Source organism: Somniosus microcephalus, chromosome 16 (genome assembly GCF_052327205.1).
Source record: "Somniosus microcephalus isolate GS21.2 chromosome 16, FLI_Smic_1.0, whole genome shotgun sequence".
NCBI lineage: Eukaryota > Metazoa > Chordata > Chondrichthyes > Squaliformes > Somniosidae > Somniosus > Somniosus microcephalus.
The window spans coordinates 103532201-103676379 of NC_141002.1; the positions used below are offsets into that span (position 1 = coordinate 103532201).

The following is a 144179-nucleotide window of genomic DNA, read 5'->3' on the forward strand; positions in this document are numbered from 1 at the left end:
CCTCTTCCCCCCCCCGTCCTCCTCTTCCCCCCCCCCGTCCTCCTCTTCCCCCCCCCCGTCCTCCTCTTCCCCCCCCCGTCCTCCTCTTCCCCCCCCCCCGTCCTCCTCTTCCCCCCCCCGTCCTCCTCTTCCCCCCCCCCGTCCTCCTCTTCCCCCCCCCCCCCGTCCTCCTCTTCCCCCCCCCCCCGTCCTCCTCTTCCCCCCCCCCCCCCCGTCCTCCTCTTCCCCCCCCCCCCGTCCTCCTCTTCCCCCCCCCCCCGTCCTCCTCTTCCCCCCCCCCCCGTCCTCCTCTTCCCCCCCCCCCCCGTCCTCCTCTTCCCCCCCCCCCCCCGTCCTCCTCTTCCCCCCCCCCCGTCCTCCTCTTCCCCCCCCCCCGTCCTCCTCTTCCCCCCCCCCCCGTCCTCCTCTTCCCCCCCCCCCCCGTCCTCCTCTTCCCCCCCCCCCCGTCCTCCTCTTCCCCCCCCCCCCCGTCCTCCTCTTCCCCCCCCCCCCGTCCTCCTCTTCCCCCCCCCCCCGTCCTCCTCTTCCCCCCCCCCGTCCTCCTCTTCCCCCCCCCCGTCCTCCTCTTCCCCCCCCCCGTCCTCCTCTTCCCCCCCCCCCGTCCTCCTCTTCCCCCCCCCCCCGTCCTCCTCTTCCCCCCCCCCGTCCTCCTCTTCCCCCCCCCCCCGTCCTCCTCTTCCCCCCCCCCCCGTCCTCCTCTTCCCCCCCCCCCCCCCGTCCTCCTCTTCCCCCCCCCCCCCCCGTCCTCCTCTTCCCCCCCCCCCCCCGTCCTCCTCTTCCCCCCCCCCCGTCCTCCTCTTCCCCCCCCCCCCGTCCTCCTCTTCCCCCCCCGTCCTCCTCTTCCCCCCCCCCGTCCTCCTCTTCCCCCCCCCCCCCGTCCTCCTCTTCCCCCCCCCCCCGTCCTCCTCTTCCCCCCCCCCGTCCTCCTCTTCCCCCCCCCCCGTCCTCCTCTTCCCCCCCCCCCGTCCTCCTCTTCCCCCCCCCCCCGTCCTCCTCTTCCCCCCCCCCCCGTCCTCCTCTTCCCCCCCCCCCCGTCCTCCTCTTCCCCCCCCCCCCGTCCTCCTCTTCCCCCCCCCCCCCGTCCTCCTCTTCCCCCCCCCCCCGTCCTCCTCTTCCCCCCCCCCCCCGTCCTCCTCTTCCCCCCCCCCGTCCTCCTCTTCCCCCCCCCCCCGTCCTCCTCTTCCCCCCCCCCCGTCCTCCTCTTCCCCCCCCCCCCCCGTCCTCCTCTTCCCCCCCCCCCCGTCCTCCTCTTCCCCCCCCCCCCCGTCCTCCTCTTCCCCCCCCCCCCCCGTCCTCCTCTTCCCCCCCCCCCCCCCGTCCTCCTCTTCCCCCCCCCCCGTCCTCCTCTTCCCCCCCCCCCCCCCCGTCCTCCTCTTCCCCCCCCCCCTCCGTCCTCCTCTTCCCCCCCCCCTCCGTCCTCCTCTTCCCCCCCCCCTCCGTCCTCCTCTTCCCCCCCCCCTCCGTCCTCCTCTTCCCCCCCCCCCTCCGTCCTCCTCTTCCCCCCCCCTCCGTCCTCCTCTTCCCCCCCCCTCCGTCCTCCTCTTCCCCCCCCCTCCGTCCTCCTCTTCCCCCCCCCTCCGTCCTCCTCTTCCCCCCCCCTCCGTCCTCCTCTTCCCCCCCCTCCGTCCTCCTCTTCCCCCCCCTCCGTCCTCCTCTTCCCCCCCCTCCGTCCTCCTCTTCCCCCCCCCTCCGTCCTCCTCTTCCCCCCCCCTCCGTCCTCCTCTTCCCCCCCCCCCGTCCTCCTCTTCCCCCCCTCCGTCCTCCTCTTCCCCCCCCCCTCCGTCCTCCTCTTCCCCCCCCCTCCGTCCTCCTCTTCCCCCCCCCCTCCGTCCTCCTCTTCCCCCCCCCTCCGTCCTCCTCTTCCCCCCCCCCCTCCGTCCTCCTCTTCCCCCCCCCCCTCCGTCCTCCTCTTCCCCCCCCCCCTCCGTCCTCCTCTTCCCCCCCCCCCCCTCCGTCCTCCTCTTCCCCCCCCCCTCCGTCCTCCTCTTCCCCCCCCTCCGTCCTCCTCTTCCCCCCCCCTCCGTCCTCCTCTTCCCCCCCCCCTCCGTCCTCCTCTTCCCCCCCCCCTCCGTCCTCCTCTTCCCCCCCCCCTCCGTCCTCCTCTTCCCCCCCCCCTCCGTCCTCCTCTTCCCCCCCCCCTCCGTCCTCCTCTTCCCCCCCCCCCCTCCGTCCTCCTCTTCCCCCCCCCCCTCCGTCCTCCTCTTCCCCCCCCCCCTCCGTCCTCCTCTTCCCCCCCCCCCTCCGTCCTCCTCTTCCCCCCCCCCTCCGTCCGTCCTCCTCTTCCCCCCCCCCTCCGTCCTCCTCTTCCCCCCCCCCTCCGTCCTCCTCTTCCCCCCCCCCCCCTCCGTCCTCCTCTTTCCCCCCCCCCGTCCTCCTCTTTCCCCCCCCCGTCCTCCTCTTTTTTCCCCCCCCCCCCTCCGTCCTCCTCTTTTTCCCCCCCCCCCTCCTGTCCTCCTCCTCTGTCTCCCCCCCCCCCCCGTCCGTGTTTATATCATGTTTGCTTATACCATGAATTGATTTAAAGATTTGAGACCTGTACAGTGATAGAACTACGTTTTGTTTGAAAACTGACATTACTTCACTTCCATGTGTTTTATGAAGCAAATTCTCTCTCTTTCAGGCCTTACTGGCGTTGTTATTACTCCAACACAGATGCAGTCATTTATGTAGTGGACAGTTGTGACAAAGACAGAATGGGAATCTCTAAGTCCGAACTTGTTGCCATGCTGGAGGTAAGGAAAAACTGTTCAGAAAACTCATTGAAATATCTGTAAATTATTTCATGATTCCTAAATGGTATTTAAGCAACCGATCTGTAGAAGTAACATGGATGAACTTGTGTTCTCAGGGGGTACAAGTGCAAAATTCACCCATAAAGGTCAAGTGCTGAGAATACACAAGGTTGTCAGGGAAAAGACCAGTTACTATTACTGATAATGGGTTATACTCCAATGTCTTTTTTATTAGGGTGTGGGCGTCGCTGGCAAGGCCAGCATTTATTGCCCATCCCTAATTGCCCCTTGAGAAGGTGGCGGTGAGCCGCCCTCTTGAACCGCTGCAATCCGTGTGGTGATGATGTTCCCACAGTGCTGTTAGGGAGGGAGTTTCAGGATTTTGACCCAGCGACGATGAAGGAACGGCCGATATATTGCCAAGTCAGGATGGTGTGTGACTTGGAGAGGAACTCTGAGGTGGTGGCGTTCCCATGCGCCAGCCGCCCTTGTCCTTCTAGGTGGTGTAGGTCGTGGGTTTGGGTTTCCCCATCGGAGATACAGACTGACCTTGTGTATTTTCAGCATGGTGATCAAAAAAATGTCGACATAGAAGCTTGCTTTGTCGGTATAATTACAAGGGCAGCAGACGCATGGGAACATCACCACCTACAAGTTCCCCTCCAAGCCACACACCATCCTGACTTGGACCTGTATCACCGTTCCTTCACTGTCGCTGGGCCAAAATCCTGGAACTCCCTTCCTAACAGCATTGCGGGTGTACCTACACCATATGGACTGCAGCGGTTCAAGAAGGCGGCTCACCGCCATCTTCTCGAGGGCAATTAGGGATGGGCACTAAATGCAGGCCTAGCCAGCGACGCCCACATCCCATCAATGAATAAAAAAAAAAAATTTTTGTAAACATTTCTGGGAAGGGAGCGGAGAGTAATTCTTCGCTTAAAGCATTTTGAGAGATTTTTATGATATGCTGTATAAATGCAAGCATTGTATCCTTGCTATGATCAGTTTGCTGAGGAGCTTTGGCCCCTTGGAGAATTCAGCAAGAAATTTCTTGCTGTGTCAGTTACCATGTTCAGCTACACTTTAATCAGTATTTTTTTTTAAACGGTAATCGGTTCCTGCAGAATTTATTTGAACAGTGGGTTGGTTTATTGAACATCCCTGTCCTTCCAGTAAACCCACGTAGGTTTTACATTATGTAAATCCCTGCGTCTGTTATAATAACCTCCGTATTATCCTGTGCTGAAAAACCTCCCCACCCTCAATGTGGGACTGTTGATACCAAATCTGCTGTAAAAACGATAAGAATTCACCTGCGGGAGATTACCATTCATAAGTGCGATAGACCCCAATATATAAAATTTTCCGTGCTTCAGAATGACAAAAGGCACTCTAAGAATGACACCACACAGAAGGAAGCCGTTTGGCCCATCGTGCCTGTGCCGGCTCTTTGAACGAGCTCTCCAATTAGTCCCACTCCCCCCGGCCCTTTCCCGTAGCCCTGCAAATTTTTCCTTTTTAAATTCTTTATTCAATTCCCTTTTGAAAGTTACTATTGAATCTGCGTCCACCGCCCTTTCAGGCAGCGCGTTCCAGATCACAACTCGCTGCGTAAAATAAAATTCTCCTCATCTCCCTTCAGGAAGGATGTCAAGACCTTGGAGAGGTTGCAGAGGGGATTTACCAGAATGGTTCCAGGGATGAGGGACTTCAGTTATATGGAGAGACTGGAGAAGCTGGGGTTGTTCTCCTTAGAGCTGAAAAGGTTAAGAGGCAATTTGATAGAAAGCTTATAAAATTCTGACAGGACAGGACTGGACAGACTAGATGCAGGAAGGATGTTCCCGATGGCCGGGGAGTCCAGAACCAGGGGTCGCAGTCTAATGATAAGGGGTAGGCCATTTAGGACAGAGATGAGGAGGAATTTCTTCACCCAGAGAGTGGTGAACCTGTGGAATTCTCTACCACAGAGGGCAGTAGAGGCCAATTCATTAAATATATTCAAGAAGGAGTTGGATATATTTCTTAAGGCTAAAGGGATATGGGGAGAAAGCAGGGACAGGGTACTGAGCTTGGATGATCAGCCATGATCTCATTAAATGGCGGAACAGGCTCGAGGGGCCGAATGGCCTACTCCTGCTCCTATCTTCTATGTATTCAAAATCATGCACAATTGTCCGAATGGCCTCTTTCTGTACTGTATCATCTATGATTCTATTTCTTGAGGGTTAATTGCTGTTGATGAGGGACATTTGCAGACTGTCCTGGAGCTGAAACTTTCAATGTCAAATTCTCCCGTCCCAATCGTTAAATTTTGAGTTTAAAGGGACAGGCCTCGCTAAGTGTAGCTCTGCTCTAGAAGCAGAATAAGATGTTGTTACTGGGTATAGTAATCTTGTCATTATAGAGCTGTGCATCTGTGAGGGATGCCACAGAAGATCCACCAGTCCTCATTCATTAATGAACGGCAGCGACCACAACTTGGATTTATATAGTGCCTTTAACATAGGAAAAGGTCCCAAGCAACGTTCCCACTAATCTGCGCCGTGGTCTGGAGGTCCCGTGCAGGCCACTCGCCAGCTTTTAAATGGAAAATACTGCGTATGCACGAAAATTTGAGTGGGCCGCACAGCCACTTAAAGGGACCGCGCGTGGGGGAAAAAAATTAGAGGGAACATTGGTCCTAAGATGCTTCACAGGACGAAACCATGCAAAAATTTGACACCAAGTCGGAATGGTGACTAAAAGCTTGATCAAAGAGGTGGGTTTTGAGGAGGGTCCTGAAGGAGGCGCGCCATATAGTGGAGAACCAAGACTCTAGCGAGAATGAGGACCTGAAGAAATTAGTATTAGTAAAAAAAGTAGTACTGGAGAAATTAATGGGTCTGAAAACCGATAAATCTCCTAGACCTGATGGCCTGCATCCTAGGGTTTTGAAAGAGGTGGCTAGAGCTAGTGGATGCATTGGTTGTCATTTTCCAAAATTCCATAGATTCTAGAACGGTTCCCGCGGATTGGAAGGTAGCAAATGTAACCCCACTATTTGAGCATGGAGAGAGATAGAAAACGGGGAACTACAGACCAGTTAGCCTGACATCAGTAGTAGGGAAAATATTAGAATCTATTAAGGACGTGGTAGCAGGGCACTTAGAAAATAAGAATAGGATTGGCAGAGTCAACACGGATTTATGAAAGGGAAATCGTGTTTGACAAATCTGTTAGAATATTTTGAGGTTGTAACTAGCAGAATAGATAAGGGGGGACTAGTGGATGTGGTGTATCTGGATTTTCAGAAGGCATTCGATAAGGTTCCATACAAGAGGGGAGTTTATATGGAGGAAGAAATTAACGGAGGATAGGAGGGCGGTGAACTCGGAGGAGAGAGTGCGTGACGAGTTGAGATGGAGGTTGAAATCACTGAGGATAAGGAATCGCTCAGTGCAGAGGCTGAGGGAGGATATTTCGGTGACATTTTTATGGTATTTGGGTGGGCGGTAGAGAATGAGAATTTTAAATGAGCTGAGGGGGTGGAACAAGGTGAGATGCTCAAAGGAGAACGTGCCGGAGGAGTAGGGGGACAGACCAAGGTGTGATTTGGTGAGGAGAGCCACACCGCCACCACGGCGGTCTGAGCGGGGCAAGTGGTGGAAGGTATAGCCAGGTGGGGTGGTTTCATGTAAGGGGTTATCACCCCTCAGCCAAGTTGCTCTCTGGGCCATGATGTCGATGCAATCATCCACTATAAGCTCGTGGATGGCAGGGGCCTTGGTCGCAAGTGAACGGACATTCTGGAGGGAGATGTGAGTTGGACGGGGAGGAGATTGGCAAGATTAGCCCCCAGTGAGCTCGCTAGGCAGGACGGTCAGCGAGAGAGTAGGTTGTGACAGTTGGGTTTGCTACTTGTGAGGAGGCAGCGACGAGTGCCATGGTGGGCCCTTCGGAGAATGCCAACATCGCGTAAATGAACACAAAAAGGCAGGGAACTTTTTATAACTGCCGCAAGATGAGAGCTGTGGATTAGTGCGTAGCAGTCTCTCACCTCTTACTCAGAAGGTCGTGGGTTCAAGTCCCACTCCAGAGACTTGAGCATAAAATCTAAGTTGGCACTCCCGGTGCCAGTACTGAGGGAGGTGCCGTCTTTCAGATGAGATGTTGAACAGTCCCATCTGCCCCCTCAGGTGGACGTAAAATCTGGTACTATTCAAAGAGCGGGGGGAGTTCTCCCTGGTGTCCTGGCCAATATTTATCCCTCAGAGGGTGGTGAATCTTTGGAATTCTCTACCCCAGAGGGCTGTGGAGGCTCAGTCATTGGGTATATTCAAAACAGAAGTCGATAGATTTCTGACTAGTAAGGGTATCAAGGGATATGGCGACAGGGCCGGTGAATGGAGTTGAGGCAGAAGATCAGCCATGATCTCATTGAATGGTGGAGCAGGCTCGAGGGGCCGAATGGCTGACTCCTGCTCCTATTTCTTGTTATATAAATGCAAGTTCGTTCATTCTTTGACAAACTGCCCCACTTTTAAAGAAAATCCTATCCCTATTTAATACTTCAAGAATCTTGTGCTCTTCTAAAGATTGGTCAGATTTTTTTGAATGCACCAATTTATTATTAATGTACAATGTATTTCAGCCTGCTGTTGAGGTTATTTTGAGCAATTCTTTGAATTTGAGCTATACTCAGAAGCTTGGGTTTCTGATCTGGCGATCTCTAACCTCACCCTGGCTAATCGTTGTCTTGCCTTGATTCTGCGTTCCATCAACCTCCTGTTGTGAGTTGGTCTAATCGACTAAATTAAAAATTCTGGGGGCCGGATGTGATTTTTGGAGTTTTTTTTAAAAACATCAATCTACCAAATTTGGCAATACTATTGTCCGTCAGAATCCCAGACAATGCACTGGTCTGACAGTTCAACTGTTTGGCAAAAGCAATGGCAACCCTGGCTAAACCCCAAAGAGACCTGTCCCCAAGGGTTAACTCATGCTCTCGCTCTGTCTTTCTCTCTGTTTCTGTCTCTCCCTGACACCAAGGTTCTTTGGGAGGAGAGTGTTTGGGTACTTGAACTTTAGGAATACCTTGTTCTCATCCAAGCATTCTTCAGCATTGGGCATACAGATCATGCTGTGCTGAGTAGCCGTGATCCATAACCATGGGAAGGGTAGGCTTTCCCTGAAAATGTTCACCACTTGACCTTGTTTCAGAATCTAAGCACTGAAGTAGCTTCTTGTTTTAGTCTGCTACATTTAACCATCTTTCCCTCCATGAAATCTGCCTCTTTTTTTTCTTTCTCTCCCCACGGCCATTAAAAGACGTAGTTGATCATGGACAGTCTGTTTGCTTGCAGGAGGAAGAGCTGAAGAAGGCTGTTCTCGTTGTCTTTGCGAATAAGCAGGATATGGAGCATGCCATGAGTCCCACAGAGGTTGCCAATGCGCTCGGTCTGCCAGCTATGAAGGATCGGAAGTGGCAGATATTCAAGACCTCTGCAACCAAAGGCGTTGGACTGGACGAGGCTATGGACTGGTAATTGAATGAATACAGTGATACACAGGGAAAGCTTTCAGTGGCACTGGCTCAGTGGGTGGCATTCTCGCCTCGAGTCATAGAGTCAAGCTGCACTGCAGGACTTGAGCCCCGACACTCCCAGTGCAGTACTGAGGGAGAGCTGCACTGTCTGAGGCTTTGTCTACGTGTTCAGGTGGACGTAAAAGATCTCGTGACACTATATGCAGGCCTGTGGACTTCCCCTGGGCTCCTTGCTAATATTTATCCCTCAACTAATATATAAAGCTTTGGTGAGACCTCACCTGGAGTGACTGGGTTCAGTTCTGGGCCCCGCACCTCAGGAAGGATATACTGGCCTTGGAGGAGGAGCAGCGCGGGTTCACCAGAATGATGCCAGGGATAAAAGGGTTACATTTATGAGGATGGGTTGCAAGACTAGACTTGTGTTCCCTTGAGTATAGAACATTAAGGGGTGGTCTCATTGAGGTGCTTAAGATGATTAAAGGGTTTGATTGGGTAGATAGAGAGAAACTACTTCCTCTGGTTGGGGGTATCCAGAACAAGGGGGCACAATCTTAAAATTAGAGCCAGGTTGTTCAAGGGTGATGTCAGGAAGCACTTCTTCACACACACGGGAGTGGAAATCTGGACCCCCCACCAATTGAAAATTTCAAAACTGCGATTGATAGATCTTTGTTGGGTATTAAGGGTTACGGAACCAAGGCAGGTAGATGGAGTTGAGATACAGATGAGCCATGATCTAATTGAATGACGGAACAGGCTTGAGGTGCTGAATGGCCTCCTCCTGTTCCTGTAACCAACACCACTAAAGTAGATTATCTGAATGTTTATGCTGCTGTTGTGTGCCTACAAAACAACAGTAACTACACTTCAAAAATAGAAATCATTCATTGGCTGAGACACATGTATTGCATAAATGCAAATGCCAGTAATTTTATTTGGAAAAATATAGCAACCAGTAAGAGTAGCGCGTGCCCCATTGCAGCAGTGAAGGACCATTGTGTAACGTACGTGTGTAAGTGAGACACGGACTGCAGGAGTTGGTTATAACAGGTGTTTACTGAATGGAGACAAAACTGGAACTGCTATGCAAGGTTAGTACACAGGCTTATATACAGGGGTGGTCACTACTGGTACTGCAGTATACAGGGGCTGCAGAATATAGTTCCTCCTTCAGGTTACATACACTACAATTCCTCCCCTTTTAGCTAAACAGTACATAACATTCGATTAACAACTAAATAACATTTACAATTACAGTTGCTATATACATTAGCTGATGTTAATCAATCATAAATTCAGTCTTTGAGGAGGCCTCCTGATTCTGTCTGGATAACGCCTCTCTGGGGTATCAGGTTCTTCTGGCAAAGTTGATTCGGGATCAACGTCGTTGTTTGGTTCGTCTGCTTCCAATATCACCGATTCTGAGGTAGATGCAATTGGTACCTCGGTTTCATCACCAGGTGTATAGGATCGCGGTGTAGATTTGACGTTTTCCAGTGACTCTAGAATCTGGTCAGCATGGCGTCTTACAATGTTCTCTCCAACGTCCACGGTATACATTAGAGGTCCTTGCCGTGTGCAGATCGTTCCTGGCTGCCATTTCTCTGTGCAGTAGTCCCGGGCCAAAACTGGTTGACCTACCTTGAAACTCCTGGTTGGCCTTTCATTCATATTCTGAAACTGCCTGTTCTCCACATCTCTTCTGATGTTTGGCTTAACCAAATCCAAGCGGCATCTTAGTCTTCGATTGAAGAACATCATGGCTGGGGTTTGGTTGGTAACCGCATGTGTCGCATTCCGGTACGCAAACAAGAAGTTATCCACCTTGTGTTGTAGGGGTATGTCTTCATTACACATTGCCTTGATAGCCTTCTTGAATGTTTGAACGAACCTCTCGGCCAATCCATTGGTGGCTGGATGATATGGGGCGGATGTGTAATGCTTAACACCATTGTTCTTTAAGAACCTCCGGAACTCTTCAGACACAAACTGTGGCCCATTGTCGGAGCAAATCTGTTCAGGCAGCCCATTTCTGGCGAATATGGTTCGTAAGACTGAGAGAGTTTTTTCTGTGGTGGTTGAGGACATTTTTATTACCTCTGGCCACTTTGAATGTGCATCCACCGCAATTAAAAACATCGAGTCCATAAATGGACCAGCAAAATCAATGTGTACCCTTTGCCATGGAGATGAGGGCCACTCCCATGGATGTAGAGGGGCTTGTGGTGGGGCGTTTTGGACCTTCTGGCATCCTGTACAGCTCTTGGTCATCTCTTCGATTTCTCTATCGATTCCCGGCCACCACACAAACGTTCTGGCTAAGTTCTTCATTTTTACCCCTCCTAGATGACCCTCATGAAGCTCATTGAGCACTCTATCCTTCAATTTGGGTGGAATTACTACTCTGGATCCACACATCAAGGTTCCTCGGCACACTGACAGCTGTTCTCTTCTCGGCGAGAATGCTGGCAACAGTGGTTCGCCATGTGCTGGCCATCCCTTCACTGTTAAATCATAGACCCTGGAGAGTGTCGGGTCATTTCGTGTTTCCTTTTCTATGTTTGCATTCGTCACAGGTAGACATTCGACTATGGTCGAGTGGAATATCTCCACAGGATCCACTGCAGGTGCTTCTTCCACCGTCGGCAACGGTAGGCGCGACAATCCATCAGCATTCCCATGCTGTTTAGTTCCTTTGTACTCGGTCATATTGGTGTGCCCCTAGGAAAAGGGACCACCTCTGTAGCCGTTGTGCTGTCATTATCGGGACGCCCTTCTGAGGGTTGAAAATGGAGACGAGGTTGATGATCAGTTAGTAGAGTAAATTTCTGTCCGTACAGGTAGTGATTGAACTTCTTCACCCCCCACACCAGGCTGAGGGCCTCTGTCAATCTGGGCATAGTTACTTAGTCTAGTGAGCACCTGCTCTAGGTTGGCAAGGTGTTCACTGTCATTTTCACCTGTTACAAGGATGTCGTCCAAGTAACAGAGTCCCCGGCATCCCTTGCAGGACTTGTTCCATCGCTCTTTGCCATATCGCCGGAGCTGATGCTACTCCGAATACCAGTTGATTATACTGGTAAAGACCTTTGTGAGTGTTTATCGTGAGATATTTCCTAGAGGATTCTTCAACCTCCATCTGCAAATATGCTTGTGCTAGGTCAATTTTTGTAAAACGCTTCCCTCCAGATAGTGAGGCGAAAATATCTTCTATCCTCGGAAGAGGATACTGTACTGTGTGAAGGACTGGGTCCACAGTCACCTTGAAGTCCCCACAGATGCGAACCTTCCTTGGCTCCTCAGACTTATTGTTTAACATTTTCTTCATGACAGGAACGATGGGTGTCGCCCACTTGCTCCAGTCTACCTTGGATAACACGCCTGCATTCTCCAGATTCTCCAGCTCTGCCTCGACGGCTGGGCAAATTGCATACGGTACCGGTCTTGCTTTGAAAAACTTGGGAATTACATTCTCTTCTATTTTTATCGAGGCGGTTACGCCTTTAAGAGTTCCCAGTCCTTGTTGAAATACCTCTTTAGCGTTAGCTAAGATTTTTGACAATCGTCCAGGTGTGACGTCATCCTTTTTACCAGCCACAGTCAGTGCCTGAATGGAGTGCCAGTCTAAACTTACCTTTCTGATCCATTCACGTCCCAATAACGGTGGTCCACCATCTTGCAGTATGTACAGATACAATTTCTGTATTTCCTTGCCGTTGTATTCGACAGGCACCCTTATTTTCCCTCTGGGGTATACTTTCTGCCCCGTATACGTCTTCAAGACAATGGATGTCTCTTTCAAGGGTATGTGTGAGAATAGCCGCTCGTAGTCTCGTCGATTCATGACGGTCAGGGCTGATCCTGTATCCAATTCCATTTTGACTTGGGACCCTGCTATCGTGAGGGTGACCCAAATGGTTCGGTGATCCTCTTTTGCGATTACGTTGTGTAGTTTGAGACAGCTTAGTCTCTTGTTCCCGGATTCACTATCGCTCTTCTGGTCTTCGGAACTACTGTCCGTCATCTTTTGTACTTTCCTGCACTGTTCCTTAGTAGCCTTTTTGTTGTCGTTAGTCTTCTTCCCGGACCTGCAGCCGGACCTGCAAACTCTTGCAATGTGTCCCATCTTTCCGCATTGCCTGCATGTTTTGTCCTTGGACCAGCAGTCCTTCTGGTCATGGGTTGTTCTGCCGCAGCGATAACATTTTTCAAATCCCCGTGTCATTTCATGGGTGCCGTATTCCTGTGGCTTTTGCTGTATTTCCGCAGCTCCCCTTGCTGCTGCTTCGTACGATACTGCCACGCTGAAAGCCTTATCTAGCGTCAGCTCTTTCTCTGAGAGTAACCTCTTCTGGGTTCCTTCACTCAGGAGTCCACAGACAAATTTGTCCCGTAGGGTATCTGCCAGTCCTGCTCCGAACTGGCAGTGCTTCGATAGCCCGCGTAGTTCCGTAAGGTAATCAGCATTGCTCTCATCTTTATGCTGATTTCTCTTATGGAATTTAAATCTTTCTGCTATCAGCAGCGGTGTAGGATTTAGGTGTTCCTGTAGGATATCAACAATTTTGTTAAAACTCTTGGCCAACGGTTTGACTGGAGTGATCAGGTTCCGCAATAGGCCGTACGTTCTTGCGCCCATTAAGTTTAGTACCGATGCCTTTTGCTCATCAGCTACTTCATTTGCCTTGCAATATACTTTGACTCTTTCCACATACGTGGTCCAGTCTTCATTTGCATTATCGAAGGCAGTGATATTGCCAGTCTTCGGCATCTTGGAGATCTAAGATGGCGCCTCCCGCGCTTTGCCTTCTTCCCCGCTAGATTAAGATGGCGCCTCCCGCGCTTTCTGTCTTTTCCGCTGCTGCCAGCGCTGTTGCTGGTGTTTTTATGCCTTGATGGCGACGCCCTATGGTCTCTGCGCACTTTCTCCCCCCCCCCCCCCCCGCGCTGCTGCCAACGCCGCTCTCCGCGGTCCCCGTGGCAAACTGCAGCTCCTCGCGGCTTTCTGCGCTTCCAAATTATTTTATTTTAATTACTGTTCCTGTCGTCGGAGCAGACCCTATGGGACACTTTCCTCCCTCTGCTCGGGTCTGTACGCTGCCCGGCTTCGTAACACCGGCCGCGCCCTGTGTGCTCCACCCTCTCCTTCCCGACAATGCTGCTCGGCCCCGTTGAAAAGCCACCCGATCGAGCTCTAGCCCGCCGCGGCCCAGGAAGGATCAGTGTACTACCTGCCACCAGCCCGATTAGCTGGAACACCATAGACTGGATAACCAAGCCCAGCTCTCGACTGCCCTCCTGCAAATCTTCGAATTCGATGAATCAGAGGGCGGTTGCCCACGGTCGACGCCCGTTTCTTCTGTTTTTTTTCTTTTTGGATTTCTTCCTTCTGGCCTCTACCTCTAACAACTTCGCTTCAGGGATGGATCCCCGTGAGGTGGTGCAGAACTGTAGGTAAGTTCGGATCTGTTTGTCGCCAGTGTAACGTCCGTGTGTAATTGAGACACGGACTGCAGGAGTTGGTTATAACAGGTGTTTACTGAATGGAGACAAAACTGGAACTACTATGCAAGGTTACTACACAGGCTTATATACAGGGGTGGCCACTACTGGTGCTGCAGTATACAGAGGCTGCAGAATATAGTTCCTTCAGGTTACATACACTACACATTGTACATGGGGAGAACTGCCACAGCTGTTTGTGTGAGCAATACTATGAAGTACCCGCGCACCCCAGGGCCAAGAGCTAATTTTAAACCGCATTTTTACTCTCCAGCAGAAGATCTGAAGAGCGATCCTTTTGCACCCAGCGACTGATTACTTCAGTCTGGCTGTTCACACTTCCTGGGGTGGATCCACTCCAGTCAGCAAATATGTGAAAGGTTTGACCCTGTCAGCCCAATGTTACAAGAAGATTAAACTTTATCAACGCATCAGATTGCAAAACAGTTTTTCAGCCAATTAAAGAAACCTTGCATTTCTACAGCGCATTTCACGACTTCAGGACATCCAAACGCTTTGCAACCAATGAAGCATTTTTTGAAGTGTAGTCACTGTTGGAATGTAGGAAGTGCAACGGCTGATTTGCACACTAGCTCCCACAAGCAGCAGTGAGATAAATGACCAGATAACCTGCTTTGGTGATGTTGATTTGAGGGATAAATATTGGCCCCAGGACACCGGGGAGAACTCCCCTGCTCTTCTTTGAAATAGTGCCCGTGGGATCTTTTACGTCCACCTGAGAGAGCAGACGGGGCCTCGGTTTAGCATCTCATCCGAAAGTTGGCACCTCCAATGTTTTTTTTTATTTATTCATTCATGGGATGTGGGTGTCGCTGACGAGGCTAGCATTTATTGCCCATCCCTAATTGCCCTCGAAGATGGTGGTGAGCCGCTGCCTTGAGCCACCGCAGTACTCCCTCAGTACTGCCTGGGTTAAGTGCTCAAGTCTCTGGACTGTGACTCGAACCCACGACTTACTGAGAGGTGCTCCTGGCTCGGGAACCCCACCACCTCCAAATTGCACACCAGCCCAACTTGGACATATATTGTCGCTGGGTCAAAATAAGGAGATCCCTGCCTAACAACACTGTGGGAGCATCATAACAACAAGGACTGCAGCAGTTCAAGAAGGCCCACCGCCACCTTCTCGAGGACAACGAGGGATGGGCCTCGCCAGCAACACTATCATCCAAGTAAATTTCTTCCCCACCACCTTATGGCTTAAATGTTTTGTGCTGGCTCTGAATTAACCGTATAGACACTGAAGCAAATTTCCTTTAGTGGTTCTGTCCTGGCGTTGCACCCAGGCCTCGAGACCTATTGTAGTTGTGAATCTTTGGAATTCTCTACCCCAGAGGGCCGTGGCTGATCAGTCGTCAAGACTAAGATCAATAGATTTTTGGTGTGGAGATGCCGGTGTTGGATTGGGGTGGACAAATGTAAGAAGTCACACAACACCAGGTTATAGTCCAACAGTTTTATTTGAAATCACAAGCTTTCGGAGCGCTGCTCCTTCGTCAGGTGAAGACTTGTGATTTCAAATAAAACTGTTGGACTATAACCTGGTGTTGTGTGGCTTCTTACAATAGATTTTTGGACACTGAGGGAATCGAGGGATATGGGGATGGGGCGTGAAAGTGGAGTTGAGGTAGAAGATCAGCCATGATCTTATTGAATGGCGGAGCAGGCTCGAGGGGCCGTGTGGCCTCCTCCTGCTTCTATTCCTTATGTTCTTGTGTAGTCTTCAAGTGAAATGGGGCTAGAGTGTGGAGGTGGGCAATTGGAGCAGAGCTTGCAAACAAAATTCGGTCCCCATTTAAAGTCTCACATATTCTGTCCTTTTATATTTTTATATTTGCAGCATGAATTCCTATGTCCATATTTATGATGGAAACTGTATGTGAACATGCCACGCTGTCATTGCGTGCTCCCGCCAGTGGTGGCGCTGCAGCCCCCCTCCCCTAGTGGGAGTTGTATTCCAGCGTGACCAGCTTACGTAGCCAGTTTCCATTGTAAGTGTGGACGTGGGAAAGTTGGCCAGAATTGCGCAGAGATGTAAGATTCTAATATATTAATTTGGCATCTCTTTTTCAGGTTGGTTGAAGCCTTGAAGTGTAGACAGTGAAAGCCCTTGTTTGGTTCATTTCTATCCACTGCAAGAGACTGCAACGGCCACAGCTAAGATTCCCCCCACCCCAGAGGTCTTCTAATATATATTGTACAAGAACCACTTATTCTACAGTGTTCTCCATTCACTCCTGTTATTTTTTTCTTTCATTTGTATTTATGTGTGGGAGGGTTTTTTTGCATTGGATTAACTTTACTGTTTAACTGGTCTCTTTTACTGGACAAGGTTGAGGTTTTCTGCATCGGGAAAGGGAAGTTGTCCTTTTGTTTGCATTAACCTCCTGTTTGTGATTCTATAGAACACTAATAAAACATTCCTTTCTTCCAATGGAGGTATGTTCTTGGTCATCAATTATGCATTGGTTGAGGGAAGCCTTGAAGGTTTATGAGCTTAGTTTACTTAATCTAGCTGTTAAACTTCAAAATAAAAGTAGGAATGTGAGATTTGTTTTGTTTTTTGTCTTTAAATACAATGAGTGTTCAGCTTAACATGGGACAAGAGTCTCGGAGTAGATCTCTTTATAAAAAAAAAAGTGGTTTCAGAATTCATTCTGTAGATGTTTTTTCGCAGTATAAAACCTCTGACTTGCCAAATATTCTGTTCAGTGACTTGTGTTCAAGCTTGGAATTGAATTCTGGGAGGCAGCATAAAATAGTGGATGGAAGAGTACATAGAATCATGTAGCACAGAAGGAGGCCATTGTGTCCGTGCCGGCTGTTTGAAAGAGCTATCCAACTCTCCGCTCTTCCCCATAGCCCTGCACATTTTTCTCCAAGTATTTGTCCAATTCCCTTTTGAAAGTTATTAAATCTGCTTCCGCCGCCCTTTCAGGCAGTGAATTCCAGATCACGACAACTCGCTGCATATAAACATTCTCCTCATCTCCCCTCTGATTCATTTGCCAATGATCTTCAATCTGTATCTTCAGTGATTGGTAGCAATCATTAAAATGGGTTTTTACAGATTTCCACCAGTTAATTCCTGGATATAGTTTTCATGTAGTGTGTAGGTAAAAACTAATTTTCCCCCCCCCCACCCCAACCACCAAAAATGAACCAGACCTGGAGATGAAACACCTTTTAGCCATGATTTTGGCACTTGTCGTATGCTATGCGGACTGTGCTGATATCACTGCGCTCATCTCTGGTTTCATCTCTGGTCGCAACTTTCAGCAGTAAAGAGGTGAAAGACTTGTTTTAAGGGGGAGCGGGATCATCCTTGGGTTCTGCAGTGAGGAGTCTTTTTATTTACGGCAACATCTAGGTCTCATCCCTAGGTAGGGAGCAAGGACAGCGTGGCCCTGACCGTTACCACACAAAGTCCCCTGCAGACTGACGTATACCCATCACCCCTTGTGCTCGCTGACCACCTGGCTCCCGGTCCAGCAACACCTCGATTTTAAAATTCTCCTCTTTGTGTTATGGTCTTGCCCCCTCCTTATCTCTGTAACCTCCTCCAGCTCTACAACCCTTTTGAGATCTCTGCACTCTTCTAATTCTGGCCTCTTGCGCATCCCCGATTTTAATCGCGCCACCATTGGCAATCGTGCCTTCGCCCACCTGGGCCCTAAGCTCTGGACTTCCCTCCCTAAACCCCCCTCTCCTCCTCTAAGCTGCTCCTTAAAACCTACCTCTTTGACCAAAGTCTTAATCTCTCCTTGTGTGGCTCGGTGTCATATTTTGGTCGATCACTCTCCTGTGAAGCACCTTGGAACGTTTCACTGTTAAAGGTGTTATATAAACACAAGTCGTTGTTGAGGTCGTCAATCAAAGGTCTCCGCGGTCTCGCACGAAAGCAATATACAGGAAACTTTCGTTTAACCGGAGGTTAAAAGTCTGGAAAGCTCTTATCTACCAGCAAAATCCAGGAGCCATTTTCTATAAGTTTTTTTTATTTCTCGTTGCTTTTTTTTTTTCCCCCAGTCAGGCTCTGCAAGGTCTGTAGCTAAGCAACAGCTTCAGCTAGAGACGCTTGCAGCTGCCTGTTTTGAAGCTGTTGCTAAGCAACAGGGTTTGTTGATTCACACGGAGCTGAAAAGCTCTGTTTTAACATTGCCGCTGGTTTATACGGCAGTTTTGATCTAACGGCACCAGCTCGGTCCCCTCGGTGCCGGATACCAGAAAGTTTCCTGTATGCTAAAAGCAAGATCACATATTCCCATGTGTGTAATTTCCCAGTAATTTTTATTATTCCACCATCCTAGTATCTGGGGACACTGCAATAAACAGATTCTTTAATAAATTAAAAATTAAAAATAAGATTAAAGTGAGAGTCTGAGGTGAGACTCTGAACCATGTCAGTAATTGTGGGTTGTATTTTACCCTGACTACCTTTTTTTTTAAATAAAAATAAATCCCTTGCTTTTCTTCGTTCATAATAAAAGCTGACTTTTACTATTTTTCTTTGAATTTCCCTGGGTTTGGGAACCTATCTTTCCCACTGATTTTTCACCCCTTTTTTAATATACTTATAAATAAAACCAAAGGAAAACTGTAAAAATGGACTTTAAAGAGTTACGTCGCCAATTGGAAAATTGCCAGTTTTATTTAGTGGGGATGACACGATATTTGTACATGTACAAAATGAATTTTAGGCTTTTGTGCACCAGGTGAGGACAGTGCAACACTTTGCAATAGGCACCGATTCTTTGTACCAAACACTCTGGGGTCGGGTACAGTGGAGTAAAGCAGTCATAACCCCCAACTGCTGATTTCCAATCCCACACCAGTCTTTCTGTGGCCTTCGAGTGACATTTCCGATCGTGCTGAATTATAGGCTATTGGGTGCTGTGGATTCATGTTTACTCTGAAGTAGTTTGAGTCTCACTCCAGACCCTTGCACTTAGTATGTAGGAAGCCTTCGTCCCTTTTAGTCTGGATTGGATATAACAGAGGTGAATGTTTTTACAATGATGGAAACTACAGCACCGAGGAGGCCAATCAACTCCGTGCCTGTGCTGCGCTAGCCCTCCAACTGAAGCTATCCTTTCCCCAAATAACAACAGAAAACGCTGGAAAAACTCAGCAAGCCAGGCAACATCCGTGGAGAGAGAGAGTCGACGTTTCTGGTCGAAACCCTTCTACAGAACCGAAACGTTGACACTCCACGGATGTTGCCTGGCCTGCTGAGTTTTTCTAGCGTTTTCTGTTATTTTGGATTTCTAGCATCTGCAGTGTTTTGCTATTGTACTCCTTTCCCCATATCCCTTTATAATCTTCCTTTCCAAATACTTGCCAATTTATCATTTAAAAAGAAATTGGTTTTTAATGGAATCATAGAAATTTACAGCACAGAAGGAGGCCATTCAGCCCATCGTGTCCGGGCCCGCCGAGAGTTATCCAGCCTAATCCTACTGTCCAGCTCTTGGTCTGTAGCCTTGTAGGTTACGGCACTTCAAGTGCATATCCAAGTACTAAATCTCCTGAGCCTCGATACTTCTCTCCCCACCTTGAAAAGTGGTCTCAACGCCCATTGTTTGTAGCATGCTTCCAGTTATGTCTTCTAATTCTTACTGCGCTTGATGTTGATTCTCTTTTATGTGAAGTGCTAAGTTAAAGACGCTACAAAAATGCTAAATTTCACTTGTACTCAGGACTCTTATCTGCTGCTAAAATAAAAATGGCAAACACAGCTTTTACTTTTGTAAAGTTTCCACAATACTACTTTTTTGGAGTGTCTGCGGAGAGACTTTTTATGACGACTTCTAATTTCAGTTAGCTGCAGGAAGCCCTAACACGAGAAGTAACGGACGATATCTCTCACCAAACCACAGCTTCACGGCAGATTCCCCTAAAGTGGAGACTAATGTGTTGAGGAAAAAGCAGAAGTCAAGTGGCTGCAGCGATTCAATATAAGGCCCAGTGTCAGCCATAGCTCAGCTTGGCGTCTGAAGGTCGTGGGTCTCACACCAGAGACTTGAACACATAATCAAGGTTGACACCCAGTGCAGTACTGAGGAAGCGCTGCACTGTCGGAGGTGCCGTCTTTTGGATGAGACGTTAAACCGAGGCCCCGTCTGCGCTCTCAGGTGGACGTAAAAGATCCCACGGCACTATTTTGAAGAGCAGGCAAGCTATCTCTGGTGAGCTGGGCCCATATCACTTTAAACAAAAGATGATCTGGTCGTTTATCATGTTGCTGTTTGTGGGAGCTTGCTGTGCGCATATTGGTTGCTGCGTTTCCTACATTACAAAAGGGACTACACTTCAGAAGTGGTTGAATTGGCTGTAATGCGCTTTGGGATGTCCTGAGGTGGTGAAAGACACAGTATAAATGCAAGTCTTTCTTTAGCCAATGCTTTGCACAGCGTGAAGTGTGGTTACAGCCCTGTAAGCTGAGTGTGACCAGTGTTGATGACACATGATCTTTCCCCAGTTTAGATGCTGTAACACAAGTCCTCTAGTCAGCTAGGAGAGTGAGCTGGGTTCCTGTGTGAGTGCTGTGAGGTCAAACCATTTTTGCCCAAAGTTTCCTTTTTATATTCATTCTTGGAATGTAGGCGTAATGTTGGCTGTAACGCACTTTGGGTCGTCCTGAGGTTGTTAAAGATGTTAAACCGAGGCCACGTCTGCTGTCTCAAGTGGGTGTAAAAGATCCCACGGCACTATTTCAAAGAAGAGCAGGAGCGTTATCCCTGGTGTCCTGGCTAATATTTATCCCTTAATGCCTCAGAGACATAGACCATGTACAGCAGGCACCTCAGAGCACCGGAGAGGTACCACCAACGCTGCCTCCGCAAGATCCTGCAAATCCATTGGCAGGATAGGCGCACCAACGTCGGTGTTCTTGCTCAGGCCAACATCCCCAGCATCAAAGCTTTGACCACGCTCGATCAGCTCCGATGGGCGGGTCACATTGTCCGCATGCCCGATAGGAGACTCCCAAAACAAGCGCTCAACTCCGAGCTCCGGCACGGCAAGAGAGCCCGAGGGGGGCAGAGGAAACGCTTCAAGGACACCCTCAAAGCCTCCTTGAAAAAGTGTAGCATCCCCACTGACCGGTGGGAATCCCTGGCCTAAGACCGCACAAAGTGGAGGAGACGCATCCGGGAAGGCGCCAAACACCTCTAGTCTCTTCGCCGGGAGCGAGCGGAAGCCAAGCACAGGGAGCGCACGTCAACCCAAGCACCCCACCCACCCGCCCCTTCAACCACCGTCTGCCCCACCTGTGACAGACTGTAGGTCCCGCATTGGACTCATCAGTCACCTGAGAACTCATTTTTAATGTGGAAGCAAGTCATCCGAGGGACTGCCTAAGAAGGAGAAGGAATCAACATCACTAAAACAGATTATCTGGTCATTATCCCATCGCTATTTGTGGGAGCTTGCTGTGCGCAAATTGGCTGCTGCGTTTCCTGCATTGCAACAGTGACTACACTTCAGAAGTACTTCATTGGCCATAAAGCACTTTGGGACGTCCGGTGGGCGTGAAAGATGTAGACATGCAAGTCTGTCTTTTTGGATAACTACTTGAAAACAAAGCATTTGCAGGGCTATAGGGGAAGAACAAGGGGCAGCGGGACTAAGTGTATAACTCTTTCAAAGAGCCGGCACAGGCACGATGGGCCGACTGTTCTCTTTCTGTGCTGTTTCACACTCGACTAGTGCTCTCCTGGCTGGCTGGCCGACCACCAAAATCCTTAATCCTGACTTGCAATCTAAACCTCGGTAATTGCACTGTACTCTTTATCGCTGCACCTTCCTCCAGCCCATGCCCTTGGTACTTACGACGTTAGCTTCTGTCATCTGTGGCAGTCTTCAATCATCTTCAGCTCTCCGCCCAAACCCTTCCAACCTCGTTACCTCTCTCTCAGCCTTCAAAGCCTGTCTTTTTCCCCATTGTTTTCAGTCCGCCCCAGCTCTTCCATTGCTGCTCAGCGCCCATTTTCCTGTATAAGCACCACTATATTAAAGATGCTTTTTAATCCTTGCTCCGACTGCATTCCCCCCCCCCCCCCCAATTTAAACCAATGCCGATGGATAGTAATAATGTGCATCTTTGGAAGACTGCACTGCTTCGCTCCTTTCTCAGGTTCACTGTGGCTAATGCTTGCTATTTCACCCAGTGCAGTCACTATTTGAGCAGTTGTTGCTGCAGGTGTGGCAGCCTAGTAGTCATCTTACAGGACTAGTAAACCACAGGCCCGGACTAATCATCTAAAACAAGCAGGAGTTCTAATCCTGCCACGGCAGTTTGAGAATTTGAAATAAACACAGAAAAGGCTGGAAATACTCAGCAGGTCAGGCAGCATCTGTGTAGAGAGAAACAGAGTTAACGTTCTCAAGTCGATGACCTTTAGTCAGAACTGGAAAAAGTTAGAGATATAACGGCCCAGAACTTGGTGTCGGGGGCTTGCCGCGCGTGCAAGCCCCCGATCTGCACTCGCCCTGCGCGCTGACATCTGAAGCCCGGGCCTGCTTGCATTTCCTGTCACTGGCCCGGTTCAGCGGTCGGCGCGCTGTGCTTACCTGATCCAGCGGCGCAGTTAGTGCGATGTGCCGGCTGGGATCAGGTGAGCACTGTGCAACCAATCGGGAGGGGAAGGTTCATTCATGAGTTTGAGAGTAAGAACTGTCAAACTCATGAAAACTACGGGGGCCCAAAACACTATTTAAACTTTAAATAAAAATTTAAAAAACATCCCAATCATTAAATTAAGTATAAATAAGTTTAAAAAAATAATTTAAACAATAATTTTTATTTTTTTTTAAAATAAATTTTTAATAAAAAGGGTCTAAAACTAAACTTACCTTATTGTAGATTCTTTAAAATAATAAACCTGTGGAAAAAAAAATTCTAAATTACACTAAAACACCACTTACCTGTAAAAATAAATACTTACGTGTGCTTTTTACAAGCGTAAAGACCGGAGGCCTTTACACATGCGCAAATCCCCCAAAACAGAGGAAATCCAAGACGCACGCGCTGCCCCCTACAGCGCACGCGCTAGCCTCTTCACCTCTTGGGTTAGAGGAGAGGAAATGTCGGTTTTCAGCGCATGCGCTGTGCATGCTGAAAACCAGCATTTCCTCCGGCCAGACGCGTTTGGGGAGGAATTTCTGCCCCAACAGGTTTTAAGTAAGTGCAGAGGCAGGGAAAGAACAAAAGGGAAGGTCTGTGATAGGGTATTAGACAGGAGTGATTAAATGACAAAAGGTATGATGGTGGAAGGAGATGGTAATGGGACAAGTAAAGAAACAAAAGACGGGTCTATCATCAGTAGCTGCCGTCTGGAAAAAATGGGGGCAGAGGTTACGATCTGAAATTGTTGAACTCGATGTTGAGTCCAGAAGGTCGTAAAGTGACTAATTGAAAGATGAGGTGCTGTTCCTCGAGCTTCCTTGGAGCAGTGTAGGAGGCCGAGGTCAGAGTGGCAGTGGAGTGGAGAATTAAAGTGACAGGCGACCGGAAGCTCGGGGTCAAGCTTGTGGACTGAGCGGAGGTGTTCCGCAAGGCGGTCGCCCAATCTGCATTTGGTCTCCCCAATGTAGAGGAGACCGCATCGTGAGCAGCGAATACAGTATACTAGATTGCAAGAAGTACAAGTAAATCACTGTTTCACTTGGAAGGAGTGCTTGGGGCCCTGGACAGTGGGAAGGGAGGAGGTAAAAGGGCAGGTGTTGCATCTCCTGCGCTTGCATGTAAAGGTGCCGTAAGAAGGGAAGGGTGTGTGGGGGAGAATTTGAAAATATTAATTTGGAAATTCAGTAAAAGTGACCATAAAGCTGTCACATTGTTGTTAAAAAGAACGTCTGATTCATTAATGTCCCTTCGGGAAGGAAAACTGCCATCCTTATCTGGTCTGGGTCTATACGTGACTCCAGTCCCACACCAGCATGGTTGACTCGCAGCTACCCTGTGAAGTGGCCCAGCAATACATGCAGTTGTATCAAACCAGGGGTGAAAGAAGAAAAAAGAAAGACTTGCATTTCTACAGCGCCTTTCACGACCTCAGGACGTCCCAAAGCGCTTTACAGCCAATGAAGTACTTTTGAACTGTAGTTGCTGTGGTAATTTAGGAAACGCGGCAGCCAATTGTGCGGAAGAAGGCCCAGCACCACATCCCGAGAATTAAAATTTGATTTAATTAGTCGTGCTGGATGGATGAGCAATTTATTTTTTTGTCACACGGCAGTGAAGGAAAGCCAGCAAACTAGTTCAACTGGTCAGTCCACCAAGCTGCCATTTCCTTAAGCAGCTCAGTACTCGGACTCAAGCCGCTCTTTTAAATCACCTACAAAGCCGAGCAAGACAAACACAGCCTTCTAGAATTTCAACGCAGCTAATGAAAAAAGCAAGGGTAACTTAATCTCCTGAAAGTTATACTCGCCCCTTTACATCTGTACTATTTATCAGAACATGGAGCACCTGACTTATGGTTTCTCACAATCATTTTTCTTACTTTACTGTTTCGAATCTACAGCTACCCCCTTCCCAATCTCATCATAGGTCTGAATAGAACATAGGAACAGGAGGAGGCCCTTCAGCCCCTTGAGCCTGTTCCGCTATTCAATGAGTTCATGGCTGATCTGTATCCTAACTCCATCCACCCGCCTTTGGCTCCATAATCCCTTAATACCCTTAGCTAGCAAAAATCTGTCGCTCTCAGATTTAACATGATTAATTGAGCTCGCATTTACTGCTTCTTGTGGAAGAGAGTTCCACACTTCTACCACCCTTTGCATGAAGAAGTGTTCTCTCCTGAATGGCCTGGCTCTGATTTTAAGGTTCAGCCCCCTTATCCCAGACTCCCCCCACCAGTGGAAAAAGTTTCTCTCTACCCTATCAATTCCTTTCAAAATAGTTCAAGTCGATAGAGAGAAACTGTTCCCATTGGCGGAAGGGTCAAGAACCAGAGGACACAGATTTAAGGTGATTGGCAAAAGAACCAAAGGCGACATGAGGAAAAACTTTTTTACACAGCGAGTGGTTAGGATCTGGAATGCACTGCCTGAAAGGGTGGTGGAGGCAGATTCAATTGTGGCTTTCAAAAGTGAATTGGATAAATACCTGAAGGAAAAAAAAATTGCAGGGCTACGGGGAAAGGGCGGGGGAGTGGGACTAGCTGAAGTGCTCTTGCAGAGAGCCGGCACGGGCTCGACGGGCCGAACGGCCTCCTTCTCTGCTGTAACCATTCTATGATTCTATGAAATCCTAAAAGCCTCAATCAAATCACCCTAACCTTCTATATTCCACGGAACACAAGCCTAGTTTATGTAATCTCTCCTCGTAATCTAACCCTTGGAGCCCTGGTAACATTCTGGTGAATGAAAGACTTTGTACTGATTTAGCGCCTGGTCATGTGATTTCTGTCCAATTAGTTACTTTGAAAGGCAGCCACAGTTCATAGTTGAATGCAGCAACCACACTTGTGGACAAACCAGTTCATTTGTTTGCTGGTGGTTGTTGAAGGAAAAATGTTGGATCAGAAACCAGGAGAACTCCTTTAACCTGTGCTGCCGGCTGTTTAAGCAGTCCGCTGAATGGCCGGAGATGGGCCGTTGCTTCACTTCTCACATAAAGGAAGGTACCTCCGGTACACTTCGCTACTTTGAAAGGGCAGCTTGGCTCAGTTAGTAGCAATCTCGCCTCTGAGTCTAGAAGATGGCGTGGTTCAAACGCAGCTGCAAGGACTTGGGCCCTGATACGTGACTGCAATACTGAGGCAGTTTTCAAAGATCCTATCTTTGAAATGAAACGTTTAGCTGAGATCCCATCTACCTGTTCAGGTGGATGTAAAAAAAAAACAATCCCACGACACTATTCGAAGAAGAGCAGTGTTCTGACCAACACTCCCCTCTCAACCACCCGAAAAGACAGCTCGGCTAGGCGTTTGATGTTTGTGGGATCTTGCTGTGCATATATTGGCTGCCAAGTTTGTTTCCGTAATGACAGTGACTCACTTCAAAATTCGCTCTTTGAGAGGGGGAGCACTCGGAACAGCCTGAGGGCAGAACGAGGAAGGCGTACAAGTGAAAACTCTTCTCTCCTGCGCTGGCGTGCCAGCTTAGATTATGTGTTCACGTGGTGGAGATGGGAACTTGTGGCAACTGAGCCGCACAACCAGTGGGCAGAATATGCGAGCTTCAGTTGCTAACTTTAGAATCAGTACTGATTCTGTAGATCAACAACAAACCACAGCTTAGGCGGTTTGGGGAAATGAGTACTTATCGTGTTGGGGAAAGAGCAAGCATCACCCAATGGCACATTCAACGCAGCAACAACTTGCATTTATTCCCGGCCAATATTTATCCCTCAACCAACATCATTAATAAACGGATCATCTGGTCATTTATCACATTGCTATTTGTGGGAGCTTGCTGTGTGTAAATTAGCTGCCGTGTTTCCCTATATTATATATAATCATAGAATGGTTACAGCACAGAAGGAGGCCGTTCGGCCTGTCGAGCCTGTGCTGGCTCTCTACAAGAGCACTTCAGCTTCACTCCCCCGCCCTTTCCCCATAGCCCTGCAAATTTTTTCTCCTTCAGGTATTTATCCAACTCCCTTTTGAAAGCCACGATTGAGTCTGCCTCCACCGCCCTCTCAGGCAGTGCATTCCAGATCCTCACCACTCGCTGCGTAAAAAAGTTTTTCCTCATGTCGCCTTTGGTTCTTTTGCCAATCACCTTAAATCTGTGTCCTCTGGTTCTCGACCCTTCCGCCAATGGGAACAGTTTCTCTCCATCTACTCTGTCCAGACCCCTCATGATTTTGAACATCTCTATTAAATCTCCTCTCAATCTTCTCTGCTCTGAGGAGAACAACCCCAGCTTCTCCAGTCTATCACCGTAACTGAAGTCCATCATTCCTGGAACCATTCTTGTAAATCTTTTCTGTTCCCTCTCTAAGACCTTCACACCCTTCGTAAAGTGCGGTGCCCAGAATTGGACACAATACTCCAGTTGAGGCCGGACCAGTGTTTTATAAAGGTTCATCATAACTTCTTTTACTACACTTCGAAAGTACTTCATTGGCTGTGAATCGCTTTGGGGCGTGCTGAGGTCGTGAAAGGCGCTAGAGAAATGCAAGTTTGTTCTTATATAGCACCTTGAACATAGAAAAACATCTCGAGGCGCTTTAGAGAGGCATAGGGGGCCGGGTGGGCGGAGGGGGGAGGGGGTTGGATGATGGAGACTGAGGCAAAGATGGAAATGAAGGAGATATTAGGAAGGGTGACCAGAAGAGGCATGAAATAGATTTCGTGAGCCACCCTCTGAGTTGTATATGTTTTTGGTATGTTTCTACTGTCTCGGGCTAACCAAGGAAAGCTCGGGCCAGGAAATTCCTCGGAGCTGATCCCAGTCCGCCAGCGTTACTTTGCCGGAAGTGCAGCTGAAATCCCGTAACGCTGGTGGAACGTAGGAATCCCCCGGTCTAGGAAATGTGCGATGCACCGATAAAGACACACTTAAATAGGACTGACTAGGGGTGGTGAGTGAGGAAGGGATCAGGGAGAGTGTCGCTGCAAATCGTCGGGAGACGATCGGCAATTTCGCCAGCTCACCACCCACGGCTAGAGCGAGATGTTTATTCATTTCAACTGTGTTCTCTTTTAAACGATGTTTTCGTGAAAACTTCGTGCTGATCAAAGTGAGGGATGTGATGGGCGATTGAACATTTATCATCCTGGAAGTAGATTCAATAGTAACTTTCAAAAGGGAATTGGATAAATATTTGAAAACAAAATAATTGTAAGGGCTCTGGGGAAAGAGCAGGGGGCAGTGGGACTAATTGGAGAGCTCTTTCAAAGAGCCGGCACAGGCACGATGGGCCGAATGGCCTCCTTCTGTGCTGTTGTATAGACTCGACTATTCCAAAACTCTCCTGGCTGGCCCACCACCCTCTCACCACTTGAGCTCAAAGAGAGGAACAGCAGTAGGCCATTCAGGAAAGGAGTTAGCAAAGTAAAAAGGCTCGAGGGGCTGAATGGCCTGGCTCTGATTTTAAGGTTCTGTCCTCTTGTCCTAGACTCCCCTCACCAGCGGAAAAAGTTTCTCTCTCTCTACCAATTCCTATCCGCATCCTAACTCGCACCAAGTCCCGTTCGCCCATCACCCCTGTGCTCGCTGACCTACATTGGCTCCCGGTCCGGCAGCGCCTCAATTTTAAAATTCTCATCCTTGTTTTCAAATCCCTCCATGGCCTCCTCGCCCCTCCCTATCTCTGTAACCTCCTCCAGCCCCACAACCCCCCCCGGGTTCGCTGCGCTCCTCCAATTCTGGCCTCTTGAGCATCCCTGATTTTAATCTCTCCACCATCAGCCATACCTTCAGCCGCCTGGGCCCTGAGCTCTGGAATTCACCTCCCTAAACCTCTCCACCTCTCTCTCTCCTTTTAGATGCTCCTCAATACCGACCTCTTTGACCAAGCCTTTGGTCACCTGTCCTAATATCTCCTTATGTGACTCGGTGTCAAATTTTGTTTGATAATCGCTCCTGTGAAGCACCTTGGGATGTTTTATTACATTAAAGGCGCTATATAAATACAAGTTATTGTTGTACGAGTCTATGATTCACACTGTCAGCATTAAACAATCCCAGATCAGGTAGGGAATGGTTTCATTCTGGAGTGTAGGATCAGGGAGTATTAATGCAGGACATTCCCTTGGGACATTAAATGAGTGGACTGTAGTTCATGACAGAATTGTACAGTCTGTAGAAAACTTGAACTTTTTCCCATTCTATGTTGTCTTATGTTTTCATGTACATGAAAAGGTATGTGCTTGTGTCTGTATGTGTGTCTGCGCGTGTATTGCTGTGTGTGTGTCTGTGTCTGTATTTGTGTGTGTGTGTCTGTGTTTGTGTCTGTGTAAATGTGTGTCTGTACCTATGTGTGTCTGTCTCTGTATCTATATATAGAAAGGAGGTGTTTGAAAGGTGATCTTATAGAGGTTTACACAATTGATAAGCATACACCCAGAATATTATTTTAAATTAAATTGCGGGAGTAGAACTAGGGGACACGATTGAAACTAGTAAAAGATAATTTTAGGTCTGATATCTGGAAATTCTTCATCACACAAAGAGTGATCAACACATGGAATGAACTCCCAGGTAGATTAATGGAGGAAAAAACCCTGAATCACTGAAGAAAGAATTGGATGTACAATTTTGGGGTCTATCTGGATGAATTAAGATGGGCCGAATGACCTTCCTCACATGTAATTACCTTGTGATCTTATGAACATGGTGAGTCAGGTGAGGGACGGACCAAGCCACGTCAGTCTTGGCTCAGTGGGCAGCACTCTCGCCTCTGAGTCAGAAGGTCATGGGTTCAAATCCCAGTCCAGAGAATTGAGCACAGAATCCAGGCTGACACTCCAGTGCAGGACTGAGGGAGCGCCGCACTGTCGGAGGGGCAGTACTGAGGGAGCGCCGCACTGTCGGAGGGGCAGTACTGAGGGAGCGCCGCACTGTCGGAGGGGCAGTACTGAGGGAGCGCCGCACTGTCGGAGGGGCAGTACTGAGGGAGCGCCGCACTGTCGGAGGGCCAGTACTGAGGGAGCGCAGCACTGTCGGAGGGGCAGTACTGAGGGAGCGCCGCACTGTCGGAGGGGCAGTACTGAGAGAGCGCCGCACTGTCGGAGGGGCAGTACTGAGGGAGTGCTGCACTGTCGGAGGGGCAGTACTGAGGGAGCACTGCACTGTCGGAGGGGCAGTACTGAGGGAGCACTGCACTGTTGGAGGGGCAGTACTGAGGGAGCACTGCACTGTCAGAGGGGCAGTACTGAGGGAGCACTGCACTGTCGGAGGGGCAGTACTGAGGGAGCGCAGCACTGTCGGACAGGCAGTACTGAGGGAGCGCAGCACTGTCGGAGGGGCAGTACTGAGGGAGCACTGCACTGTCGGAGGGGCAGTACTGAGGGAGCACTGCACTGTTGGAGGGGCAGTACTGAGGGAGCACTGCACTGTCAGAGGGGCAGTACTGAGGGAGCACTGCACTGTCGGAGGGGCAGTACTGAGGGAGCGCAGCACTGTCGGACAGGCAGTACTGAGGGAGCGCAGCACTGTCGGAGGGGCAGTACTGAGGGAGCACTGCACTGTCGGAGGGGCAGTACTGAGGGAGCACTGCACTGTTGGAGGGGCAGTACTGAGGGAGCACTGCACTGTCAGAGGGGCAGTACTGAGGGAGCACTGCACTGTCGGAGGGGCAGTACTGAGGGAGCGCAGCACTGTCGGACAGGCAGTACTGAGGGAGCGCAGCACTGTCGGAGGGGCAGTACTGAGGGAGCACTGCACTGTCGGAGGGGCAGTACTGAGGGAGCACTGCACTGTCGGAGGGGCAGTACTGAGGGAGCACTGCACTGTTGGAGGGGCAGTACTGAGGGAGCACCGCACTGTCGGAGGGGCAGTACTGAGGGAGCACTGCACTGTCGGAGGGGCAGTACTGAGGGAGCGCAGCACTGTCGGACAGGCAGTACTGAGGGAGCGCAGCACTGTCGGAGGGGCAGTACTGAGGGAGCGCTGCACTGTCAGAGGGGCAGTACTGAGGGAGCGCAGCACTGTCGGACAGGCAGTACTGAGGGAGCGCAGCACTGTCGGAGAGGCAGTACTGAGGGAGCACTGCACTGTCGGAGAGGCAGTACTGAGGGAGCACTGCACTGTCGAAGGGGCAGTACTGAGGGAGCGCTGCACTGTCGGAGGGGCAGTACTGAGGGAGCGCCGCACTGTCGGAGGGGCAGTACTGAGGGAGTGCTGCACTGTCGGAGGGGCAGTACTGAGGGAGCGCTGCACTGTTGGAGGGGCAGTACTGAGGGAGCACGCACTGTCGGCGGGGCAGTACTGAGGGAGTGCTGCACTGTTGGAGGGGCAGTACTGAGGGAGCACTGCACTGTCGGGGGGCAGTACTGAGGGAGTGCTGCACTGTTGGAGGGGCAGTACTGAGGGAGCGCTGCACTGTCGGAGGGGCAGTACTGAGGGAGCGCAGCACTGTCGGAGGGGCAGTACTGAGGGAGCACTGCACTGTCGAAGGGGCAGTACTGAGGGAGCGCTGCACTGTCGGAGGGGCAGTACTGAGGGAGCGCCGCACTGTCGGAGGGGCAGTACTGAGGGAGTGCTGCACTGTCGGAGGGGCAGTACTGAGGGAGCGCTGCACTGTTGGAGGGGCAGTACTGAGGGAGCACGCACTGTCGGCGGGGCAGTACTGAGGGAGTGCTGCACTGTTGGAGGGGCAGTACTGAGGGAGCACTGCACTGTCGGGGGGCAGTACTGAGGGAGTGCTGCACTGTTGGAGGGGCAGTACTGAGGGAGCGCTGCACTGTCGGAGGGGCAGTACTGAGGGAGCACTGCACTGTCGGAGGGGCAGTACTGAGGGAGTGCTGCACTGTCGGAGGGGCAGTACTGAGGGAGTGCTGCACTATCGGAGGGGCAGTACTGAGGGAGTGCTGCACTGTCGGAGGCGCTGTCTTTTGGGTGAGATGTTAAACCGAGACCCCCGTCTGCACTCTCAGGTGGACATAAAAGATCCCACAGCACTATTGGAAGAAAAGCAGGGAAGTTCTCCCCAGTGTCCTGGGGCCAATATATCTTCTTCGGCAGTCCCTCGGAACCGAGGATGACTTGCCTCCAGACTAAAAATGAGTTCTCAGGTGACTGATGAGTCCAATGTGGGACCTACAGTCTCTGTCACAGGTGGGGCAGATGGTGGTTGAAGGGGTGGGTGGGTGGGGTGCTTGGGTTGACGTGCGTTCCTTGCGCTGCCTGCAGTTGGCTTCCGCTTGCTCCCGGCGAAGAGACTCGAGGTGTTCAGCGCCTTCCCAGATGCTTCTCCTCCACTTTGTGCGGTCTTGGGCCAGGGATTCCCAGGTGTCGGTGGGGATGTTGCACTTTTTCAAGGAGGCTTTGAGGGTGTCCTTGAAGCGTTTCCCCTCCCCACCTGGGTCTCTCTTGCCGTCTCGGCGCTCCGAGTAGTGCGCTTGTTTTGGGAGTCTCGTATCGGGCATGCGGACGATGTCGCGATGTGGCCAATATATAACCCTTGACCAACACCACTAAAACATCTGGTCATTGTCACATTGCTGTTTGTGGAATCTTGCTGTGCGCAAATTAGCTGCTTCGTTTCCTACATCACAATAGCGACTACACTTCATTGGCTGTAAAGCGCGTCAGGACATCCTGAGGTCGTGAACGGCATTATAGAAAAGCAAGACTTTTTTTCTTAAATGCCGAGTAAAACCCTTTAAACTCTGCCTCAGCAAACTGCTGCAAAAGCCACCTTCAGGGAAACACCTCACTATCAGTGTGATATTTCTCACACCAACCACCTTGTGACATCTCAGGTGAAGATTAGATTACTCATTTATCACCAACTAACTCTGAGTATTCACTGCTCACGATGCGGTCTCCTCTACATTGGGGAGACCAAACGCAGATTGGGTGACCGCTTTGCGGAACACCTCCGTTCAGTCTGTAAGGGTGACCCCGAGCTTCCGGTCGCCTGTCATTTCAATTCTCCGCCTCACTCCCACTCAGACCTCACCGTCCTCGGCCTCTTGCGTTGTTCCACGGAAGCTCAGCGTAAGCTCGAGGAACAGCACCTCATCTTCCGATTAGGCACTTTACAGCCTTCCGGACTCAATATCAAGTTCAACAATTTCAGATCACAACCTCGGCCCCTATTACATTTTTATATATATTTTTTATCCACACCTTTGTTTTGTGCCCTTCCCCCTTTTTTTCTCTCCCACATGGCAGCTGTCTCCCATTCTGCCAGCGCATTTCACACCTCATCTAGAGCCGCCTTTTGTCTCTCCACTAGTCCTATCACCATCTCGTCTGGTTTTGAATACCTCTTAATGTCTCTTCTCTTTTGTTCTCTTATCCCCATTTCCCAGCCCCCAAACTGGCCTTTAATCTGTTTCATTTCCTGTGTTTTTTCAGTCCTGATGAAGGGTTTCGACCTGAAACGTTGACTCTATTTCTCTCTCCACGGATGTTGCCTGGCCTACTGCGTTTTTCCAGCATTTTCTGTTGTTATTTCTGAGTAAGAGGAACCGTGTTAACAATTCACGTGGGACCCTTACACCCAGCAAACTCTCACCCCATCGCTCCAGGCTGGATTCAAACCTTGACGCGAGAGGTAAAGATCGGGGTCCAAACCCCGTAACATCCAGTCTCCAATTTCACCTTGCACTTTAAAAAAATATATACCAGTTATCGCCCATTGCATTGCACACTGTGTGAGTCCAGTCTCCAGCTGAAGCAAGGATTAGAGGTAGAGGGTTAACTGGGCCAGCACGAGTGGGAGTAACTCTCAGATCCCATTATACAGGCTTACATTCTGTCCTTAGGAACAGGAGGAGGCCATTCAGCCCCTCGAGCCGGTTCCGCCATTCAATTAGATCACGGCTGATCTGTATCCTAACTCCATCCGCCCGCCTTGGTCCTGCAACCCTTAATAAAGAGAAAAGAAAGAAGAGATTCTTTCTAAACACAACAGAGTTTTGGATGACCTCAAGTTTACGTAGGGTAGAACATGGGAAGCCGGCCAGGAGTGCGTGAAACAGATATTCAGTATTCCTTCATAACAATAAACATTATTCTTTTTCACTTATCAGCAGGAATTCTGTCTAAACACAACAGATGTGTTTATTCTGCACGAACGAGATATGTCCAATTGATGCTGTATCACTCTGAGCATTTATGCAAATCCCTTTCACTAGCCATTCAGCCGTCTATAGTAGATTAGTAACAGTTTGGGGAGGTAAGAATTCTAGGCCTGTTCTCCTGTGTACAGCTTCTGGACTCGACTTTAGTCGTGAGTTCAGATCCCATCATGGGATGTGATAAAACTGAATTCAATAAAACTGGTGATTTGTGGTCTGGTAAATGTGAGCATGCAATCTGCCAGATTGTCTTAAAAACCCAACCGGTTCACTGATGTCCTTCAGGGAAGGGAACCTAACTCGGTCTGGGCCTACACGTGACTCCAGTCCCACACAACATGGTTGACTTTTAATGTCCATAGAGGCCACTAGGAACGGTTGCCAGTGACACCCACATCCCAGGAACAAATAATAAAAATAAAAATTGCCAAATTACAGACTCCAGCCCAGTTAGTATTAACGGGCGGAGAATCCCAGGCTGGGGCCGCGCAGTGTAGCGATATGCATTCCTGAGGAGCAAAAGAAGCAGATTATTCTCCCCTCTGGTTGTTACCTTAAATGTTCAACGCTCTATCAGTTCATCACTGTAATCTGTTAAGTCCGTGAATGATTGAGACACGGACTAGCAGGAGAGGAAACAAACAGAACTTTACTGGTGAAAAGCATAAATGAATCTAAACAACAGAGGCTGTCTAGCGCCTTTTATACAGGGGTGGTCACTGCCGGTACTGCAGTCTGAGACCAGTTATTCTCTTAAAGGTACATACACAACATAATCCATTTCAGAATGGCGTTAATGCAGAATCTCTGGTTAGAGATCGGAGAGGTGGGCACTGTTGGCCAGTAAGAAAGAACTTGCATTTATACAGCATCTTTGACCAATCTCGGGACGTCCCAAAGTGCTTTACTTTTGAAGTGTGATTTATTTGTTCATGGGTTGTGGGCGTCTCTGGCAAGGCCGGCATTTATTGTCCATCCCTAATTGCCCTTGAGAAGGTGGTGGTGAGCCGTCTTCTTGAACCGCTGCAGTCCGTGTGGTGAAGGTGCTCCCACAGTGCTGTTAGGGAGGGAGTTCCAGGATTTTGACCCAGTGACAATGAAGGAACGGCGATATATTTCCAAGTCGGGATGGTGTGTGACTTGGAGAGGAACTTGGAGGTGGTGGTGTTCCCATGTGCCTGCTGCCCTTGTCCTTCTAGGTGCAAGAGGTCGTGGGTTTGGGCGGTGCTGTCGAAGGAATGTAGGAAATACCCTCACCCAACAGACTATGGCCTAGAAATTGAGTGGGCTTAGCGCCCATTTTGCGGCGCTAGAGGGCATTGCGCTGGACTTACAGCCGGTTTTGAAATTGACTAGGGCCCAACATCGGCGTTACACCGGTAGCGCTGCGCCGGCACCGATGACGTCATCGGTGTGCGCAGCGTCCCGGTTGCCGTGGTGACGGGCCCCAGCGCCGAAATTCAGTTGCGGCCGCCTCGCCCGTGGCAGCCGCAACTAAGACTCTGGCAACAGAGTCTTGCATGACTTTGCGCCGGCGCATAAAGGTGGAGCGGCGGCCGGCCACTTTCCCGCCGGCCGCCTGCCCGCACCTCCCTTCCCGGACTACCCCCCCCCCCCCCCCCCCCCGCGGAACAGATGCTTCTCGGCTGCGAGTCCGGCACTTCCCCGAGGTGCCGGGCTCATTTTTGTGAAGATTTTACCGGCCAGCGGGCGGGTGCAGGCAGCTCCTCCTTAACTGAAGGAGGAGGCCTGCACTTCCCGAGCCTGCCGCACCGCATCGGGCACCGCAGCGCCGGAATAGCGCCGCAATGCGGCGCATAGCGCCAGTTTTCAGGCGCAAACAGCCTTCAGTAGCGCCGGCAGCCGTTTGGGCGCGGCGCTACTGAATTTTTGGCGCGCACAGCGCGACTTAGCACCGGCGCTAAATTTCCGGCGTTAAGCCCCGGCGCAGCGCAACCTCAATTTCTAGGCCTATATTCCCCCTCTAGTTATTACCTTAAACGTTCAACGCTCTATCGGTTCATCACTGTAATTCATTTCACAATGGCGTTGATGCAGAATCTCTGTTTAGAGATCGGGGAGGTGAGCACTGTGACCAGTAAGAAAGAACTTGCATTTCTATAGCGCCTTTCACCATCTCAGGACATCCCAAAGTACTTTACAGCCAATAAAGTACTGTTTGAAGTGTAGTCACTGTTGTAATGTAGGAAACGCGGCAGCCAATTTGCGCACAGCAAGCTCCCACAAACAGCAATGTGATAATGACCAGATGATTTGTTTTTAGTGATGTTAGTTGAGGGATAAATATTGGCCAGGACACCGAGGAGAACTCCCCTACTCTTCTTCGAATAGTGGCCGTGGGATCTTTTACATCCACCTGAGAGAGCAGACGGATCCTAGGCTTTAACGTCCCATCCGAAAGACGGCACCTCCGACAGTGCAGCACTCCCTCAGTACTGCCCCTCCGACAGTACGGCGCTCCCTCAGTACTGCCCCTCCGACAGTGCAGCACTCCCTCAGTACTGCCCCTCCGACAGTGCGGCACTCCCTCAGTACTGCCCCTCCGACAGGGCAGCGCTCCCTCTGTACTGACCCTCCGACAGGGCACCGCTCCCTCAGCACTGCACTGGAGTGTCAGCCTAAAGTTTTTGTGCTTGTGTCTCTGGAGTGGGACTTGAACCCACGACCTTCTGAGTCAGAGGTGAGGGTGCCACCCACTGCGTCACGGCTGACCAGTGGAGAAACTTACTAACATGTTTGTTGGGTGTGATTAACAGAGTGCGCAGCATAATCACATGTTGGCTAACTGATTTCTGTCAACCTTTTTAAAGTACTACACTCAAATGATCTGTCATAGTTTGTAAGTAGCCAGGAGATGCAGAAGGACCTGGATAATGTTTGCAGGCAGGACAACGGCAGATGAAATTTAATACAGATAAGATTGCACGTCCCGGGAGAACATAGGAACAGGAGGAGGCCATTCAGCCCCTCGAGCCTGTTCCACCATTCAATTAGGTCGTGGCTGATCTGTATCTTAACCCCATTTACTCGCCTTGGTTCCATGTCCCTTGATACCCTTACCCAACAAAAATCTATCAATCGCAGTTTTGAAATTTTCAATTGACCCCCAACCTCAACAGCTTTTTGGGGGAGAGAGTTCCAGATTTCCACTCCCCTTTGTGTGAAGAAGTGCTTCCTGACATCACCCCTGAACGGCCTGGCTCTAATTTTAAGGTTCTGCCCCCTTGTTCTGGACTCCCCCCACCAGAGGAAATAGTTGCTCTCTCTCTACCCTATGGAACACTTTAGTTGTCTTAAACACCTCAATTAGATCAGCCCTTAATCTTCTAAACTCCAGGGACTACAAGCCCAGTAATAAAATTGGGGGATGTGCTCGTTACATTTTTGGGGCTCTTTATTTTTTTACTGTCACTATTTTTGGTTTCCATGTATCTGGTTAATCTTGGAGGTTGAGTCCTGACTCCCGACTCCCGTCTCCCAGAAAGTCTTTTCACTTGCTCAGATATCTCGGTAACTTCATAAAGCACGCCCAGGAAATGCACAAAGAATATCTTCAATTTATTTCAGCCACTAGCTCTGTCCCGTACCCTCACGGAATCCTTGTCTTTACAAGGCGGCAGAGTAACACGACACTAGATTTTGATTTACAATTTAGCTGCAAAAGGTATTTATTAAACGGTAATAGCATATATAGTAGTAGTAAAACAGTAACATATTTTTACAGTAATTATTAAGCATAATAATAGAAAATAATATATATATTATAACAGCGTAATATTCCAACGTAGTGGCTTTATTCTTTTCTTCACTGCTTACAAAGCTATTTGGCCTGACTATCTCTCTTCAAAGGCTTCAGAGAGACTTTCAAAAGGGAATTGGATAAATACTTGAAGGGGGAACATTTGCAGGGCTACGGGGAAAGGGCAGGGCAAGTGGGACTAATTGGAGAGCTCTTTCAAAGAGCCGGCACAGGCACGATGGGCCGAGTGGCCTCCCTCTGTGCTGTATATTTCTACGATAAATACCTTAAAAAACATGACCGGGAACCAAGCAGATTTAAATAACTGTTAAATTCAAAAAAGTACATATTTGAACAAATCCCACAAGATACTTGCTTTTGAATTGAATGGATTGGCTCCTTTCTCAGGCATCAGACATAAAAGAAAATGATTGAAATTCATAATCATTGTGTCAAATTAAGCTGGGATATTATTTCTATGCGTGATGCTGTTCTTAATTTCTTATGTACCACGGCAGAGTTAAAACAAGTCAGTATCAGGCTAAATGTTAGATCACATTACCTACTTAGTGAATGGCATGAGCTAGCTGGGAGAGTTTGAAGGATATCTGAGTGAAAGACTCAAAATGAACCCTGTCTAAACACAGCAAACAGAAACCGGACAAGTGTGAGGTGATGCATTTTGGCAGAAGGAACAGGGAGAGGCAATATACACTTAATGGCACAGTTTTAAAGGGTGTGCAGGGAGAGAGGGACCTGGGAGTTAATGTGCATAGGTCCCTGAAGGTGGCGGGACATTGAGATAGTGGTTAACAAAGCATATGGGATCTTGGGCTTCATAAATAGAGGTATTGAGTACAAAAGTAGAGAAGTTATGCTGAACCTTTATAAAACACTGGTTAGGCCACAACTGGAGTATTGCGTCCAGTTCTGGTCACCACACTTTAGGAGGGGTGTGAAGGCCCTTGAGAGGGTGCAGAGGAGATTTACCAGAATGGTTCCGGGGATGGGGGGATCTTAGTTACAAGGACAGGTTGGAGAAGCTGGATTTGTTTTCATTAGAGCAAAGGAGGTTGAGGGGTGATTTGATAGAGGTGTACAAGATTATGACGGGTTTGGATAGGCTAGACGGGGAAAGGCTGTTCCCACTAATTGATAGTACAAGGACTAGGGGACACTGATTTAAGGTTTTGGGCAAGAGGTACAGGAGGATGTGAGGAAAAACCTTTTTACGCAGCGAGTGGTGAGGACCTGAATCTCGCTGCCGACGGAAGTGGTGGAAGCGGAGACACTCAATGTTTTCAAGGGGAGACTGGATAGGCACTTGAGGGAAATAAACTTGCAGGGCTACAGGGATAGAGCGGGGGAATGGGACTGACTGGATTGCTCTACAGAGAGCCGGCACGGACTCGATGGGCCGAATGGCCTCCTTCTGTGCAGTTATGACTCTATGGGTGCGATCTTGCCAGCCCTGGGGAGGCGGGTATAGAGATGGGACTGCCGGGAAAATGGCAGAACCTGGGGGCGGGTGTCCGAGGCAGTCAGCTTTTATTTTGATTCATTCTCGGGATGTGGGCGTTGCTGGCAAGGCCGGCATTTATTGGCCATCCCCCAGTACAAATGAGTGGCTTGCTAGGCCACATCCAAGAGCAATTGTGAGGCCACGGAAAGCCCGACCAGAGATCGAAGCGGAATCTGTAATAGCTGTTAAAAGGGAAGTGGACAAATATTTGAAAAAGCAAAATTAAGAGGAGTGAGGATTGGGCAGAGGAGTGGGATGAATTGGAGTGGGATGAATTGGAGTGGGATGAATTGGAGTGCTCTTTCAGACAATCAGGCACATGGGCACGATGGGCCGAATGGCCTCCTTGCGTGCTGTAACCATCTACGATTCTAGAAGGCAGCGCTATAAACTGGTAGAAGGCAAGTTTGGGACTTAGGTTACAGTAACACCGGAAAACGCTAATGGATGTGAGACGCAGCTCGTGCTGGTCTCCTCGTGAAAGCTTAATGCGGCAAGGGGGGGGGGTCGAAGCTTCAAACTCACTCCCTGCCCTAGTTGTCATGCATGCTACCTTCAGACTGTTGTCCTGTGCCCAGGTGCCAAGGAACATTAAGCTTATTTTATTGTCACAGTGGTAGCGGCCAGCCTGTGCAAGGCAATGAAATACAAAAGCATATTTGTTTAAAAAAAAAAGGTAAAAAAATAAATCCTCTTGCGTGGTGAGCTCACTCCATCCTTTCCCAGCCACTGGCATTTTTCCCAAACTTGTAGACTAGTCGCCGCCCGTCCACTCTCTCGAGAATTCCCTTTTTGTAGTAATACCTGCACAAGTAAATGAATAAGAGTTAGGAATGCAGCAGTTCACCTTCCTGTGCGCAAATTGGCTGCCGCGTTGCCTACATTACAACAGTGACCACCAATGCTCCTGTTAAGCTGCGCGGCTGCTCTGGCGCTCCTGTGCAGTGTCTTTTAAAATGGGAAAAACCGTGCGTGCGTGGCATTCTGAGCAAAGAATTAAAGGGAACTTTGGCGACCGCACTTCCAAAGTCCTTCATTGGCTGTGAAGCACTTTGGGACGTCCTGAGGCCGTGAAAGGCGCTATAGAAATGAAAGTCTTTCTTTTTTTTTATGATTTGCCTGCACGTCAATTAAATTAAGGTTTCTTAACAACAACTTGCATTTATACAGCGCCTTTAACGTAGTAAAACGTCCCAAGGCGCTTCACAGGAGCGATTATCGGACAAAATTTGACCCCGAGCCCCATAAGGAAATATTAGGGCGGGTGACCAAAAGCTTGATCAAAGAGGTCGGTTTTAAGGAGCGTCTTAAAGGAGGAGAGAGAGGTGGAGAGGTTTAGGGAGGGAATTCCAGAGCTTCAGGACTCACGAGGTTTTGCAGAAGAGTTTATTCAAACTGCTCAAATTTAATGCTTTTTTTTTACTAATCCTTTAATGGAATGTTCTCCCACAGAAGGTGAGAATCGAATACATTCTACTGATAGTTCAATGCTTTTTTTTGGGGCATAAGCCAACGTTAAGAGGAGTGAGGTTGTAATGTTGTAACGCAGGACTCGACTAGCTACTCTCGGGTCGCCAACCCTCCCGGATTGCCCTGGAGTCTCCAGGATTTAACGATTAATCTCCCGGACACGGCAGCGAGCAACACCCGGGAGAACAATTCATCGGGCCGCGTCTGCCTTTTCATTTTCGTTCAACACTTCCATTTACAGGAAACTCTCGATTTACCGGCACCTAAATAACCGGAAATCTCTCTTAACCGGCAAAATTCAGGAGTAGGTTCAGGTAAGTTTTACTTCATATTAGTGGCCATGTAACCGGGGTGCCTGGATCTGTGGCCGTGTAACCGGGGTTCCTGGATCTGTGGCCATGCAACCGGGACACCTGGATCTGTGGCCGTGTAACTGGGACGCCTGGATCTGTGGCCGTGTAACCGGGGTTCCTGGATCTGTGGCCGTGTAACCGGGGTTCCTGGATCTGTGGCCGTGTAACCGGGGTTCCTGGATCTGTGGCCGTGTAACTGGGATGCCTGGATCTGTGGCCGTGTAACCGGGGTTCCTGGATCTGTGGCCGTGTAACTGGGACGCCTGGATCTGTGGCCGTGTACCCGGGGTTCCTGCACCTGTTGCCATGCAACAGGGACGCCTGCACCTGTGGTCATGTACGGGGCTCTCGTACCTTAGTAGGTATACCTCTCTGTAATCCGGACTTTTTGATCAACCGGCACCACGCCGGTCCCGGATAAAAAAGAGTTTCCTGTATTAGTTATAAAAATAGTGGAATTGGGCGGGACGGTTAGAGGGGGGGACGGAACCTCCGGGAGTTGGCAGCCCTGATCCTCGCCCCTTTGTGCCGTGGATTTAACACACGAGTTTCACCTCATGGCCCGGCTCAGTTTCTCGTACGTCATGTTGCTGTTGTTCTTCTTTTTACCCCAGAGCTGAGCCACAGCATCAGACCTCAGGAACCTGAAGGTCCCCTGCGTCCTGTCTTCCCATTTCAGTAACCCTGGATTCCGATCGGGGTTTTGCAAGATGTTGAGGATGAATTCCCACAGATGCGCTCCACATGCACCTAGGAGCAGGAAGTGATAACGACATATATTCACATAAATGCACAGTTCTGGACTCCATATTACAAAAAGCATATAGAGGCACTGGGAAGGTGCAAAATAAGATTTACTCGGATGTCACCAGGACTGGGAGGTTATAATGATCAGGAAAGACTAAACAGGCGGGGGCTCTTTTCTCTAGAAAAGAGAAGGCTGAGGGGTGACCTGATGGAGGCCTTTAAAATTATGAAGGGGTTTGATAGGGTAGAGGTAGAGAAGGTGTTTCCACTGGTGGGACAGTCCAAAACTAGGGGCCATCAATATCAGATAGTCACTAATAAATCCAATAGGGAATTCAGGAGAAACTTCTTTACCCAGAGAGTGGTGAGAATGTGGAACTCGCTGCCACAGGGAGTGGTTGAGGTGAATAACGTAGAGGCATTTAAGGGGAAGCTGGATAAACACATGAGGGAAAAAGGAATAGAAGGATATGCTGATGGGGTGAGATGAAGAGGGGTGGGAGGAGGCTCGAGTGAAGGATAAACATGGGCCTGTTGGGCCAAATGGCCGGTTTCAGTGCTGTAAATACACTGTAATAAGCAAGCGTCATCACGTAATTGGAATATCACAGTTGAGTTTGGAGTGCAGCAGGCTCTCTACAATATCGACACTTCGCAATGGAGGGATGTCAGACACAGCCTGAAATGTGACTTCACCCATCACTGGCCTTCCCCTTATTAGAAACATAGAGACATAGAAGATAGGAGCAGGAGTAGGCCATTCGGCCCCTCAAGCCTGCTCCACCATTCAATGCGATCATGGCTCATCATCCAAATTCAGTACCCTGTCCCTGCTTTCTCCCCATATCCCTTGATTCCTTTAGCCTTAAGAAATATATCCAACTCCTTCTTGAATATATTTAATGAATTGGCCTCCACTGCCTTCTGTGGTAGAGAATTCCACAGATTCACCACTCTCGGTGAAGAAATTCCTCCTCATTTCTGTCCTAAATGGCTTACCCCTTATCCTTAGACTGTGACCCCTGGTTCTGGACTCCCCGACCATCAGGAACATCCTTCCTGCATTTAGTCTGTCTAGTCCTGTCAGAATTTTGTAAGTTTCAATGCGATCCCCCCTCATTCTTCTAAACTCCAGCGAGTATAAGCCCAATCGACCCAATCTCTCCTCATACGTCATTCCTGCCATCCCAGGTATCAGCCTGGTGAATCTTCGCTGAACTCCTTCCATGGCAAGAACATCCTTCCTCAGATAAGGCGACCAAAACTGCACACAATACTCAAGATGTGGTCTCACCAAGGCCCTGTACAACTGCAGCAAGACATCCTTGTTCCTGTACTCGAATCCTCTCGCTACGAAGGCCAACATACCATTTGCCTTCTTAACCGCCTGCTGCACCTGCATGCTTACCTTCAGCGACTGGTGCACAAGGACACCCAGGTCTCTTTGCACTTCCCCTTCTCCCAATCTATTGCCATTCAGATAATAATCTGCCTTCCTGTTTTTGACACCAAAGTGGATAACCTCACATTTATCCACGTTATATTGCATCTGCCATGCTTCTGCCCAATCACCCAACCTGTCCAAATCACCCTGGAGTTTCTCAGCATCCTCCTCACAGCACACGCGCCCACCCAGCTTTGTGTCGTCTGCAAACTTGGAGATATTCCAGCTAAAGAAGATTAGGGGCAGCTGACAGTCTTCAAGGAAAAAAAGTGAAGGAAAATTTTTATTTTCTCAGTGGACAGCACTCTCGCCTGAGTCAGACGGTCAAGCCCCACTCCAGAGACTCAAGCACATAATTCAGGCTGACACTCCCAGTGCAGTGCTGAGGGAGCGCTGCACTGTCAGAGGTGCCGTCTTTTGGGTGCGATGTTAAACTGAGGTCCCGTCTGCTCTCTCAGGTGGGCGTAAAAGATCCCATGGCACTATTCGAAGTAGAGCAGGAGAGTTCTCCCCAGTGTCCTGGGCCAATACTTACAACAACAACAACAAATTGTACTTATATAGCACCTTTAACGTAGTAAAACGTTCCAAGGCGCTTCACAGGAGTACTGTAAGACAAAAAATTTGACTCCGAGCCACATAAGGATAAATTAGGGCAAGTGACCAAAAGCTTGGTCAAAGAGGTCGGTTTTAAGGAGCATCTTAAAGGAGGAAAGAGAGGTAGCGAGGCGGAGAGGTTTAGGCAGGGAATTCCAGAGCTTAGGGCCCAGGCAACAGAAGGCACAGCCACCAATCATGGAGCGATTATAATCAGGGATGCTCAAGAGGGCAGAATTAGAGGAGCGCAGATATCTCGGGGGGGGTTGTGGGGCTGGAGGAGGTTACAGAGATAGGGAGGGGGCGAGGCCATGGAGGGATTTGAAAACAAGGATGAGAATTTTGAAATTAAGGTGCTGCTTAACCGGGAGCCAATGTGGGTCAGCCTCAATAAACAGCTAAAAACAGATGATCTGGCCATTTATCTGACGAAAGGTCATCGACCTGAAACGTTAACTCTGTTTCTCTCAGCACAGAGACTGCCTCACCTGCTGAGTGTTTCCAGCATTTTCTACATCCACAGTATTTTGCTTTTGTATTTGATCATTTATCTCATTGGCTGCCGCATTTTCTACATTACAACAGTGATTACACTTCAAAAACTGCTTCATTCTCTGTAAAGAGCTTTGGGATGTCCTGAGGCCGGGAAAGGCACTGTATAAATGCAAATTTCTTTCTTTCTTTCTTTCTCTCTCTTTCCAAACATCATTGCAAAACACTAAACAATTGTAATAAAACTTGGCAAACAGAGTTTTGTTACTTGTTTAATTACAGTCATTCTTAGCGATGATCCAACCGCATTTCTTGGTGATGATGTGGTCTTGGGTTAACACTGAGGTCATTGTCAGTCCGTCACAGGTGGAGCACAGGAAGAGCTATGGCTTGAAGACCTAACGCTGGCTTCAGCTCAGTTCACACTGTCGGGCTGTAAAGTTCAGTTCCTCGAAGCCTGTCTTGTAATGTTCTAGAGGTGGGGCTAAGCAGAGTGTAACAGTGTGTCGCATTGACAGTGCTCTGAGGGCAGTGAACACCAGGGAAGAGGCACTTTCCCCCCCGTTGATGGTTTCGATTCTCACCTGTGTCGGGGCATTTATTGCACTTGCTTCTTGCAGTTTTCAAGACGTCACTGTCGTCACTCCACTGTGTCCTTGCTATTGCTCTGTTCCTTCTTCCCAGTTCTGACATATTTCTGAACGATGACTCTACCAAACCAAGAACAAAATAGGTTTTGTTCCATTAGTTTGGACACTTGCACCGAAAATAATATCGCCAAGGTTCATTACACTGGACTTACATTTCGATAATTGGTAATCGAATTCCGAGAACTTTTCACTTCTAACCCCCACTCTCCCCCTCACTCCCCACACCCTTTAATATCCCACCCAGTCTAATCCCACTCTCCCCCTCACTCCCCGTACCCTTTATTATCTCACCCAGTCTAATCCCACTCTCCCCCTCACTCCCCACACCCTTTGATATCCCACCCAGTCTAATCCCATTCTCCCCCTCACTCCCCGTACCCTTTAATATCCCACCCAGTCTAATCCCACTCTCCCCCTCACTCCCCACACCCTTTAATATCCCACCCAGTCTAATCCCATTCTCCCCCTCACTCCCCGTACCCTTTAATATCTCACCCAGTCTAATCCCAGTCTCCCCCTCACTCTCCGTACCATTTAATATCTCACCCAGTCTAATCCCACTCTCCCCCTCACTCCCCGTACCTTTTAATATCCCACCCAGTCTAATCCCACTCTCCCCCTCACTCCCCACACCCTTTAATATCCCACCCAGTCTCATCCCACTCTCCCCCTCACTCCCCACACCCTTTAATATCTCACCCAGTCTAATCCCACTCTCCCCATCACTCCCCACACCCTTTAATATCCCACCCAGTCTAATCCCACTCTCCCCTCACTCCCCATACCCTTTAATGTCCCACACAGTCTAATCCCACTCTCCCCCTCACTCCCCATACCCTTTAATATCCCACCCAGTCTAATCCCACTCTCCCCCTCACTCCCCGATCCCTTTAATATCCCACCCAGTCTAATCCCACTCTCCCCCTCACTCCCCGGACCTTTTAACATCTCACCCAGTCTAATCCCACTCTCCCCCTCACTCCCCGTACCCTTTAATATCCCACCCAGTCTAATCCCACTCTCCCCCTCACTCCTCATACCCTTTAATATCCCACCCAGTCTAATCCCACTCTCCCGCTCACTCCCCACACCCTTTAATATCCCACCCAGTCTAATCCCACTCTCCCCCTCACTCCCCACACCGTTTAATATCCCACCCAGTCTAATCCCATTCTCCCCCTCACTCCTCATACCCTTTAATATCCCACCCAGTCTAATCCCATTCTCCCCCTCACTCCTCATACCCTTTAATATCCCACCCAGTCTAATCCCACTCTCCCCCTCACTTCCCACACCATTTAATATCCCACCCAGTCTAATCCCACTCTCCCCCTCACTCTCCACACCGTTTAATATCCCACCCAGTCTAATCCCACTCTCCCCCTCACTCCCCGTACCCTTTAATATCCCACCCAATCTAATCCCACTCTCCCCCTCACTCCCCACACCCTTTAATATCCCACCCAGTCTAATCCCACTCTCCCCCTCACTCCCCACACCCTTTACTATCCCACCCAGTCTAATCCCACCCTCCCCCTCACTCCCCACACCCTCTAATGTGCCACCCAGTCTAATCCCACTCAACCCCTCACTCCCCACACCCTTTAATATCCCACCCAGTCTAATCCCACTCTCCCCCTCACTCCCCGCACCCTTTAATATCTCACCCAGTCTAATCCCACTCTCCCCCTCGCTCCCCGTACCCTTTAATATCCCACCCAGTCAAATCCCACTCTCCGCCTCACTCCCCAAACCCTTTAATATCCCACCCAGTCTAATCCCACTCTCCCCCTCACTCCCCGCACCCTTTAATATCTCACCCAGTCTAATCCCACTCTCCCCCTCGCTCCCCGTACCCTTTAATATCCCACCCAGTCAAATCCCACTCTCCGCCTCACTCCCCAAACCCTTTAATATCACACCCAGTCTAATCCCATTCTCCCCCTCACTCCCCGTACCCTTTAATATCCCACCCAGTCTAATCCCATTCTCCCCCTCACTCCCCGTACCCTTTAATATCTCACGCAGTCTAATCCCAGTCTTCCCCTCACTCTCCGTACCATTTAATATCCCACCCAGTCTAATCCCACTCTCCCCCTCACTCCCCACACCCTTTAATATCCCACCCAGTCTAATCCCACTCTCCCCCTCACTCCCCACACCCTTTAATATCTCACCCAGTCTAATCCCACTCTCCCCCTCACTCCCCACACCCTTTACTATCCCACCCAGTCTAATCCCACTCCCCCCCTCACTCCCCATACCCTTTAATATCCCACCCAGTCTAATCCCACTCTCCCCCTCACTCCCCGATCCCTTTAATATCCCACCCAGTCTAATCCCACTCTCCCCCTCACTCCCCGTACCCTTTAACATCTCACCCAGACTAATCCCACTCTCCCCCTCACTCCCCGTACCCTTTAATATCCCACCCAGTCTAATCCCACTCTCCCCCTCACTCCTCATACCCTTTAATATCCCACCCAGTCTAATCCCACTCTCCCGCTCACTCCCCACACCCTTTAATATCCCACCCAGTCTAATCCCGCTCTCCCCCTCACTCCCCACGCCCTTTAATATCTCACCCAGTCTAATCCCACTCTCCCCCTCACTCCCCGTACCCTTTAATATCCCACCAAGTCTAATCCCACTCTCCCCCTCACTCCTCATACCCTTTAATATCCCACCCAGTCTAATCCCACTCTCCCGCTCACTCCCCACACCCTTTAATATCCCACCCAGTCTAATCCCGCTCTCCCCCTCACTCCCCACGCCCTTTAATATCTCACCCAGTCTAATCCCACTCTCCCCCTCACTCCCCACACCCTTTAATATCCCACCCAGTCTAATCCCATTCTCCCCCTCACTCCTCATACCCTTTAATATCCCACCCAGTCTAATCCCACTCTCCCCCTCACTCCCCACACCCTTTAATATCCCACCCAGTCTAATCGCACTCTCCCCCTCACTCTCCACACCCTTTAATATCCCACCCAGTCTAATCCCACTCTCCCCCTCACTCCCCGTACCCTTTAATATCCCACCCAGTCTAATCCCACTCTCCCCCTCACTCCCCACACCCTTTAATATCCCACCCAGTCTAATCCCACTCTCCCCCTCACTCCCCACACCCTTTACTATCCCACCCAGTCTAATCCCACCCTCCCCCTCACTCCCCACACCCTTTAATATGCCACCCAGTCTAATCCCACTCAACCACTCACTCCCCACACCCTTTAATATCCCACCCAGTCTAATCCCACTCTCCCCCTCACTCCCCGCACCCTTTAATATCCCACCCAGTCTAATCCCACTCTCCCCCTCACTCCCCGTACCCTTTAATATCCCACCCAGTCTAACCCCACTCTCCCCCTCACTCCCCACACCCTTTAATATCCCACCCAGTCTAATCCCACTCTCCCCCTCACTCCCCACACCCTTTACTATCCCACCCAGTCTAATCCCACCCTCCCCCTCACTCCGCACACCCTTTAATATGCCACCCAGTCTAATCCCACTCAACCCCTCACTCCCCACACCCTTTAATATCCCACCCAGTCTAATCCCACTCTCCCCCTCACGCCCCGCACCCTTTAATATCTCACCCAGTCTAATCCCACTCTCCCCCTCGCTCCCCGTACCCTTTAATATCCCACCCAGTCTAATCCCACTCTCCGCCTCACTCTCCGTACCATTTAATATCCCACCCAGTCTAACCCCACTCTCCCCCTCACTCCCCAAACCCTTTAATATCCCACCCAGCCTAATCCCACTCTCCCCCTCACTCCCCAAACCCTTTAATATCCCACCCAGTCAAATCCCACTCTCCCCCTCACTCCCTGTACCCTTTAATATCCCACCCACTCTAATCCCACTCCCCCTCACTCCCCACACCCTTTAATATCCCACCCAGTCTAATCCCACTCTCCGCCTCACTCTCCGTACCATTTAATATCCCACCCAGTCTAACCCCACTCTCCCCCTCACTCCCCAAACCCTTTAATATCCCACCCAGTCTAACCCCACTCTCCCCCTCACTCCCCAAACCCTTTAATATCCCACCCAGTCAAATCCCACTCTCCCCCTCACTCCCTGTACCCTTTAATATCCCACCCACTCTAATCCCACTCCCCCTCACTCCCCACACCCTTTAATATCTCACCCAGTCTAATCCCACTCTCCCCCTCACTCCACACACCCTTTAATATCCCACCCAGTCTAATCCCACTCTCCCCCTCACTCCCCGTACGCTTTAATATCCCACCCAGTCTAATCCCACTCTCCCCTCACTCCCCGTACCCTTTAATATCCCACCCAGTCTAATCCCACTCTCCCCCTCACACCCCACACCCTTTAATATCCCACCCAGTCTAATCGCACTATCCCCCTCACTCCCCGTACCCTTTAATATCCCACCCAGTCTAATCCCACTCTCCCCCTCACTCCCCACACCCTTTACTATCCCACCCAGTCTAATCCCACCCTCCCCCTCACTCCCCACACCTTCTAATATGCCACCCAGTCTAATCCCACTCAACCCATCACTCCCCACACCCTTTAATATCCCACCCAGTCTAATCCCACTCTCCCCCTCACTCCCCGCACCCTTTAATATCTCACCCAGTCTAATCCCACTCTCCCCCTCGCTCCCCGTACCCTTTAATATCCCACCCAGTCTAATCCCACCCTCCCCCTCACTCCCCGTACCCTTTAATATCTCACCCAGTCTAATCCCACTCTCCCCCTCACTCCCTGTACCCTTAATATCCCACCCACTCTAATCCCACTCCCCCTCACTCCCCACACCCTTTAATATCTCACCCAGTCTAATCCCAGTCTTCCCCTCACTCTCCGTACCATTGAATATCCCACCCAGTCTAATCCCACTCTCCCCCTCACGCCCCGTACTCTTTAATATCCCACCCAGTCTCATCCCATTCTCCCCCTCACTCCCCGTACCCTTTAATATCCCACCCAGTCTAATCCCATTCTCCCCCTCACTCCCCGTACCCTTTAATATCTCACCCAGTGTAATCCCAGTCTTCCCCTCACTCTCCGTACCATTGAATATCCCACCCAGTCTAATCCCACTCTCCCCCTCACTCCCCACACCCTTTAATATCCCACCCAGTCTAATCCCACTCTCCCCCTCACTCCCCACACCCTTTAATATCTCACCCAGTCTAATCCCACTCTCCCCCTCACTCCCCACACCCTTTACTATCCCACCCAGTCGAATCCCACTCTCCCCCTCACTCCCCATACCCTTTAATATCCCACCCAGTCTAATCCCACTCTCCCCCTCACTCCCCGATCCCTTTAATATCCCACCCAGTCTAATCCCACTCTCCCCCTCACTCCCCGATCCCTTTAATATCCCACCCAGTCTAATCCCACACACCCCCTCACTCCCCGTACCCTTTAATATCCCACCCAGTCTAATCCCACTCTCCCCCTCACTCCTCATACCCTTTAATATCCCACCCAGTCTAATCCCACTCTCCCGCTCACTCCCCACACCCTTTAATATCCCACCCAGTCTAATCCCGCTCTCCCCCTCACTCCCCACGCCCTTTAATATCACCCAGTCTAATCCCACTCTCCCCCTCACTCCCCACACCCTTTAATATCCCACCCAGTCTAATCCCATTCTCCCCCTCACTCCTCATACCCTTTAATATCCCACCCAGTCTAACCCCACCCTCCCCCTCACTCCCCACACCCTTTAATATCCCACCCAGTCTAATCCCACTCTCCCCCTCACTCTCCACACCCTTTAATATCCCACCCAGTCTAATCCCACTCTCCCCCTCACTCCCCGTACCCTTTAATATCCCACCCAGTCTAATCCCACTCTCCCCCTCACTCCCCACACCCTTTACTATCCCACCCAGTCTAATCCCACCCTCCCCCTCACTCCCCACACCCTTTAATATGCCACCCAGTCTAATCCCACTCAACCACTCACTCCCCACACCCTTTAATATCCCACCCAGTCTAATCCCACTCTCCCCCTCACTCCCCGCACCCTTTAATATCTCACCCAGTCTGATCCCACTCTCCCCCTCGCTCCCCGTACCCTTTAATATCCCACCCAGTCTAATCCCACTCTCCGCCTCACTCTCCGTACCATTTAATATCCCACCCAGTCTAATCCCACTCTCCCCCTCACTCCCCAAACCCTTTAATATCTCACCCAGTCTAATCCCACTCTCCCCCTCACTCCCTGTACCCTTTAATATCCCACCAACTCTAATCCCACACCCCCTCACTCCCCACACCCTTTAATATCCCACCCAGTCTAATCCCACTCTCCCCCTCACTCCCCACACCCTTTAATATCCCACCCAGTCTAATCCCACTCTCCCCCTCACTCTCCACACCCTTTAATATCCCACCCAGTCTAATCCCACTCTCCCCCTCACTCTCCACACCCTTTAATATCCCACCCAGTCTAATCCCACTCTCCCCCTCACTCCCCGTACCCTTTAATATCCCACCCAGTCTAACCCCACTCTCCCCCTCACTCCCCACACCCTTTAATATCCCACCCAGTCTAATCCCACTCTCCCCCTCACTCCCCACACCCTTTACTATCCCACCCAGTCTAATCCCACCCTCCCCCTCACTCCGCGCACCCTTTAATATGCCACCCAGTCTAATCCCACTCAACCCCTCACTCCCCGTACCCTTTAATATCCCACCCAGTCTAATCCCACTCTCCCCCTCACGCCCCGCACCCTTTAATATCTCACCCAGTCTAATCCCACTCTCCCCCTCGCTCCCCGTACCCTTTAATATCCCACCCAGTCTAATCCCACTCTCCGCCTCACTCTCCGTACCATTTAATATCCCACCCAGTCTAATCCCACTCTCCCCCTCACTCCCCAAACCCTTTAATATCTCGCCCAGTCTAATCCCACTCTCCCCCTCACTCCCCGTACCCTTTAATATCCCACCCAGTCTAATCCCACTCTCCCCCTCACTCCACACACCCTTTAATATCCCACCCAGTCTAATCCCACTCTCCCCTCACTCCCCATACGCTTTAATATCCCACCCAGTCTAATTCCACTCTCCCCCTCACTCCCCGTACCCTTTAATATCCCACCCAGTCTAATCCCACTCTCCCCTCACTCCCCGTACCCTTTAATATCCCACCCAGTCTAATCCCACTCTCCCCTTACTCCCCACACCCTTTAATATCCCACCCAGTCTAATCCCACTCTCCCCCTCACTCCCCACACCCTTTAATATCCCACCCAGTCTAATCCCACTCTCCCCTTACTCCCGTACCCTTTAATATCCCACCCAGTCTAACCCCACTCTCCCCTCACTCCCCGTACCCTTTAATATCCCACCCAGTCTAATCCCACTCTCCCCTTACTCCCGTACCCTTTAATATCCCACCCAGTCTAATCCCACTCTCCCCCTCACTCCCCGTACCCTTTAATATCCCACCCAGTCTAATCCCACTCTCCCCCTCATTCCCCGCACCCTTTAATATCCCACCCATTCTAATCCCACTCTCCCCCTCACCCTCCACACCCTTTAATATCCCACCCAGTCTAATCCCACTCTCCCCCTCACTCCCCGTACCCTTTAATATCCCACCCAGTCTAATCCCACTCTCCCCCTCACTCCCCGTACCCTTTAATATCCCACCCAGTCGAATCCCACTCTCCCCCTCACTCCCCACACCCTTTAATATCTCACCCAGTCTAATCCCACTCACCCCTCACTCCCGGTACCCTTTAATATGCCACCCAGTCTAATCCCACTCTCCCCCTCACTCCCCACACCTTTTAATATCCCACCCAGTCTAATCCCACTCTCCCCCTCACTCCCCGCACCCTTTAAAATGTCACCCAGTCTAATCCCACTCTCCCCCTCGCTCCCCGTAGCCTTTAATATCCCACCCAGTCTAATCCCACTCTCCGCCTCACTCTCCGTACCATTTAATATCCCACCCAGTCTAATCCCACTCTCCCCCTCACTCCCCAAACCCTTTAATATCTCACCCAGTCTAATCCCACTCTCCCCCTCACTCCCCGTACCCTTTAATATCCAACCCACTCTAATCCCACTCCCCCTCACTCCCCACACCCTTTAATATCTCACCCAGTCTAATCCCACTCTCCCCCTCACTCCCCGTACCCTTTAATATCTCACCCAGTCTAATCCCACTCTCCCCCTCACTCCCCACACCCTTTAATATCCCACCCAGTCTAATCCCACTCTCCCCCTCACTCCCCACACCCTTTAATATCCCACCCAGTCTAATCCCACTCTCCCCTCACTCCCCGTACCCTTTAATATCCCACCCAGTCTAATCCCACTCTCCCCCTCACGCCCCACAGCCTTTAATATCCCACCCAGTCTAATCCCACTCTCCCCCTCACTCCCCGTACCCTTTAATATCCCACCCAGTCTAATCCCACTCTCCCCCTCACCCCCCACACCCTTTAATATCCCACCCAGTCTAATCCCACTCTCCCCCTCACTCCCCGTACCCTTTAATATCCCACCCAGTCTAATCCCACTCTCCCCCTCACTCCCCGTACCCTTTAATATCCCACCCAGTCGAATCCCACTCTCCCCCTCACTCCCCACACCCTTTAATATCTCACCCAGTCTAATCCCACTCACCCCTCACTCCCCGTACCCTTTAATATCCCACCCAGTCTAATCCCACTCTCCCCCTCACTCACCACACCCTTTAATATCCCACCCAGTCTAATCCCACTCTCCCCCTCACTCCCCGCACCCTTTAATATCCCACCCAGTCTAATCCCACTCTCCCCCTCACTCCCCAAACCCTTTAATATCTCACCCAGTCTAATCCCACTCTCCCCCTCACTCCCTGTACCCTTTAATATCCCACCCACTCTAATCTCACTCCCCCTCACTCCCCACACCCTTTAATATCCCACCCAGTCTAATCCCACTCTCCCCCCTCACTCCCCACACCCTTTAATATCCCACCCAGTCTAATCCCACTCTCCCCCTCCCTCTCCACACCCTTTAATATCCCACCCAGTCTAATCCCACTCTCCCCCTCACTCCCCGTACCCTTTAATATCCCACCCAGTCTAACCCCACACTCCCCCTCACCCCACACCCTTTAATATCCCACCCAGTCTAATCCCACTCCCCCTCACTCCCCGCACCCTTTTATATCCCACCCAGTCTAATCCCACTCTCCCCCTCATTCCCCGCACCCTTTAATATCCCACCCAGTCTAATCCCACTCTCCCCCTCACTCCCCGTACCCTTTAATATCCCACCCAGTCTAATCCCACTCTCCCCCTCACTCCCCGTACCCTTTAATATCCCACCCAGTCGAATCCCACTCTCCCCCTCACTCCCCACACCCTTTAATATCTCACCCAGTCTAATCCCACTCACCCCTCACTCCCGGTACCCTTTAATATGCCACCCAGTCTAATCCCACTCAACCCCTCACTCCCCACACCTTTTAATATCCCACCCAGTCTAATCCCACTCTCCCCCTCACTCCCCGCACCTTTAATATCTCACCCAGTCTAATCCCACTCTCCCCCTCGCTCCCCGTAGCCTTTAATATCCCACCCAGTCTAATCCCACTCTCCGCCTCACTCTCCGTACCATTTAATATCCCACCCAGTCTAATCCCACTCTCCCCCTCACTCCCCAAACCCTTTAATATCTCACCCAGTCTAATCCCACTCTCCCCCTCACTCCCTGTACCCTTTAATATCCCACCCACTCTAATCCCACTCCCCCTCACTCCCCACACCCTTTAATATCTCACCCAGTCTAATCCCACTCTCCCCCCTCACTCCCCGTACCCTTTAATATCTCACCCAGTCTAATCCCACTCTCCCCCCTCACTCCCCACACCCTTTAATATCCCACCCAGTCTAATCCCACTCTCCCCTCACTCCCCGTACCCTTTAATATCCCACCCAGTCTAATCCCACTCTCCCCCTCACGCCCCACAGCCTTTAATATCCCACCCAGTCTAATCCCACTCTCCCCCTCATTCCCTGCACCCTTTAATATCTCACCCAGTCTAATCCCACTCTCCCCCTCACTCCCGTACCCTTTAATATCCCACCCAGTCTAATCCCACTCTCCCCCTCACTCCCCACACCCTTTAATATCCCACCCAGTCTAATCCCACTCTCCCCCTCACTCCCCGTACCCTTTAATATCCCACCCAGTCTAATCCCACTCTCCCCCTCACCCCCCACACCCTTTAATATCCCACCCAGTCTAATCCCACTCTCCCCCTCACTCCCCGTACCCTTTAATATCCCACCCAGTCTAATCCCACTCTCCCCCTCACTCCCCGTACCCTTTAATATCCCACCCAGTCTAATCCCACTCTCCCCCTCACTCCCCGTACCCTTTAATATCCCACCCAGTCGAATCCCACTCTCCCCCTCACTCCCCGTACCCTTTAATATCCCACCCAGTCTAATCCCACTCTCCCCCTCACTCCCCACACCCTTTAATATCCCACCCAGTCTAATCCTACTCTCCCCCTCACTCCCCACACCCTTTAATATCTCACCCAGTCTAATCCCACTCACCCCTCACTCCCCGTACCCTTTAATATCCCACCCAGTCGAATCCCACTCTCCCCCTCACTCCCCACACCCTTTAATATCCCACCCAGTCTAATCCCACTCTCCCCCTCACTCCCCGCACCCTTTAATATCCCACCCAGTCTAATCCTACTCTCCCCCTCACTCCCCACACCCTTTAATATCTCACCCAGTCTAATCCCACTCACCCCTCACTCCCCGTACCCTTTAATATCCCACCCAGTCTAATCCCACTCTCCCCCTCACTCCCCGCACCCTTTAATATCCCACCCAGTCTAATCCCACTCTCCCCCTCACTCCCCACACCCTTTAATATCTCACCCAGTCTCATCTCACTCTCCCCCTCACTCACCTTACCCTTTAATATCCCACCCAGTCTAATCCCACTCTCACCCTCACTCCCCACACCCTTTCATATCCCACCCAGTCTAATCTCACTACCCCCTCACTCCCCACACCCTTTAATATCTCACCCAGTCTAATCCCACTCTCCCCCTCACTCCCTGTACCCTTTAATATCCCACCCAGTCGAATCCCACTCTCCCCCTCACTCCCCGTACCCTTTAATATCCCACCCAGTCTAATCCCACTCTCCCCCTCACTCCCCACACCCTTTAATATCCCACCCAGTCTAATCCACTCTCCCCCTCACTCCCCGTACCCTTTAATATCTCACCCAGTCTAATCCCACTCTCCCCCTCACTCCCCACACCCTGTAATATCCCACCCAGTCGAATCCCACTCTCCCCCTCACTCCCCGTACCCTTTAATATCCCACCCAGTCTAATCCCGCTCTCCCCCTCACTCCCCGTACCCTTTAATATCCCACCCAGTCTACTCCCACTCTGCCCCTCACTCCCCGTACCCTTTAATATCCCACCCAGTCTAATCCCACTCTCCCCCTCACTCCCCGTACCCTTTAATATCCCACCCAGTCTAATCCCACTCTCCCCCTCACTCCCCACACCCTTTAATATCCCACCCATTCTAATCCCACTCTCCCCCTCACTCCCCACACCCTTTAATATGCAACCCAGTCTAATCCCACTCAACCCCTCACTCCCCACACCCTTTAATATCCCACCCAGTCTAATCCCACTCTCCCCCTCACTCCCCGCACCCTTTAATATCTCACCCAGTCTAATCCCACTCTCCCCCTCGCTCCCCGTAGCCTTTAATATCCCACCCAGTCTAATCCCACTCTCCGCCTCACTCCCCACACCCTTTAATATCTCACCCAGTCTAATCCCACTCTCCCCCTCACTCCCCGTACCCTTTAATATCCCACCCAGTCTAATCCCACTCTCCCCCTCACTCCCCAAACCCTTTAATATCTCACCCAGTCTAAACCCACTCTCCCCCTCACTCCCTGTGCCCTTTAATATCCCACCCACTCTAATCCCACTCCCCCTCACTCCCCACACCCTTTAATATCTCACCCAGTCTAATCCCACTCTCCCCCTCACTCCCCGTACCCTTTAATATCCCACCCAGTCTAATCCCACTCTCCCCGTCACTCCCCGTACCCTTTAATATCCCACCCAGTCTAATTCCACTCTCCCCCTCACTCCCCGTACCCTTTAATATCCCACCCAGTCTAATCCCACTCTCCCCCTCACTCCCCACACCCTTTAATATCCCACCCAGTCTAATCCCACTCTCCCCTTACTCCCGTACCCTTTAATATCCCACCCAGTCTAATCCCACTCTCCCCTCACTCCCCGTACCCTTTAATATCCCGCCCAGTCTAATCCCACTCTCCCCCTCACTCCCCGTACCCTTTAATATCCCACCCAGTCTAATCCCACTCTCCCCCTCACGCCCCACACCCTTTAATATCCCACCCAGTCTAATCCCACTCTCCCCTCACTCCCCGTACCCTTTAATATCCCACCCAGTCTAATCCCACTCCCCCCCTCACTCCCCGTACCCTTTAATATCCCACCCAGTCTAATCCCACTCTCCCCCTCACTCCCTGTACCATTTAATATCCCACCCAGTCTAATCCCACTCTCCCCCTCACTCCCCGCACCCTTTAATATCCCACCCAGTCTAATCCCACTCCCCCCTCACTCCCCGTACCCTTTAATATCCCACCGAGTCTAATCCCACTCTCCCCCTCATTCCCCGCACCTTTTAATATCCAACCCAGTCTAATCCCACTCTCCCCCTCACACCCCACACCATTTAATATCCCACCCAGTCTAATCCCACTCTCCCCCTCACTCCCCGTACCCTTTAATATCCCACCCAGTCTAATCCCACTCTCCCCCTCACTCCCCGTACCCTTTAATATCCCACCCAGTCGAATCCCACTCTCCCCCTCACTCCCCACACCCTTTAATATCTCGCCCAGTCTAATCCCACTCACCCCTCACTCCCCGTACCCTTTAATATCCCACCCAGTCTAATCCCACTCTCCCCCTCACTCACCACACCCTTTAATATCCCACCCAGTCTAATCTCACTCCCCCCCTCACTCCCCACACCCTTTAATATCTCACCCAGTCTAATCCCACTCACCCCTCACTCCCCGTACCCTTTAATATCCCACCCAGTCTAATCCCACTCTCCCCCTCACTCACCACACCCTTTAACATCCCACCCAGTCTAATCCCACTCTCCCCCTCACTCCCCGCACCCTTTAATATCCCACCCAGTCTAATCCCACTCTCCCCCTCACTCCCCGTACCCTTTAATATCCCACCCAGTCTAATCCCACTCTCCCCCTCACTCCCCACACCCTTTAATATCTCACGCAGTCTAATCCCACTCTCCCCCTCACTCCCCGCACCCTTTAATATCCCACCCAGTCTAAGCCCACTCTCCCCCTCACTCCCCACACCCTTTAATATTTCACCCAGTCTAATCCCACTCTCCCCCTCACTCCCCGTACCCTTTAATATCCCACCCAGTCTAATCCCACTCTCCCCCTCACTCCCTGTACCCTTTAATATTCCACCCAGTCTAATGCCACTCTCCCCCTCACTCCCCCACACCTTTTAATATCCCACCCAGTCTAATCCCACTCTCCCCCTCACTCCCCACACCCTTTAATATCCCACCCAGTCTAATCCCACTCTCCCCTCACTCCCCGTACCCTTTAATATCCCACCCAGTCTGATCCCACTCTCCCCCTCACTCCCCACACCCTTTAATATCTCACCCAGTCTAATCCCACTCTCCCCCTCACTCCCCACACCCTTTCATATCCCACCCAGTCTAATCCCACTCTCCCCCTCACTCCCCACACCCTTTAATATCTCACCCAGTCTAATCCCACTCTCCCCCTCACTCCCCGTACCCTTTAATATCTCACCCAGTCTAATCCCACTCTCCCCCTCACTCCCCACACCCTTTCATATCCCACCCCAGTCTAATCCCACTCTCCCCCTCACTCCCCGTACCCTTTAATATCTCACCCAGTCTAATCCCACTCTGCCCTTCGCTCCCCGTACCCTTTAATATCCCACCCAGTCTAATCCCACTCTCCCCCTCACTCCCCGTACCCTTTAATATCCCACCCAGTCTAATCCCACTCTCCCCCTCACGCCCCACACCCTTTAATATCCCACCCAGTCTAATCCCACTCTCCCCTCACTCCCCGTACCCTTTAATATCCCACCCAGTCAAATCCCACTCCCCCCCTCACTCCCCGTACCCTTTAATATCCCACCCAGTCTAATCCTACTCTCCCCCTCACTCCCTGTACCATTTAATATCCCACCCAGTCTAATCCCACTCTCCCCCTCACTCCCTGCACCCTTTAATATCCCACCCAGTCTAATCCCACTCCCCCCTCACTCCCCGTACCCTTTAATATCCCACCGAGTCTAATCCCACTCTCCCCCTCATTCCCCGCACCCTTTAATATCCAACCCAGTCTAATCCCACTCTCCCCCCTCACCCCCCACACCATTTAATATCCCACCCAGTCTAATCCCACTCTCCCCCTCACTCCCCGTACCCTTTAATATCCCACCCAGTCTAATCCCACTCTCCCCCTCACTCCCCGTACCCTTTAATATCCCACCCAGTCGAATCCCACTCTCCCCCTCACTCCCCACACCCTTTAATATCTCACCCAGTCTAATCCCACTCACCCCTCACTCCCCGTACCCTTTAATATCCCACCCAGTCTAATCCCACTCTCCCCCTCACTCACCACACCTTTAACATCCCACCCAGTCTAATCCCACTCTCCCCCTCACTCCCCGCACCCTTTAATATCCCACCCAGTCTAATCCCACTCTCCCCCTCACTCCCCGTACCCTTTAATATCCCACCCAGTCTAATCCCACTCTCCCCCTCACTCCCCACACCCTTTAATATCTCACGCAGTCTAATCCCACTCTCCCCCTCACTCCCCGCACCCTTTAATATCCCACCCAGTCTAAGCCCACTCTCCCCCTCACTCCCCACACCCTTTAATATTTCACCCAGTCTAATCCCACTCTCCCCCTCACTCCCCGTACCCTTTAATATCCCACCCAGTCTAATCCCACTCTCCCCCTCACTCCCTGTACCCTTTAATATTCCACCCAGTCTAATGCCACTCTCCCCCTCACTCCCCACACCTTTTAATATCCCACCCAGTCTAATCCCACTCTCCCCCTCACTCCCCACACCCTTTAATATCCCACCCAGTCTAATCCCACTCTCCCCTCACTCCCCGTACCCTTTAATATCCCACCCAGTCTAATCCCACTCTCGCCTCACTCCCCACACCCTTTAATATCCCACCCAGTCTAATCCCACTCTCCCCCTCACTCCCCGTACCCTTTAATATCCCACCCAGTCTGATCCCACTCTCCCCCTCACTCCCCACACCCTTTAATATCTCACCCAGTCTAATCCCACTCTCCCCCTCACTCCCCACACCCTTTAATATCTCACCCAGTCTAATCCCACTCTCCCCCTCACTCCCCGTACCCTTTAATATCTCACCCAGTCTAATCCCACTCTCCCCCTCACTCCCCGTACCCTTTAATATCTCACCCAGTCTAATCCCACTCTCCCCCTCACTCCCCACACCCTTTAATATCCCACCCAGTCTAATCCCACTCTCCCCCTCACTCCCCGTACCCTTTAATATCCCACCCAGTCTGATCCCACTCTCCCCCTCACTCCCCACACCCTTTAATATCTCACCCAGTCTAATCCCACTCTCCCCCTCACTCCCCACACCCTTTAATATCTCACCCAGTCTAATCCCACTCTCCCCCTCACTCCCCGTACCCTTTAATATCTCACCCAGTCTAATCCCACTCTCCCCCTCACTCCCCGTACCCTTTAATATCTCACCCAGTCTAATCCCACTCTGCCCTTCGCTCCCCGTACCCTTTAATATCCCACCTAGTTTGAGGGTCCATAAAATGAATGGCTTTCAGAAGCTCAGTGGTTCAAACCCCACACCTGAGCACAGAATCCATACTGAGGGAGCGCCGCACTGTCGGAGGGGCAGTACTGAGGGAGCGCCGCACTGTCGGAGGGGCAGTACTGAGGGAGCGCGGCACTGTCGGAGGGGCAGTACTGAGGGAGTGCTGCACTGTCGGAGGGGCAGTACTGAGGGAGCGCGGCACTGTCGGAGGGGCAGTACTGAGGGAGTGCTGCACTGTCGGAGGGGCAGTACTGAGGGAGCGCTGCACTGTCGCAGGGGCGGTACTGAGGGAGTGCTGCACTGTCGGAGGGGCAGTACTGAGGGAGCGCCGCACTGTCGGAGGGGCAGTACTGAGGGAGCGCCGCACTGTCGGAGGGGCAGTACTGAGGGAGTGCCGCACTGTCGGAGGGGCAGTACTGAGGGAGCACTGCACTGTCGGAGGGGCAGTACTGAGGGAGTGCCGCACTGTCGGAGATGCCGTCTTTCAGATGAGATGTTAAACCAAGACCCCGTCTGCTCTCTCAGGTGGAAGTAAAAGATCCCACAGCATTATTTCGAAGAAGAGCAGGGGAGTTCTCCCCGGTGTCCTGGCCAATAGTTATGATAGGATGTGCTCCAATCACACACTGTCTAAATGATATGCCTGATAAACAAATGAGAAGGCATGTTTCAGGAATGCAAATAGAAAAAAAATGACCTTTCCAGAAGGTGGGGCTGATGTTGCTGGACTGCTTCAGGTGATTATTAGAAGTTGTACTTTCCATTCGCCCCAGGGGCTCACATAGAAAAGAAAACCCGGCCCCTGTGTCAAAGGTAAAACAGGTTCAGTAAAAATACACAACAACCTACCGATTCTACAAAGTCCCCACTCCAGAGACTTAAGCACAAAATCTAGGCCGACACTCGCAGAGCGCCGCAGTGTCAGAGGGGCAGTACTGAGGGAGCGCCGCACTGTCAGAGGGGCAGCACTGAGGGAGCGCCGCACTGTCGGAGGGGCAGTACTGAGGGAGCGCCGCACTGTCGGAGGGGCAGTACTGAGGGAGCGCCGCACTGTCGGAGGGGCAGTACTGAGGGAGCGCTGCACTGTCGCAGGGGCGGTACTGAGGGAGTGCTGCACTGTCGGAGGGGCAGTACTGAGGGAGCGCCGCACTGTCGGAGGGGCGGTACTGAGGGAGCGCCGCACTGTTGGAGGGGCAGTACTGAGGGAGCGCTGCACTGTCGGAGGGGCGGTACTGAGGGAGTGCTGCACTGTGGGAGGGACAGTACTGAGAAAGCGCTGCACTGTCGGAGGGGTGGTACTGAGGGAGTGCTGCACTGTGGGAGGGACAGTACTGAGGGAGTGCTGCACTGTCGGAGGGGCAGTACTGAGGGAATGCTGCACTGTGGGAGGGGCAGCACTGAGGGAGTGCCGCACTGTCGGAGGATCAGTACTGAGGGTGCACTGCACTGTCGGAGGGGCAGTACTGAGGGAGCGCCGCACTGTCGGAGGGGCTGTACTGAGGGTGCACTGCACTGTCGGAGGGGCAGTACTGAGGGAGCGCCGCACTGTCGGAGGGGCAGTACTGAGGGAGCGCTGCACTGTCGCAGGGGCGGTACTGAGGGAGTGCTGCACTGTCGGAGGGGCAGTACTGAGGGAGCGCCGCACTGTCGGAGGGGCGGTACTGAGGGAGCGCCGCACTGTCGGAGGGGCAGTACTGAGGGAGCGCTGCACTGTCGGAGGGGCGGTACTGAGGGAGTGCTGCACTGTGGGAGGGACAGTACTGAGAGAGTGCTGCACTGTCGGAGGGGTGGTACTGAGGGAGTGCTGCACTGTGGGAGGGACAGTACTGAGGGAGTGCTGCACTGTCGGAGGGGCAGTACTGAGGGAATGCTGCACTGTGGGAGGGACAGTACTGAGGGAGTGCTGCACTGTGGGAGGGACAGTACTGAGGGAATGCTGCACTGTCGGAGGGGCGGTACTGAGGGCGTGCTGCACTGTGGGAGGGACAGTACTGAGGGAGTGCTGCACTGTCGGAGGGACAGTACTGAGGGAGTGCTGCACTGTGGGAGGGACAGTACTGAGGGAGTGCTGCACAGTCGGAGGGGCAGTACTGAGGGAATGCTGCACTGTGGGAGGGACAGTACTGAGGGAGTGCTGCACTGTGGGAGGGACAGTACTGAGGGAATGCTGCACTGTCGGAGGGGCGGTACTGAGGGCGTGCTGCACTGTGGGAGGGACAGTACTGAGGGAGTGCTGCACTGTCGGAGGGACAATACTGAGGGAGTGCTGCACTGTGGGAGGGACAGTACTGAGGGAGTGCTGCACAGTCGGAGGGACAGTACTGAGGGAGTGCTGCACTGTGGGAGGGACAGTACTGAGGGAGTGCTGCACTGTCGGAGGGGCAGTACTGAGGGAGTGCTGCACTGTCAGAGGGGCAGGGGTGTTCTCCACGGTGTCCTGGCCAATATTTATCCCTCAATCAACTTCGCTAAAACAGATTATCTGGTCATTATCAAATTGCTGTTTGTGGGAGCTTGCTGTGTGTAAATTGACTGCCGCGTTTCCCACATTACTACACTGACTGTACTTCATTGGCTGTAAAGTGCTTTGGGACGTCCGGTGGTCATGACAGGCACAATAGAAATACAAGTCTTTCATTTTATTAGGGCAGGTGATCAAAAGCTTGGTCAAAGAGGTTGGTGTTAAGGAGCATCTTAAAGGAGGAGAGAGAGGTGGAAAGGTGGAGAGGTTTAGGGAGGAATTCCAGAGTTTAGGGCCTAGAGGAACCGCTGGAGGTACTTACTGTCTTCCTCTTCGATTGGTAGAAATGGGGATTCTGCACCTTCCAATCCGTTGGGCAACTCAAGCTCAAACTCTGTCCAAATCAACAGATAAAGAGGTTTTACACGGCTGTGAAATGGCACGGCGAGGGTGAAGATCAGCACTCATCTCACACAACGGACACAAAGACTGCGAGACAAACGAAAGCTGAACGCGATACGAGTGACCAGCGACCTTTTACATCACGTTAACACCAGTGTTAGAAGTGCTGACTCCAGATGTACTCTTTGTGCAGCCAGTAAACCTGCCGCGATTTATTACGACCAGTTTCCGCAAAGTCCCATTTCTACCCGAGCTGCTGCCGCAAGTCTCGCACAACTAAGAGTCTATTTGAGCAGCATCTGGACTAGCAATACGGAGGTTGCGAGTTCAAATCCCACCATGGCGAATTGAACCCAATAAGTGTTGGTAATTCGTGGGCTGGCACCAGGTAAAGTGACCATGAAACCTGCCGGATTGTCGTAAAAATCCCAACCGGTTCACTAATGTCCTTCAGGGAAGGGAACCTGCCGTCCTTACTCCGTCTGGCCCAGTCTGCGTGGTTGACTCTTAATGCCCTCAGGGGCAACTAGGGATGGGCAATGAATGCAGGCTTACCGGCAGCGCGCACATCCCCGACAACAAATAATTCTTTTATGGTTTTTAAAAAGCGTAGATCATTGTTGTTGCAATTATAACCTGAGTCAGAATGATTTACAAATAGAACATAAGAACATAAGACGTAGGAGCAGGAGTAGGTCATTGGACTCCTCGAGCCTGCTCCGCCATTCAATAAGATCATGGCTGATCTTCGACCTCAACTCCACTTTCCCGCCCGATCCCCATAACCCTTGACTCCCTTAGGGGGTGGGGGTGTGGGGGGCGGGGGGTGGGGGACAGGGAGCGGGGGGTGGGGGACAGGGGGCAGGGGTGCGGGGGGCAGGGGTGTGGGGGGCAGGGGGTGGGGGGCAGGGGGTGGGGGACGGGGCAGGGGGTGGGGGACAGGGGGCGGGGGCAGGGGGTGCGGGGCAGGGAATCGTGTGCAGGACACGCCTGAATTCCCAATATATGTTCCCAGTGAGTGAGTGAGGATATCTGCCGAGAGCACGCCACTGGAACGATTACCCCTCAGGCCAATACTCCCTTTATATTGGCCCGGAATTTACGGGGCCTGTGATGCCGTTGTAAGTGCTGCGAATGGCCCCGCAGGTTCCGGATTTCCGCTTGCGATGCGCGAAAACCTGGAATTTGCGATCTGGCAAACAGATTGTCCGCATCCGCTGTAAATTCAAGCGAATACCCACCAAACCCTTACGCCTGGTTAAAGCGGGTGTACGGCCTTCTTTTACCAGCGTATGGGTTAAAGTAAACGTTAAAATACATTTTTTTTAATGAATTAAACATTCACTTACATTTAAAATTAGTTTAGGCTATTTTTGTCCCGTTTAAACCTGTGTAAATGTATTTTTCAAAACATTAAATTTTTGTTTTAAATGTTTAATTAAAGGGTATTTTTAATTAATTTTGAACCTGCGATTATTTATTTTTATTTCAGTGCTGTGATATTGTAGTTATTAGGTGATTCCTATTATGCTGATGGGGAGTCCGTACGTAAATGGAATCCCCCTTTGTCATTGGCTGGCCTGGCCCACGTGATCCCAGAGACGCTCGCGAACCGCCTGCGCCCTGGGATGCACGGGACTTTACGCAGGCGTACGCCCGCAGACCCAGGACCCAAACAGTCCGAAGCTCCGGAGCCATCAGGTAAGTGCGGAGTTTTCTTACGGTTCGGAGCCATACGCGGGCGGCAAGCCTCCGACCGCAATTTCCAGGCCATTCATTATATTGTCAGGCATTTTGGGTGAAACGTAACATTAGCGAGCGGCGGGTGGAGATAAAAGAAAAGAAAATGCAAAAGGCCGGAAATGTTGAAAGGATTCAATAGGGCAGACGCAGAGAAACTATTTCCTCTGGTGGGGGTGGGGAGTCCAGAACAAGGGGGCAGAACCTTAAAATTAGAGCCAGGCTGTTCAGGGGTGATGTCAGGAAGCACTTCTTCACACAAAGGGTGGTGGAAATCTGGAACTCTCTCCCCCAAAAGGCTGTGGGTGCTGGGGGTCAATTGCAGCTTTCAAGCCTGAGATCAATAGATTTTTGTTGGGTGAGGGTATCGAGGGAGACGGAGCAAAGGCGGGTAAATGGGGTTTGTAATGATCAATAACATGTCATTCTGGAGTGGTACACTAGATGGAGCTGTAGAGCTGTATAGAGCTGTATATTTAGTTGTATGTGTTTAAGACTACACTACCCACGATGCACTAGGCTACCCAGAAGGCAGTAGTCAAGATGGCGGCCTGCACACAGAAGTACACATGCTGAATCTCTACAGATGCTGTACCTAGAGAACGTGTACTGAATAAATGTCTAGCTAGGAGCTAGCAGTTCATAATAAGAATGTCTAGTTATTAATGAACATAACATGGTACCAGGATTGGTGAAGATCTGCTGAAAATTGTGAAAAGCGACATGGAGAATTTGAGGCCACCGGAGTTTTTGAATCTCATGGGAAATGTCGACTACAATTGGCGGACTTTCAAACAACAATTCGAACTCTACATTGCTGCCATCGGATTCGGTACGAAGCCAGACGCAAGTAAAATAGCGTTGCTGCTCATGGTTGCAGGCCCATAGGCGATAGAGGTATTTAATACATTTGTATTTAATCCAGAGGAGAACAGAGAAAATTTAGACGATGTGCTAAAGAAATTTGATACACATTGTTCTCCCAAAAAGAATGAAACCTATGAAAGATACGTGTTCCGTTTGAGGACACAGCGGCAAAATGAGACTTTTGATAGCTTTGTGACCGATCTGAAACTGAAAGCACAGACATGTAATTTCTCTGAGCTGAAAGCATCCATGATTCGTGACCAGTTTGTGTTTGGTATTCATGATAAAAAAGTCAGGGAACGTCTGTTGAGAGAAACTGAACTAACATTGGAAAATGCTGTGAATATATGCCAAGCCAGTGAGCTAGTTCGACAACACGCAAAGACTTTCAGTGAAATCAATAATGATGCGATTGTAGTGAGTGCTGCTGTCGGTGCTGTGTTCTACAAGGGGAAGCAACATGGGCAGAACAGAAATGAAAAGCAATCGGAGGAAGGAATTTTTAATTGTAAACGCTGTGGTTACAAACACCAGTTAAAACAATGCCCAACGTTTGGAAAAATGTGCACAAAATGTCATGGAAAGAATCACTTTGCCAAACAATGCTTTTCAAAAGTAAAAACAAAGAAAGGGCAACAAGTCCGAGTTAATGTGATTGAGGACACTGATTTAAGTGAGACATTTTTTGTAGGAATGGTGTCATGTGACAATATAGAAAAGGATACAGAAAATGTGCAGCCCTCAGGAATAAACAATGCTGAACATAACGTCAATGCAGTAAAAGAGGACAAATGGATGATCCCACTGCAGGTAAATGGAGCATTAGTTACACTGAAACTAGACACTGGGGCAAAAGCAAACTTAATCAGTATGAGTGACATTAAAAACATGAAAGAAAAGCCCAAAATACAGAAAAAGTCAGTACTACTGAAGAGCTATAATGGACAGAAAATAGATAGCTTAGGTGTATGCAGACTTAAAGTGACAGTCAAAGACAAAGTGCATCATCTCATGTTTTCTGTTGTGGCTGAAGGACTTGATTCACTACTGGGTGACAAAGCTTGTGAGGACTTAGAACTGGTCAAGAGAGTCTACCGTATAAACTGTGCCATAAGCAGACCAGATGACTCAGTGGATTCTGTAGTGAGTAATTTCCAGGATGTGTTCAAAGGATTTGGAGTTCTACTATTCACTTACAAGATCCAGCTAAAGAAGGATGCTCAGCCAGTGGTACATGCTCCACGAAGAGTTCCAGCACCCCTGCGTGACCGGCTCAAGAATGAACTGGACAGAATGACCACACTAGGAGTCATCAGGAAAGTCGAAGAGCCAACAGACTGGGTTAACTCCATGGTATGTGTAAAGAAAAAGAACAATGATCTAAGAATATGCATGGATCCAAAGGACTTAAATGCAAACATAAAACATGAACACTACCAGATTCCCAAGCGAGAAGAAATCACCAGTGAAATGTCAGGTGCCAGATACTTTACAAAGCTCAATGCCTCACAAGGATTTTGGCAACTAAAACTGGATGAAGAGAGCACCAAATACTGTACCTTCAACACACCATTTGGCAGGTATTGTTTCCTCAGAATGCCTTTCGGGATAATATCTGCATCTGAAATCTTTCATAGAGCGATGGAACACATAATTGAAGGTCTGGAAGGAGTTCATGTCTATGTTGATGACATCATCATCTGGGGCTCCACACTGAAAGAACACAATGAGAGACTGACTAAAGTGCTACAGAGCATACGCCGGAATGGACTGAAGCTCAACAAAGCCAAGTGTCAGTTTGGCATCCAGGAAGTCACTTTCCTAGGAGATAATCTATCTGGTAAAGGAATAGAGCCAGATATGGAAAAAGTAAATGCCATACTCAACATGCCCCGACCCACTGACAAAAAAGGAGTACTACGCATCATGGGGATGATAAACTTCATTGGAAAGTTCATTCCTAACTTGTCAGCCAAGACAACCTGTCTGCGAGGCCTGCTACATAAAACAAATGAGTTCGCATGGACAGAAAGACATGAACAAGAGTGGATGAATCTTAAAACAGTGCTGACAACCACACCTGTACTCACTTTCTTTGACCCGACAAAGAGAATCAAAGTGTCAACGGATGCATCAAAAGATGGCCTAGGCGCGGTCTTGCTACAAGCAGAGGGTGAAGATTGGAAGCCTGTTGCCTATGCCTCCAGGTCTATGACTGATACTGAGTGTCGATACGCCCAGATTGAAAAGGAATGTCTAGGCTTGGTAGTTGGACTAGAAAAGTTTCATGGCTACATATATGGACTTCCCACCTTCACAGTTGAGACAGACCACAGCCCACTGGTTGCCATCATAAAAAAAAATCTGAATGAGATGTCTCCAAGGATTCAACGACTCATGATGAAGCTGCAAAGATATGACTTTGAACTGATCTACACACCAGGCAAATACATAGTGTTAGCAGATGCACTATCCCGAGCACCCACAATGAGTCATGTGAGCTCTACTGAAGAAGACGTGGATGTTCATGTGAGTATGGTCACTGCTGCGCTGCCCGTGTCAGACACAAAATCAAAGCAAATAGCAGAAGAAACAGTAAAAGATACAGTGTTACAAACAGTAATAGAAAACATTCATCATGATTGGCCAAAGGTTCCTGTCCAAAATACTTTCACATGAGGTCAGAATTGAGTGTCGCAAGCGGACTATTACTAAAACAGAACAGAATAGTCATTCCACAGGCTCTACATCAAGACATGCTCAAAAGGATTCAGGAGGGACACCTCGGAATTGAAAAATGCAAAAAGAGAGCAAGAGACACTGTTTATTGGCCTGGCATAAATAAGGACATTGAGAACATGATAGGCAAATGTGAGACATGTCAGAAACACCAAAACAAACAAACAAAGGAACCAATGATAGTAGCTAACTTACCAACAGCACTATGGCAAAAGGTTGGTATGGACCTCTTTCATTTAAATGGTAAAGAATATCTAATAGTGATTGACTACTATTCTAACTATCCTGAGATGGCGCTGCTCTCAAGCACATCAGCAAGCAGTGTCATAATGCATGTGAAATCCATCTTCGCCAGACATGGAATTCCCAGGATTGCCGTTAGCGACAATGGTCCGTGCTTCAACTGTAAGGAGTGGCAACAGTTTGCAGCACAGTATGACTTTCAGCACATCACATCCAGTCCTTTGTATGCTCAGTCAAATGGTAAGGCAGAGAAAGGCGTTCAAGTTCTCAAGCAGCTACTGAAGAAAGCGACAGAAAGCAAGTCTGATCCTTATCTCGCCCTGCTGAGCTACCGAGCCTCACCTTTAGACTGTGGTTCTTCACCTGCTGAACTACTAATGGGTCGCAAGTTGCGCACCACGCTACCCTGCTGTGCAAAAGAACAGCAAAGTAAGGAACTGAGACAGAGACTTCAACTGTTAAAGCTGAAACAGAAATCATACTATGACAAGTCATCCAAAACTCTAAAACCATTGACAAGGGATGATGTTGTCAGGATTGAGGATCCAGATGCATGGAACAGGAAAGCTACAGTTCTTGAGGAAGTACGACCAAGGTCATACACTGTTAGAACTGAGGAAGGACAGATTCTCAGGAGGAACCGCCGTTCCCTCCTGAAAACACAAGAAACTATCCAAGAGCAGATTGATGACAATGCCGCAACTGAATCTTGTCATTCACCACCAGAACAATCTCATGAAAACACATCAGACTTACCCATGCTGAAAAGACCCACACGTGTAGTAAAAAAGCCTGATAGACTTAATCTTTGAGTAAAAAAAAACTATATTGAAAATGTATTGACTGTTGTGAAAATGTTTATGTTTATAGAGCACTAACAAAAGTGTTACTGATATCATCTTTATCGTTTCTCTTGAAAGTTGATTGATACTGATTTTGTTAACCTCAAAGAAAGGGGGATGTAATGATCAATAACATGTCATTCTGGAGTGGTACGCTAGATGGAGCCGTAGAGCTGTATAGAGCTGTATATTTAGTTGTATGTGTTTAAGACTACACTACCCACGATGCACTAGGCTACCCAGAAGGCAGTAGTCAAGATGGCGGCCTGCACACAGAAGTACACATGCTGAATCTCTACAGATGCTGTACCTAGAGAATGTGTACTGAATAAATGTCTAGCTAGAAGCTAGCTGTTCATAATAAGAATGTCTAGTTATTAATGAACATAACAGGGTTGAGGTGCAGATCAGCCGTGATCTCATTGAATGGGGGAGCAGGCTCGAGGGGTTGAATGGCCTCCTCCAGTCCCTCTGTTCCTAAATCAAAATAGAAAATTTCGGAATTACCTAGTGTCAACTTACACTGATACGGGACCTTAAATAGTAAACAGAAGGAAGTAACTGTTCGTTACCTCGAGACTCGACTATTCCAACACTCTCCTGCCTGACCTCTCACCTTGCACCCTCCGTAAACTTCAGCTCATCCAAAATTGCTCGTGTCCTAACCCGCACCAAGTCCTGTTCACCCATCGCCCGCTGAGATCACTGACTCCCGGTTCGACGACGCCTTGATTTTAAATTTCTCATCCTTGTTTTCAAATCCCTCCATGGCCTCGCCCCTCCCTATCTCTGTAACCTCCTCCAGCCCCACAACCCCCCGAGATCTCTGCGCTCCTCTAAGCCTGGCCTCTTGCGCATCCCAGATTTCAATCGCTCCGTCATTGGCCACCGTGCCTTCAGCTGCCTGGGCCCTGAGCTCTGGAATTCCCTCCCTAAACCTCTCCATCTCTCCGCCTCTCTTTCCTCCTTTAGGACGCTCCTTAAAACCGACCTCTTTGACCTGCCCTAATATCTCTTTATGTGGCTCAGTGTCAAACGTTGTCTGATAATCGCTCCTCTGAAGTGCCTTGGGACGTTTTACTATGTTAAAGGTGCTATATAAAGGCAAGTTTTGGTGTTGTTGTTTTTATTAATGTCACTGTGAGTTTGGCACCAATAAGCAAAGGTAAGTGTGAAGAGTGTTTCTTGCAACAAGATTCTGTTTCTTTCAACATCGAGGGTGAATCATCGTGTGACAGAAACTAGAAAATGAAAAACAAGCCACAGATACTGGAATTCTAAAATAATAACACAATGTGCAGCAAATACACCCACGGGCCTGATCTTAACTTCCAGGCAGCCAACTGGCGGAGCGAAGAGGCCCCATTTGGAGCCAAACTTAACCTGTTCCATTACCATCTCCTTTTGCCTTGAATATCTCTTGATGTCTCTTAACCTCTCCTGCCTTCTATCCTATCACAGACCTTCCCTTTTGTTCTTTCACCCCCTCCCCCCTTTCCCAGCAACTACACTTGCTTAAAGATCTGTTCCATTTCCAGTTTTTTTCCAGTTCTAACGAAAGGTCATCGACCTGAAATGTTTCTCTCTTCACAGATGCTGCCTGACCTGCTGAGTATCTCCAGCATTTTCTGTTTTTATTTCAGATTTCCAGCATCTGCAGTATTTTCATAGAGTCATAGAGTTATACAGCACAGAAAGAGGCCCTTCGGCCCATCGTGTCCGCGCCGGCCATCTGGCCCTGTCTAAACTAATCCCATTTTCCAGCACTTGGTCCGTAGCCTTGTATGCTGTGGCGTTTCAAGTGCTCATCTAAATGCTTCTGTAATGTTGTGAGGGTTCCTGCCTCTGCCACCCTTTCAGGCAGTGAGTTCCAGATTCCAACCACCCTCTGGGTGAAAAAGTTCTTCCTCAAATCCCCTCTAAACCTCCTGCCCCTTACCTTGAAACTATGCCCCCTGGTTATTGACCCCTCTACTAAGGGGAAAAGTTCCTTTCTATCTACCCTATCTATGCCCCTCATAATTTTGTTCACCTCAATCAGGTCCCCCCTCAGCCTTCTCTGCTCCAAGGAAAACAACCGCAGCCTGTCCAGTCTTTCTTCATAGCTGAAGCGCTCCAGCCCAGGTAACATCCTGGTGAATCTCCTCTGCACCCTCTCCAATGCAATCACATCCTTCCTGTAGTGTGGTGACCAGAACTGCACACAGTATTCCAGCTGTGGCCTAACCAGCGTTTTGTACAGCTCCATCATAACCTCCCTGCTCTTATATTCTATGCCTCGGCTAATGAAGGCAAGTATCCCATATGCCTTTTTAACCACCTCATCCACCTGTTCTGCTGCCTTCAGGGATCTATGTACATGCACACCAAGGTCCCACTGATCCTCTGGCTTTCCTAGGGTCTTACCATTCATTGTGTATTCCCTTGCCTTGTTAGTCCCTCCAAAATGCATCACCTCACACTTTTCAGGGTTAAATTCCATTTGCCACTGTTCCGCCCATCTGACCAACCCATCTATATCGTCCTGCAGACTGAGGCTACCCTCCTCGTTATTTACCACCCCACCAATTTTCGTATCATCTGCGAACTTACTGATCATACCTTTTACATTCATATCCAAATCATTAATGTAGACCACAAACAGCAAGGGACCCAGCACCAATCCCTGCGGTACCCCACTGGACACAGGCTTCCAGTCACAAAAACAACCTTCGACCATCACCCTCTGCCTTCTGCCACTAAGCCAGTTTTGGATCCAATGTGCCAAGGCACCCTGGATCCCATGGGCTCTTACCTTTTTGACCAGTCTCCTATGCGGGATTTTATCGAAAGCCTTACTGAAATCCATGTATACCACATCCACTGCACTACCCTCATCCACACACCTAGTCACCCCCTCGAAAAATTCAATCAAATTAGTCAGACATGATCTTCCCTTGACAAAGCCATGCTGACTATCCCTGATTAATCCTTGCCTCTCCCAGTGAAGACTAATTCTGTCCCTCAGGATTTTTTCCAATAATTTCCCTACCACTGATGTTAGGCTCACTGGCCTGTAATTCCCTGGTTTATCCCTACTACCCTTCTTGAATAATGGTACTACGTTAGCTGTTCTCCAGTCCTCTGGCACATCCCCTGTGGCCAGAGAGGTTCTGAAAATTTGTGTCAGAGCCCCTGCAATCTCCTCCTTTGCCTCACACAGCAGCCTGGGATACATCTCATCCAGGCCTGGGGATTTATCCACTTTTAAGCCTGCTAAAACCGCTAGTACCTCCTCCCTCTCGATGCTAATATGTTCAAGTATATCACAGTCTTCCTGCCCGATTTCTATGTCTACATCGTCCTTCTCCATAGTGAACACAGATGCAAAAAATTCATTAAAAACCCCACCTACATCTTCTGGCTCCACACACAGATTGCCACTTTGGTCCCTAATGGGCCCTACACTTTCCCTAGTTATCCTCTTGCCCTTAATATACTTATAAAACACCTTAGGGTTTTCCTTTATTTTGCTCGCCAGTGTTATTTCATGGCCCCTCCTCGCTCTCCTAATTTCTTTTTTAAGTATCCCCCTGCACTTTTTATACTCCTCTAGGGCTTCCTCTGTCTTTAGTCCTTTGTATCTGCCAAAAGCCCCCCTTTTTTTCCTAATCCATTCTCGTATATCCCTTGACATCCAAGGTTCCCTGGGCTTGTTGGTCCCACCCTTGACCTTTATGGGAACATGTTGCCATTGTACTCTCTCAATTTCCTTTCTGAAAGACTCCCATTGCTTCGATGTGGATTTTCCTACAAGTAGCTGATCCCAGTCCACTTTGGCCAGATCCTGCCTTATCATATTAAAATTGGCCTTCCCCCAATTTAGAACCTTTATTCCAGTCCATCCTTGTCCTTTTCCATGACTACCTTAAATTTCACCGAATTATGGTCACTGTCACCAAAGTGCTCTCCTACTGACACTTCTACCACTTGCCCGGCCACATTCCCTAGAATTAGATCCAGTACCACCCCCTGTCTTGTAGGACTTTCTACATGCTGGCTCAAAAAGCTCTCCTGGATGCACTTTAAGAATTCTGCACCCTCTAAGCCTTTCACACTCTGACTATCCCAGTTAATATTGGGGAAGTTGAAATCCCCCACTATTATTACCCTATTATTTGCACATTTCTCTGAGATTTGCCTACATATCTGTTCCTCTATCTCCCCCTGACTGTTTGGGGGCCTATAGTACACTCCCAGCAAAGTGCTTGCCCCCTTTTTGTTTTTAAGTTCTACCCATATGGCCTCATTAGAGGAACCTGTTAATATATCATCCCTCCTTACAGCAGTAATTGACTCCTTGATTAATATTGCGACACCCCCTCCTCTTTTACCCCACCCCCCCTCTGTCTCACCTGAAGATTCTATACCCCGGAATATTGAGCTGCCAGTCTTGCCCCTCCCTCAACCATGTCTCCATGATAGCAACAATATCATACTCCCATGTGTTCATCAACACCTTCAGTTCATCCAACTTATTCGCAAGACTCCTTGCATTAAAATAAATGCCATCCAGCCTTGCCCTACTCCCTTGTGCCGTTACATATTTGCTCTGCCTTCCAAGCTGACTTGTTTTTTCCTCTATATTTGGCTGTACATCACCCCCTATTATAGCTCCACTCTGTATCCCATCCCCCTGCCAAGTTAGTTTAAACCCCACCCCCCAACAGTGCTAGCAAACCTCCCCGCAAGGATATTTGTCCCGTTCTGGTTCAGGTGCAACCCGTCCGACTTGTACAAGTTTCACTTTCTTTTTGTATTCCCATTTGGAGCCATGCTGTTAATGGGGCGGTATATGTGCTCGTGTGGAAGGTAAACGCTGGCACGGACTAGATGGGCTGAATGGCCTGTTCCTGTGTTGTAACTTCTCTGGCTCAGTGGGCAACACTCTTGCCTCTCAGTCAGAAAGTCATGGGGTCAAGCCCCACTCCAGACACTAAAGCACAAAATCCAGGCTGACACTCCAGTGAAGTACTGAGGGAGCGCTGCACTGTCGGAGGGGCAGTACTGAGGGTGCACCGCATTGTCGGAGGGGCAGTACTGAGGGAGCGCTGCACTGTCGGAGGGGCAGTACTGAGGGAGCGCTGCACTGTCGGAGGGGCAGTACTGAGGGAGTGCTGCACTGTCGGAGGGGCAGTACTGAGGGAGTGCCATACTGTCGGAGGGGCAGTACTAAGGGTGCACCACATTGTCGGAGGGGCAGTACTGAGGGAGCGCTGCACTGTCGGAGGGGCAGTACTGAGGGAGCGCCGCACTGTCGGAGGGGCAGTACTGAGGGAGTGCTGCACTGTCGGAGGGGCAGTACTGAGGGAGTGCCACACTGTCGGAGGGGCAGTACTGAGGGAGTGCTGCACTGTCGGAGGGGCAGTACTGAGGGAGTGCCATACTGTCGGAGGGGCAGTACTGAGGGAGTGCCATACTCTCGGAGGGGCAGTACTGAGGGAGCACCGCACTGTCGGAGGGGCAGTACTGAGGGTGCACCACATTGTCGGCGGGGCAGTACTGAGGGAGCGCTGCACTGTCGGAGGGGCAGTACTGAGGGAGCGCCGCACTGTCGGAGGGGCAGTACTGAGGGAGTGCTGCACTGTCGGATGGGCAGTACTGAGGGAGTGCCGTACTGTCGGAGGGGCAGTACTGAGGGTGCACTGCATTGTCGGAGAGGCAGTACTGAGGGAGCGCTGCACTGTCAGAGGGGCAGTTCTGAGGGAGTGCCGCACTGTCGGAGGGGCAGTACTGAGGGAGTGCTGCACTGTCGGAGGGGCAGTACTGAGGGAGTGCCGCACTGTCGGAGGGGCAGTACTGAGGGAGCGCCGCACTGTCGGAGGGGCAGTACTGAGGGAGCGCCGCACTGTCGGAGGGGCAGTACTGAAGGAGTGCTGCACTGTCGGAGGGGCAGTACTGAGGGAGCCTGCTGCAATGTCGGAGGGGCAGTACTGAGGGAGTGCCGTACTGTCGGAGGGGCAGTACTGAGGGAGCCTGCTGCACTGTTGGAGGGGCAGTACTGAGGGAGCGCCGCACTGTCGGAGGGGCGGTACTGAGGGAGCGCCGCATTGTCAGAGGGGCAGTACTGAGGGAGCGGCTCACTGTCGGAGGGGCAGTACTGAGGGAGCGCCACACTGTCGGAGGGGCAGTACTGAGGGAGTGCCGCACTGTCAGAGGGGCAGTACTGAGGGAGCCTGCTGCAATGTCGGAGGGGCAGTACTGAGGGAGTGCCATACTGTCGGAGGGGCAGTACTGAGGGAGCCTGCTGCACTGTTGGAGGGGCAGTACTGAGGGAGTGCCGCACTGTCGGAGGGGCAGTACTGAGGGAGCGCCGCATTGTCGGAGGGGCAGTACTGAGGGAGCCTGCTGCAATGTCGGAGGGGCAGTACTGAGGGAGTGCCGTACTGTCGGAGGGGCAGTACTGAGGGAGCGCCACATTGTCGGAGGGGCAGTACTGAGGGAGCCTGCTGCATTGTCGGAGGGGCAGTACTGAGGGAGCGCCGCACTGTCGGAGGGGCAGTACTGAGGGAGTGCTGCACTGTCGGAGGGGCAGTACTGAGGGAGCGCTGCACTGTTGGAGGGGCGGTACTGAGGGAGCGCCGCACTGTCGGAGGGGCAGTACTGAGGGAGTGCCGCACTGTCGGAGGGGCAGTACTGAGGGAGTGCCGCACTGTCGGAGGTGCCGTCTTTCAGATGAGATGTCAAACCGAGGCCCCGTCTGTCCTCTCAGGTGGATGTAAAAGATCCCACGGCCACTATTTGAAGAAGAGCGGGGGAGTTCTCCCAGGTGTCCTGGGCCAATATTTATCCCTCAACCAACATCACTAAAAACAGATTCTCTGGTCATTATCACATTGCTGTTTGTGGGAGCTTGCTGTGCGCAAATTGGCTGCCACGTTTCCTACATTACAACAGTGACTACACTTCAAAAAGTACTTCATTGGCTGTAAAGCGCTTTGGGACGTCCTGAGGTGGTGAAAGGTGCTATAGAAATGCAAGATCTTTCTATGAGAAGGGACATAGGAAGCCCAACAACATGAGGAGTCCAACCATTGCATGACAATGTGTGTCAGTGACATATTACACCACCATTTTAAAACAGGCAAACTTTCAGTGCCAGCATTCAGTGAGGAAATTGTTCCTTCGCTAATCTGGAAACTGAAATTAGGTCGCAGCCCGCACGCAAAGCTCATCATTGAGCACTGCGAGGCCGGCATTGCGCTCGAACACGTTTCCAGCCCACCATATTTCTTTCTTTGCTCTTGCAGACTCCGGTACAGATCTTCTCCCAGATACCCAAATGTTCCAATAAATCTTTCAAATGACATTTCGCACAACTGCTTCCCGCTGGCGTCAGACGGGGCCCAGAAGACGGAAGATGCATCCCACTTGTTTTTGGCAATGTAATAGTTCAGCCATTCTAAAACCTCCTCCTCGCCCCAGAACTGTGGGTCTGTGTTGAACCAGTTAAAGAGCCCTAAAATAGACAGATGTAGCGAGTGAGCTGTTGTAGTGAAAATCTTTATGCTGTGACATTAACTATTAGCTGGAGCTTTTGATTTGCCACTCGTAGCCTTGGACTGATGCGATAATTCTTTCTGCATGAATACATTTTTTTTTTAATTCATTCTCGGGAGGTGGGCATGGCTGGCAAGGCTGGCATTTATTGGCCATCTCTAGTTGCCCTCAGAAGGTGGTGGTGGGTCTTTGTCTTGATACAACTGAGTGGTCACTTCAAGGGACAGTTCAGAGTGGACCAGGTTGGTGCGGGACTGGAGTCACGTGTAGGCCCAGGCCGGGTAAGGACGGAAGGTTTCCTTCCCTAAAGGACATCAGTGAACCAGTTGGGGTTTTACGACAATCCGACAGCTTCATGCTCACTTTCACTGAGACCAGATTCTTATTTCCAGATTGATTTAAACTGAATTCAAATTCTCAACCTGCCCTGGTGGGATTTGGACTCAGGTTCTCGGGATTATTAGCCCAGTAACTGTCGGGTACTGAATTTGGATGATCAGCCATGATCGCATTGAATGGCGGAGCAGGCTCGAGGGCCCGAATGGCCTACTCCTGCTCCTATCTTCTATGTTTCTATGTAACATTAGCACTAAAATCATTTAAGGTGAAGTAATTGGTTATAGCTCTACGCGTGATATTTTAATCTAACTTCTAATTTTTGTCAAATATCCGGTGAATGCCAAGAACAATGTTTTTTTTAATTTCAGCCCGTGGCTGCACTCTCAGACATACAGTTAGCTTGATCTTTGCCCAGCGAGTGATAGCAGAGTGTAATACAATGTTTATCTGTCGCTTTCCGACTTCACAGAGCTGGAAATCTCCTTCATGGAGTTTCCTTTTCAGATTAATTGGCCTTTAATATGCAGAGAAAGGAGCAGGAAATGGAGCTGGTTTGGTTCATAGAGAGATACAGCACAGGAGGAGACCATTTGGCCCATCGTGCCTGTGCCGGCTCTTTGGTGAAGGGTGGTGAACCTGTGGAATTCTCTACCACAGCAGGCTGTGGAGGCCAAGTCACTGAATATATTTAAGAAGGAGATAGATAGATTTCTAGACACAAAAAAGGCATCAAGGGGTATGGGGAGAGAGCGGGAATATGGTATTGAGATAGAGGATCAGCCATGATCACATTGAATGGCCGACTCCTGCTCCTATTTTTCTTTGTTTCTATCCAATTAGTCCCACTCCCCCTGCTCTTTCCCCGAGCCCTGAAATTTTTTTCCTTTCGAGTATTTACCCAATTCCCTTTTGAAAGTTACTATTGAATCTGCTTCCACCGCCCTTTCAGGCAGCGCATTCCAGATCACAACAACTCGCTGCGTAAATAAAATGTTTCCTCATCTCCCCCTGTGGTTCTTTTGCCAATTATCTTCAATCTGTGTCCTCTGGTTACCGACCCTCCTGCCACTGGAAACAGTTTCTCCTTATTTACTCCATCAAAACCCTTCATGATTTTGAACACCTCAATTAAATCTCCTCTTAACCTTTTCTGCTCTGAGGAGAACAACCCCAGCTTCTCCAGTCTCTCCACATCACTGAAGTCCCTCACCGTCTGGGTTCTGGCAATCAGGAGGCCCAAGCGTTCAAAGACCAACACTCATCTGACAGAAGAACTGAGGGGATATTGTTCGAGACCGATTTCGGTGTAGATCAGAGAACTGGGAGTGGAGATCGGTCCCAATTTCCTGGTCATTGTCTCGTCCAAGAGCAGAAATTTAATGCCCGTCTGCTCTTAGCTAAGGCAGTATCTTAGATAAGGCAGTATCTTAGCTAAGGCAGTATCTTAGATAAGGCAGTATCTTAGATAAGCTTTACTATACTTGGCTTCAGATAGAGCACATGGCCCAGAAATTCGGGTCTCCACAGGTGAGTACGCACGGGGTACTCACCCGTAAGCCCGATGGAAGTGCCAGTTTCCTGCATGCACTGCGCATGCGCGGGAAACCGGCACTTCCGTTCCTCTGAACGATCAGATCAGCCATGATCTTATTGAATGGCGGAGCAGGCTCGAGGGGCCGATTGGCCTACTCCTGCTCCTATTTCTTATCTTATGAAGAGGTTCAGAGGTCGAACGCGTGCGTGGGGGAGGATGCGTGCGCATCAAACTTACGTTTTTTTTACAGGTTTACCCGGGATCGTAAGCCTGCAGGATTTAGAAATGTAAAAAGCAGGTGTAAGGCCTGCTTTTTACAAGGTAAGTGGTGAATTAATTAAAATTAAAACATTTTTTCCACAGGTTTATAATTTTTAAATACTTTAAAGCAAGGTAAGTTTATTTTTAGCCCCGTTAGAATATAAAATTATTTTTTTCAAAAATGTAAATTATTGTTTAAAATAGTTATTTCATGTAATTTATAGTTTATTTTAAAAATGTGATTAAAATTTTTTTTTTATTTGAATGTTTAGTGCTATTTTGGGGCTGTAGTATTTATAAGTCTTGACAGCTCTTCCTGTCAGACTTATGAATGGGCTTTTCCCTGCTCCGATTGGCTGCCCATGGCCCACGTGATCCCAGGGGATGCATCGAACTAACTGCGCCCCTGGGATACGCAAGCACTGCGCGCCGGCAGCTGGACCAGGCCCCGGATCAGAATTCCACAGGGCCCTACAGTTCAACTGCCGGCACGCAAGGTAAGTGCAGATCGGGGGCTTGCACCCGCGGGAAGCCCCCGACCCGAATTTCTGGGATTATTTTCAGTGACAAAGCCAGGAAGTTATGCTAAACCTGTATAAAACACTGGTCTGGCCCCAGCTGGAGTATTGTGTCCAATTCTGGGCACCGCACTTTAGGAAGGACGTGAGGGCTTTGGAGAGGGTGCAGTGGAGATTTACTAGAATGGTTCCAGGGATGAGGGACTTCAGTTACAAGGAGAGACTGGAGAATCTGGGGTTGTTCACCTTGGAGCAGGGAAGGCTAAGACGAGATTTGATAGAGGTGTTCAAAATCATGAGGGGTTTGGATAGAGTAAATAAAGAGAAACTGTTTGCAATGGCTCAAGGGTCAACAGCCAGAGGTTGATTGGCAAATGAACCAGAGGTGACATGAGGAGAAACTTTTTTACGTGCCGAGGGGTTAGGATTTGGAATGCACTGCCTGATGGCCTCAATATCCCCTCAGTTCTTCTGTCAGATGAGTGTTGGTCTTTGAACGCTTGGGCCTCCTAATTGCCAGAACCCAGAAGATGAGGGACTTCAGTGACGTGGATAGACTGGAGAAGCAGATTCAATAGTCGCCTTCAAAAGGGAGCTGGATAAATACTCGAAGGAGAAAAAATTGCAGGGATACGGGGAAAGAGCGGGGGAGTGGGACTAACTGGATTGCTCTTTGAAAGAGCCAGCGCAGACTCGATGGGCCGAATGGCCTCCTCCTGTGCTGTACTGTTCTGTGATTTTATGAAAGTGGAAAAGTCTGAGATGAGCCAAGTTGGTCCCTTTGACCAGAGTTGGAGGAGAGAATGATGAGACTGGAGGAGACGCAAAAATCTTCACGAGGCTCTGCACCTCCTAAGGGAAAAGTCAGCTTCAATTTCACAAAGGCGGCTAGGTTATGGAACACTCTTAATGGCCTAGAAATTCGGGTCTCCGCGGGTGAGTATGCACAGGGTACTCACCCGTAAGCCCAATGGAAGTGCCGGTTTCCTGCATGTACTGCGCATGCGCGGGAAACCGGCACTTCCGTTCCCCTGAAAGCAGGGGTTCAGAGGTCGAACGCGTGCACGGGGGAGGCTGCGCGTGCGCATCGAACTTCGTTTTTTTTTTACAGGTTTTCCCGGGAGGGTAAGCCTGCAGAAGTTAGAAATGTAAAAAGCAGGCATAAGGCCTGCTTTTTACAAGGTAAGTGGTGAATTAATTAAAATAAAACATTTTTTCCACAGGTTTATTATTTTTAAATACTTTAAAGCAAGGTAAGTTTATTTTTAGCCCCCGTTAGAATATAAAATTATTTTTTCAAAAATTTAAATTATTGTTTAAAATAGTTATTTCATTTCATTTGTAGTTTATTTAAAAAATGTGATGTTTTTTTAAAATTTATTTGAAGATTTAGTGATGTTTTGTAAGAAGAAGGGGCCCGTAGTAGTTCTAAGTTTGACAGCACTTCCTCTCAGACTTATGAATGGAGCATTCCCTGCTCCGATTGGCTGCCCATGGCCCACATGATCCCAGGGGACGCATCGAACTAACTGTGCCCCTGGGATACGCAAGCACTGCGCGCCAGCAGTTGGACCAGGCCCCGGATCGGAATTCCACGGGGGCCCACAGCTCAACGGCCGGCGCGCAAGGTAAGTGCAGGTCGGGGGCTTGCACCCGCGGGAAGCCCCCGACCCGAATTTCTGGGCCAATATAATAAATGTCCCACACCACTTCACAGAGCAGAACCAGGCACTGTGAGAGATGCCCCAAAGTCTGCTCAAAGGGTTTTGAGGAGATTTAAGCAACTGTACTTGGGCCAAAAACCTTGAATTAAACAAACACTGCAGTAAAAATCCAAGACAGAGAGCATTGTAAATATTTGCGTAATAATTTTGTTAAACATCAGATGTTGAACTCTAGACGTCCAGCAGGAGATACACCAGAATAATCAAATTGGGACATTCTCTCAAACATGATAAACCAGGAGAAAGAAGCCTGTCTTGCATCTATCAACCCTTTTTTTAATTCTTTATAATACGCAACGTGATACATTTTCTAGGAAGAAAATCACCCCTCTCGTCTTTCCAACTTAAAAATATTTGTGCTAGATTTATCGATAAAATCTAAAGATTTGCCAATAAGTTTGGCAATGCGCTCGGCAATTTATCGATAAATTTCAGACAATGAGTGCGGTTCTTGCTGACTGATGATACAGTCAAGTGTGAGGACTTGACCTGAAGCTAAGCAGCAAGAAGCAACTTGTTAAACAGAACAGAGCTGGCACCTTTCATAGAAACATAGAAGATAGGAGCAGGAGTAGGCTATTCGGCCCCTCGAGCCTGCTCCGCCATTTAATGAGATCATGGCTGATCATCCAAATTCAGTACCCTGTCCCTGCCTTCTCCCCATATCCCTTGCTCCCTTTAGCCTTAAGAAATATATCCAACTCCTTCTTGAATATATTTAATGAATTGGCCTCTACTGCCTTCTGTGGTAGAGAATGCCACAGGTTCACCACTCTCTGGGTGAAGAAATTCCTCCTCATTTCTGTCCTAAATGGCTTACCCCTTATCCTTAGACTGTGACCCCTGGTTCTGGACTCCCACGCCATCGGGAACATCCTTCCTGCATCTAGTCTGTCTAGTCCTGTTAGAATTTTATAAGTTTCAATGAAATCCCCTCTCATTCTTCTAAACTCTAGCGAATATAAGCCTAATCGACCCAATCTCTCCTCATATGTCATTTCTGCCATCCCAGGTATCAGTCTAGTGAATCTTCGCTGCACTCTCTCCATGGCAAGAACATCCTTCCTCAGATAAGGTGACCAAAACTGCACACAATACTCAAGGTGTGGTCTCACCAAGGCCCTGTACAACAGCAGCAAGACATCCTTGCTCCTGTACTCGAATCCCCTCGCTATGAAGGCCAACATACCATTTGCCTTCTTAACCACCTGCTGCACCTGCATGCTTACCTTCAGCGACTGGTGCACAAGGACACCCAGGTCTCGTTGCACTTCCCCTTTTCCCAATCTATTGCCGCTCAGATAATAATCTGTCTTCCTGTTTTTGCCACCAAAGTGGATAACCTCGCATTTATCCACATTATACTGCATTTGCCATGCATCTGCCCAATCTCCCAACCTGTCCAAATCATACTGGAGTTTCTCTGCATCCTCCTCACAGCACACATGCCCACCCAGCTTTGTGTCATCTGCAAACGTGGAGATATTACATCTAGTTCCCTCGTCTAGATCATTTATATATATTGTGAATAGCTGGGGTCCTAGCACCAATCCCTGCAGTACCCCACTCGTCACTGCCTGCCACTCGGGAAAAAAACCGTTTATTCCAACTCTTTGCTTCCTGTCTGCCAACCAGTTCTCTATCCAAGACAGTACCTTACCCTCAATCCCGTGTGCTTTAACTTTGCACGCTAATCTCTTATGCGGGACCTTATTGAAAGCCTTCTGAAAGTCCAAATACACCACATCCACTGGTTCTCCCTTATCTATTTTACCAGTTACATCCTCCAAAAATTCCAGTAGATTAGTCAAGCACGATTTACCTTTTGTAAATCCATGTTGACTTTGTCCGATCCTGTCACTGTTTTCCAAGTGCTCTGCTATTACATCTTTTATAATGGACTCTAGCATTTTCCCCACTACTGATGTCAGGCTTACCGGTCTATAATTCCCCGTTTTCTCTCTACCACCTTTTTTAAATAGTGGGGTTACATTAGCTACCCTCCAATCCATGGGAACTGCTCCAGAATCTATCGAGTTTTGGAAGATGACCAGCAATGCATCTACTATTTCTAGGGCCACTTCCTTAAGTACCCTAGGATGTTGATTATCAGGCCCCTGGGGATTTATCGGCCTTCAATCCCATCAATTTCCCTAACACCATTTCCCTACAAATACTGATTTCATTCAGTTCCTCCCTCTCATTAGACCCTATGTTCCCCGACATCTCTGGGAGGTTATTTGTGTCCTCGGGACATCCCAAAGTGCTCGGAAGCCAATTACTCCTGAGCTGCAGTCATTGTTTGATGTTTTATGCAAACTTTGTGCTCAATTGGCCCAGAAATGATATCAATGAGCAGGTAATCTGTTTTTTGGTAGCATTGGCTGAGGTATGAATGTTGGACAGGACACCAGGAGAACTTTGAACTCTCCTTTGAACCAATGCCAAGGGATCCGTCATGCCCACCCAACAAGCGGATGGGGCCTCGGTTTAATACCTCGTCTGAGGGATAGCTCAGGGACGATATTCCAGGCAGGGCTGTAGGCGGAATGATCAAGATGGCCACCCGCTGTCATTGGCGAGAGGCCAAGACCATTTTCACGGTTGGCTCGAACTAGCATTGACAGACATCTCGCCGATTGGGGGTGCGGGGGTGGGTGGGGAGCGAGAGGAGGGATGGAAGCCCGTTGGCTCCCCAATGGAGTTGAGTTGCAAGTGGGGGCCATTGGAATGGGAGCAATCCTGGGGAGAGGCTTCAGAGTGACTGGCAAGCATAGAAGGAGGCCATTCAGCCCATCGTGCCTGTGCCGGCTCTTTCAACGAGCTCTCCAATTAGTCCCACTCCCCCTGCTCTTTCCCCATAGCCCTGAAAATTTTTCCTTTTCAAGTATTGATCCAATTCCCTTTTGAAAGTTACTATTGAATCTGCTTCCACCGCCCTTTCAGGCAGCGCATTCCAGATCACAACAACTCGCTGTAAAAAAAATAAATCTCATCTCCCCTCTGTTTCTTAAATCACCTTAAATCTGTGTCCTCTGGTTACCGACCCTCCTGCCAGTGGAAACAGATTTTCCTGATCTATTCTATCAAAACCCTTCATAATTTTAAACGCCTCTATTAAATCTCCCCATAACCTTCTCTGCTCAAAGGAGAACAATCCCAGCTTCTCCAGTCTCTCCACATAACTGAAGTCCCTCATCCCTGGAACCATTCTAGTAAATCTCCCCTGCACCCTCTCCAAGGTCTTGACATCCTTCCTAAAGTGCGGTGCCCAGAATTGGATACAATACTTCAGCTGAGGCCTAACCAGTGATTTATAAAGGTGCATCATAACTTAATTGCTTTTGTACTCTATGCCTCTATTAACAAAGCCAAGGATCCCCCATAATCTTTTTTAACAGCCTTCTCAACTTGTTCTGCCACCTTCAAAGATTGGTGCACATACACCCCGAGGTCTCTCGATTCCTACACCCCCTTTAAAATGATACCATTTGGTTTGTATTGCCTCTCCTCATTGACAGCCTTCCTAAAAATGGGCAGGAGGATTCGTGCTGCTGCTCCTGGCTCCACGGAAACCATCGCCAAAGCAGATTTTAAACTTTTCTTTTGGAGCAGGCCATGGCGGTCCCTTTAAGGGCCGCTCGTGGCTCAGTTCCATTGTACAGAGAGCGCTCTCTGCCCAGCGGAGGTCCCTTTAAGGGCTGCTCGTGGCTCCGTTCCATTGTGCAGAGAGCGCTCTCTGCCCAGCGGAGGTCCCTTTAAGGGCTGCTCGTGGCTCAGTTCCATTGTGCAGAGAGCGCTCTCTGCCCAGCGGAGGTCCCTTTAAGGGCTGCTCGTGGCTCAGTTCCATTGTGCAGAGAACGCTCTCTGCCCAGCGGAGGTCCCTTTAAGGGCTGCTCGTGGCTCAGTTCCATTGTGCAGAGAGCGCTCTCTGCCCAGCGGAGGTCCCTTTAAGGGCTGCTCGTGGCTCAGTTCCATTGTGCAGAGAGCGCTCTCTGCCCAGCGGAGGTCCCTTTAAGGGCTGCTCGTGGCTCAGTTCCATTGTGCAGAGAGCGCTCTCTGCCCAGCGGAGGTCCCTTTAAGGGCTGCTCGTGGCTCAGTTCCATTGTGCAGAGAGCGCTCTCTGCCCAGCGGAGGTCCCTTTAAGGGCTGCTCGTGGCTCAGTTCCATTGTGCAGAGAGCGCTCTCTGCCCAGCGGAGGTCCCTTTAAGGGCTGCTCGTGGCTCAGTTCCATTGTGCAGAGAGCGCTCTCTGCCCAGCGGAGGTCCCTTTAAGGGCTGCTCGTGGCTCAGTTCCATTGTGCAGAGAGCGCTCTCTGCCCAGCGGAGGTCCTGAACTGTGCTGGGGTCGCCAATAGGACGTAGGGTCGCTGATGTAAATATATCATTGAGGCTCCCGCCTGTTTCGGGCAGGAATGATGGCCGTCTATTTCAAGGCCTGCTTGAAACTCACATCGGGTGGGCGTCGGGTGAGAAGACCGTGGTCGTGTTTAAAAAAAAAACATTTTTTTTTTGGTCTCACCACTGCCCCTTCATGCTGAAAAATGGGTCCAATACCGAGACAGAAATCGCCCCCATACCTCTCACAGTGCTGCTACCTTCAGAACAGCCCAGATTATGTGCTACATAGATACATAGAAGATAGGAGCAGGAGTAGGCCATTCGGCCCTCGAGCCTGCTCCGCCATTCAATGAGATCATGGCTGATCATCCAAATTCAGTACCCTGTCCCTGCTTTCTCCCCATATCCCTTGATCCCTTTAGCCTTAAGAAATATATCCAACTCCTTCTTGAATATATTTAATGAATTGGCCTCTACTGCCTTCTGTGGTAGAGAATTCCACAGGTTCACCACTCTCTGGGTGAAGAAATTCCTCCTCATCTCTGTCCTAAATGACTTACCCCTTATCCTTAGACTGTGACCCCTGGTTCTGGACTCCCCCGCCATCGGGAACATCCTTCCTGCATCTAGTCTGTCTAGTCCTGTTAGAATTTTATAAGTTTCAATGAGATCCCCTCTCATTCTTCTAAACTCCAGCGAGTACAAGCCCAATCGACCCAATCTCTCCTCATACGTCATTCCTGCCAACCCAGGTATCAGTCTGGTGAATCTTCGCTGCACTCCCTCCATGGCAAGAACATCCTTCCTCAGATAAGGCGACCAAAACTGCACACAATACTCAAGATGTGGTCTCACCAAGGCCCTGTACAACTGCAGCAGGACATCCTTGCTCCTGTACTCAAACCCTCTTGCTACGAAGGCCAACATACCATTTGCCTTCTTAACCGCCTGCTGCACCTGCATGCTTACCTTCAGCGACTGGTGCACAAGGACACCCAGGTCTCGTTGCATTTCCCCTTTTCCCAATCTATTGCCGTTCAGATAATAATCTGTCTTCCTGTTTTTGCCACCGAAGTGGATAACCTAGCATTTATCCACATTATACTGCATCTGCCAAGCATGTGCCCAATCACCCAACCTATCCAAATCATACTGGAGTTTCTCGGCATCCTCCTCACAGCACACACGCCCACCCAGCTTTGCTGAAACACTGGCTGGTGTTACAGTGACAGGAGGGTGATCAGTGGCAGAGCATAGAAACAGACATTCTGGGCTACATCGATAGCAAAATACTGCGGATGCTGGAAATCCAAAATAACAACAGACAACACTGGAAAAACTCAGCAGGCCAGGCAGCATCCACGGAGAGAGAAACAGAGTTAACGTTTCAGGTTGAAGACTCTTCTTCAGAACGTTGACTCTATTTCTCTCTCCACGGATGTTGCCCTGGACTGCTGAGTTTTTCCAGCGTTTTCTTTTGTTATTCTGGGCTACATTCCGTGCACAGTGATGTTCTGGGACTGCAACCATGTCAAGGTCTATCTTAGTCTACTCTTCATCGAAGAAGAGCAGGGGAGTTCTCCCTGGTGTCCTGGGGCCAATATTTATCCCTCACCCAACATCACTAATAAAACAGATGATCTGGTCATTTATCATGTTGCTGTTTGTGGGAGCTTGCTGTGCGCATATTGGTTGCTGCGTTTCCTACATTACAAAAGGGACTACACTTCAGAAGTGGTTGAAGTGGCTGTAATGCGCTTTGGAACGTCCTGAGGTTGTGAAAGACACGGTATAAATGCAAGTCTTTCTTTCTTTAGCCAATGCTTTGCACAGTGTGAAGTGTGGTTACAGCCCTGTAAGCTGAGTGTGACCAGTGTTGATGACACATGATGTTCTTTTCCCAGTTTAGATGCTGGCTATCAGTAACACAAGTCCTCTATTCAGCCAGGAGAGTGAGATGGGTTCCTGTGTGAGTGCACTGAGGTCAAACCATTTTTGCCCAATGTTGCCTTTTTATATTCATTCTTAGAATGTGGGCGTCGCTGGCAAGGCCGGCATTTATTGCCCATCCCTGTTTGCTGTGAGAAGGTGGTGGTGAGCCGCCTTCTTGATACAACTGAGTGTCTCGCTGGGCCACTTGAGAGGACACTTAAAAGTCAACCATGTTGGTGTGGGACTGGAGTCACATATAGGCACAGACTGGGTAAGAACGCCAAGGGCATTAGTGAGCGCATTAGGTCATTACGACAATCCAACAGCTTCATGGTCACTTTTACTGATCCCAGATTTAAAAAAAAATTTTTAAACTGAATTCACAAATTCTCAAACTTCCACAGTGGGATTTGAACTATTCAGTTGAAACCTGGATTACGAATCCAGCAACATAAACCACTACACCACCGTACCCTGTAGATGGAGCAGTTGGCTCTCGTGCAGTGGTCTATTTCAGGTCTGTGCAAGTCGCTGTGGGTCACACACGTGCTCACCGCAGAGCTTGGGGACATGAGAGAGGCGGAGGGAGGGGCTCATACGAAGTTCAAATCCCTGTTCCCGTTAAATTGCATCTTTCTCATGTTGCCGATGCAAACACATCTCGGAGTTCTGATTTGTGGCTTGTCCACCAATGAAGCAACAGCACCAGGAACAGCCCTTTCCCAAACCTCCAAACCCACCATATCCAACTGGACCCAGCCAGTAAATCAGTACAAGAGTGAGTAATAGGAAAGACACATGTGCATTTCTATAGCGCCTTTCATGACCTCAGGATGTCCCAATGCACTTTACAGCCAATGAAGTACTTTTTTTTTATATGTAGTCACTGTTGTAATGTAGGAAATGCAGCCAATTTGCGCACAGCAAGACCTCACAAACAGCAATGTGATAATGACCAGATAATCTGCTTTAGTGATGTTGGTTGAGAGATAAATATTGGCCCCAGGACACTGGGGAGAACTCCCCTGGTAGCGTAGTGGGTCTGGCACTAGACGACCAACGCCACAGTCATCTGTTCAAATCCCACTACGTCCAGGTATGAAATTGAATTTAATAATTGCGGGAACTGGCAAGAAGAAGTGCCTTAACCACTCCCTGTGTGTAAAATATTCCAAGCTCCTTCATCCCTCTGTGTAAAGAAATCCTGAGGTGGTGAAAGGCGCTATATGAATGCAAGTTTTTCTAGTCTTTTTTCACTCTCGTAGTCATTTGACAACTTCTCATTGCTGACTGCCCAGCCAGAGGAAATAGCCTCTCCCTATTTACTTTAACAAGACCTTTCATAATTTATACATAGCCTTACGTAGTATTCACAGCACAGAAACAGGCCATTCGGCCCCACTGGTCCGTGCCGGTGTTTATGCTCCACACGAGCCTCCTCCCACCCCTCTTCATCTCACCCTATCAACATAGCCTTCTATTCCTTTCTCCCTCATGTGTTTATCTAGCTTCCCCTTAAATGTATCGATACTATTCACCTCAACCACTCCCTGTGGGAGCGAGTTCCACATTCTCACCACTCTCTGGGTAAAGAAGTTTCTCCTGAATTCCCGATTGGATTTATTAGTGACTATCTTATATTTATGGCCCCTAGTTCTGGTCTCCCCCACAAGTGGAAACATCTTCTCTACGTCGACCCTATCAAACCCCTTCATAATCTTAAAGACCTCGATCAGGTCACCCCTCAGTAGTCACTTTTCTAGAGAAAAGAGCCCCGGCCTGTTCAATCTTTCCTGATAAGTATATCCTCCCAGTTCTGGTATCAACCTAATGAATCTTTTTTGCACCTTCTCCAGTGCCTCTATGTACTTTTTATAATATGGAGACCAGAACCGTCCACAGTGCTCCGAGTGTGAACTGAAACAGCCCAGAACCGTCCACAGTGCTCCGAGTGTGAACTGAAACAGCCCAGAACCGTCCACAGTGCTCCGAGTGTGAACTGAAACAGCCCAGAACCGTCCACAGTGCTCCGAGTGTGAACTGAAACAGCCCAGAACCGTCCACAGTGCTCCGAGTGTGAACTGAAACAGCCCAGAACCATCCACAGTGCTCCGAGTGTGAACTGAAACAGCCCAGAACCGTCCACAGTGCTCCGAGTGTGAACTGAAACAGCCCAGAACCGTCCACAGTGCTCCGAGTGTGAACTGAAACAGCCCAGAACCGTCCACAGTGCTCCGAGTGTGAACTGAAACAGCCCAGAACCGTCCACAGTGCTCCGAGTGTGAACTGAAACAGCCCAGAACCGTCCACAGTGCTCCGAGTGTGAACTGAAACAGCCCAGAACCGTCCACAGTGCTCCGAGTGTGAACTGAAACAGCCCAGAACCGTCCACAGTGCTCCGAGTGTGAACTGAAACAGCCCAGAACCGTCCACAGTGCTCCGAGTGTGAACTGAAACAGCCGTTAAACCTCCTCTGCTCCAGTGGAAATAATCGCAGTATCTCAAGTCTCTCAATAACTTTTCTTTCCCATCCCTGGCGAATTTACTCTGATGCTCGCTGTGGTTCAAGGTCCTTTCTATAAAAAGGGAAGTCCATAAACTGCGCTTCAACTGTAGGCTAATCAAAGTTTTGCATAAATTTATCATTAATTCTTTACTCTCTGCCCCTATTTACCAAACCAAAATGCTGTTGACCTTTTAATGGTCGAGCTGTGCTTCGAATTATGTATTTGAATCCCTCGGTCTCGCGGCAACGCTCCCTCTAATTTTTTTGGGGGGGCCGCGTGGCCCCTTTAACGGGCCATTCAAAAATCCGCGCATGTTCGGTTTTTCCATTTAAAAGCCGGTGAGCCGGCTGTGTGGGAGCTACAGGGCGCTGGCCGGCCGCGCGGTTCCTTCACGCTCTTTCCATTGAGTGTTCCGTGTTTTTACCCCCAAAATGTATTGCCCCACACTTATCCGCGTTAAGCTGCACCTGCCGCCCCCACCACTCCCCCCCCTCCTCGCCCCCTCGCCAGCCCGTTCCACTAACCGATTTCCGTCCTCCTCAAGTCTTTGCCGATCCTCCTTTCTGTCTGACAAACCCCCACCCAATCTGGCCTCTACGTGACTCCGGTTGGCTATTAATGCCCCCTGAAGCTAAGGCAACTAGGGGTGGGCAATACCTGGGGCCTTGTCCACATTCCCATAACACATTCAAAGAACAAGTGCGAGTGTGAGCTGTGCAATGGAGGGTCTGCATTCAACCATAAAGAGCACCGAGCGACATCGGTGTGAGTTTACAGCAATGGGCCCACGACATTTACAGTTTTGCTGTCGTTCTTGCCACGAGCTTACCTTGGCTGTCGAGCGGAGGCAGTGCTGTCATGTGCTGGGGTAAACCGTGCTGGCTGGGCTCCAGACTGATGGAGTTTGCTGGGATGAGGCTGTCTTCGAGCTGATAAACAGAGCGTAGAGCACTCCCGATGTCACTGATGTTCATTCTTCCGAGATTTCTGCCGACAAACTGCAGACATAAGGGGAGGGGAGTGGGGGGGGTGGTCCGGGGGGCAGGGGGTGGGGGGGGGAATAAATCAAAACCAGCCAGAGGTTCCGGAGTGTGGCCGAGCAGGATAGCAGCAAATGCGGAAAGAGTAAAGTGTTTAACAATAAGCCCCCAAAATTAATCCGAATACGTCAATCAACAGAGAGTAAAACTCAAAACATGGAATTAAACTGAATGAAAATGCACCAGTGAAGAGGAAGCTCCCAAGTTAATCAAACACTGAGTGACGTATCGCACCAACCTGGGAGCATAACATCTACAGTTCCTACCTCCTCAGGGTCGATTCCTTCTTCTGTGCAAAATGTCCTAATGACAGTGTTCCAGCTGCCGACGGAACTGAAAGTATTTGTGTGTTGGCTGCTGTGCCAAAATTCACCTTTATTTTTGTGGCTCAGTGGCTCTCTAATAGGGGCAGTGCCTCAGTTCTGGATGTTCAGACACGGCTCCACTCAAAGTCACATTGGCTTCTGCTTCAGGACATTTGCATAAGATTATTTGCATAGCTCCACTGTGCTGAGAGTCGCCCAACGGCTGAATAACAATCCCAAACTTTGCAGTGTCAATGACTCTCCTGTCTCAAATTTGAAAACCAATTAACTTTCTTAGAGGCAGACATAGCGCAAAGAAGGCTTCCAATTAAACCAGCTCGTAATGCTAAATTATTAGTTAGCAATATTAAACGCACTGCTAGGTAATGATTAAACTTGAACAGCCCATTGTGAAAATTAATGGAACTGCTTTAAAATCAGTCACTTGCTGATGAAAACTTTGTTACGTCTCCTAACTCGCCGTCTCCTAACTCGCCGTCTCCGAACTCGCCGTCTCCTAACTCGCCGTCTCCTAACTCGCCGTCTCCTAACTCCCCGTCTCCTAACTCGCCGTCTCCTAACTCGCCGTCTCCTAACTCGCCGTCTCCTAACTCGCCGTCTCCTAACTCGCCCGTCTCCTAACTCCCCGTCTCCTAACTCCCCGTCTCCTAACTCGCCGTCTCCTAACTCGCCGTCTCCTAACTCGCCGTCTCCTAACTCGCCCGTCTCCTAACTCCCCGTCTCCTAACTCGCCGTCTCCTAACTCCCCGTCTCCTAACTCCCCGTCTCCTAACTCCCCGTCTCCTAACTCCCCGTCTCCTAACTCCCCGTCTCCTAACTCCCCGTCTCCTAACTCCCCGTCTCCTAACTCGCCGTCTCCTAACTCGCCGTCTCCTAACTCGCCGTCTCCTAACTCGCCCGTCTCCTAACTCCCCGTCTCCTAACTCCCCGTCTCCTAACTCCCCGTCTCCTAACTCGCCGTCTCCTAACTCGCCGTCTCCTAACTCGCCCGTCTCCTAACTCGCCGTCTCCTAACTCGCCGTCTCCTAACTCGCCCGTCTCCTAACTCCCCGTCTCCTAACTCGCCGTCTCCTAACTCCCCGTCTCCTAACTCGCCGTCTCCTAACTCGCCGTCTCCTAACTCGCCGTCTCCTAACTCCCCGTCTCCTAACTCGCCGTCTCCTAACTCGCCGTCTCCTAACTCGCCGTCTCCTAAATCGCCGTCTCCTAACTCCCCGTCTCCTAACTCGCCGTCTCCTAACTCGCCGTCTCCTAACTCCCCGTCTCCTAACTCCCCGTCTCCTAACTCCCCGTCTCCTAACTCCCCGTCTCCTAACTCCCCGTCTCCTAACTCCCCGTCTCCTAACTCCCCGTCTCCTAACTCTCCGTCTCCTAACTCGCCGTCTCCTAACTCGCCGTCTCCTAACTCGCCGTCTCCTAACTCGCCCGTCTCCTAACTCCCCGTCTCCTAACTCCCCGTCTCCTAACTCTCCGTCTCCTAACTCCCCGTCTCCTAACTCCCCGTCTCCTAAATCGCCGTCTCCTAACTCGCCGTCTCCTAACTCGCCGTCTCCTAACTCCCCGTCTCCTAACTCGCCGTCTCCTAACTCGCCGTCTCCTAACTCCCCGTCTCCTAACTCTCCGTCTCCTAACTCCCCGTCTCCTAACTCGCCGTCTCCTAACTCACCCGTCTCCTAACTCCCCGTCTCCTAACTCCCCGTCTCCTAACTCGCCGTCTCCTAACTCGCCGTCTCCTAACTCCCCGTCTCCTAACTCGCCGTCTCCTAACTCCCCGTCTCCTAACTCGCCGTCTCCTAACTCGCCGTCTCCTAACTCCCCGTCTCCTAACTCGCCGTCTCCTAACTCGCCGTCTCCTAACTCGCCGTCTCCTAACTCCCCGTCTCCTAACTCGCCGTCTCCTAACTCGCCCGTCTCCTAACTCGCCGTCTCCTAACTCGCCGTCTCCTAACTCGCCGTCTCCTAACTCCCCGTCTCCTAACTCGCCGTCTCCTAACTCGCCGTCTCCTAACTCGCCCGTCTCCTAACTCGCCGTCTCCTAACTCGCCGTCTCCTAACTCCCCGTCTCCTAACTCGCCCGTCTCCTAACTCGCCGTCTCCTAACTCGCCGTCTCCTAACTCGCCGTCTCCTAACTCCCCGTCTCCTAACTCGCCGTCTCCTAACTCGCCGTCTCCTAACTCCCCGTCTCCTAACTCCCCGTCTCCTAACTCCCCGTCTCCTAACTCGCCGTCTCCTAACTCTCCGTCTCCTAACTCGCCGTCTCCTAACTCCCCGTCTCCTAACTCCCCGTCTCCTAACTCGCCGTCTCCTAACTCGCCGTCTCCTAACTCCCCGTCTCCTAACTCGCCGTCTCCTAACTCGCCGTCTCCTAACTCCCCGTCTCCTAACTCGCCGTCTCCTAACTCCCCGTCTCCTAACTCGCCGTCTCCTAACTCGCCCGTCTCCTAACTCCCCGTCTCCTAACTCCCCGTCTCCTAACTCCCCGTCTCCTAACTCCCCGTCTCCTAACTCTCCGTCTCCTAACTCCCCGTCTCCTAACTCCCCGTCTCCTAACTCTCCGTCTCCTAACTCCCCGTCTCCTAACTCGCCGTCTCCTAACTCGCCCGTCTCCTAACTCGCCGTCTCCTAACTCGCCGTCTCCTAACTCTCCGTCTCCTAACTCTCCGTCTCCTAACTCGCCGTCTCCTAACTCGCCCGTCTCCTAACTCGCCGTCTCCTAACTCGCCGTCTCCTAACTCCCCGTCTCCTAACTCGCCGTCTCCTAACTCGCCGTCTCCTAACTCGCCGTCTCCTAACTCCCCGTCTCCTAACTCCCCGTCTCCTAACTCGCCGTCTCCTAACTCGCCGTCTCCTAACTCGCCCGTTCGCCCATCACCCCCTGTGCTCACTGACCTACATTGGCTCCTGGTCTGGCAACGTCTCAAATTTAAAATTCTCATCCTCATGTTCAAACCCCTTCATGGCCTCCTCACCCCCTCCCTAACTCTGTAACCCTCTCCAGCCCTACAACCCTCTGAGATCTCTGCGCTCTTCCAATTTTGGCCTCTTGCGCATTCCCTGATTTTAATCGCTCCACCATTGGTGGCCGTGCCTTCAGCTGCCTGGGCCCTCAGCTCTGGAATTCCCCCCCTAAACCTCTCCGCCTCTCTCTGCTCCATTAAGACGCTCCTTACACCTCCCTCTTTGACAAGCTTTTGGTCACTTGCCCTAATATCTCCTTATGTGGCTCGGTGTCAAACGTTGTTTGATAATCGCTCCTGTGAAGCACCGTGGGATATTTTACAACATTAAAGGCGCTATATAAATGCAAGTTGTTGTTGTTGTTTATGTTTCTAGGCCTTTATTCTGCTCCGCGATTCCGGCCTGAATTGTAGTGTATATACCTTTAAGGGGGGAACTACTTTTTACAGCTCATGTATACTGTAGTACCGGCAGTGACCACACCTGTATATAGCACTGAGTAGTAATCTGTACAGTTCAGTTCCAGTGTGAGCCATGTTGAGTAAACACCTGTTGTACCGTTCTCCTGCAGTCTGTGTCTTATTACTGACGGACACAACATGAATGGGACAGGATAGTGCCAGGGACTGAGGTAAAGTCTGGCAGTGAGGCCTACTGCCCCCTCACCTTCCCAACCTTAATTTCCTCCCTCTGCTCCTGCTGGGACGGAACTGGTTCCACACCTCTACCTCATCCACCACATGCAAGTCGCAGCATTGGGGCAGGGTCCAATTATTTGGCCTCCTTCGCTTCCCATCTGTCTCAGTTACCATCGCTTCCTGGGACTGCCATGCGAGAGAAGGTGAAAGGTCTGGGGTGGCCCTGGGGTCAGGGAATGGAGGTAGAGGGCCCGGAAAGGGGACCGCCTCTCCCTCCATGCAGGCCCGCACTCACATACCCGTGTAGGCACTGGTCTCGGCCGAGCCTACGAAGCTCAGGCTCCATTGATCTCTGGGGCTGCTCTGCCCCTTTAAATGCTCAGCGGCCCCATCTAGTGCCCAGTCCTGGTGTGGCGCCGCGAGGACCCAGTTCCCGGACATTGGACAAGTGCCCTCCAGGCAAAGGGAATACTGCAGATCCAGATGTTTCTGCTGCAGTTCCAGATGTTTCTGCTGCAGTTCCAGATGTTGTAGCTACTGCAGTGCAAAATATTTTCACTGGCCCAGAAATTCGGGGCGGAGGCTTCCCGTGGGTGCAAGCCCCCGACCTGCACTTACCTAGCGCGCCGGCCGTTGAGCTGTGGGCCCGCGTGGGATTCCGATCCTGGGCCTCCTCCAAATGCCGGTGCGCAGTGCTTGCGTATCCCAGGGGCGCAGTTAGTTCGGTGCGTCCCCTGGGATCACGTGGGCCATGGAGAGCCAATCGGAGCAGGGAATGCTTCATTCATAAGTTTGACAGGAAGAGCTATAAGCCCCAAAACATCACTAAATCTTCAAATAATTTTTTTTTTAATCACATTTTTAAAATAACTATAAATTACATGAAATAACTATATTAAACAATAATTTAAATTTTTGAAAAAATTAATTACATTTTCTAACGGGGCTAAAAATAAACTTACCTTGCTTTAAAGTATTTAAAAATAATAAACCTGCGGAAAAAATGTTTTAATTTTAATTAATTCACCACTTTGTTAAAAGCAGGCCTTGCGACTGCTTTTTAAAAGTGTAACTGCTGGAGACTTACCCTCCTGGAGAAACCTGGAAAAAAAACGTAAGTTCGATGCGCACGCGCTGCCTCTCCGGCGCACGCGCTCCACCTCTCAACCCCTGCTTTCAGGGGAATGGAAGTGCCGGTTTCCCGCGCATGCGCAGTGCATGGACGAAACCGACACTTTCGTTGGGCCTACGCGTGAGTACCCAACGCATACTCACCCGTGGGGACCCGAATTTCTGGGCCAATGTTTTTTTCAGGTTATCATAAGGGTTTTTTTAAAGTGGGAGACGGAATGAATGATCCCACGGCAGCACTACAGCACCAATCACATTGCTCCACTCTGCCCTACTGCCCTGAAAAGTGATTCACAGGATGAAGATTCCTTTAAGAGTAACACCAGGCACTACTGGAAGAGATTAGTAAGTGTGTCATCGCACCAAGTTAGACACGGGGCTACTCGTTCGTTTGACACAACAAGCTGAGTCCGTCAGTTACGGGCATAGTGTCAGCCGTGGCTCAGTGGGCAGCACTCTCGCCTCTGAGTCAGAAGGTTGTGGGTTCAAGTCCCACTCCAGAGACTTGAGTACATAAAGCTAGGCTGACACTAGTACTGAGGGAGCGCTGCCCTGTCGGAGGGGCAGTACTGAGGGAGTGCCGCACTGTCGGACAGGCAGTACTGAGGGAGCGCTGCCCTGTTGGAGGAGCAGTACTGAGGGAGCGCTGCACTGTCGGAGGGGCAGTACTGAGGGAGCGCTGCACTGTCGAAGGGGCAGTACTGAGGGAGCGCTGCACTGTCGGAGGGGCAGTACTGAGGGAGCACTGCACTGTCGGACAGGCAGTACTGAGGGAGCGCTGCACTGTCGGAGGGGCAGTACTGAGGGAGCGCTGCACTGTCGGAGGGGCAGTACTGACAGCGCTGCACTGTCGGAGGGGCAGTACTGAGGGAGCGCTGCACTGTCGGAGGGGCAGTACTGACAGCGCTGCACTGTCGGAGGGGCAGTACTGAGGGAGCGCCACACTGTCGGAGGAGCAGTACTGAGGGAGCACCGCACTGTCGGACAGGCAGTACTGAGGGAGCGCCACACTGTCGGAGGAGCAGTACTGAGGGAGCGCCGCACTGTCGGAGGGGCAGTACTGAGGCAGCACCGCACTGTCGGAGGGGCAGTACTGATGGAGCGCCGCACTGTCGGAGGGGCAGTACTGAGGGAGCGCCGCAGTGTCGGAGGGGCAGTACTGAGGGAGCACTGCACTGTCGGAGGGGCAGTACTGAGGGAGCGCCACACTGTCGGAGGGACTGTACTGAGGGATCGCCGCAGTGTCGGAGGGGCAGTACTGAGGGAGCGCCGCACTGTCAGAGGGGCAGTACTGAGGGAGCGCTGCAGTGTCGGAGGGGCAGTACTGAGGGAGCGCCGCACTGCCGGAGGGGCAGTACTGAGGGGGCGCCGCACTGTCGGAGGGGCAGTACAGAGGGAGCGCCGCAGTGTCGGAGGGGCAGTACTGAGGGAGCGCTGCACTGTCGGAGGTGCCGTCTTTCAGATGAGACATTAAACTGAGGCTCCATCTGCTCTCTCAGGTGGACGTAAAAGATCCCACAGCCACTATTTCAAAGAAGAGCAGGGAAATTCTCCCCGGTGTCCTCGGGCCAATATTTATCCCTCAACCAACATAACAAAAACAAACAGATTATCTGGTCATTATCACATTGCTGCTTGTGGGAGCTTGCTGTGTGCAAATTGGCTGCCACGTTTCCTACATTACAACAGTGACTACACTTCAAAAAGTACTTGATTGGCTATAAAGCGCTTTGAGACGTCCGGTGGTCGTGAAAGGCGCTATAGAAATGCAAGTCTTTCTTTAGACAATATCCCATCAGCATCTGTAACATGAACATAAAGTCTTGCATTTGAATTTATATAATGACTTTCACAACCTCATAAGTCCCAAAGCGCTTTACAGCCAATGAAGTATTTTTTGAAGCGTAGTCACTGTTGTAATGTAGGAAACGCGGCAGCCAATTTGTGCACAGCAAGCTCCCACAAACAGCAATGTGATAATGACCAGATTATCAGTTTTAGTGATGTTGATTGAGGGATAAATATCGGCCAGGACACTGGGGAGAACTCCCCTGCTCTTCTTCAAAATAGTGCCGTGGGATCTTTTACATCCACCTGAGAGAGCAGACGGGACCTCGGTTTATCATCTCTTCCGAAAGATGGATCATGAAACAGGAGGAGGCCGTTCAGACCCTCGAGCCTGTACTGTCATTCAATTTGGCCGATCTGTATCTTAACTCCATTTACCCGCCTTGGTTCCGTATCCCATAATACCCTCGCCCAACAAAAATCTATCAACCTCAGTTTTGAAATTTTCAATTGACCCCCGGCCTCAACAGCTTTTTGCGGGGAGAGAGTTCCAGATTTCCACCACCCTTTGTGTGAAGAAGTGCTTCCTGACATCACCCCTGAACGGCCTGGCTCTAATTTTAAGGTTCTGCCCCCTTGTTCTGGACTCCCCCCACCAGAGGAAATAGTTTCTCTCTCTCTACCCAATCAACTCCTTTAATCATCTTAAACACCTCGATTAGATCGCCCCTTAATCTTCTAAACTCGGGAATACAAGCCCAGTCTGTGCAAACTGTCGCATAATCTAACCCTTTAATCCCTGGTACCATTCTGGTGAATCTGCGCTGCTCCCCTCCAAGGCCAATATTGCCTTCCTGAGGCGCAGGGCCCAGAACTGGAAAGACAGGTTGATGTTTGGGATGAGAGATCTTGATGGGAATTGGGGCTTGGTCAGTAAGCAAGCCCCTTTCTGGGGCGGTACAGGGAGAAGCAGTGGTGGAGCGAGAGATCCGAGGAGGCAGAAGGGAAGAGGCAGGAGTGTGGGCTCTGACTCAAAGCCGGTGAGTAGATTTCAAGGCAGCGAATGCCTCTTGTGAAAGCTGGATGGACTAGTGGATTCCAGCACGCAGATCACCTCAGTGAAAAGGCATCAAGGCATCCAGGCAGTGAGGAACAACATTCAGAGGGAGTTTGAGCTGGAGAGTCAGTACTGAGTGTTGTAGCATCCTCTCTCTAACCTGCGTCCCCTTCGAATGTGGGTCCTCACTGGGGAACCAGTAACAGTGACCGTGAACCTGTCGGATTATCGTAAAAACCCATCTGGTTCACTGATGTCCTTTAGAGAAGGAAATCTGCCGCCCTTACCCGGTCTGGCCGATATGTGACTCCAGACCCACAGCAATGAAGTTGACTCTTAACTGCCCTCTGAAATGGCCGAGCGAGACTCTCAGTTGTATCAAACCACTAGAAGGAATAAGAACTCCCTCCCTAACAGCACTGTGGGAGCACCTTCACCACACGGACTGCAGCGGTTCAAGATGGCGGCTCACCACCACCTTCTCGAGGGCAACTAGGGATGGGCAATAAATGCCGGCCTTGCCAGCGACGCCCACATCCCGAGAATTTTTATTTTAAATGCAAGAAAATGGGAGGAACAAGAGAGCAAGCACCGGGAATCTTTGATGATGGGGTGGGGTATTAGCTTGATGCCCGGGGATAAAACTGGTGTTGGGGATCAGGTGCCCATATCAGAGAGTCACTAATAAATCCAATCGGGAATTCAGGAGAAACTTCTTTACCCAGAGAGTGCTGAGAATGTGGAACTCGTCACCACAGGGAGTGGTTGAGGCGAATAGCAGAGATACATTTGTCACCACAGGGAGTGGTTGAGGCGAATAGCAGAGATACATTTAAGGGGAAGCTGGATAAACACATGAGGGAGAAAGGAATAGAAGGATATGGTGATGGGGCGAGATGAAGAGGGGTGGGAGGAGGCTCGTGTGGAGCAGAAACACCGGCACGGAGCAGTTGGGCCGAATGGCCTGTTTATGTGATGTAAATTCTACATAATTCTTGGTTTTCATTTTTATGGAATTGAAAAGGGGGCGGTTTCTACAACCGCGGATCATTTGAAACGCTAGAGTTTACCCGCAAGAGGTTTAAAATCTCCCCTGACGTGACTCACCACCAATCCAAAACTGGACTAACATCACCCCCTGCTGGTGCCAGGGGATAACTGCAACTTTCTCTTACGCTCCAAGAATTGCCTGGCGCATTAATCGTGGATCGCTTGGTCTCGTGGATTAACCCTTTAATAACTGCAGTGGTGTTTCTGCAGCAAGAAAAATTGGCAAAGCACGATAAGGGAGCCAGTTAATTCCACCAGCTAGGTGCTGCCATTATGCAGACTCCCCCTGGGGCAGAGGCGCCAACTCAGGTTGGGCTATTCCTGGAGATCGCGTCACCTGACCTCCCACCTCCAACTGACCCGCCCCTCACCCTCCCGCCATTGGTCGCCCAACACGTCCATCCGCACGAAGCCCCACCTTCCCACAGCCAATTGGAAAGCGAACAGACGATTGGATGATTCTTGACCGTCAGTCAAACAGCCTTTTTTCCCCCATCTCCAATATTTTTATATCTAATAAACAAAAGTGTTAAAATAAAATTTAAAAAACACATTTTTTTTCAATGCCCCTATGATTCTTTTCTTCCGGATTTTTTTTATAAATTTCAGGGACGTGGGCGTCGCTGGCAAGCCCGGCATTTATTGCCCATCCCTAATAAGAAAAAGTGGTCAGCCTGCGGATTGGGATCTTTTTAGAAATTGGCAAAGGGGGACCAAGAAATTGATAAAGGGAAAATGGAATATGAGCACAAACTAGCGAAAAATATAAAAACAGATTATAAAAGCTTCTATAAGTATGTGAAAAGGAAAAGACTGGCAAAGGTAAATGTGGGTCCTTTATTGTCAGAGACGGGAGAATTTATAATGGGGAACGAGGAAATGGCAGAGAAATTAAATAAATACTTTGTTTCTGTCTTCACGGAGGAAGACACAAAAAACCTCCCAGAAATACGAGAAAACCAAGGGTGTGACGAGAATGAGGAACTTAAAGAAATTATTATTAGTAAAACAGTACTAGCAAAATTAATGGAACTAAAAGTCGATAAATCCCAAGGACTGGATGACCTACATCCTAGGGTTTTGAAAGAGGTGGCCATTGGAATAATGGACGCATTGGTTGTCATCTTCCAAAATTTTATAGATTCTGGAACGGTTCCTGCAGATTGGAGGATAGCAAATGCAACCCCGCTATTTAAGAAAGGAGGGAGAGAGAAAACGGGGAACTACAGACCTGTTAGCCTCACATCAGTAGTTGGGAAAATGCTGGAATCTATTATAAAGGATGCAATAACTGGGCACTTAGAAACTAATAGTAATATTGGGCAGAGTCAACATGGAAAGGGAAATCCTGTTTGACAAACCTGTTGGAGTTCTTTGAGGATGTAACTAGTGGGGTAGACAAAGGGGAACCGGTAGATGTGGTGTATTTGGATTTTCAGAAGGCCTTCGATAAGGTCCCACACAAGAGGTTGGTGAACAAAATTAGGGCACATGGAATTGGGAGTAATATACTAGCATGGATTGAGAATTGGTTAACAGACAGAAAACAAAGAGTAGGGATAAACGGGTCTTTTTCAGGATGGCAGGCTGTGACTAGTGGGGTACCGCAAGGATCGGTGCTTGGGCCCCAGCTATTCACAATCTATATCAATGATTTGGATGAGGGGACTAAATGTAACATTTCCAAATTTGCTGATGATACAAAGCTATGTGGCAGTGTCAGTTGTGAAGAGGATGTGAAGAGGCTTCAAGGGAATCTCGACAGGCTCAGTGAGTGGGCGAGAACATGGCAGATGGAATATATTGTGGATAAATGTGAAGTTATCCACTTTGGTAGAAAAAACAGAAAGGCAGAGTATTTCCTCAATGGTGAAAGATTGGGGAATGCAGATGCTCAAAGGGACCTGGGTGTCCTTGTACATGAGTCACTGAAAGTGAATGTGCAGGTGCAGCAAGCCATTAGGAAGGCAAATGGTATGCTGGCCTTCATTACAATAGGATTTGAGTACAGGAGTAAAGAAGTCTTACTCCAATTATATAGGGCCTTGGTGAGACTACACCTGGAGTACTGTGTACAATTTTGGTCTCCTTACCTAAGGAAGGATATACTTGCCATAGAGGGAGTGCAACGAAGGTTCACGAGATTGATTTCTGGGATGGCGGGACTGTCATATGAGAAGAGATTGAGTAAACTAGGCCATTTATTCTCTTGAATTCAGAAGAATGAGAGGGGATCTCATTGAAGCATACAAAATTATAGGGCTTGATACGATGGATGCTGGGAGAATGTTTCCCTTGGCTGTAGAGTCTAGAATCAGGGGCCACAGCCTCAGGATAAAGGGTAGGCCATTCAGGACTGAGATGAGAAGAAATTTCTTCACACAGAGGGTGGTGAATCTTTGGAATTCTCTACCCCAGAGGGTTGTGGAGACTCAGTCATTGGGTATATTCCAAACAGAAGTCGATAGATTTCTGACTAGTGAGGGCATCAAGGGATATGGCGATAGGGCCGGTGAATGGAGTTGAGGCAGAAGATCAGCCATGATCTCATTGAATGGCAGAGCAGGCTCGAAGGGCCGAATGGTCGGCTCCTGCTCCTATTTCTTATGTTCTTATGTTCTAATTGTCCTTGAGAAGGTGGTGGTGAGCCGCCTTCTTGAATCGCTGCAGTCCATGTGGTGAAGGTACTCCGGCAATGCTGTTAGGGAGTTCCAGGATTTTGACCCACCGACGATGAAGGATCGGCGATATATTTCCAAGTCAGGATGGTGTGTGACTTGGAGATGAACTTGGAGGTGGTGGTGTTCCCATGCGCCTGCTGCCCTTGTTCTTCTAGGTGGTTGAGGTTGCGGATTTGAGAGGTACTGTCAAAGAAGCCTTGGTGAGTTGCTGCAGTGCATCTTGTAGATGGTACACACTGCAGCCACGGTGCACCGGTGGTGGAGGGAGTGAATGTTTAAGGTGGTGGATGGGGTGCCAATCAAGCGGGCTGCTTTGTCCTGGATGGTGCCGAGCTTCTTGAGTGTTGTTGGAGCTGCACTCATCCAGGCAAGTGGAGAGTATTCCATCACACTCCTGACTTGTGCCTTGTAGATGGTGGAAAGGCTTTGGGGAGTCAGGAGATGAGACACTTGCTACAGAATACCCAGGCTCTGAACTGCTCTTGTAGCCACAGTATTTATGTGGCTGGTCCAGTTAAGTTTCTGGTCAATGATGATGTTGATTGTGGAGGATTTGGTGATATAATGATGTTGAATGTCAAGGGGTGGTGGTTAGACTCTCTCTTGTTGGAGATAGTCATTGCCTGGCACTTGTGTGGTGCGAATACTAGGACCACTGCTTTTCTTGATATTTATTAATGACTTGGACGTGGGTGTACAGGACACAATTTCAAAATTTGAAGATGACACAAAACTTGGAAGTACAGTGAACAGTGAGGAGAATAGTGATAGACTTCAAGAAGACATAGACAGGCTGGTGGAATAGGCGGACACGTGGCAGATGAAATTTAATGCAGGAAAGTGCGAAGTGATACATTTTGGTAGGAAGAACGAGGAGAGGCAATATAAACTAAAGGGTACAATCCTAAAGGAGGTGCATGAACAGAGAGACCCGGGGGTATATGTGCACAAATCGTTGAAGGTGGCAGGACAGGTTGAGAAAGTGGTTAAAAAAACTTACAGGATCCTGGGCTTCATAAATACAGACATAGAGTACAAAAGCAAGGAGGTTATGATGAACCTTTATAAAACACTGGTTCGGCCTCAACTGGAGTATTGTGTCCAATTCTGGGCACCGCACTTTAGGAAGGATGTGAAGGCTTTAGAGAGGGTGCAGAAAAGATTTACGAGAATGATTCCAGGGATGAGGGACTTCAGTTACGTGGATAGACTGGAGAAGCTGGGGTTGTTCTCCTTAGAGCAGAGAAGGCTGAGAGGAGATTTGATAGAGGTGTTCAAAATCATGAGGGGTCTAGACAGAGTAGATAGAGAGAAACTGTTCCCATTGGCAGAAGGATTGAGAACCAGAGGACACAGATTTAAGGTGCTTGGCAAAAGAACCAAAAGCAACATGAAGAAAAACTTTTTTACGCAGCGAGTGGTTATGATCTGGAATGCACTGCCTGAAAGGGTGGTGGAGGCAGATTCAATCGTGGCTTTCAAAAGAGAATTGGCTAAGTACCTGAAGGAAAAAGGTTTGCAGGGCTACGGGGAAAGGGCGGGGAGTGGGACTCGCTGAAGTGCTCTTGCAGAGAGCCGGCACGGGCTCGACGGGCCAAATGGCCTCCTTTTATGCTGTAACCATTCTATGATTCTATGACTATTACTTGCCACTTATCAGCACAAGCCTGAATGTTGCCCGAGTCTTGCTGCATGTGGGCATGGACTGCTTCATTATCTGAGGAGTTGCGAATGGCGCTGAACCCAGCTCGCAGCAGAGATTAATCTTCAATTCCTGGAGACTCCAGGCCAATCCTGAAGGGTTGGCATCTCCCTACCCTGGGGTATGAGACCAAGCAAACATTCCATTCTGACGAAGGGTCATTGACCTGAGACGTTGACTCTGTTTCTCTCTCCACGGATGCTGCCTGACCTGCGGAGTATTTCCAGCGTTCTCCGTTTTTATTTATGAAACATTCCATTGTTCCCTGAGGTTAATTGTTTTATGGTGGGGTTGGGGGGGGGGGGGAAGCGATTGACTTTAGCACTCACTGAGGTGATTGAAGTGAAGTGGTGGAAAAATCCAATTAGCATCCCGGAGTCAGCATGAAACGCTCCCCAGTTAGGTATAGTACAGCTCCCGATATTTATACCGCTGTGGCCCACTGCTCCTCCAGTAATTCAAACATCCCATTCTACACAACCTTCCTCCTTCCCAACACCATCATTGCAAGACTCACCGTTGATTCCGCTCCTGTGAAGTGCCACAGGATATTTTACTGAACGGCAATAGATTGGGAGAAGGGAAAGTGCAACGAGACCTGGGTGTCCTTGTGCACCAGTCGCTGAAGGTAAGCATGCAGGTGCAGCAGGTGGTTAAGAAGGCAAATGGTATGTTGGCCTTCGTAGCGAGAGGATTCGAGTACAGGAACAAAGATGTCTTGCTGCAGTTGTACAGGGCCTTGGTGAGACCACACCTTGAGTATTGTGTGCAGTTTTGGTCGCCTTATCTGAGGAAGGATGTTCTTGCCATGGAGGGAGTGCAGCGAAGATTCACCAGACTGATACCTGGGATGGCAGGAATGACGTATGAGGAGAGATTGGGTCAATTAGGCTTATACTCACTGGAGTTTAGAAGAATGAGAGGGGATCTCATTGAAACTTATAAAATTCTGACAGGACTAGACAGACTAGATGCAGGAAGGATGTTCCCGATGGCAGGGGAGTCCAGAACCAGGGGTCACAGTCTAAAGATAAGGGGTAAGCCATTTAGGACAGAGATGAGGAGGAATTTCTTCACCCAGAGAGTGGTGAACCTGTGGAATTCTCTACCACAGAAGGCAGTGGAGGGCAATTCATTAAATATATTCAAGAAGGAGTTAGATATATTTCTTAAGGCTAAAGGGATCAAGGGATAGGGGGAGAAAGCAGGGACAGGGTACTGAATTTGGATGATCAGCCATGATCTCATTGAATGGTGGAGCAGGCTCGAGGGGCCGAATGGCCGACTCCTACTCCTATCTTCTATGTTTCTCTGTTAAAGTCACTATATAAATGCAAGTTGTTGCTGCAGGATGCCACTCTGTTTTGGAGCTCTGTTGATCACGTTGTCTGCATGTTGAGACAATGAACCAAGTCACATGCTGATTCTTGCCGTGCAGTTTAAGAAAGCTTCTGATTATTTTAGCTGGGATCTGAAGACTAGAATAGAAGAAAAGGAACTTGCATTTATACAACACCGCTCACATCGTCACGAAGTTCAAAGTGCATCACAGCCCCTGAATTACAGTTTGAACTAATTTCGGACACAGCCAATTTGCATACAGTGAGGTTCCACAAACAGCAAGAAGTTAATTAATTAGTTAATGTGCTGCATGTGGTGTCGTTTGTGGAATGAACTTTGGCCTGGATACTGTGGGAAAGCTCCTGCTCTTCCTCGAAAAAGTGTGGTGCACAAGGCCTCAGTTTAATGTCTCATCCAAAAGACGGCCCCTCCGACAGTGCGGTGCTCCCTCAGGACTGGCCCTCCGACAGTGCAATGCTCCCTCAGTACTGCCCCTCCGACAGTGCGGCGCTCCCTCAGTACTGCCCCTCCGACAGTGCGGCACTCCCTCAGTACTACCCCTCCGACAGTGTGGCGCTCCCTTAGTACTGCCCCTCCGACTGCGGCGTTCCCTCAGTACTGCACCTTCGACAATGCAGCGCTCCCTCAATACTTGCCCTCCAACAGTGCGGCGCTCCCTCAGTACCGCCCCTCTGACACAGCTTAAGGCCCAGGCAACAGAAGGCATGGCCACCAATGCTGGAACAATGGAAATCTAAAGTCTGTTGGGGAGTGTCTCCGACAGAGACAAGATTTTACAAACCAACTGACTTCCAAGATAGTCAACATTTACACAGTCAAAGGAAAAAAAATACAAAGAAATATTGATCTTGAAAAGGGAGGCATGCCCCTCTGGTGGAGAAGAGCTCACAACAGCAAGGAGTAGACAAAACCAACAGAATAGCAACAGAACAGAATACTGGCAGAAGGTTAGGCCTCAGCTGGATTATTGTGGCCAGTTCTGGGCATCACGCTTTAGGAAGGATGTCAAGGCCTTGGAGAGGGTGCAGGGAAGGTTTACCAGAATGGTTCCAGGGATGAGGGACTTTAGTTATGTGGAGAAACTGGAATTGTTCTCCTTGGAGCAGAGAAAGTTAAGGGGAGATTTAATCGAGGTGTTCAAAATTATAAGGGGTTTTGATAAAATAGATAGGGAGAAACTGTTTTCAGTGGCAGGAGGGTCAGTAACCAGAGGACACAGAGTGAAGGTAATTGGCAAAAGAACCAGAGAGGAGATGAGGAGAATTATTTTTACGCAGCGAGTTGTTGTGATCTGGAACGCGCTGCCTGAAAGGGCGGTGGAAGCAGATTCAATAGTGACTTTCAAAAGGGAATTGGATAAATACTTGAAAAGGAGAAATTTGCAGGGCTTTGGGGAAGAGCAGGGGGAGTGGGACTAATTGGAGAGCTCGTTCAAAGAGCTGGCACAGGCACGATGGGCCGAATGGCCTCCTTCTGTGCTGTATGATTCTAGGGTAGCGGAGAGAGTTCGGGCGATAGAGTGGGTCACCACTCAGTGTCACCTCTGGGGTCAAAGTTTGAACTCAGCCGAGATGAAGGCCCCTTAACTTCTGCATAATTATCAGATAGTCATTAACAAATCCAATAGGGAAGTCACAAGAAAGTTGTTTACGCAGAGCGTGATTAGAATGTGGAACTCGCCACCACAGGGAGTGGTTGAGGCGAATAGCAGAGATGGATTTAAGGGGGAGCAACATAAGCACATGAGGAGGAAAGGAACAGAAGGATATGTTGATGGGGTGAGCAGAAGAGGGGTGGGAGGAGGCTGGTGTGGAGCATAAACTAAGACATGGACCCGTTGGGCCGAATGGCCTGTTTCTGTGCTGTATAATCTATGCAAGTTTCAAGCTAGTTTCTTGTGAGAAGTAGCCCTTGGGGCAAAACATAGAAATTGCAATGGAAAGAGGCCAACCCATCTCCACTCTTCTAAAAAAATTCATTCTCTAGGTGTGGGCATCGCTGGCCTTTTCTTGCCCACCCCTGAGCTGAGGGGGTGGTGGGCCACCTTCTTTAACCTCTTTACGTAGCAGTTTGATACAACCAAGGGGTTTGCTGGGCCACTTCAGAGAGCAGTTAAAAGTCGACCACGTTGGTGTGGGTCTAGAGTCACGTGTAGCCCCAGACCGGGTAAGGACAGAAGGTTTCCTTCCCTTGCCCACAATCATTTGAAGAATTGAAGTTCTTGGCGATTGTGTCGAGAGTGACCTCTGTTGTGATGTGGGCAAATACGACAGCCATTTTCCACTCAGCGAGGTCCCACAATCAGCGCTAACATGAAAGACCGGTAATGTTTTTCTTTGTTGGTGTTGAATGAAAGAGGAATCTTGGCCAGGCTATCAGGCAATCTCCAAGCTGCTTTAATGGGTGCCACATCCACCTACACAACTGCTGCAGGCTTAATTTAACATCTCAAGCATGAAATGCCACGTCACACTGCGTAGCACTTCCCACAACGATGCAATGAGATGTCACACTCGGCCTCATGGCTTACTGGTGGAGCGGAGAGGGGGTGAAGCTCTCAAACTCCTGACTCAAGAGCCGAGAGGGCTACCAACTGAGCCAGAGAAACACAGACAAAGCAGCATGAAAGAGCAGTAAATGGGCATGTGAAGAGAGCAGCCAGAGGATACAAGAGTGACAGAAGAATAATGATCAGAGACATTGGAAAGAGACTATGGCCAGTGGAAAACAGCATCAACAACTCATTTATATAGCACATTTAACATAGCAATATGTCCCAAGGCGCTTAACAAGACCGCTATCAATAAAAACATTTGACACCATGCCACAGAGGGAGATATTAGGATAGGTGACCAAAAGCTTGGTCAAAGAGGCAGGTTTTAAGGAGCATCTTAAAAGGAGAGAGAGGCGGAGGGGTTTAGGGAGGGAATTCCAGAGCTTAGGGCCCAGGCAGCTGAAGGCACGGCCACCAATGGTGGAGCGATGGAAATCGGTGATCTGCATGATGCCAGAATTAGAGGAGCGCAGAGATCTCGGGGGGGTTGTGGGGCTGGAGCAGGTTACAGAGATAGGGAGGGGCGGGGCCATGGAGGGATTTGAAAACAAGGATGAGGATTTTAAAATTGAGGTGTTGTCCAGTGTAGGCCAGCAAGCACATGGGTGACGGGTGAACGAGACTTGGAGCGAGTTAAGATACGGGCAGCAGAGTTGTGGATGAGCACAAGGTGGAAGATGGGAAGTGGGTCAGGAGAGTGTTGGAATAGTCAAGTCTGGAGGTACCAAAGACATGGACGAGGGTCGGGTGTCAGGCGATGTTACAGGAGGTGGAAGTAGGTGATCTTGATGATGGGGTCGGAAGCTCGACACCCATCAGCCGCAGCAGAAAGAGGGTTTTTAAAGTGAAGCTGGGTGGGTCATGGGCTTTCGAAGGGGATGTCTGGAGGGAGAGGATGAAACAGAAAGGAGTTGAACAGAAAAAAAAAAGAGTAGGAAGGCACCAGAGAAGCAACGGCATTGGTCCACAAGGAGACGAGGACATTTCTTTCAACTTTGACCTAGCTAATCTGGAACATGTGATCCTAAAATCAGGGCAACTTGCTCAGTGTTACAACATAACTGGCTTTCTGGCCATTTAACTTTAAGAATCACGTGAAAGAATAAGTACTTACAAAGAAGAGCTTGATAGTTCCTTATTTCATTTCTTGGTAATGATTAGCCAGTTAGATAGTGATGAATTTACTGACATTAAAATGTTACCTGTTTAGTAATAGAAAAATCAGTTGATCAACAGTCTGTGTGACTGCCTGAGAAACCAACTCGTTGATCATCAGGCTAGCTGTGTTTTTGTTACCTCAGGATTCACATTCTCAAACATCTCCCTCACCAGCCTAGCGAGCTGCTCCCTACACAAACTCCATTTTGTCCAAAGTTCCTCTTGCCCCATCCTATCCCCCACTTACTTAAAATTTGATTAAATTAAATTCGGCAGCACCTCCCAAACCCGCGACCTCTTTCACCTAGAAGGACAAGGGCAGCAGGCACATGGGAACACCACCACCTCCAAGTTCCCCTCCAAGTTACACACCATCCTGACTTGGAAATATATCGCCGCTGGGTCAAAATCCTGGAACTCCCTCCGGTGATGAAATATGCCATTCATCACTCACAGTATTCTCTGCCTGTGACTGTGGTTTAGTTTCGGTTTCATTTCCCTTACCTCAGTTCCGTTTCCTCACCATTGTATTGTATCGTAATGTATTGTGTGTAGGGCTCCGCCCATACCTGGCCCCTATGTAAGCTGGCTCAGCCTGCCTCGCATCCAGTACAGCAGACCTCTGGATGGAAGATACCTCTCCACTGTGTGTTACCTTCTAAGTTAATAAAAGCCTTGTTTTGTTCCGCTAACATCGAGTCTCGGATTTATTGAGGCACATCACCTCCCTAACGGCACTGTGGGAGCACCTTCACCACATAGACTGCAGCGGTTCAGGAAGGCAGCTCACCACCACCTTCGAGGGCAATTAGGGACGGGTGCTGGCCTTGCCAGAAATGCCCACATCCCATGAACTAATTTTTAAAAAACCTCACCCATCGCCGCTGATCTCCAGCAGCGCCCCGTATTTAAAATCCTTGCCCTCGCTTGCAAAAACCTCCATGGCTTTGCGCCACCTCTCCCCCTGCCCTGCATCCCAACTTGTCCCTTATAGTCCCCAGACTCGGATCGTATGCCTCCAGTGTCTCATTTGCTGGGGTAGCTTTCATTGGCCTTGCTCCACCCCTCAGGATTTCCCAACCCACCCCAAGAAAACTCTTCAAAAGCTCAAACTATTTTCGGTTAACTCTCCCAAACCCTCAGTCTATTGTCTCGCAAGTGAAGTGCCTTGAGATTTTAAAAAGATAAGTTGTCGTCGGTACCATGTAAATTGCAATCTGTGATATCAGAAGGGGTAAATGAAATCGCGATCTGATGAGCGTTAAGTTCCAAACAGCTAAAGTGCACTAGAATGATACCGGGGTGTAGAGGGTTAAATTACGAGAATGTGGCTTGTATTCCTTTGAGTTTGAGACTGAGGTGTGATCTGATCGAGGTATTTAACATGTTAAAGGATCCAATGGAGTAGTTATGGGGAAACTATTCAGTCTGGTGGGGTAATCAAGAACGAGGGGACATAATAAAATTAGAGCCAGGCCGTTCAGGAGCAAGGTCAGGCAGCACTTCTTCACACAAAGGGGAGTGGAAATCTGAACTCTCTTCCCCCCCCCCCCACAACCAGCTGTGGGACAATTGGAGTTTTCAAGACTGAGATCAATAGATATTTGGAGAAACTCAGCAGGTCAGAACATATCATTGACCTGAGACGTTAGCTCTGTTTCTCTCTTCACAGATGCTGCCTGACCTGCTGAGTAGCTCCAGCATTTTCTGTTTTTATTTTAGATTTCCAGCATCCGCAGTATTTTCTTTTTGTATCAATAGATTTTCAGGGAACACGGAGCAAAGACAGGGACATGGAAGTGAAGTACAAATCGGCCATGATCTAACTGAATGGGAGAGCAGGCCCAAGGGTGCTGAATGGCCTCCTCCTGCTCATAAATGAAATTAAATCAGTTTAAAACATTAATGATAATTAAAAGGTGCATCAGGCAAGCCAACGGTCTTCATAGATCGTCACTCCCAAACCCCGGGCAGGATCTGGTGTATATTAATCTCAAGTAGTTCCTCGGGAGCACAGAATGTTGACGGGGGACTATATCTGCTCTCGGCTCGCCGCATTCACATCGTCATATTGTCGGCACTCTTTGAGACAGTGGCGACATACAACACTGGGTTTAGAGGAACAATAATTGCTACAACACAACTCAATTCAGCCAAGGCTCAGACCCAAAGGAGGACTGCAAAATAAAATTAATTTTAAGTCTGTAAAAAGCATCACCTCATACATAAAAGAGCGAGAGAGAGAAAGTGAGCGAAAGAGAAAGAAAAAGAGAGAATAAGAGAAAAGGAGAGATGATTTGGGGGGGGGGGGGGGGGGTGGGAAAAGAGGGAAGAAAAAAAAAAAAAGAGCAATGAGCTTTCCACATCCATCCAAATAAAAACCAAAAAAAAAGTAAGAAAACTGCTTTACTGTTTGTTTAAAAAAAAAATGTACAACTTTCAGGTACAGAATATTCTTAACATTGATCTGTCAGTTCCCAGGAACAGTCGTCCTTGGAAACCAAACTTCATGTCAAACATCAGGATCTTTGGTTTTTAAAATAAAATAAGAAGTCTGCTACATGAGAACGTGGCACAATGTCATACACAATAACGGCAGCTACTGAATCGAAAGGCCCTTGCAACCAGACTTCTACAGGCAGGAAACGTACACAAGATCGCTCAGCGAGAAAACCAGAAGTCTTCGATTGTGCATCGCACCGACACCGCACACTCCACAAGGATGTTTTTGCAGTTTAAAGTTAGCTCTGGTAGTTTTATTACACAGGGAATTAGTATTGTGAAAGTCCCGTCTGCTCCTTGAAGGTACAGATGCCCTAATGCGAGCACAGAAACATGGCAGTTGACAATTTTAGTGTTGAGATACAGGAAACTTTGGTTTATCCGGAGGCTAACTGTCCGGAATGCTCGAGCCACCGGCAAAAATCAGGAGCCGTTTCGTTGTTTTTTTTTCCCCACCAGTCAGGCTCTGCAAGGTCTCGCTGAAGCTGTTGCTAACCTACAGGGACTCTTGCAAGGTACGGCCGACTGTTTAGAAGCTGTTGCTAAGCAACAGGGTTTGTTGCCAGATACGGAGCTCAAAATCTCCGTATGTTTCAACATTAGCGCTGGTTTGTCCGGCTGTTTTGATGGGACGGCAACAGCTCGGTCCAGTCGGTGCCGGATAGCACAAAATTTCCTGTAACTTGAACTTTCTGCTCACCATACAGAAAGGGCTGAGGGAGAGGAACCGTCACTATATTGAGCATTACAGGGCTGTAGCACTGGTGAGGGTGGGAGTGGTGGGTGAAAAAGAACTGTATTTATATCGCGTCTTTCACCACCTCAGGACGTCCCAAAGCGCGTCACAGCCAATGAAGTACTTTTTGAAGTGTAGTCACTGTTGTAATGTAGGAAATGTGGCAGCAAATTTGTGCACAGCAAGCTCCCACAAACAGCAATGTAATAATGTCCGAATAATCTGTTTTAGTGATGTTGATTGAGGGATAAATATTGGCCCAGGACACCGGGGAGAACTCCCCTGCTCCTCTTCAAAATACTGCCGTGGGATCTTTTACATTCACCCGAGAGGGCTCCGGTTAACGTCTCATCCGAAAGACGGCACCCTCCAACAGTGCAGCACTCCCTCAGTACTGCACTGGAGTGTCAGCCCAGATTATTTGCTGTGGAGTGAGGCTAAAACACATGAACTTCTGACTCGGAGGCGAGAGTGCTCTCCCCACTGAGCCATGGCGGAGGGTGAATTTTAATTTTGTGGAGTAGAGTACTACAGCCTGTCCCTTGCAGCCACTGCAAGCGTGTGCAGCTTCATACGGTCACAACTTATAAATGCGTGGGCATGCCAATGTACCTCCTGACTTGGCGAGCTCTCAGTTCAGAACCAACTCACAGCAAATAATCCATTCACATTCAGTCATACATGCGGCATAAATGGAAGGCTTCACACACCCGAGCTCTGGTAACAGTTCGCAGCACTGAACGCCAACACACACCTTAAATTAGAACATCCCACACACAAAATACAGAAACAGTGCCCGCTAGCTTTAACCCAAGTACCATCATTGAGGGAGAGAATCCAGAAAAGGCCGTGGCATTTTGGCTCTGCTAACCCAAGTTTAAATAAAAAGTAAAATTTAGTTGTTGGAGCAGGAAATTCTAATCCAGTAGAACTTCTGTTGATCCTGGCTGTGAATCAGCAAGTCTTCAGGAGGGAGAGACGCAGGCCATTGTAACCGTCGTCCTCACAACTTCCCCACTTTCATGTAGGATGGGATGGTTCCCCGAGCGGTCAGGCCTTCGAACCTCTTGTACGTGTAGTTGATGAATACCCAGTCTTTAGATTTATAATCCGATTCGGTCACGTTTGGCACTGAAATTAGAAGGAACAAAAAAAAGGTAGAGGTTTGACTGCAATGAAAGACTTTTCACCAACACTTCACGTGGCCAATCGCAGGTGTAATGAGTTGGAAAGAACAAACTCTCATTTATCTAGCGCCTTTCACCTCCTCCGGACGTCCCAAAACCCCGCACAACCAATGAAGTGCAGTCAGGCAAATTTACACACACAGCAACATCATTGGTGGGGTTGGTAGACGGATAATTGTTGGCCAGGACACCAGGAGAGAAGTCTAGCCGCTCTTCCTCGACTGTGCCGTGGGAACTTTTACATCCACCTGAGCGGGCAGACGGGGCCTCGGATTAAACAGAGTGTTGCTTACCACTTTTATTTTGGGCCAAGGATCGTGCCAGTGCTCCTGGCTCCCTACAGGTGGTGGGAACGGGACAGGAAAATCGCCAGTGTCGATAATCCCAGAACCAGACTTGGTTAAATTTGGGTGATTTACCTGGACGTCTCTGCTGGACTCTGAATCTGTGGTCAGGTTCCAGCAGCACCAATCGGACAATATAAAAAAGGAGCTTTTAATTGGGTAAACTATTACATAAGTTGGCTCAGTGGGTGTCTCTCTCTCTCTCTCTCTCTCAGAAGGTTGTGGGTTCAAGTCCCCACTCCAGAGACTTGAGCACAAAAATCCAGGCCGACACGCTCAGTGCAGTACTGAGGGAGCGCTGCACTGTCAGAGGTGCCGTCTTTCGGATGGGACGTTAAAACCCCATCTGCTCTCAGGTGAAAGATCCCAAGGCACTATTTCGAAGAGCGTGGGAGTTCTCCCCAGTGTCCTGGGCCAATGTTTATCCCTCAATCAACATCACTAAAAACAGATTATCTGGTCATTATCTCATTGCTGTTCATGCAAATTGGCTGCTGCATTTCCTACATTACAAGTAACTACACTTCAAAAGTACTTCATTGGCTGTAAAACGCTTTGGGATGTCCGGTGGTCGTGAAAGGCGCTATAGAAATACAAGTCTTTCTTTTATAGTACAAGCCTCAAGATCCCAGTCTGTGTCTTTAGCGTATTTAAAACATTTTGAGTCTTTCAAATGCTCGACTGAAGCACTATAAAAAGGGGTTAACGCGCAACGAGTTTAATCAATTCTTTCATACCTGGCTGCAAGATGTCCGATTCTGGAAATTCATCGAAATTAGAAGTGTCATCTATACTTTTTATTTCAATTGGAATTGCTGCTGGCCTCTCCCTGTCCGAAAGAAAGAATCAATCATGAACTTTCCATTGAAACTTCCCCTCTAAAGAGCTTGTAACAAAACCAGCTCGTCTTTATCCAGCACCTTTAACATAGTAAAAACACCCCAAGGCTTCACAGGAGCGATTGTCAGACAAAGTATGACACCGACTCACAGAAGGTGATATTAGGACAAGTGACCAAAAGCTGGGTCAAAAAGGTCGGTTTTAAGGAGCGTCTTAAAAGGAGAGAGAGGCAGAGAGGTTTAGGGAGGGAATTCCAGAGCTTAGGGACCAGGCAATAGAAGGCATGGCCACCAATGGTCGTCGTCGACGTGTCTTCACACTGTTCCCTTTGGGGAACTGCATCAAGCGGTGGAAGGATTTCTGGCCGCGTTAACGCTCCTTCCGGTGACCGTAACCATCTTCATACCAGCCATTAGGGCGGTTAGTCCGATGGCGGGAGGGTTTTACGGGCTCCCACAACCCATACAAGGGGGGGGGGGGGGGGGCCACCCACACCCACGGATGCAAGTATCCCGCTGGATGTCAACCCAGAATTTAGAGCCGGAGCTCCGACTCCACTTGCCGGGACTCGAAACCCTACACCTTCTGGCCCAGCGGCGGGGATGCTACCTCTACGCCAAAGGCCCACTCCGCCACCAATGGTGAAGCGATTAAAAATCAGGGGATGCTCACAAGGCCAGAAATCTTGGGGGGGGGTTTGTGGGGCTGAACATAAGAAATTGGAACAGGAGACCACCATTCGGCCCCTCAAGCCTGCTCCGCCATTCAATAAGATCACGGCTGATCTTCAACCTCAACTCCACTTTCCCGCCCGATCCCCATATGCTTCGATTCCCCAGGAGTCCAAAAATCTATCGATCTCTGTCTTGAATATGCTCAATGACTGAGCCTCCACAGCCCTCTGGGGCAGAGAATTCCAAAGATTCACCACCCTCAGTGAAAAAATTTATCCTTGTCTCGGTCTTAAATGGCCGACCCCTTATCCCGAGACTGTGACCCCTGGTTCTAGATGGAGGTTACAGAGATAGGGAGGGGAGAGGCCACGGAGGGATTTGAAAACATGGATGAGAATTTTAAAATAACTTGCACTTATATAGCACCTTTAACACAGTAAAAAGTCCCAATTTCAGTTTTCCGTGTTACGAGGACCTGTTGCAGATATAAAATTCAACTAATCACTTGCTTCCTGGAAACTTGCAGGGTCATAATGCAATTAGGTCATGATCAAAGGGGACAGAAGTACCTCAGGATGCACTGAGGCCTCAACTATTTCACAAACACAAAAGGCCCCAAACAAAATACCTGTTGGTCGGAATTAACCCAATTACTGTAACAGACCCACAGACTGGTCTTAAATTCTTCTGCGGCAGATTAACCAAAATCAGCGAACCATTTAGCTTGTGTGCGCAATCAGTATCACTTTACTTCCACCTGCCAGTCTCAAGAGACGCACATAAAAGGGATGCAATTTAAGATTGCCAAAATTAAAATCCTCAGTGCAGAGCGTTTAGAAATTATTTATTAAAAAAAGTGAAAAGGTCACAGAAAGGACAGGCACGCAAGCCTCATTTAAAACTAATGTTCAATTTTAAATTTGTTCTTGGGATGTGGGTCACACCGGCAAGGCAGCTTTTATTGTCCACCCCTAAATGCCCCGAGGGGGATTAACAATCAACCACAGAGTGTGGGACTGGAGTCACGTGTAGGCCCAAGCCAGGTAGAGGTGGCAGAGTCTCGGCCCAGAAGGACAGTAGTGACCCAGGTGGCTTTTTACAACAGCTTTCACGGGCGTTTACTGCAGCCAGCTCACAAGCGACCAGTTTTATCCATTCCATTTCACCACTTACCATAGTGAACCCACACCTCTGCTACTCCAGTACCATCACCACTGGAATCATAGAACAGCACAGGAGGCCATTCGGCCCATCGAGTCTGCGCCAGCTCTTTCGAAGAGCAATCCAGTCAGTCCTACTCCCCCGCTCTTTCCCCATATCCCTGCAATTTTTTCTCCTCCAAGTATTTATCCAATTCTTGTTTGAAGGCTACTATTGAATCTGTGTCCATCACCCTCTGGAATTTTTTGAGGATGTAACTGGTAAAAAAGATAAGGGAGAACCAGTGGATGTGGTGTATTTGGACTTTCAGAAGGCTTTTGATAAGGTCCCGCATAAGAGATTAGCATGTAAAGTTAAAGCACATGGGATTGGGGGCAAGGTATTGACTTGGATAGAGAACTGGTTGGCAGACAGAAAGCAAAGAGTTGGAATAAACGGGTCTTTTTCCGAGTGGCAGGCAGTGACTAGTGGGGTACCGCAGGGATCGGTCCTTGGACCCCAGCTATTCACAATATATATTAATGATCTAGATGAGGAAACTAGATGTAATATCTCCAAGTTTGCAGACGACACAAAGCTGGGTGGGCGTGTGTGCTGTGAGGAGGATGCCGAGAAACTACAGGATGATTTGGACAGGTTGGGTGATTGGGCAGAAGCATGGCAGATGCAATATAACGTGGATAAATGCGAGGTTATCCACTTTGGTGTCAAAAACAGGAAGGCAGATTATTATCTGAATGGCAATAGATTGGGAGATGGGGAAGTGCAACGAGACCTGGGTGTCTTTGTGCACCAGTCGCTGAAGGTAAGCATGCAGGTGCAGCAGGCGGTTAAGAAGGCAAATGGTATGTTGGCCTTCGTAGTGAGAGGGTTTGAGTACAGGAACAAGGATGTCTTGCTGCAGTTGTACAGGGCCTTGGCGAGACCACATCTTGAGTATAGTGTGCAGTTTTGGTTGCGTGGATACCCCACGGGCCTCTCCCCCATCGCGAGGATCCCACACGGGCCGCTCCCCCCATCACGAGGATCCCGTGCAGCAGCAAATTTAAAGGGACCACACGCGGAAAAAAAGAGGGAACATCGGTCCCACCATAAAATGGCCACCTGCTACCAAAATCAATGTTTATAGTGGGGATAAGTTCTTAAAACATCATCGATTTCTCCCACCCCGATAAAAATTGAGTATTGTGCCGAGCTGTGCGAGGAGAGTTCTGTATTTACAGACAGTCTATAATTAGGTTGTAGATGCTGGGAACCAGTTTGAAAAAAACCCAAACTGGATTGCAATAAGTTTCGCACTATGAAAACCGAAGCCTAGGGGCGAGGGAAGAATCTTTTCTTTTATTGACATCGATGAAACTATAAAAGATGAAGCATTGCCCATTGAGGATCCGTTATACAGAGCGAGCATTTCCACAATATTGGGCGGGAGAGGAGAACGGGCGATCGCCAAGGGGCCGCCCCTTTCACGGAGCGGGTGTGGCCGCCAGTTCGCTATCGCCCGTTCCGCGCTCCCCCCCGGCCCGATTCCACAGCTTACCTGGTGTGTTCCCAGTCTACTCCTTCAAAGAACGGGTGGCTTTTGATTTCCTCCACGCCAGTAGCGCCAATTCGGTTATCTGCCACACAGCAAAATCTGAAAATACGCAAGAACAGAATCATTACAGCAAAGCCACAAATCGTGAAGGTATTTCAATCACTAACTCTCATTTCCTGCCTTTCTCTCCCTTATTTACAGGAAACTTTCGATTAACCGGCCCCTAAATAACCAGAAATGTCGGTTAACCGGCAAAATTCAGGAGTCGGTTTCAGGTAAGTTTTATCACTTTTATTACTTACACAGCAACAAATGGAGGAAGGCAAGGGTTTGGTTGCAGCTGTTGCTAAGCTACAGAGACGTTTGCAACTTGTGGACGTTGTTCTGAAGCTGTTGCTAAGCAACAGGGTTTGTTGCTTTATACAGAGCTCTAAGGTCCGTATCTTTTACTATAGCGTTCGGTTATCCGGAATTGATGATCGAATCCTATAAAATTCTGTCAGGTCTGGACAGACTAGACGCAGGAAGGATGTTCCCGATGGTCGGGGAGTCCAGAACCAGGGGTCACAGTCTAAGGATAAGGGGTAAGCCATTTAGGACAGAGATGAGGAGGAATTTCTTCACCCAGAGAGTGGTGAACCTGTGGAATTCTCTGCCACAGAGGGCGGTGGAGGCCAGTTCATTAAATATATTCAAGAAAGAGTTGGATATATTTCTTGAGGCTAAAGGGATATGGGGAGAAGGCAGGGACAGGGTACTGAATTTGGATGATCAGCCATGATCTCATTGAATGGCGGAGCAGGCTCGAATGGCCTACTCCTGCTCCTATCTTCTATGTTTCTATGAACCGGCACCACGTCGGTCCCATCCGTGCCGGATACCAGAAAGTTTCCTGTACCTCTTTCTTCGTATCATAGGAACAGGAGGAGGCCATTCAAATATTCTCTCCTTTTCCTGAAATATTGTTTGAATTTCCTGTAAACCCACATCTACCCATCCCTAAATGTCCATCTTTCCTTAACAACCGGGTATTGACTACTCCCATAGGAACAGGAGGAGGGTCACTCTGGGAGCACCTTCGCCACACTGACTGCAGCGGTTCAAGGCGGCGGCTCAGCACCAACTTCTCCGGGGCTATTAGGGATGGGCAATAAATACTGGCCTTGCCAGCGACGCCCACATCCCATAAAAAAACAAATTTAAAAATAAGGCCAGTCAGCCCCTCGAGCCTGTTCCACCATTCAATTAGATCATGGCTGATCGGTACTCAACTCTACATCAATCTCAGTTTTGAAATTTCCAATTAACCCCCAGCATCCACAGCTTTTGGGGAAGAGGGGGGGGGGGGGGGGGGGGGGGGGAGGAAAGAAAGAGTTTTCCAGATTTCCACTGCCCTTTGTGTGAAGAGCTGCTTCCTGACATCACCCTTGAACAGCCTGGCTCTAATTTTAAGGTTCTGCCCCCTTGTTCTGGACTCCCCCCACCAGAGGAAATAGTTTCTCTCTCTCATTCATCACCTTATTTAAATTCTATTTTTCCCCTTTTCTGCCATCATTTGATTCAAAGTATTCACTGGACTCAGTTAAGCTCAAAGCAAATTTAGATCGAGTCGTTTTAGCTCAGAATGGTGCAGGAAAAATCCCTGTACATGAGAAATTTAAAATGAAGGAAAAACACCAAGAGGTGAAAAAGAGAGAAAATGCTGGAAATACTCAGCGGGTCAGGCAGCATCTGTGGAGAGAGAAACAGAGAAGATAGGAGCAGGAGGAGGCCATTCGGTCCCTCGAGCCTGCTCCGCCATTCAATGAGATCATGGCTGATCGTCCAAACTCAGTACCCTGTCCCTGCTTTCTCCCCATATCCCTTTAGCCTCAAGAAATATATCCAACTCCTTCTTGAATATATTTAATTAATTGGCCTCTACTGCCTTCTGTGGTAGAGAATTCCACAGGTTCACCACTCTCTGGGTGAGGAAATTCCTCCTCATCTCTGTCCTAAATGGCTTACCCCTTATCCTTAGGCTGTGACCCCTGGTTCTGGACTCCCCGACCATCAGGAACATCCTCCCTGCATCTAGTCTGTCTAGTCCGGTTAGAATTTTATAAGTTTCAATGAGATCCCCTCTCATTCTTCTAAACTCCAGCAAGTATAAGCCCAATCGACCCAATCTCTGCTCATACGTCATTCCTGCCATCCCAGGTATCAGCCTGGTGAATCTTCGCTGCACTCTCTCCATGGCAAAAACATCCTTCGGAAATGGAGTTAACGAAAGTTGTCGTCAGAACTGGACAAAGTTAGAGATGTAACCAATGCTCCCCTTTGGCACCACGTGGCCCCTTTAAGGGGCTGCACAGGCCACCCAAAATACCGCACATGCCCGGCCTTTGCATCGAAAAGCCGGCAAGCTGGCTGCGCGGGTTCCCTGGAGCGCTGCACGGCTGACAGGGGAAGGTTGGATGGAACAGGTGCACCAGTTCTGATGAAAGGTCACTGACTCGGTTTCCCGCTCCACATTTTCTGTGTTTATTTCAGCTTTCCAGCATCTGCCACATTTCGCTTTTGTAAATCTCTGCAGGACCGAACTAACGCAAGAAATAGAAGTGAAGTTGTTAAAACGAAAGAGCATAAGAAATAGGAGCAGGAATAGGCCACTTGAGCCTGCTCCGCCGTTCAAGATGATCATGGCTGATCTTGGGCTCAAAGCCACTTCCCTGTCCGTTCCCCATAACCCTTCACTCCCTTATCTTGTAAACATCTGTCTATCTCCACCTTAAATGTATTTAATGACCCAGCCTCCACAGCTCTCTGGGGCAGAGAATTCCACAGATTTATGACCCTCAGAAGAAATTCCTCCTCATCTCCGTTCTAAAAGGGTGACCCTTTATTCTAAAACTGTGCCCCCGAGTTCTAGATTTCCCCATGAGGGGGAAACATCCTCTCTGCATCTACCCTGTCGAGCCCCCTCAGCATCTTACATGTTTCAATAAGATCACCTCTCTTTCTTCTAAACTCCAATGAGTATAGGCCCAGCCTGCTCAACCTTTCCTCATAAGTCAAACCCCTCATCTCTGGAATTAACCAAGTGAATCGGCTCTGAACCGCCTCCAATGCAAGTATATCCTTCCTTAAATAAGGAGACTAAAACTGTACGCAGTACTCAAGGCGTGGCCTAACCAATACCCTGTACAGTTATAGCAGGACTTCCTGCTTTTATACTCCAACCCCCTTGAAATAAAGGCCAACATTCCATTTGCCTTTTTGATTACTTGCTGTACCTGCATGCTAACTTTGTGTTTCATGCACAAGGACCCCCAGGTCCCTCTGAACTGTAGCATTTTGTAATCTCTCCATTAAAATAATAATTTGCTTTTTTATTTTTCCTGCCAAAGTGTAGAACCTCGCCCTTTCCCACATTATACTCCATCTGCCAAATGTTTGCCCACTCACTTAGCCTGTCTATATCCCTTTGCAGGTTCTTGGAGTCCTCTGCACAACTTGCTTTCCCACCCATCTTTGCATCATCCGCAAACTTGGCTACATTACACTCGGTCCCTTCATCCAAATGAATTATTACAAATCTACCAAGAGGAGATCTGTAAATGTCACATAGATCAGATTTCGGAGCTACATACCGGCAAACATTCCTTCAGAAGCCCGGGCAACTCAATCCTATTTACACTGGTCATTCTTACTGGTTGAAGCTTGTGTAGTTGAAAAAGATTCCATTTCTACAACACCTTTCACAACCTCAGGATGTCCCAAAAGCACTTTACAGGCAATTAAATATTTTTTTTTTTTTTTTTTTTTTTTTTTTTTTTTTTTTAAAAAGTGTAGTCACTGTTGTAATGTAGGAAACGCAGCAGCCACTTTGCACATAGCAAGCTCCCACAAACAGCAATGTGATAATGACCAGATAATCTGTTTTAGTGATGTTGGTTGAGGGATAAATATTGACCCAGGACACCGGGGAGAACTCTCCTGCTCTTCTTCGAAATAGTGGCCATGGGATCTTTTACATCCACCCGAGAGGCAGACGGGGCCTCGGTTTAACGTCTCATCCGAAATACGGCCCGTCCGACAGTGCGGCACTCCCTCAGTACTGCCCCTCCGACAGTGCGGCGCTCCCTCAGTACTGCCCCTCCGACAGTACGGCGCTCCTTCAGTCCTGCCCCTCCGACAGTGCGGCACTCCCTCAGTACTGCCCCTCCGACAGTGCGGCACTCCCTCAGTACTGCCCCTCCGACAGTGCGGCACTCCTTCAGTGCTGTCCCTCCGACAGTGCGGCACTCCCTCAGTACTGCCCCTCCGACAGTGCGGCACTCCCTCAGTACTGCCCCTCCGACAGTGCGGCACTCCCTCAGTACTGCCCCTCCGACAGTGCGGCACTCCCTCAGTACTGCCCCTCCGACAGTGCGGCACTCCCTCAGTACTGCCCCTCCGACAGTGCGGCACTCCCTCAGTACTGCCCCTCCGACAGTGCGGCACTCCTTCAGTGCTGTCCCTCCGACAGTGCGGCACTCCCTCAGTACTGCCCCTCCGACAGTGCGGCACTCCTTCAGTGCTGTCCCTCCGACAGTGCGGCACTCCCTCAGTACTGCCCCTCCGACAGTGCGGCACTCCCTCAGTACTGCCCCTCCGACAGTGCGGCACTCCCTCAGTACTGCCCCTCCGACAGTGCGGCGCTCCCTCAGTACTGCCCCTCCGACAGTGCGGCACTCCCTCAGTACTGTCTCTCCGACAGTGCGGCACTCCCTCAGTACTGCCCCTCCGACAGTGCGGCGCTCCCTCAGTACTGTCTCTCCGACAGTGCGGCGCTCCCTCAGTACTGTCCCTCCGACAGTGCGGCGCTCCCTCAGTACTGTCCCTCCGACAGTGCGGCGCTCCCTCAGTACTGCCCCTCCGACAGTGCAGCACTCCCTCAGTCCTGGACTGGGAGTGTTAGCCTGGGTTTTGCGCTCAGGTCTCTGGAGTGGAACTGGTGACCTTTTGACTCAGAGGTGAGGGTGCTGCCCACTGAACCAAAGAAAAGGGCTGTTCTTAGCGCTGTTGCCTCATTGGTGGATAATCTCTAAACCAGAGTGCCAAGGTCCATGAACATCAACAGTTTGAGATTTAAGGGAATTAATGGGAACAGGCATTTCAACGTGGGTGTGGCTCACATGGTTCCATGGTACGTACTTAAGTGGCCCAAAAAAACAAAAGGATTGGACACTCCCAACGTAGTTGATCTATAGGCAATAGAATTGGGAGGATACACAGACTAGAAATTCCCAAAAATAGAACAAGTATGTAAGAACATAAGATATAGGAGCAGGAGTCGGCCATTCGGCCCCTCGAGCCTGCTCTGCCATTCAATGAGATCATGGTTGATCTTCGACCGCAACTCAACTTTCCTGCCTGATCCCCCATATCCTTTGATTCCCTTAATATCCAATTGTAATACCTTGAAAATGCATATGGGTACAGTAGCCTCATGGTTCTGGTACTAGACTAGCAACCTAGAAGTTGGGAGCTCAAATCTCACCCTGGCAATTTTAAGTTGTTAAACTGATTTCAATAAATCTAGTAATTGGTGGGGTGGTACCGGTAAGTTGACCATGAAAGTTTCTGGATTGTTGCAAAAAACCCAACTGGTTCAGTAATGCTGGGCAGGCCACATTAACACCGTCAGGATAACCATGTCTTGCCAGTGCCGGCCACAACCCAAGAACTAAACAAAAACATCACTTGGGAGATTTAAATCATTGCTTTTTCCGCCCCATTCTGTGGGGAACAGATTGTAAACTCAAACCCCATAAACATACAGAACCCTCAAATCAATACACTAGAGTTTGTCAAAGAGCCAAAGAGAAAACATTTCAATATAATTGTGCAAAGAATGCTCCAGTGCAGGAGGTGGCCATTCAGCCGATCACACCTTGAAACATAGAAGATAGGAGCAGGAGTAGGCCATTCGGCCCCTCGAGCCTGTTCCGCCATTCAATGAGATCATGGCTGATCATCCAATTTCAATACTCTGTCCCTGCCTTCTCCCCATATCCCTTGATCCCTTTAGCCTTAAGAAATATATCTAACTCCTTCTTGAATATATTTAATGAATTGGCCTCAACTGCCCTGTGTGGTAGAGAATTCCACAGGTTCACCACTCGCTCGTTAACCGCACCCTTTCATACTCTTCCTTTTCAAATACTTCTCCATTTCCCTTCACAAAGATGCTACAGTCTCTGCCTGAATTGTGGTAAATTCTGCCCGAGTTCCAAGAACCCTCCACTAAAAAGCAGTTGGTCCTAACTTCCTCCTTTCCGCTCTTCCGGTGAGAACCTTGGCTTGTTACCGAGTGGAAGCACCAGTACCTTAGAATCAGACCCTTGGATCTCTCGGAGATTGGAACTTCTGGTGGGAAAGTCAACGTTTCCTTCCAGTTCATCACTTTGCGATACGTTTCTTGAGGGGTTTCTGAACAGAAGGGAGGGTAGCCTGAAAAATTCACCACACAAGCAAATCAGTTTAAAAGCTTTGGACGGCCAAATGGTTTCATAGAAGTTTACGGCACAGAAGGAGGCCATTCGGCCCATTGTGTCCACGCCGGCCAAAAAAAAGTCATCCAGCCTAATCCCACTTTCCAGCTCTCGGTCCGTAGCCCTGTAAGTTACGGCACTTCAAGTACACATCCAAGTACTTTTTAAATGTGATGAGGGTTCCTGCCTCTACCACCAATTATATATGAATGGTTTTAAAGACTTACACTTTGGAATAAGACGACATGTGGATTAGTTTTACACACAGTGCATCGCTAAACTATATATTGCAAGCAGAAGTTCCAATTAAACTTAGCCAATAAAGGAACAGGAGGCGGCCATTCAGCCTCTCAAGCCTGTTCCGCCATTCAATTAGATCATGGCTGATCTGCATCTCAACTCCATCAATCGGCCTTCGTTCTGTAAAGACCATATGAAAGTTAGATCAAATGCAACACATGGAGTGTTATTATTCTGCACTCCTCACTCGCTAAGACACTCGATAATAAAAACATCTTCGCTACAACACCTTTACGCAAGAAAGGCTTGCATTTCTATAGCGCCCATCACGACCTCAGGATGTCCCAAAGCGCTTTACAGCCAATGAAGTACTTATTGAAGTGCAGTCACTGTTGTAATGTAGGAAATGCAGCAGCTAATTTGCGCACAGCAAGCCCCCACAAATAGTAATGTGATAACCATCCGTTTTAGTGATGTTGATTGAGGGATAAATATTGGCCCCAGGACACTGTGGAGCACTCCCCTGCTCTTCTTCGAAACAGTGCCCTGGGATCTTTTACGTCCACCTAAGAGCAGACGGGGCCTCGGTTTAATGTCTCATTCAAAAGACGGCGCCTCCAACAGTGCGACACTCCCTTGAAAGGATAATTACTAGTCCTAGTCCCTTTAGGGCTACCCCGGATCAGGCGTATTCCCCAGGCGTTCACTTTCAACTAAAGTTAGAGGTAGCCGAATCCTAAAGATGCTTAATTGGGTCTAAAGGTCCAGACTATCTCTCCTTAAAGGAAACAAACAACCTGAAGATGTTACCGTCCTCCAGATAGCACTTTTAATAAGTTTAGCAAGAGTGTAACCTTCCGGATATTATGAGGGTCCGGAAAACTCCCCCAGAATTCTGCAACTCCTCACCAAAGAGTGTACAGAGATGGAGTTCGCGAGTTTGATATAGAAGTACTATGAGACAATTCTAAAAATATATAGATTTATTAAAGAACCGACATGTAATTACAGTAGGTGTTTCAATCGCGGCATTAACAGTTCCAAATACAAAAAGCTTTTACAATCTTATCAGAGAGCCTTATTCTCAAATCTTAACTTCATTACATTTCTTAGTCTTATTCCAGGATATCCACCAAAATCAAATACCTTGGATACCTTGATCCCCGAGACTCAAGTTGTAAACTTAGAGCTTGTCTCTGAAGCAGAGAATCGCTTTGCCCCTTCAAGCGAATCTGTCTTCCCATTTGAAAGTCCAATTTTTATACCCTCTCTGTGGTATTTCCTTTGAAGTTTTCTGCTGATGTAAGCTAATTATCTCGTGTCATTTTTCTGCTATTCTTAAGTCAGTTCAGCTGGTAGCAATGCAGACTTGTGTCTCTACCCTAGGTGTCCGAAGCGCATCATAAAAACAATGTGATGGCTGGTGCATCTATTTGATGTCATTCTTACCAAAGTCTTCTGTTTGTATTTTTTTTTTTTTTAAAGCAACGTGTAAATTAAAAACACCTCAACCAGAGGCATCATTGTCTTCTTAGTTACCTCAACTGTTTGTAACACTGGTTCACTTCCATTTGATGTTACTTTTACGAAGGCATATTTTCTTTAGTTTATGTGATTCTTTCCGAAGTGTTGGTTTAAGACACCAACAGGGTATGGTATTGTGTCCTTTCCCAGGCTTCACACTTTCTGGAACCTCTAACCTTCTGCTTCAATAAGGCTATTGATTCAATGTCAACAACTTATCTCAATAGCTTGTATGCTTTTTACAGCTTTTCCATAGTTAGGTTTTTAGATTTTCAAGCCCAGTTTGTCATGTTTCAAAGGCCAGAATATTTCATAGAATGGTGTATTTTTCTGAATAGGTATATTGCTTATTCCTTCACATCCTCAGTACTGCCACTCCAACACTGCGGCGCTCCCTCAGTACTGCCACTCCAACACTGCGGCGCTCCCTCAGTACTGCCCCTCCGACAGTGCAGCGCTCCCTCAGTACTGCCCCTCCGACAGTGCGGCGCTCCCTCAGTACTGCCACTCCGACAGTGTGGCGCTCCCTCAGTGCTGCACTGGGCTGTCAGCCTAGATTTTTGTGCTCGAGTCCCTGGAGTGGGACAGGAACCCACAACTTTGACTCAGAGGAGAGAGAGCTAGCCACTGAGCCACGGCTCCGACTAGTCTATATCTGACCAATTAGTGTGGGGATTGGGTAGTGCGAGTGACTGAGCAGAATTTGAGCTGCAATAGTGCCACCGATTCCCCGGCCCGTGAGTTTCTCACCACCCGAGACTGCACCAAAGGGGGAATTTGTTTGGCACAATGGCTGGAAAGACCTCCTGTTCTCAACTGGATCTTCCCCACCGGCAACCCGAGTGAGCCTGGGAAGTTGTCTTTGGTGCCCTCACTGCTTGCAAGGGCTCCATGAGTCAGGAGCTACCGACGGCAATAAAAACCACCCTTAGAAACCTGAGGGACTTGTATTTAGTGCAAGATTAAAAGCGACACAGACACTGCCACTAAACTTAGAGACGGCAGAGCTCGGTGTACGCAAAGTTAAAAGCACGAATTCCAGAGCTTGGGGCCGAGACAGTTGAAGGCGCAGCCGCCAATGGTGGGTGAAGGGTGTGGGGGGCTCGCAAGAGGCCAGAGTTGGAGGAGCACAGAGTTCTCAGTCTCTAACCGCCAACGGAAAAGCCCCGCATGCGCGGAAATCTGAACAGGCCGTTAAAGGGGCTGCACACCCAAAAAAATATTAGCGGGAACACTGACCTTCTCCAGCCCTACAACCCTCCAAGATCTCTGTTTGTTCGTTAAATGGTTAGACGAGTAAAATGGTGTGCGAGTGTATTTTGATTGTTGCGACTGGTTTTTCGTGTCCAGTGTGAAGCAGTGGAAAGATTCGCGGGCGGATTAACAGTCTGACAGGCCGCCACGTGAACGCTCCTTCCATGGGCATGACCATCTTTACACCAGTTGACAGCGGGATTAGTCCTATACGGCAGGAGGGATTTATGGGCTCCCACATGAGGGGAGGGTCACCCACACCCACCGGACAGGAGCATCCCACCGAATGTCAACCTGGAATTCCGAGCCGGAGCGCCGGTCTCCACTCGCTGTCTGGAGCGGGTTTCGAACCCTCCAGCTTCTGACTCAGAGGCGGGAACACTAGCCACTGAGCCCAAGGCCGGCTCCAACATCATTGGGAGCGCTTCAGAATCATAGAATCATGGAAATTTACAGCACAAAAGGAGGCCATTCGGTCCATCGTGGCCGTGCCGGCCAACAAAGAGCTATCCAGCCTAATCCCACTTTCCCGCTCTTGGTCCGTAGCCCTGTAGGTTACGGCACATCCAAGTACTTTTTAAATGTGACGAGGGTCTCTGCCTCTACCGCCCTTTCAGACAGTGAGTTCCAGACCCCCACCACCCTCTGGGTGAAAACATTTCCCCTCAGCTCCCCTCTAATCCTTCTGCTAATTACTTTAAATCTATGCCCCCTGGTTATTGACCTCTCTGCTAAGGGAAATAGGTCCTTCCTATCCACTCTATCCCAGCCCCTCATAATTTTATACACCTCAATCAAGTCTCCCCTCAGCCTCCACTGTTCCAAAGAAAATAACCCCAACCTATCCAATCTTTCCTCATAGCTAAAATTCTCCAGTCCAGGCAACATGCTGGTAAATCTCCTCTGCACCCTCTCTAGTGCAATCACATCCTTCCTGTAATGTGGTGACCAGAACTGCACGCAGTATTCTAGCTGAGGCCTAACTAGTGTTTTATACAGTTCAAGCATAACCTCCCTGCTCTTATATTCTATGCCTTGGCTAATAAAAGGAAAGTGTCCCGTGGGAGTTGTATACAGACCCCCAAACAGTAATGCCGAGGTTGGGGATGGCACTAAACGGGAAATTAGAGACGACGCGTGTAATAAGGGCACAGCAGTTATCATGGGTGACTTTAATCTACATATAGATTGGGCTAACCAAATTAGTAACAATACTGTGGAGGAGGAATTCCTGGAGTGTTTACGGGATGGTTTCTTGGACCAATATGTCGAGGAACCAACTAGAGATCAGGCCATTTTAGACTGGGTATTATGTAATGAGAAAGGATTAATTAGCAATCTTGTTGAGCGAGGCCCCTTGGGGCGGAGCGATCATATTATGATCGAATTCTTCATTAAGATGGAGAGTGAAGTATTTGACTCAGACTAGGGTCCTGAATTTAAATAAAGGAAACTACGATGGTATGAGGCGCGAGTTGGGTAGGATCGATTGGGGAATGTTACTGAAAGGGTTGACAGTGGTTAGGCAATGGCAAACATTTAAAGATCGCATGGATGAACTACAGAACTTCTTCATCCCTGTTTGGCATAAAAATAAAACAAAAAAGGTGACTCAACCGTGGCTAACAAGGGAAATTAGGGATAGCATAAGATCCAAGGAGAGGACATATTAATTGGCCAGAAAAAGCAGCAAACCTGAGGATTGGGAGCAGTTTAGGATTCAGCAAAGGAGGACAAGGGGATTAATTGAGGGAAAATAGAGTATGAGAGTAAGCTTGCAGGGAACATAAAAACTGACTGTAAAAGCTTCTATAGATATGTGAAGAGAAAAAGATTGGTGAAGTCAAGCGTAGGTCCCTTGCAGTCAGAATCAGGGGAATTTATAATGGGGAACAAAGAAATGGCAGACCAATTAAATACATACTTTGGTTCGGTCTTCACAAAGGAGGACACAAATAACCTCCCAGAGATGTCGGGGAACATAGGGTCTAATGAGGGAGGAACTGAAAGAAATCAGTATTTGTAGGGAAATGGTGTTAAGGAAATTGATGGGATTGAAGGACGATAAACCCCAGGGCCTGATAATCTACATCCCAGGGTACTTAAGGAAGTGGCCCTAGAAATAGTAGATGCATTGCTGGTCATCTTCCAAAATTCTATAGATTCTGAACAGTTCCCATGGATTGGAGGGTAGCTAATGTTACCCCACTATTCAAAAAAGGTGGTAGAGAGAAAACGGAATTATAGACTGGTAAGCCTGACATCGGTAGTGGGGAAAATGCTAGAGTCCATTATAAAAGATGTAATAGCAGAGCACTTGGAAAACAGTGACAGGATTGGACAAAGTCAACATGGATTTACAAAAGATAAATCATGCTTGACTAATCTACTGGAATTTTTTGAGGATGTAACTGGTAGAATAGATAAGGGAGAACCAGTGGATGTGGTGTATTTGGACTTTCAATAAGGTCCCGCATAAGAGATTAGCGTGTAAAGTTAAAGCACATGGGATTGGGGCCAAGGTACTGACTTGGATAGAGAACTGGCTGGCAGACGGGAAGCAAAGAGTTGGAATAAACGGCTCTTTTTCCGAGTGGCAGGCAGTGACTAGTGGGGTACCGCAGGGATCGGTGCTAGGACCCCAGCTATTCACAATATATATTAATGATCTAGACGAGGGAACTAGATGTAACATCTCCAAGTTTGCAGACGACACAAAGCTGGGTGGGCGTGTGTGCTGTGAGGAGGATGCTGAGAAACTCCAGTATGATTTGGACAGGTTGGGTGATTGGGCAGAAGCATGGCAGATGCAATATAATGTGGATAAATGCGAGGTTATCCACTTTGGTGGCAAAAACAGGAAGGCAGATTATCTGAACGGCAATAGATTGGGAGAAGTGAAAGTGCAACGAGACCTGGGTGTCCTTGTGCACCAGTTGCTGAAGGTAAGCATGCAAGTGCAGCAGGCGGTTAAGGCGGCAAATGGTATGTTGGCCTTCGTAGCAACAGGATTAGAGTACAGGAACAAGGAAGTCTTGGTACAGTTGGACAGGGCCTTGGTGAGACCACATCTTGAGTATTGTGTGCAGTTTTGGTCACCTTATCTGAGGAAGGATGTTCTTGCCATGGAGGGAGTGCAGCGAAGATTCACCAGACTGATACCTGGGATGGCAGGAATGACGTACGAGGAGAGATTGGGTCGACTGGGCTTATACTCGCTGGAGTTTAGAAGAATGAGAGGGGATCTCATGGAAACTTATAAAATTCTAACAGGACTAGACAGACTAGATGCAGGAAGGATGTTCCCGATGGCGGTGGGGGGGGGGGGGGGGGGGGGTGGGGGAGTCCAGAACCAGGGGTCACAGTCTAAGGATAAGGGGTAAGCCATTTAGGACTGAGAGGAGGAATTTCTTCACCCAGAGAGAGTGGTGAACCTGTGGAATTCTCTACCACAGAAGGCAGTTGAGGCCAATTCATTAAATATATTCAAGAAGGAGTTAGATATATTTCTTAAGGCTAAAGGGATCAAGGGATATGGGGAGAAAGCAGGGACAGGGTACTGAGTTTGGATGATCAGCCATGATCGCATTGAATGGCGGAGCAGGCTCGAGGGGATGAATGGCCTACTCCTTCTCCTATCTTCTATGTTTCTATGTCTGCCTTCTTAACGACCTCATCAACCTGCCTCGCTACCTTGGTTACTGATGTTCGGTAAATAAATAAATAAAATAATGCACGTGCATGATGTACATTTAACTGAGGTGCTGTCTACTAAAATTAGTGCATGGCGCTTACAAAGGTGTTACCATAGCCACACCCGTGGCTCATCAGCAATTTCTACTGGACAAGAGCGATCTACACCAAAGAGGTTCTGTGTTGGCCTTCGACGTACCTATCAGCATCTCGTACATGATGACCCCCAGGGACCACCAATCACAGAGCTTGTTATATCCAGTCTGCATGAATACTTCCGGGGCAATGTAATCCGGCGTGCCAACGGTAGAGTAAGCCTAAAAAAAGCAGAACGAAAAATAAAAACCATCGTTTCTCAGGAGCAGCAACCAGGATTGAAAAAAATATAAAATCCCCAAAGTGACAATAGGACAACACAGGGACCGCAAACTCGCAACATTCTTTTACTTGTTCTCAGGAAGGCAGAGAAGTAGGGGAGTCCCGTTTATTTATTTAAAAAACATTTTAAAATTAATTTATGGGATCAGGGCATCGCTGGAAGGCCAACATTTATTGCCCATCCCTAGTTGCCCTCGAGAAGGTGGTGGTGAGCCGCCTTCTTGAACCGCTGCAGTCCGTGTGGTGAAGGTACTCCCAGTGCTGTTAGGGAGGGAATTCCAGGATTTGGACCCAGCGACGATGAAGGAAAGGGCAACATATTTCCAAGTCAGGATGGTGTGTGACTTGGAGGGGAACTTGGAGGTGGTGGTGTTCCCATGCGCCTGCTGCCCTTGTCCTTCTAGGTGGAAGAGGTCGCGGGTTTGGGAGGTGCTGCCGAAGAAGCCTTGGCGAGTTGCTGCAGTGCATCTTGTAGATGTTACACACTGCAGCCACGGTGCGCCGGCGGTGGAGGGAGTGAATGTTGAAGGTGGTGGATGGGGTGCCAATCAAGCGGGCTGCTTTGTCCTGAATGGTGTCGAGCTTCTAGAGTGTTGTTGGAGCTGCACTCATCCAGGCAAGTGGAGAGTATTCCATCACACTCCTGACTTGTGCCTTGTAGATGGTGGAAAGGCTTTGGGGAGTCAGGAGGTGAGACACTCACCGCAGAATACCCAGCCTCTGACCTGCTCTTGTTGCCCATCCCTAGGCGCCTAGAGATCGAGCAGCAATCGTTTCTCCAGCTGAGAAAGACCGACCTGTATTTCTACAGCGTCTTTCACGCCTTCGGGACCTCCGAAAGCACCTCACAGCCAATGAAGTACTTTTGAAGTATAGTCACTGTTGTAATGTAGGAAACACGGCAGCCAATTTGCGCACAGCAAGCTCCCACAAACAGCAATGTGATAATGACCAGACAATCTGTTTTAGTGATCATTGAGGGGTAAATATTGGCCCCAGGACACTGGGGAGAAATCCCCCCACCCCCACTCTTCTTCGAAATAGTGGCTGTGGGATCTTTTACATCCACCCGAGAGAGCAGACGGGGCCTCGGTTTAACATCTTATCCGAAAGACGGCAACTCTTGACAGTGTGGCCCTCCCTCAGCACTGCACTGGAGTGTCGGCCTGGATTAATGTACTCAAGTCCCTGGAGTAGGACTTGAACCCACAACCTTCTGACTCGGAGACGAGAGTGCCACCCACTGAGCCACAGCGGACACTGAAGTAACAAGTACTAAGTATTCCGCACAAGGATAATTCCTGAAGAGGGCGGAATGCCACATCGCTATCAAAGTGATGAAAACACAGGTGAAGGGGGAGAATGAATCTCACCAGCTGCCGTCTATTCTTCTTCCAGGTTTCTGCTTTTCGTTTTGAGTTCATATTCGGAAAAGCTGGTGGGGGAAAAGTGATGTAATTAATAAAAACATTAAGCAGCCCTTTCAATGGTTGGGGGGGGGGGGGGGGGGGGGTGGTGGGGATCCCCAATAATCTAGTTCATCTCTTCGCTCTGTATATGAACTTACTGAAATTACTGGGGGGGCTGCGGGTCAGGTTCCGGTAGAATTCTGTCCGGTGAGCTTTCTTCAGTCCCGTACACAGCCCGAAGTCAGACAGTTTCACGTGTCCCTGTCAAAAAAATGAACATCAGCAACATGACAGAATTCTCTGCTCAATCACATCACATTACAAACACAAATCGACCTTTTCCTTACAGTCAGTCTCCAACGTGGCTGCGATTGGTCACATCGCTTGGGAATAGCAGCAAAGACTCAAACCTCCCAGTTACAGTCTGGGCAAACACTGACTGATTACCTCGTCTACACGTTTTAAACAGGAAGAGAGAGCGCGAGACACACAGTGCGCGTGAGAGAGCGAGAGCGAGAGAGATACCCAGACTGACATGAATCAGTCATTCATGAAAGAAAGACTTATGAAATACTGAGCGGCCTGCGGGTGGCGCTGTCCAGGGAGAGTATAAATACTCGGGCACAGGCCCAGCTTGCGCAGGACATTAACAGGAACTAGTGAAGGACACAACCAGACCTCCATGTTGTAAAACAGTTGATTAAAGCTTTGTTTAACGCTTAGACCAAGTGCCTAGTAGTTTTCTTAAGTCACATACTGCGTGCATTACAGTTCTGTCCCTCTGACAATCACCGTGTGCTGTATGACAGGTACAAGGCTCTGCTGCTGCCGTCAGGGAGATCAGGGCCTCCACATCACTGATCGGACCAACATTCCACAGGTCCCAAGGACGGAGGTCGGAGGAATGGAAAACAAGCCCAGAAGTGTCGGGGAACAGCCGGGGTCAGTAAAGAGACGGGGAGCTCGTAGATTGCGAGTCTCTGTTGGAGGGTCTGCTCCACCGCCACCACCCCCTCCAAAAGAGCATTGCATGCGACATTAAAAATTCCCCTCACTTCTGAAAGGCTGAACACAAGGGGGAAAATAGAATTAGACGATACAGAGGAGGACCGCAGCACTGCTGATAGGGCGAGAGGAAGGAGGCTCGTGTGGAACATAAACACCGGCACGGACCAGTTGGGCCGAATGGCCTGTTTCTGTGCCGTACATTCTATACAAAAGCTGACAGATGCCATAATTGAGTGAATCATAGAAGCTTACAGCACAGGAGGAGGCGGCCATTTGGCCCATTGTGCCGGTGCTCAGCAACAGCTTTCTGAATCGGCAAGTGGTCAATTGAACTCGTCACCTCAGGAGGGGAGGAGACTTACCCTGATGTCTAGAAGGAGGTTGTCTGGTTTAATGTCTCTGTGAATGAAACCCAACTGATGGATGCAATCAATGGCCAACACGGTCTCTGCAATGTAGAACTGCACCTCTTCTTCAGACAGTGTATCCTTCTTCATAAGTAACGTCATCATATCGCCTGAGAAAGGCACAGACACATTCAAGTTCACTGAGGTCGAGGGGCACACACGGCCCGTACAGATTGATTGATTTTATTTTTTTAGGTGTGGTATAATTGATTCACGGCACAGGCACGATGGGCTGAATGGCCTCCTTCTGTGCTGCATCACTTTATGACTATGTCCCAGGTCTTTCCAAACCTGCTGATTATTTGAGATGGTGTTTAACACAGATTTTGGGTTGCAACAGCCCACATGCAAGTTTCATTACTAACTGACCAAAGACCCAATTGTTCCCGAGTGAGGTCAGACAAGGCTAGGGTAGAGATCTAGAACAAGTAATAAAGTGAACAGATTTCAAAAAACAGTGTCAACACACTTTCACAAATAAAACTGGTTCATTCCCTGCGAGGAACACAAAAAAACTTTCAACTTATTTTCTCGCCCATTTACCCAGTTCTTCTTCCGTTCTTCAATCAGAGAATCTTACAGCTCAGGAGGCCACCATTCGGCCCATCGTGCCTGTGCCGGCTCTTTGAAAGAGCTCTCCAATTAGTCCCACTCCCCCCTGCTCTTTCCCCATAGCCCTGTAAATTTTTTCCCCTTCAAGTATTTATCCAATTCCCTTTTGAAAGTTACTATCGAATCTGCTTCCGCCGCCCTTTCAGGCAGCGCATTCCAGATCACAACAACTCGCTGCGTAAAGAAATTCTCCTCATCTCCCCTCTGGTTCTTTTGCCAATTACCTTCAATCTGTGTCCTCTGGTTACCAACGGTCCTGCCACTGGAAACAGTTTCTCTTTATTTAGTCTATCAAAACCCTTCAAAATTATCCTATCCAATTTCTCTACCCACTCCTCCTTTACTGTGACTTTACATCCGTCTTCACAAAGGAAGAGGATGCTGCCAAAGTCCTCATTTCGTGCTTCGGTCACACCCTCGGCCTCCACAGGAAGATCTCCTTTTTTTGGTTCCCAAAAAATCGGCCCCACCCTTCATTTTGACCATATATTTATAGAAAAGGCTTTAGTGCTCCAGTTTGTGTTACCCACTAGTCTGTTCTCAGATTCTTGGTCTCTCTCATTTCCTTTTTCAGTTCTCTTCTGCAGTTTTACTCAGGAAATGTAAAAACTGAAACTATTTTTCAAACTTCCTGCAAAAACAGGGAGTCTTACAGTAGCTGGTCAGGGCGGCATTGTGTTAGTGTCAATCTTTCTACTGCTCCTCAAACAAATTATATGAACTGCAGCCAGATACATTTTTTTTTGAATAAAAGTCACGAATTTGCAGCACATCTGGAGATCTAGTACGAGGTCCACAAATGGAGTAAAATGTCCCAAGGCGCTTCACAGGAGCGTTTAGAAAAACATGACACACCAAGGAGATATTAGGACAGGCGGCCAAAAGCTTGGCCAATGCGGTGGGTTTTAAGGAGCGTCTTAAAAGAGGAGGAGAGAGAGAGAGAGAGAGAGAGAGAGAGAGAGAGAGAGAGAGAGAGAGAGAGAGAGAGACGGAGAGGTTTAGGGAGGGAATTCCAGAGCTCGGGGCCCAGGCAGCTGAAGGCACGGCCGCCAATGGTGGAGCGATGGAAATCGGGGATGCTCAAGAGACCAGAATTGGAGGAACACAGATCTCAGAGGGTTGTAGGGCTGGAGGGTCCAGAACAAGGGGGCAGAGCCAGGGATTCCGGGGTGATGTCAGGAAGCGCTTCTTCACACAAAGGGTGGTGGAAATCTGGAACATGGCGGCAAATTTGCACACAGCAAGATCCCACGAACAGTATTGTGATAATGACCAGTTTTTAAAGTGATGTTGTTTGCGGGATAATTATTGGCCAGGACACCGGGGAGAACTCCCCTGCTCTTTAAATATATTCAAGAAGGAGTTGGATACATTTCTTAAGGCTAAAGGGATCAAGGGGTATGGGGAGAAGGCAGGGACAGGGTACTGAGTTTGGATGATCAGCCATGATCTCATTAAATAGCAGAGCAGGCTTGAGGGGCCAAATGGCCTACTCCTGCTCCTATCTTCTATGTTTGTCAAAGTAGTGGCAGTGGGGCCTTTGTACACCCACCCAAGGGGCGCAGACGGGGCCGCGGTTTAACGCCTCGACCGTCAGTTGCAGTCACTGCGACGACGGACGCCATTTGGAGCCTCGACGAGATCAGCTGACCCCGATTTAAATATTTGGATTAGGCCTCCACCCGTTACTGATCACAACGCTCGTCGCCTAAATCAAGTTCTGTGCAAAAAAAAAAAAACCCGATTTGTGCGCACCCACAGCGGTTTGTCGGAGAGTTTCTCCCCGCTCGCCAGACTGCCGCCCAACCCCCCCTAGGCGATTTTCAACTGGCCACCGCCCGGTTTACGGGTGTAACTGGAGTGGCAGCGAGACGGAAACTGGTCCCGGTCGCCTTTGAAGCAAAAACCGTAAAGCTTTGACTGAGCTCACTCACCGCCCGGCAGAAATTCCATAATTAAGTACAGGTTTCTCTTGTCCTGGAAGCTGTAGAACATCTTCACCACCCAGGCACCATCTACCTCCACCAGGATGTCCCTCTCGGCCCGAATGTGAGCCACCTGGGATTTCAAAAGAAAAAAAATTATTAAACATGGAACACAGGAAATACTGGAGGAGTAAAGACCCAGGGTTCACCTAGTTCGCCTTCTACCATCCGGGTAGTGGCAGGATACAACAATAATGGATGTTGTTGGACTAATCACGGCCACCAATCTCTATCCTGGATCCACCTTTTTTTTAAATTAAATATTCACTCACGGGATGTGGGCGCCGCTAGCACGGCCAGCATTTATTGCCCATCCCTAGTTGCCCCTTGAGAAGGTGGTGGTGAGCCGCCTTCTTGAACCGCTGCAGTCCGTGTGGTGAAGGTACTCCCACAGTGCTGTTAGGGAGGGAGTTCCAGGATTTTGACCCAGCGATGATGAAGGGTGACGATATATTTCCAAGTCAGGATGGTGTGCGACTTGGAGGTGGTGGCGTTCCCATGCGCCTGCTGCCCTTGTCCTTCTAGGTGGAAGAGGTTGCGGGTTTGGGAGGTGCTGCCGAAGAAGCCTTGGCGAGTTGCTGCAGTGCATCTTGTAAATGGTACACACTGCAGCCACGGTGCGCCGGTGGTGGAGGGAGTGGATGTTTAAGGTGGTGGATGGGGTGCTGATCAAGCGGGCTGCTTTGTCCTGGATGGTGTTGAGCTCCCAGAGTGTTGTTGGAGCTCTCGCTTTCACTGTCCTGTTACGCACTGTGCACGACTCGCGAGGTTGTGGGTCAAAATCCAATCCCGTCGGGGTCCAAACACCACTGAATATTTGAGGCCTTAGCCTCCCAAAACCTGGGAGTCAAATCGGCAGCGTGTGGGAGTGTGGCGCGAACGGGGAGGCAAGTCCTCTGCCCCCATTTTAACCCCAACGCACGTCCTATTCTCAGACACGGGGGGTTAAAATCGTGGCTATAGTATTGGCTAAGAACAGGAGAGGATGGTGCTCATTATTTAGCTGATTTCCTACCTGCTCTTTCTCCAACATATCCGCCTTGCGAAGGATCTTCATGGCGTAGATGTGCCCAGTGTCCTTCTTCTGTACAAGACGCACCTGAAAAGGAGTTTCCCCAAAGTATTAATGAAAAAACACAATTCTTTAAAGGCTGCGCACCTCCCCCTTTCACGGTTACGGTAGCGCCGTGAGTCCGGTACTGGGCTAGTAACCCAGAGGCCGCAAGCTCAAATCCCACTGTGGCAGGTTGTGCAATGGAGTTCGATAGAACGTGGCAATTCAGAGGCCGGCACCGGTGCTCCCCGGAGTTTTTTCTTGGGTGCGCGGCCCGTTCACAGTCTGGCGCATGCGAGAACTTTAACATCGCAAAGGCCGATCGCCGGCTGCACGGCCACGCAGCTTATAGGGACCGTTGGCAGCAACCAGAAAGATGCCGGATTGCCATCAAAGCCCAAACTGGTTCACTTGATGTTCCTCAGGGAAGGAAACCGGCCGCACCACCCAGTATAGCTTACACGGGACTCCAGTGCTTGACTCTCAATGCCCTTTGAACGGTTGTAAACTGGGCATGGAATCCACCCGCTTCCCAAAGGGGCACATTCCTTACCCTGGTTGATTTCACCCTCTCTATCTCAGCAATGCGAAAGCACCTCAACTTGCCACCTTGGTACCAACGGAGTTAAAAACTGAAAATGCTGGAAATACTCAGCAGGTCAGGCAGCATCTGTGGAGAGAGAAACAGCGTTAACGTTTCAGGTCGATGGCTCTTCGTCAGAACCAGTTCTGACAAAAAGGTCATCGACCTGAAACGTTAACTCGGTTTCTCTCTCCACAGATGCTGCCTGACCTGCTGAGTATTTCCAGCATTTTCAGTTTTTTATTTCAGATTTCCACCATCCGCAGTATTTTGCTTTTTTACCAACTGGGAGTTTCCTGGTCGGTTTAGCGAGTAGCCATCAGGGGAGTGAGGAAGTAATTTCCATAGAATCAGAGGTTTACGGCACAGAAGGAGGCCATTCGGCCCATCGTGTCCGTGCCGGCCGACAAAGAGCTCTCCAGCCTAATCCCACTTTCCTGCTCTTGGTCCGTAGCCCTGTAGGTTACGGCACTTCAAATGCACATCCAAGTATTTTTTTTTTTTTTTTTTTTTTTTTTTTATAAATGATGAGGGTTTCTGCCTCTACCACCCTTTCAGGCAGTGAGTTCCAGACCCCCACCACCCTCTGGGTGAAAAAATCTCCTCAACTCCCCTCTAATCCTTCTACCAATTACTTTAAATCTCTGCCAACGGAAGTCCCACGAGCACCTGAAGAGGTAGTTTAAAAAAAAATTCACTCGGGATGTGGGCAAGACCGGCATTTATTGCCCATCCCTAGTTGCCCCGGAGAAGGTGGTGGTGAGCCCCCTTCTTGAACCGCTGCAGTCCGTGTGGTGAAGGTGCTCCCACAGTGCTGTTAGGGAGTGTGTTCTGGGATTTTGACCCAGCGATGATGAAGGAACGGCCGATATATTTCCCAGTCAGGATAGTGTGTGACTCAGAGGGGAACTTGGAGGTGGTGGTGTTCCCATGCGCCTGCTGCCCTTGTCCTTCTGGGTGGTGGAGGTCACGGGTTTGGGGGGAGCTGCCCAGCAACATTGCAAACATGGACTGTGTACTAGTTTGTTATTCTGGTGCTATGGAATCCATCCCAAAATATAATGAAGCTAATTCCACCTCAGCAGGAGCGTCAAGCAGTGTTGCTCCTTGTAGCTGGTCACAACAAAAGCAGACGTTTTGTGTGTGTACACTTACAAATGCATCTCAAGATACTTGTTTTGCCACACCACCTCCAAGAAGCTTAGAAACCAAACACTGAAACTGGACCAACCTCTCCAAAGGCGCCTCTTCCTATAACCTTTAGAGACTCAAAGTCATCCAGACCCAACCTGGTTCTCTTGAGTCGAAGGAATTCCGTCTCTTTCTGGGCGTGTTGCGTGCGCCGCATTTGTTTCTGGTGCAAACAGAATGCAATTACCACAATAATAAACGTAAATCGCGATCAATACGGACGTTTCACATTGCCGCGCTTTTACTGGTCGAGAGCTTCCGCAAGCAACACCTTTAATCGCGTTCAGTTTGACTCCTTCTCCTGGCCTCCCATTTTTCTCTCCTCTTCAAGCGTTCTATTCCGGACACCACAACAATCATGTCAAATTTCACTCAATCAGCAGCGATTGTCACTCATTTCAGTTCAAAGCTGTTGGCTAACATTTACGTCAAAAATAAGTCCGAAGAATGCTGCACCTCCTATAAATACCCACAGCTGTCACTGGGAGTGTTCCAGTACAAATATTCTAGAGAAATTGCACTTAGGCCAATGTGTTTTAATTCTGCCCAAGGTTTGTTGCGCGACGCTCTTGAATTAATCACTTCAAACACTCCCACTACCAGCGGCGACAGACCTGTAACCACCGACTCTTCCGTTATACAAGCTCAACATCCTCTCTGGAAACGACCCATTTTGGAAGAGGGAAAAAGTGGGATCGAAAATCTGCAGCCGTTCCAGAAAATTCCCACCATTACGCCAGCACTGATATTGCACCGACGGCCTTGCCTTGTATGAGAGACGGAGAAGAGAGACAGAGATTTGCATTTCTATAGCGCCTTTCATAACCTCAAGACATCCCAAAGCGCTTTACAGCCAATGAAGTACTTTTTGAAGCGTAGTCACTGTTGTAATGTAGGAAACGCGGCAACCAATTTGCACACAGCAAGCTCCCACAAACAGCAATGTGATAATCACCAGGTAATCTGTTGGTGATGTTGGTTGAGGGATAAATATTGGGCAGGACACTGGGGAGAACTCTCCTGCTTTTCTTCAAAATAGTGCCCTGGGATCTTTTACGTCCACCTGAGAGAGCAGACGGGGCCTCGGTTTAACGCCTCATCCAAAAGACGGCCCCTCCGACAGTGCATCATCCCCTCAGTACTGCCCCTCCGACAGTGCGGCGCTCCCTCAGTACTGCCCCTCCGACAGTGCATCATCCACCAGCTCATCATCACTTTCTAGCTTCTAAAAAAAGCTGTTGCTGATCATTGAACGTAGTCTTCGCTTCAGACAGGAGTTGGCATTCTTAAGTCCACACTTGCTCTTCTTCCCTTCCTCTGTGGCGGCACCACCCTCCCCTCTTCTCTGTTCTGTCCTAGAAACAGTCCAGTTTATCTTCCAGTTCCAACAAAAGGGCTCGGTACTTTAACAATAACCTGTTACTTGAGGTGCAGATGGGAGTTGCTGTGTATTTGTGTTTTTAGTTCAGTACATGCAGCGTCTTTTTTTAAATTTACACATGCATACGCCGAGAGACATCAACATGGCACACATGGCAAGCTTTCCTCCCCGTTTGGGTAGACTCATTCTCAGTAAGTACAAAGGAAGATCAGCTGTTTGTGTTCGACTGAAGTACCCTTATTTTGTCTGGCATTAGCTAGTGGGTAGCACTCTCGTCTCCGAGTCAGAAGCCCCACTCCAGAGACTGGAGTACATAATCCAGGCCGACACTCCCAGTGCAGTGCTGAGGGAGTGCTGCACTGTCGGAGATGCCATCTTTCGGATGAGACGTTAAACCGAGGCCCCGTCTGCTCTCTCAGGTGGACGTAAAAGATCCCGTGGCATTATTTCGAAGAAGAGCAGGGGGAGTTATCCCTGGTGTCCTGGGGGCCGATATTTATCCCTCAATCAACATCACTTAAAACAGATTACCTGGTGATTATCACATTGCTGTTTGTGGGAGCTTGCTGTGCGCAAATTGGCTGCTACATTTCCCACATTACAACAGTGACTACACTTCAAAAAGTACTTCATTGGCTGTAAGGCACTTTGGGACATCCTGAGGTCGTGAAAGACGCTGGAGAAATGCAAGTCTTTCTTATTTTGTTCCGTGAAGATTCAACAGCTTGTAAAATTGCAATGTCAAGCCATTTTTAAAGATTTCTTTATCATCTTAAAAAGGGGGTTGTTAATTGGCATGGAGCCCAATACAAAAAGTTGCCTATACTTGAGAAAAGTAATAAATATATATATAGAAAAATAGGAGCAGGAATAGGCCATTCGGCCCTTTGAGCCTGCTCCGCCATTCAATATGACCATGGCTGATCCTCTATCTCAATACCATATTCCCGCTCTCTCCCCAGACCCCTCGATGCCTTTTGCGTAAAATTCTGCCACATTATAGAAAGGATAGAGGCACTGGAGAGGGTGCAGAGATTTACAAGGATGGTACCAGAAATGCGAGGGTATACATATCAGGAAAGGATGAACAGGCTGGGTCTCTTTTCTCTTGAAAAAAGGCGGAGGGGTGACCTAATAGAGGTCTTTAAAATTATGAAAGGTTTTGATAGACTGGATAGAGAGAGAATGTTTCCACTTGTGGGGAAGAGCATAACTAGAGGCCATCAATATAAGATAGTCACCAAGAAATCCAATAGGGAATTCAGGAGAAACTTCTTTACCCAGAGAGTGGTGAGAATGTGGAACTCGCTACCACAGGGAGTGGTTGAGGCGAATAGTATAGATGCATTTAAGGGGAGGCTAGACAAGCAAATGAGGGAGAAGGGAATAGAGGGTTACGCTGATAGAGTTAGATGAGGAAAGACAGGAGGAGGCTAGAGTGGAGCATAAACACCGGCATGGACTGGTTGAGCCGAATGGCCTGTTTCTGTGCCGTATAGCCGGTGTAATCCTATGTAATCGGTAACGTTACGATACCTATTTGTTTTGCCAATAAGTCTCAGCTCACTGAGAATGGAGACTTACATCTTCATCAGCCAATCCCTCCTGGTCCATGGCTTTCTCTAGTTGCACTTGTCTGGAAAAGAAATTAAAAACAAAATTGGTCAAATTAATCATGGAATAAATGAATTGATTGTGGGCGGTATAATGTGTGAGTGGGAGGGAGGGTAGCGAGGCTGTGGAATGCACGACCAGAGTTACTGACTGAAGCGGAGACCACGTTTGTCAGGTGGTTAATGGAAGGGGAAGAATGGGATGTGGGAACAGGGCGGGCACACGGGATTAGGATAACCGCTCATGTAGAGGATAAACACCAACACGGAATGATTGGAACAGTTTAATGTCTCATCCGAAAGACGGCACCTCCAACAGTGCAGCGCTCCCTCAGTACTGCCCCTCCGACAGTGCGGCGCTCCCTCAGTACTGCCCCTCCCACAGTGCAGCGCTCCCTCAGTACTGC

General features: G+C 49.4%; 3 protein-coding genes across 5 annotated transcripts in view; 1 reads left to right on the forward strand and 2 right to left on the reverse strand.

Annotated features, from left to right (window-relative positions):
- arl1 (ADP-ribosylation factor-like 1) overlaps positions 1–16336 on the forward strand; it is a 40393-nt gene extending 24057 nt beyond the window's left edge. Inside the window, exons 4-6 of one of the 2 annotated variants that reach the window (XM_086009634.1) lie at positions 2621–2732; positions 8066–8259; positions 15862–16336. In XM_086009634.1, the coding sequence (XP_085865760.1) occupies positions 2621–2732; positions 8066–8259; positions 15862–15892 (337 nt within the window). In that variant the 3' untranslated portion in view covers positions 15893–16336. The remainder of the gene's footprint in view (positions 1–2620; positions 2733–8065; positions 8260–15861) is intronic. The other variant, XM_086009635.1, reaches the window with a different exon arrangement.
- Positions 16337–37145: 20809 nt separating this feature from the next.
- LOC147106450 (ETS homologous factor-like) lies at positions 37146–92231 on the reverse strand. Of its 2 annotated transcripts, none has more exons than XM_086009637.1 (7): positions 91325–92231; positions 77066–77299; positions 63295–63362; positions 61205–61316; positions 44470–44595; positions 41160–41355; positions 37146–39586 (listed from the first exon to the last, which is right to left on the reverse strand). In XM_086009637.1, the coding sequence occupies exons 1-7, from the start codon at positions 91467–91469 to the stop codon at positions 39490–39492; spliced, it is 978 nt and encodes a 325-aa protein (XP_085865763.1). In that variant the 5' UTR covers positions 91470–92231; the 3' UTR covers positions 37146–39489. The 2 variants fall into 2 exon arrangements, with proteins under 2 accessions (XP_085865763.1, XP_085865762.1); XM_086009636.1 differs by lacking the exon at positions 77066–77299 and having other exon boundaries at positions 37147–39586; positions 61205–61309; positions 63291–63362; positions 91325–91493; positions 91802–92228.
- A 20098-nt stretch (positions 92232–112329) lies between these two features.
- Positions 112330–144179, reverse strand: part of LOC147106451 (serine/threonine-protein kinase 38-like) — a 76463-nt gene continuing 44613 nt past the window's right edge. Inside the window, exons 3-14 of the mRNA XM_086009638.1 lie at positions 143744–143795; positions 140819–140941; positions 138966–139049; positions 137900–138023; positions 135309–135463; positions 134097–134199; positions 133903–133964; positions 132351–132468; positions 125276–125399; positions 118926–119021; positions 115448–115539; positions 112330–114310 (exon numbers count right to left, since the gene is read on the reverse strand). Of these exons, the coding sequence (XP_085865764.1) occupies positions 114183–114310; positions 115448–115539; positions 118926–119021; positions 125276–125399; positions 132351–132468; positions 133903–133964; positions 134097–134199; positions 135309–135463; positions 137900–138023; positions 138966–139049; positions 140819–140941; positions 143744–143795 (1261 nt within the window). The 3' untranslated portion in view covers positions 112330–114182. The remainder of the gene's footprint in view (positions 114311–115447; positions 115540–118925; positions 119022–125275; positions 125400–132350; positions 132469–133902; positions 133965–134096; positions 134200–135308; positions 135464–137899; positions 138024–138965; positions 139050–140818; positions 140942–143743; positions 143796–144179) is intronic.

Excerpts from the sequence above, each read along its gene's own strand:
- LOC147106450 (XM_086009637.1), bottom strand. The coding sequence starts at position 91,469 with ATGAACATCAGTGACATCGGGAGTGCTCTACGCTCTGTTTATCAGCTC. Across the intron at positions 61,317-63,294 it reads TTCTACCAATCGAAGAGGAA|GACACAGGGGCCGGGTTTTC; the intron begins GACAGTAAGTAC and ends TGTTTTACCTTT. Across the intron at positions 41,356-44,469 it reads CAATAAATGCCCCGACACAG|GTGCATGTGGAGCGCATCTG; the intron begins GTGAGAATCGAA and ends TCCTGCTCCTAG.